We start from the raw sequence: 144,179 nt of genomic DNA on the forward strand, positions 1-144,179 counted from the left end.
TTGGTCATATTTGTCCCAAACCTCCCTGATGTTTTCAAAATATCCTAAACATCCCAATTTCGAGGCCTGAGCCATATTTTGGAGCCAAATTCTTGCTCTATGCACGTATTCGCAGATTGAATTTACGACTTTTTATACCCAAGATATGCCAAGTCCTGAAAGCAGCAGTGAGTCACATTTTGCACAAACTTCCCTGCAGTTTTCAAAATACCCCATATTTCCCAATTTCGAGGCCTTAGCCATGTTTTGGAGCCAAATTCTGGCTCTCTGCACGTATTCGCAGGTTGAAATTGCGACTTTTTTATGCCCAACATATGCCAAGTACTGAATGCGGCGTTTGGTAACATTTGTCCCAAACCTCCCTGCAATTTTCTAAATATCCCAAACATCCCAATATCGAGACCTGAGTCATATTTTGGAGCCAACGTCTGGCTCTATGCACGTATTCATATTTTGATATTACGACTTTTTATACCCAACATATACCAAGAACTGAAAGTGGCAGTGAGTTACAATTTGCGCAAACTCCCCTGCAGTTTTCAAAATATCCCAAACATCTCAATTTCGAGGCCTGAGCTATATTTTGGAGCCAAATTCTGGCTCTTTGCACGTATTCGCAGTTTGGAATTACGACTTGTTATACCCAACATATGCAAAGTCCTGAAAGCGGCAGTGAGTCACATTTTGCACAAACTCCCCTGCAGTTTTCAAAATACCCCAAATATCCCAATTTCGAGGCCTTAGCCATGTTTTGGAGCCAAATTCTGGCTCTCTGCACGTATTCGCAGTTTGGAATTACGACTTTTTATACCCAACATATGCCATGTTCTGAAAGAGGCAGTGAGTCACATATTGCACAAACTCCCCTGCAGTTTTCGAAATTTTCCAAATATCCCAATTTCGAGGCCTGAGCCAAATTTTGGAGCCAAATTCTGGCTCTCTGCACGTATTCGCAGCTTGAAATTACGAGTTTTATACCCAACATATGCCAAGTACTGAAAGCAGCAGTGAGTCACATTTTGCACAAACACCCCTGCAGTTTTCAAAATATTCCAAATATCCCAATTTCGAGGCCTGAGCCATATTTTGTAGCGAAATTCTGGCTCTCTGCACGTATTCGAAGTTTGAAATTACGATTTTTATACCCAATATTTTCCAAGTACTGAAAGCAGCAGTGAGTCACATTTTGCACAAACTCCCCTGCAGTTTTCAAAATATCCCAAACATCCCAATTTCGAAGCCTGAGCCATATTTTGTAGCCAAATTCTGGATCTCTGCACGTATTAGCAGTTTGAAATTACGACTTTTATACCCAACATATGCCAATGCGTTTGGTCACATTTGTCTCAATCCCCCCTGCAGTTTTCAAAATATCCCAAACATCCCAATTTCGAGGCCTGAGCCATATTTTGGAGCCAAATTCTGGCTCTCTGCATGTATTCGCAGTTTGAAATTCCGGCTTTGTATACCCAACATATGCCAAGTACTGAAAGCGGCGTTTGGTCATATTTGTCCCAAACCTCCCTGATGTTTTCAAAATATCCTAAACATCCCAATTTCGAGGCCTGAGCCATATTTTGGAGCCAAATTCTTGCTCTATGCACGTATTCGCAGATTGAATTTACGACTTTTTATACCCAACATATGCCAAGTACTGAAAGCAGCAGTGAGTCACATTTTGCACAAACTCCCCTGCAGTTTTCAAAATATCCCAAATATCCCAATTTCGACGCCTGAGCCATATTTTGGAGCCAAATTTTGGCTCTCTGCACGTATTCGCAGTTTGAAATTACGACTTTTTATACCCAACATATGCCAAGTACTGAAAGCAGCAGTGAGTCACATTTTGCACAAACTCCCCTGCAGTTTTCAAAATACCCCAAATTTCCCAATTTCGAGGCCTTAGCCATGTTTTGGAGCCAAATTCTGGCTCTCTGCACGTATTCGCAGGTTGAAATTGCGACTTTTTTATGCCCAACATATGCCAAGTACTGAATGCGGCGTTTGGTAACATTTGTCCCAAACCTCCCTGCAATTTTCTAAATATCCCAAACATCCCAATATCGAGGCTTGAGTCATATTTTGGAGCCAACGTCTGGCTCTATGCACGTATTCATATTTTGATATTACGACTTTTTATACCCAACATATGCCAAGAACTGAAAGTGGCAGTGAGTTACAATTTGCGCAAACTCCCCTGCAGTTTTCAAAATATCCCAAACATCTCAATTTCGAGGCCTGAGCTATATTTTGGAGCCAAATTCTGGCTCTCTGCACGTATTCGCAGTTTGGAATTACGACTTTTTATACCCAACATTTGCCATGTCCTGAAAGCGGCAGTGAGTCACATATTGCACAAACTCCCCTGCAGTTTTCGAAATATTCCAAATATCCCAATTTCGAGGCCTGAGCCAAATTTTGGAGCCAAATTCTGGCTCTCTGCACGTATTCGCAGCTTGAAATTACGAGTTTTATACCCAACATATGCCAAGTACTGAAAGCAGCAGTGAGTCACATTTTGCACAAACACCCCTGCAGTTTTCAAAATATCCCAAATATCCCAATTTCGAGGCCTTAGCCATGTTTTGGAGCCAAATTCTGGCTCTCTGCACGTATTCGCAGTTTGAAATTGCGACTTTTTTATGCCCAACATATGCCAAGTACTGAAAGCGGCATTTGGTAACATTTGTCCCAAACCTCCCTGCAGTTTTCTAAATATCCCAAACATCCCAATATCGAGGCCTGAGTCATATTTTGGAGCCAACGTCTGGCTCTCGTCACGTATTCATATTTTGATATTACGACTTTTTATACCCAACATATGCCTAGTACTGAAAGTGGCAGTGAGACACATTTTGCTCAAACTCCCCCGCAGTTTTCAAAATATCCCAAACATCCCAATTTCGTGGCCTGAGCCATATTTAGGAGCCAAATTCTGGCTCTCTGCACGTATTCGCAGTTTGAAATTACGAATTTTTTATACCCAACATATGCCAATGCGTTTGGTCATATTTGTCTCAATCCCCCCTGCAGTTTTCTAAATATCCCAAACATCCCAATATCGAGGCCTGAGTCATATTTTGGAGCCAACGTCTGGCTCTCTGCACGTATTCATATTTTGATATTACGACTTTTTATACCCAACATATGCCTAGTACTGAAAGTGGCTTTGAGTCACGTTTTGCGCAAACTCCCCAGCAGTTTTCAAAATATCCCAAAAATCTCAATTTCGAGGCATGAGCCATATTTTGGAGGCAAATTTTGGCTCTATGCACGTTTTCGCGGTTTGAAATTACGACATTTTATACCCAGCATATGCCAAGTCCTGAAAGCGGCAGTTAGTCACATTTCGCACAAACTCTCCTTCAGTTTTCGAAATATCCCAAATATACCAATTTCGAGGCCTGAGCCATATTTTGGAGCCAAATTCTGGCTCTCTGCACGTATTCGCAGTTTGAAATTACGACTTTTTATACCCAACATATGTAAAATCCTGAAAGTAGCAGTGAGGCACATTTTGACCAAACTCCCATGCAATTTTCGAAATATCCCAAATATCCCAATTTCGAGGCCTGAACCATATTTTGCAGCCAAATTCTGGCTCTCTACACGTATTCGCAGTTTGAAATTACGACTTTTTATACCCAATATATGCCTAGTACTGAAAGCAGCAGTGAGTCACATTTTGCACAAACTCCCCTGCAGTTTTTAAAATATCCCAAATATCCCAGTTTCGAGGCCTTAGCAATGTTTTGGAGCCAAATTCTGGCTCTTTGCACGTATTCGCAGTTTGAAATTGCGACTTTTTTATACCCAACATATGCCAAGTATTGAAAGCGGCGTTTAGTCACATTTGTCCCAATCCTCCCTGAAATTTTCGAAATATCCCAAACATCCCAATATCGAGGCCTGAACCATATTTTGGAGCCAACGTCTGGCTCTCTGCACGTATTCATATTTTGATATTACGACTTTTTATACCCAACATATGTCAAGTACTGAAAGTGGTAGTGAGTCACAATTTGCGCAAACTCCCCTGCAGTTTTCAAAATATCCCAAACATCCCAATTTCGAGGCCTGAGCCATATTTTGTAGCCAAATTCTGGATCTCTGCACGTATTCGCAGTTTGAAATTACGATTTTATACCCAACATATGCCAATGCGTTTGGTCACATTTGTCTCAATCCCCCCTGCAGTTTTCAAAATATCCCAAACATCCCAATTTCGAGGCCTGAACCATATTTTGGAGCCAAATTCTGGCTCTCTGCACGTATTCGCAGTTTGAAATTACGGCTTTGTATACTTAACATATGCCAAGTACTGAAAGCGGCGTTTGGTCATATTTGTCCCAAACCTCCCTGCTGTTTTCAAAATATCCTAAACATCCCAATTTCGAGGCCTGAGCCATATTTTGGAGCAAAATTCTGGCTCTCTGCACGTATTCGCAGTTTGAAATTACGACTTTTTATACCCAACATATGCCAAGTACTGAAAGCAGCAGTGAGTCACATTTTGCACAAACTCCCCTGCAGTTTTCAAAATATCCCAAATATATAAATTTCGAGACCTGAGCCATATTTTGTAGCCAAATTCTCGCTCTCTGCACGTATTCGCAGTTCGAAATTGCGACTTTTTTATACCCAACATATGCCAAGTACTGAAAGCGGCGTTTGGTCACATTTGTCCCAATCCTCCCTGCAATTTTCTAAATATCCCAAACATCCCAATATCGAGGCCTGAGTCATAATTTGGAGCCAACGTCTGGCTCTCTGCACGTATTCATATTTTGATATTACGACTTTTTATACCCAACATATGCCAAGAACTAAAAGTGGCAGTGAGTCACAATTTGCGCAAACTCCCCTGCAGTTTTCAAAATATCCCAAACATCCAAATTTCGAGGCCTGAGCCATATTTTGTAGCCAAATTCTGGCTCTGTGCACGTATTCGCAGTTTGAAATTACGACTTTTATACGCAACATCTTCCAAGTACTGAAAGCAGCAGTGAGTCACATTTTGCACAAACTCCCCTGCAGTTTTCAAAATATCCCAAATATCCCAATTTCGAGGCCTGAGCCATATTTTGGAGCCAAATTCTGGCTCTCTGCACGTATTCGCAGTTTGAAATTACGACTTTTTTATACCCAACATATGCCAATGCGTTTGGTCACATTTGTCTCAATCCCCCCTGCAGTTTTCAAAATATCCCAAATATCCCAATTTCGAGGCCTGAGCCATATTTTGTAGCCAAATTCTGGCTCTCTGCACGTATTCGCAGTTTGAAATTATGATTTTTATACCCAATATATGCCATGTACTGAAAGCAGCAGTGAGTCACATTTTGCACAAACTCCCCTGCAGTTTTCAAAATATCCCAAATATCCCAATTTCGAGGCCTGAACCATATTTTGGAGCCAAATTCTGGCTCTCTGCACGTATTCGCAGTTTGAAATTCCGGCTTTGTATACCCAACATATGCCAAGTACTGAAAGCGGCGTTTGGTCATATTTGTCCCAAACCTCCCTGCAGTTTTCAAAATATCCTAAACATCCCAATTTCGAGGCCTGAGAAATATTTTGGAGCCAAATTCTTGCTCTATGCACGTATTCGCAGATTGAATATACGACTTTTTATACCCAAGATATGCCAAGTCCTGAAAGTGGCAGTGAGTCACATTTTGCACAAACTCCCCTGCAGTTTTCGAAATATTCCAAATATCCCAATTTCGAGGCCTGAGCTATATTTTGGAGCCAAATTCTGGCTCTATGCACGTATTCGCAGATTGAATTTACGACTTTTTATACACAACATATGCCAAGTCCTGAAAGCGGCAGTGAGTCACATTTTGCACAAACTCCCCTGCAGTTTTCGAAATATTCCAAATATCCCAATTTCGAGGCCTGAGCCATATTTTGTAGCCACATTCTGGCTCTCTGCACGTATTCATAGTTTGAAATTACGATTTTTATACCCAATATTTTCCAAGTACTGAAAGCAGCAGTGAGTCACATTTTGCACAAACTCCCCTGCAGTTTTCAAAATATCCTAAATATCCCAATTTCGAGGCCTGAGCCATATTTAGGAGCCAAATTCAAGCTCTCTGCACGTATTCGCAGTTTGAAATTACGAATTTTTTATACCCAACATATGCCAATGCGTTTGGTCACATTTGTCTCAATCCCCCCTGCAGTTTTCAAAATATCCCAAACATCTCAATTTCGAGGTCTGAGCTATATTTTGGAGCCAAATTCTGGCTCTTTGCACGTATTCGCAGTTTGGAATTACGAATTTTTATACCCAACATATGCAAAGTCCTGAAAGCGGCAGTGAGTCACATTTTGTACAAACTCCCCTGCAGTTTTCAAAATACCCCAAATATCCCAATTTCGAGGCCTTAGCCATGTTTTGGAGCCAAATTCTGGCTCTCTGCACGTATTCGCAGTTTGAAATGGCGACTTTTTTTATGCCCAACATATGCCAAGTACTGAAAGCGGCGTTTGGTAACATTTGTCCCAATCCCCCCAGCAGTTTTTAAAATATCCCAAACATCTCAATTTCGAGGCCTGTGCCATATTTTGAAGCCAAATTCTGGCTCTCTGCACGTATTCGCAGTTTGGAATTACGACTTTTTATACCCAACATATGCCATGTCCTGAAAGCGGCAGTGAGTCACATATTGCACAAACTCCCCTGCAGTTTTCGAAATATTCCAAATATCCCAATTTCGAGGCCTGAGCCAAATTTTGGAGCCAAATTCTGGCTCTCTGCACGTATTCGCAGCTTGAAATTACGAGTTTTATACCCAACATATGCCAAGTACTGAAAGCAGCAGTGAGTCACATTTTGCACAAACACCCCTGCAGGTTTCAAAATATCCCAAATATCCCAATTTCGAGGCCTTAGCCATGTTTTGGAGCCAAATTCTGGCTCTCTGCACGTATTCGCAGTTTGAAATTGCGACTTTTTTATGCCCAACATATGCCAAGTACTGAAAGCGGCATTTGGTAACATTTGTCCCAAACCTCCCTGCAGTTTTCTAAATATCCCAAACATCCCAATATCGAGGCCTGAGTCATATTTTGGAGCCAACGTCTGGCTCTCTGCACGTATTCATATTTTGATATTACGACTTTTTATACCCAACATATGCCTAGTACTGAAAGTGGCTTTGAGTCACGTTTTGCGCAAACTCCCCAGCAGTTTTCAAAATATCCCAAAAATCTCAATTTCAAGGCATGAGCCATATTTTGGAGGCAAATTTTGGCTCTATGCACGTTTTCGCGGTTTGAAATTACGACATTTTATACCCAACATATGCCAAGTCCTGAAAGCGGCAGTTAGTCACATTTCACACAAACTCCCCTTCAGTTTTCGAAATATCCCAAATATACCAATTTCGAGGCCTGAGCCATATTTTGGAGCCAAATTCTGGCTCTCTGCACGTATTCGCAGTTTGAAATTACGACTTTTTATACCCAACATATGCCAAGTCCTGAAAGTAGCAGTGAGTCACATTTTGACCAAACTCCCATGCAGTTTTCGAAATATCCCAAATATCCCAATTTCGAGGCCTGAACCATATTTTGCAGCCAAATTCTGGCTCTCTACACGTATTCGCAGTTTGAAATTACGACTTTTTTATACCCAACATATGCCAATGCGTTTGGTCACATTTGTCTCCTTCCCCCCTGCAGTTTTTAAAATATCCCATATATCCTAATTTCGAGGCCTTAGCAATGTTTTGGAGCCAAATTCTGGCTCTCTGCACGTATTCTCAGTTTGAAATTGCGACTTTTTTATACCCAACATATGCCAAGTATTGAAAGCGGCGTTTATCACATTTGTCCCAATCCTCCCTGAAATTTTCTAAATATCCCAAACATCCCAATATCGAGGCCTGAGTCATAATTTGGAGCCAACGTCTGGCTCTCTGCACGTATTCATATTTTGATATTACGACTTTTTATACCCAACATATGTCAAGTACTGAAAGTGGCAGTGAGTCACAATTTGCGCAAACTCCCCTGCAGTTTTCAAAATATCCCAAACATCCCAATTTCGAGGCCTGAGCCATATTTTGTAGCCAAATTCTGGATCTCTGCACGTATTCGCAGTTTGAAATTACGACTTTTATACCCAACATATGCCAATGCGTTTGGTCACATTTGTCTCAATCCCCCCTGCAGTTTTCAAAATATCCCAAACATCCCAATTTCGAGGCCTGAACCATATTTTGGAGCCAAATTCTGGCTCTCTGCACGTATTCGCAGTTTGAAATTAAGGCTTTGTATACTTAACATATGCCAAGTACTGAAAGCGGCGTTTGGTCATATTTGTCCCATACCTCCCTGCTGTTTTCAAAATATCCTAAACATCCCAATTTCGAGGCCTGAGCCATATTTTGGAGCCAAATTCTTGCTCTATGCACGTATTCGCAGATTGAATTTACGACTTTTTATACCCAAGATATGCCAAGTCCTGAAAGCAGCAGTGAGTCACATTTTGCACAAACTCGCCTGCAGTTTTCGAAATATTCCAAATATCCCAATTTCGAGGCCTGAGCCATATTTTGGAGCAAAATTCTGGCTCTCTGCACGTATTCGCAGTTTGAAATTACGACTTTTTATACCCAACATATGCCAAGTACTGAAAGCAGCAGTGAGTCACATTTTGCACAAACTCCCCTGCAGTTTTCAAAATATCCCAAATATATAAATTTCGAGACCTGAGCCATATTTTGTAGCCAAATTCTCGCTCTCTGCACGTATTCGCAGTTCGAAATTGCGAATTTTTTATACCCAACATATGCCAAGTACTGAAAGCGGCGTTTGGTCACATTTGTCCCAATCCTTTCTGCAATTTTCTAAATATCCCAAACATCCCAATATCGAGGCCTGAGTCATAATTTGGAGCCAACGTCTGGCTCTCTGCACGTATTCATATTTTGATATTACGACTTTTTATACCCAACATATGCCAAGAACTAAAAGTGGCAGTGAGTCACAATTGGCGCAAACTCCCCTGCAGTTTTCAAAATATCCCAAACATCCCAATTTCGAGGCCTGAGCCATATTTTGTAGCCAAATTCTGGCTCTCTGCACGTATTCGCAGTTTGAAATTACGACTTTTATACGCAACATCTTCCAAGTACTGAAAGCAGCAGTGAGTCACATTTTGCACAAACTCCCCTGCAGTTTTCAAAATATTCCAAATATCCCAATTTCGAGGCCTGAGCCATATTTTGTAGCCAAATTCTGGCTCTCTGCACGTATTCGCAGTTTAAAATTACGATTTTTATACCCAATATATGCCAAGTACTGAAAGCAGCAGTGAGTCACATTTTGCACAAACTCCCCTGCAGTTTTCAAAATATCCCAAATATCCCAATTTCGAGACCTGAGCCATATTTTGGAGCCAAATTCTGGCTCTCTGCACGTATTCGCAGTTTGAAATTACGATTTTTATACCCAATATATGCCAAGTACTGAAAGCAGCAGTAAGTCACATTTTGCACAAACTCCCCTGCAGTTTTCAAAATATCCCAAATATCCCAATTTCGAGGCCTGAGCCATATTTTGGAGCCAAATTCTGGCTCTCTGCACGTATTCGCAGTATGAAATTACGACTTTTTATTCCCAACATATGCCAATGCGTTTGGTCACATTTGTCTCAATCCCCCCTGCAGTTTTCAAAATATCCCAAATATCCCAATTTCGAGGCCTTAGCCATATTTTGTAGCCAAATTCTGGCTCTCTGCACGTATTCGCAGTTTGAAATTACGATTTTTATACCCAATATATGCCAAGTACTGAAAGCAGCAGTGAGTCACATTTTGCACAAATTCCCCTGCAGTTTTCAAAATATCCCAAATATCCCAATTTCGAGGCCTGAGCCATATTTTGGAGCCAAATTCTGGCTCTCTGCACGTATTCGCAGTTTGAAATTACGACTTTTTTTTACCCAACATATTCCAATGCGTTTGGTCACATTTGTCTCAATCCCCCCTGCAGTTTTCAAAATATCCCAAACATCTCAATTTCGAGGACTGAGCCATATTTTGGAGCCAAATTCTGGCTCTCTGCACGTATTCGCAGTTTGGAATTACGACTTTTTATACCCAACATATGCCAAGTCCTGAAAGCGGCAGTGAGTCACATTTTGCACAAACTCCCCTGCAGTTTTCAAAATACCCCAAATATCCCAATTTCGAGGCCTTAGCCATGTTTTGGAGCCAAATTCTGGCTCTCTGCACGTATTCGCAGTTTGAAATTACGATTTTTATACCCAACATATGCCAATGCGTTTGGTCACATTTTTCTCAATCCCCCCTGCAGTTTTCAAAATATCCCAAACATCCCAATTTCGAGGCCTGAACCATATTTTAGAGCCAAATTCTGGCTCTCTGCACGTATTCGCAGTTTGAAATTCCGGCTTTGTATACACAACATATGCCAAGTACTGAAAGCGGCGTTTGGTCATATTTGTCCCAAACCTCCATGCAGTTTTCAAAATATCCTAAACATCCCAATTTCGAGGCCTGAGCCATATTTTGGAGCCAAATTCTTGCTCTATGCACGTATTCGCAGATTGAATTTACGACATTTTATACCCAAGATATGCCATGTCCTGAAAGTGGCAGTGAGTCACATTTTGCACAAACTCCCCTGCAGTTTTCGAAATATTCCAAATATCCCAATTTCGAGGCCTGAGCCATATTTTGGAGCCAAATTCTGGCTCTATGCACGTATTCGCAGATTGAATTTACGACTTTTTATACACAACATATGCCAAGTCCTGGAAGCGGCAGTGAGTCACATTTTGCACAAACTCCCCTGCAGTTTTCGAAATATTCCAAATATCCCAATTTCGAGGCCTGAGCCATATTTTGTAGCCAAATTCTGGCTCTCTGCACGTATTCGTAGTTTGAAATTACGATTTTTATACCCAATATATGCCAAGTACTGAAAGCAGCAGTGAGTCACATTTTGCACAAACTCCCCTGCAGTTTTCAAAATACCCCAAATATCCCAATTTCGAGGCCTTAGCCATGTTTTGGAGCCAAATTCTGGCTGTCTGTACGTATTCGCAGGTTGAAATTGCGACTTTTTTATGCCCAACATATGCCAAGTACTGATTGCGGCGTTTGGTAACATTTGTCCCAAACCTCCCTGCAATTTTCTAAATATCCCAAACATCCCAATATCGAGGCCTGAGTCATATTTTGGAGCCAACGTCTGGCTCTCTGCACGTATTCATATTTTGATATAACGACTTTTTATACCCAACATATGCCTAGTACTGAAAATGGCAGTGAGTCACATTTTGCACAAACTCCCCTGCAGTTTTCAAAATATCCCAAATATCCCAATTTCGAGGCCTGAACCATATTTTGGAGCCAAATTCTGGCTCTCTGCACGTATTCGCAGTTTGAAATTCCGGCTTTGTATACCCAACATATGCCAAGTACTGAAAGCGGCGTTTGGTCATATTTGTCCCAAACCTCCCTGCAGTTTTCAAAATATCCTAAACATCCCAATTTCGAGGCCTGAGCCATATTTTGGAGCCAAATTCTTGCTCTATGCACGTATTCGCAGATTGAATTTACGACTTTTTATACCCAAGATATGCCAAGTCCTGAAAGTGGCAGTGAGTCACATTTTGCACAAACTCCCCTGCAGTTTTCGAAATATTCCAAATATCCCAATTTCGAGGCCTGAGCTATATTTTGGAGCCAAATTCTGGCTCTATGCACGTATTCGCAGATTGAATTTACGACTTTTTATACACAACATATGCCAAGTCCTGAAAGCGGCAGTGAGTCACATTTTGCACAAACTCCCCTGCAGTTTTCAAAATATCCTAAATATCCCAATTTCGAGGCCTGAGCCATATTTAGGAGCCAAATTCAAGCTCTCTGCACGTATTCGCAGTTTGAAATTACGAATTTTTTATACCCAACATATGCCAATGCGTTTGGTCACATTTGTCTCAATCCCCCCTGCAGTTTTCAAAATGTCCCAAACATCTCAATTTCGAGGTCTGAGCTATATTTTGGAGCCAAATTCTGGCTCTTTGCACGTATTCGCAGTTTGGAATTACGAATTTTTATACCCAACATATGCAAAGTCCTGAAAGCGGCAGTGAGTCACATTTTGTACAAACTCCCCTGCAGTTTTCAAAATACCCCAAATATCCCAATTTCGAGGCCTTAGCCATGTTTTGGAGCCAAATTCTGGCTCTCTGCACGTATTCGCAGTTTGAAATGGCGACTTTTTTTATGCCCAACATATGCCAAGTACTGAAAGCGGCGTTTGGTAACATTTGTCCCAATCCCCCCAGCAGTTTTTAAAATATCCCAAACATCTCAATTTCGAGGCCTGTGCCATATTTTGAAGCCAAATTCTGGCTCTCTGCACGTATTCGCAGTTTGGAATTACGACTTTTTATACCCAACATATGCCATGTCCTGAAAGCGGCAGTGAGTCACATATTGCACAAACTCCCCTGCAGTTTTCGAAATATTCCAAATATCCCAATTTCGAGGCCTGAGCCAAATTTTGGAGCCAAATTCTGGCTCTCTGCACGTATTCGCAGCTTGAAATTACGAGTTTTATACCCAACATATGCCAAGTACTGAAAGCAGAAGTGAGTCACATTTTGCACAAACACCCCTGCAGGTTTCAAAATATCCCAAATATCCCAATTTCGAGGCCTTAGCCATGTTTTGGAGCCAAATTCTGGCTCTCTGCACGTATTCGCAGTTTGAAATTGCGACTTTTTTATGCCCAACATATGCCAAGTACTGAAAGCGGCATTTGGTAACATTTGTCCCAAACCTCCCTGCAGTTTTCTAAATATCCCAAACATCCCAATATCGAGGCCTGAGTCATATTTTGGAGCCAACGTCTGGCTCTCTGCACGTATTCATATTTTGATATTACGACTTTTTATACCCAACATATGCCTAGTACTGAAAGTGGCTTTGAGTCACGTTTTGCGCAAACTCCCCAGCAGTTTTCGAAATATCCCAAATATACCAATTTCGAGGCCTGAGCCATATTTTGGAGCCAAATTCTGGCTCTCTGCACGTATTCGCAGTTTGAAATTACGACTTTTTATACCCAACATATGCCAAGTCCTGAAAGTAGCAGTGAGTCACATTTTGACCAAACTCCCATGCAGTTTTCGAAATATCCCAAATATCCCAATTTCGAGGCCTGAACCATATTTTGCAGCCAAATTCTGGCTCTCTACACGTATTCGCAGTTTGAAATTACGACTTTTTTATACCCAACATATGCCAAAGCGTTTGGTCACATTTGTCTCCTTCCCCCCTGCAGTTTTTAAAATATCCCATATATCCTAATTTCGAGGCCTTAGCAATGTTTTGGAGCCAAATTCTGGCTCTCTGCACGTATTCTCAGTTTGAAATTGCGACTTTTTTATACCCAACATATGCCAAGTATTGAAAGCGGCGTTTATCACATTTGTCCCAATCCTCCCTGAAATTTTCTAAATATCCCAAACATCCCAATATCGAGGCCTGAGTCATAATTTGGAGCCAACGTCTGGCTCTCTGCACGTATTCATATTTTGATATTACGACTTTTTATACCCAACATATGTCAAGTACTGAAAGTGGCAGTGAGTCACAATTTGCGCAAACTCCCCTGCAGTTTTCAAAATATCCCAAACATCCCAATTTCGAGGCCTGAGCCATATTTTGTAGCCAAATTCTGGATCTCTGCACGTATTCGCAGTTTGAAATTACGACTTTTATACCCAACATATGCCAATGCGTTTGGTCACATTTGTCTCAATCCCCCCTGCAGTTTTCAAAATATCCCAAACATCCCAATTTCGAGGCCTGAACCATATTTTGGAGCCAAATTCTGGCTCTCTGCAAGTATTCGCAGTTTGAAATTAAGGCTTTGTATACTTAACATATGCCAAGTACTGAAAGCGGCGTTTGGTCATATTTGTCCCATACCTCCCTGCTGTTTTCAAAATATCCTAAACATCCCAATTTCGAGGCCTGAGCCATATTTTGGAGCCAAATTCTGGCTCTCTGCACGTATTCGCAGTATGAAATTACGACTTTTTTATTCCCAACATATGCCAATGCGTTTGGTCACATTTGTCTCAATCCCCCCTGCAGTTTTCAAAATATCCCAAATATCCCAATTTCGAGGCCTTAGCCATATTTTGTAGCCAAATTCTGGCTCTCTGCACGTATTCGCAGTTTGAAATTACGATTTTTATACCCAATATATGCCAAGTACTGAAAGCAGCAGTGAGTCACATTTTGCACAAACTCCCCTGCAGTTTTCAAAATATCCCAAATATCCCAATTTCGAGGCCTGAGCCATATTTTGGAGCCAAATTCTGGCTCTCTGCACGTATTCGCAGTTTGAAATTACGACTTTTTTTTACCCAACATATTCCAATGCGTTTGGTCACATTTGTCTCAATCCCCCCTGCAGTTTTCAAAATATCCCAAACATCTCAATTTCGAGGACTGAGCCATATTTTGGAGCCAAATTCTGGCTCTCTGCACGTATTCGCAGTTTGGAATTACGACTTTTTTATGCCCAACATATGCCAAGTACTGATTGCGGCGTTTGGTCATATTTGTCCCAAACCTCCCTGCAGTTTTCAAAATATCCTAAACATCCCAATTTCGAGGCCTGAGCCATATTTTGGAGCCAAATTCTTGCTCTATGCACGTATTCGCAGATTGAATTTACGACTTTTTATACCCAAGATATGCCAAGTCCTGAAAGCGGCAGTGAATCACATTTTGCACAAACTCCCCTGCAGTTTTCGAAATATTCCAAACATCCCAATTTCGAGGCCTGAACCATATTTTAGAGCCAAATTCTGGCTCTCTGCACGTATTCGTAGTTTGAAATTACGATTTATATACCCAATATATGCCAAGTACTGAAAGCAGCAGTGAGTCACATTTTGCACAAACTCCCCTGCAGTTTTCAAAATATCCCAAATATCCCAATTTCGAGGCCTGAGCCATATTTTGGAGCCAAATTCTGGCTCTCTTTACGTATTCGCAGTTTGAAATTACGACTTTTTTTTTCCCAACATATGCCAATGCGTTTGGTCACATTTGTCTCAATCCCCCCTGCAGTTTTCAAAATATCCCAAACATCTCAATTTCGAGGCCTGAGCCATATTTTGGAGCCAAATTCTGGCTCTCTGCACGTATTCGCAGTTTGAAATTACGACTTTTATACGCAACATCTTCCAAGTACTGAAAGCAGCAGTGAGTCACATTTTGCACAAACTCCCCTGCAATTTTCAAAATATTCCAAATATCCCAATTTCGAGGCCTGAGCCATATTTTGTAGCCAAATTCTGGCTCTCTGCACGTATTCGCAGTTTGAAATTACGATTTTTATACCCAAGATATGCCAATGCGTTTGGTCACATTTGTCTCAATCCCCCCTGCAGTTTTCAAAATATCCCAAACATCCCAATTTCGAGGCCTGAACCATATTTTGGAGCCAAATTCTGGCTCTCTGCACGTATTCGCAGTTTGAAATTCCGGCTTTGTATACCCAACATATGCCCAGTACTGAAAGCGGCGTTTGGTCAAATTTGTCCCAAACCTCCCTGCAGTTTTCAAAATATCCTAAACATCCCAATTTCGAGGCCTGAGCCATATTTTGGAGCCAAATTCTTGCTCTATGCACGTATTCGCAGATTGAATTTACGACTTTTTATACCCAACATATTCCAAGTCCTGTAAGCGGCAGTGAGTCACATTTTGCTCAAACTCCACTCCAGTTTTCGAAATATTCTAAATATCCCAATTTCGAGGCCTAAGCCATATTTTGTAGCCAAATTCTGGCTCTCTGCACGTATTCGCAGTTTGAAATTACGACTTTTTATACCCAACATATGCAAAGTACTGAAAGCAGCAGTGAGTCACATTTTGCACAATCTCCCCTGCAGTTTTCAAAATATCCCAAATATCCTAATTTCGAGGCCTGAGCCAGATTTTGGAGCCAAATTCTGGCTCTCTGCACGTATTCGCAGTTTGAAATTACGACTTTTTTATACCCAACATATGCCAATGCGTTTGGTCACATTTGTCTCAATCCTCCCCGCAGTTTTCAAAATATCCCAAACATCCCAATTTCGAGGCCTGAGCCATATTTTGTAGCCAAATTCTGGCTCTATGCAGTTATTCGCAGTTTGAAATTACGACTTTTTATACCCAACATATGCCAAGTAGTAAAAGTGGCGTTTGGTCACATCTGTCCCAATCCCCCCTGCAGTTTTCGAAATATCCCAATTTCGAGGCCTGAGCAATATTTTGGAGCCAAATTCTTGCTCTCTGGACGTATTCGCCGTTTCAAATTACGACTTTTTATACCCAACTTATGCCAAGTATGGAAAGCGACGTTTGGTCACATTTGTCCCAATCCCCCCTGCAGTTTTAAAAATTTCCCAAACATCCCAATTTCGTGGCCTGAGCCATATTTAGGAGCCAAATTCTGGCTCTCTGCACGTATTCGCAGTTTGAAATTACGACTTTTTTATACCCAACATATGCCAATGCGTTTGGTCACATTTGTCTCAATCCTCCCCGCAGTTTTCAAAATATCCCAAACATCCCAATTTCGAGGCCTGAGCCATATTTTGTAGCCAAATTCTGGCTCTATGCAGTTATTCGCAGTTTGAAATTACGACTTTTTATACCCAACATATGCCAAGTAGTAAAAGTGGCGTTTGGTCACATCTGTCCCAATCCCCCCTGCAGTTTTCGAAATATCCCAATTTCGAGGCCTGAGCAATATTTTGGAGCCAAATTCTTGCTCTCTGGACGTATTCGCCGTTTCAAATTACGACTTTTTATACCCAACTTATGCCAAGTATGGAAAGCGACGTTTGGTCACATTTGTCCCAATCCCCCCTGCAGTTTTAAAAATATCCCAAACATCCCAATTTCGTGGCCTGAGCCATACTTAGGAGCCAAATTCTGGCTCTCTGCACGTATTCGCAGTTTGAAATTACGAATTTTTTATACCCAACATATGCCAATGCGTTTGGTCACATTTGTCTCAATCCCCCCTGCAGTTTTCAAAATATCCCAAACATCTCAATTTCGAGGCCTGAGCTTTATTTTGGAGCCAAATTCTGGATCTCTGCACGTATTCGCAGTTTGGAATTACGACTTTTTATACCCAACATATGCAAAGTCCTGAAAGCGGCAGTGAGTCACATTTTGTACAAACTCCCCTGCAGTTTTCAAAATACCCCAAATATCCCAATTTCGAGGCCTTAGCCATGTTTTGGAGCCAAATTCTGGCTCTCTGCACGTATTCGCAGTTTGAAATTGCGACTTTTTTTATGCCCAACATATGCCAAGTACTGAAAGCGGCGTTTGGTAACATTTGTCCCAATCCCCCCAGCAGTTTTTAAAATATCCCAAACATCTCAATTTCGAGGCCTGTGCCATATTTTGAAGCCAAATTCTGGCTCTCTGCACGTATTCGCAGTTTGGAATTACGACTTTTTATACCCAACATATGCCATGTCCTGAAAGCGGCAGTGAGTCACATATTGCACAAACTCCCCTGCAGTTTTCGAAATATTCCAAATATCCCAATTTCGAGGCCTGAGCCAAATTTTGGAGCCAAATTCTGGCTCTCTGCACGTATTCGCAGCTTGAAATTACGAGTTTTATACCTAACATATGCCAAGTACTGAAAGCAGCAGTGAGTCACATTTTGCACAAACACCCCTGCAGGTTTCAAAATATCCCAAATATCCCAATTTCGAGGCCTTAGCCATGTTTTGGAGCCAAATTCTGGCTCTCTGCACGTATTCGCAGTTTGAAATTGCGACTTTTTTATGCCCAACATATGCCAAGTACTGAAAGCGGCATTTGGTAACATTTGTCCCAAACCTCCCTGCAGTTTTCTAAATATCCCAAACATCCCAATATCGAGGCCTGAGTCATATTTTGGAGCCAACGTCTGGCTCTCTGCACGTATTCATATTTTGATATTACGACTTTTTATACCCAACATATGCCTAGTACTGAAAGTGGCTTTGAGTCACGTTTTGCGCAAACTCCCCAGCAGTTTTCAAAATATCCCAAAAATCTCAATTTCGAGGCATGAGCCATATTTTGGAGGCAAATTTTGGCTCTATGCACGTTTTCGCGGTTTGAAATTACGACATTTTATACCCAGCATATGCCAAGTCCTGAAAGCGGCAGTTAGTCACATTTCGCACAAACTCCCCTTCAGTTTTCGAAATATCCCAAATATACCAATTTCGAGGCCTGAGCCATATTTTGGAGCCAAATTCTGGCTCTCTGCACGTATTCGCAGTTTGAAATTACGACTTTTTATACCCAACATATGTAAAATCCTGAAAGTAGCAGTGAGGCACATTTTGACCAAACTCCTATGCAGTTTTCGAAATATCCCAAATATCCCAATTTCGAGGCCTGAACCATATTTTGCAGCCAAATTCTGGCTCTCTACACGTATTCGCAGTTTGAAATTACGACTTTTTATACCCAATATATGCCTAGTACTGAAAGCAGCAGTGAGTCACATTTTGCACAAACTCCCCTGCAGTTTTTAAAATATCCCAAATATCCCAGTTTCGAGGCCTTAGCAATGTTTTGGAGCCAAATTCTGGCTCTTTGCACGTATTCGCAGTTTGAAATTGCGACTTTTTTATACCCAACATATGCCAAGTATTGAAAGCGGCGTTTAGTCACATTTGTCCCAATCCTCCCTGAAATTTTCGAAATATCCCAAACATCCCAATATCGAGGCCTGAACCATATTTTGGAGCCAACGTCTGGCTCTCTGCACGTATTCATATTTTGATATTACGACTTTTTATACCCAACATATGTCAAGTACTGAAAGTGGCAGTGAGTCACAATTTGCGCAAACTCCCCTGCAGTTTTCAAAATATCCCAAACATCCCAATTTCGAGGCCTGAGCCATATTTTGTAGCCAAATTCTGGATCTCTGCACGTATTCGCAGTTTGAAATTACGACTTTTATACCCAACATATGCCAATGCGTTTGGTCACATTTGTCTCAATCCCCCCTGCAGTTTTCAAAATATCCCAAACATCCCAATTTCGAGGCCTGAACCATATTTTGGAGCCAAATTCTGGCTCTCTGCACGTATTCGCAGTTTGAAATTACGGCTTTGTATACTTAACATATGCCAAGTACTGAAAGCGGCGTTTGGTCATATTTGTCCCAAACCTCCCTGCTGTTTTCAAAATATCCTAAACATCCCAATTTCGAGGCCTGAGCCATATTTTGGAGCCAAATTCTTGCTCTATGCACGTATTCGCAGATTGAATTTACGACTTTTTATACCCAAGATATGCCAAGTCCTGAAAGCAGCAGTGAGTCACATTTTGCACAAACTCCCCTGCAGTTTTCGAAATATTCCAAATATCCCAATTTCGAGGCCTGAGCCATATTTTGGAGCAAAATTCTGGCTCTCTGCACGTATTCGCAGTTTGAAATTACGACTTTTTATACCCAACATATGCCAAGTACTGAAAGCAGCAGTGAGTCACATTTTGCACAAACTCCCCTGCAGTTTTCAAAATATCCCAAATATATAAATTTCGAGACCTGAGCCATATTTTGTAGCCAAATTCTCGCTCTCTGCACGTATTCGCAGTTCGAAATTGCGACTTTTTTATACCCAACATATGCCAAGTACTGAAAGCGGCGTTTGGTCACATTTGTCCCAATCCTCCCTGCAATTTTCTAAATATCCCAAACATCCCAATATCGAGGCCTGAGTCATAATTTGGAGCCAACGTCTGGCTCTCTGCACTATTCATATTTTGATATTACGACTTTTTATACCCAACATATGCCAAGAACTAAAAGTGGCAGTGAGTCACAATTTGCGCAAACTCCCCTGCAGTTTTCAAAATATCCCAAACATCCCAATTTCGAGGCCTGAGCCATATTTTGTAGCCAAATTCTGGCTCTGTGCACGTATTCGCAGTTTGAAATTACGACTTTTATACGCAACATCTTCCAAGTACTGAAAGCAGCAGTGAGTCACATTTTGCACAAACTCCCCTGCAGTTTTCAAAATATCCCAAATATCCCAATTTCGAGGCCTGAGCCATATTTTGGAGCCAAATTCTGGCTCTCTGCACGTATTCGCAGTTTGAAATTACGACTTTTTTATACCCAACATATGCCAATGCGTTTGGTCACATTTGTCTCAACCCCCCCTGCAGTTTTCAAAATATCCCAAATATCCCAATTTCGAGGCCTGAGCCATATTTTGTAGCCAAATTCTGGCTCTCTGCACGTATTCGCAGTTTGAAATTACGATTTTTATACCCAATATATGCCAAGTACTGAAAGCAGCAGTGAGTCACATTTTGCACAAACTCCCCTGCAGTTTTCAAAATATCCCAAATATCCCAATTTCGAGGCCTGAACCATATTTTGGAGCCAAATTCTGGCTCTCTGCACGTATTCGCAGTTTGAAATTCCGGCTTTGTATACCCAACATATGCCAAGTACTGAAAGCGGCGTTTGGTCATATTTGTCCCAAACCTCCCTGCAGTTTTCAAAATATCCTAAACATCCCAATTTCGAGGCCTGAGCCATATTTTGGAGCCAAATTCTTGCTCTATGCACGTATTCGCAGATTGAATTTACGACTTTTTATACCCAAGATATGGCAAGTCCTGAAAGTGGCAGTGAGTCACATTTTGCACAATCTCCCCTGCAGTTTTCGAAATATTCCAAATATCCCAATTTCGAGGCCTGAGCTATATTTTGGAGCCAAATTCTGGCTCTATGCACGTATTCGCAGATTGAATTTACGACTTTTTATACACAACATATGCCAAGTCCTGAAAGCGGCAGTGAGTCACATTTTGCACAAACTCCCCTGCAGTTTTCGAAATATTCCAAATATCCCAATTTCGAGGCCTGAGCCATATTTTGTAGCCAAATTCAAGCTCTCTGCACGTATTCGCAGTTTGAAATTACGAATTTTTTATACCCAACATATGCCAATGCGTTTGGTCACATTTGTCTCAATCCCCCCTGCAGTTTTCAAAATATCCCAAACATCTCAATTTCGAGGCCTGAGCTATATTTTGGAGCCAAATTCTGGCTCTTTGCACGTATTCGCAGTTTGGAATTACGACTTTTTATACCCAACATATGCAAAGTCCTGAAAGCGGCAGTGAGTCACATTTTGTACAAACTCCCCTGCAGTTTTCAAAATACCCCAAATATCCCAATTTCGAGGCCTTAGCCATGTTTTGGAGCCAAATTCTGGCTCTCTGCACGTATTCGTAGTTTGAAATGGCGACTTTTTTTATGCCCAACATATGCCAAGTACTGAAAGCGGCGTTTGGTAACATTTGTCCCAATCCCCCCAGCAGTTTTTAAAATATCCCAAACATCTCAATTTCGAGGCCTGTGCCATATTTTGAAGCCAAATTCTGGCTCTCTGCACGTATTCGCAGTTTGGAATTACGACTTTTTATACCCAACATATGCCATGTCCTGAAAGCGGCAGTGAGTCACATATTGCACAAACTCCCCTGCAGTTTTCGAAATATTCCAAATATCCCAATTTCGAGGCCTGAGCCAAATTTTGGAGCCAAATTCTGGCTCTCTGCACGTATTCGCAGCTTGAAATTACGAGTTTTATACCCAACATATGCCAAGTACTGAAAGCAGCAGTGAGTCACATTTTGCACAAACACCCCTGCAGGTTTCAAAATATCCCAAATATCCCAATTTCGAGGCCTTAGCCATGTTTTGGAGCCAAATTCTGGCTCTCTGCACGTATTCGCAGTTTGAAATTGCGACTTTTTTATGCCCAACATATGCCAAGTACTGAAAGCGGCATTTGGTAACATTTGTCCCAAACCTCCCTGCAGTTTTCTAAATATCCCAAACATCCCAATATCGAGGCCTGAGTCATATTTTGGAGCCAACGTCTGGCTCTCTGCACGTATTCATATTTTGATATTACGACTTTTTATACCCAACATATGCCTAGTACTGAAAGTGGCTTTGAGTCACGTTTTGCGCAAACTCCCCAGCAGTTTTCAAAATATCCCAAAAATCTCAATTTCGAGGCATGAGCCATATTTTGGAGGCAAATTTTGGCTCTATGCACGTTTTCGCGGTTTGAAATTACGACATTTTATACCCAGCATATGCCAAGTCCTGAAAGCGGCAGTTAGTCACATTTCGCACAAACTCCCCTTCAGTTTTCGAAATATCCCAAATATCCCAATTTCGAGGCCTGAACCATATTTTGCAGCCAAATTCTGGCTCTCTACACGTATTCGCAGTTTGAAATTACGACTTTTTATACCCAATATATGCCTAGTACTGAAAGCAGCAGTGAGTCACATTTTGCACAAACTCCCCTGCAGTTTTTAAAATATCCCAAATATCCCAGTTTCGAGGCCTTAGCAATGTTTTGGAGCCAAATTCTGGCTCTTTGCACGTATTCGCAGTTTGAAATTACGACTTTTTATACCCAATATATGCCAAGTACTGAAAGCAGCAGTGAGTCACATTTTGCACAAACTCCCCTGCAGTTTTCAAAATATCCCAAATATATAAATTTCGAGACCTGAGCCATATTTTGGAGCCAAATTCTGGCTCTCTGCACGTATTCGCAGTTTGAAATTATGACTTTTTTATACCCAACATATGCCAATGCGTTTGGTCACATTTGTCTCCTTCCCCCCTGCAGTTTTTAAAATATCCCAAATATCCCAATTTCGAGGCCTTAGCAATGTTTTGGAGCCAAATTCTGGCTCTTTGCACGTATTCTCAGTTTGAAATTGCGACTTTTTTATACCCAACATATGCCAAGTATTGAAAGCGGCGTTTATCACATTTGTCCCAATCCTCCCTGAAATTTTCTAAATATCCCAAACATCCCAATATCGAGGCCTGAGTCATAAATTGGAGCCAACGTCTGGCTCTCTGCACGTATTCATATTTTGATATTACGACTTTTTATACCCAACATATGTCAAGTACTGAAAGTGGCAGTGAGTCACAATTTGCGCAAACTCCCCTGCAGTTTTCAAAATATCCCAAACATCCCAATTTCAAGGCCTGAGCCATATTTTGTAGCCAAATTCTGGATCTCTGCACGTATTCGCAGTTTGAAATTACGACTTTTATACCCAACATATGCCAATGCGTTTCATCACATTTGTCTCAATCCCCCCTGCAGTTTTCAAAATATCCCAAACATCCCAATTTCGAGGCCTGAACCATATTTTGGAGCCAAATTCTGGCTCTCTGCACGTATTCGCAGTTTGAAATTAAGGCTTTGTATACTTAACATATGCCAAGTACTGAAAGCGGCGTTTGGTCATATTTGTCCCAAACCTCCCTGCTGTTTTCAAAATATCCTAAACATCCCAATTTCGAGGCCTGAGCCATATTTTGGAGCCAAATTCTTGCTCTATGCACGTATTCGCAGATTGAATTTACGACTTTTTATACCCAAGATATGCCAAGTCCTGAAAGCAGCAGTGAGTCACATTTTGCACAAACTCGCCTGCAGTTTTCGAAATATTCCAAATATCCCAATTTCGAGGCCTGAGCCATATTTTGGAGCAAAATTCTGGCTGTCTGCACGTATTCGCAGTTTGAAATTACGACTTTTTATACCCAACATATGCCAAGTACTGAAAGCAGCAGTGAGTCACATTTTGCACAAACTCCCCTGCAGTTTTCAAAATATCCCAAATATATAAATTTCGAGACCTGAGCCATATTTTGTAGCCAAATTCTCGCTCTCTGCACGTATTCGCAGTTCGAAATTGCGACTTTTTTATACCCAACATATGCCAAGTACTGAAAGCGGCGTTTGGTCACATTTGTCCCAATCCTCCCTGAAATTTTCGAAATATCCCAAACATCCCAATATCGAGGCCAGAGTCATAATTTGGAGCCAACGTCTGGCTCTCTGCACGTATTCATATTTTGATATTACGACTTTTTATACCCAACATATGCCAAGAACTAAAAGTGGCAGTGAGTCACAATTTGCGCAAACTCCCCTGCAGTTTTCAAAATATCCCAAACATCCCAATTTCGAGGCCTGAGCCATATTTTGTAGCCAAATTCTGGCTCTCTGCACGTATTCGCAGTTTGAAATTACGACTTTTATACGCAACATCTTCCAAGTACTGAAAGCAGCAGTGAGTCACATTTTGCACAAACTCCCCTGCAGTTTTCAAAATATTCCAAATATCCCAATTTCGAGGCCTGAGCCATATTTTGTAGCCAAATTCTGGCTCTCTGCACGTATTCGCAGTTTGAAATTACGATTTTTATACCCAATATATGCCAAGTACTGAAAGCAGCAGTGAGTCACATTTTGCACAAACTCCCCTGCAGTTTTCAAAATATCCCAAATATCCCAATTTAGAGACCTGAGCCATATTTTGGAGCCAAATTCTGGCTCTCTGCACGTATTCGCAGTTTGAAATTACGATTTTTATACCCAATATATGCCAAGTACTGAAAGCAGCAGTGAGTCACATTTGTCTCAATCCCCCCTGCAGTTTTCAAAATATCCCAAATATCCCAATTTCGAGGCCTGAGCCATATTTTGTAGCCAAATTCTGGCTCTCTGCACGTATTCGCAGTTTGAATATACGATTTTTATACCCAATATATGCCAAGTACTGAAAGCAGCAGTGAGTCACATTTTGCACAAACTCCCCTGCAGTTTTCAAAATATCCCAAATATCCCAATTTCGAGGCCTGAGCCATATTTTGGAGCCAAATTCTGGCTCTCTGCACGTATTCGCAGTTTGAAATTACGACTTTTTTTTACCCAACATATTCCAATGCGTTTGGTCACATTTGTCTCAATCCCCCCTGCAGTTTTCAAAATATCCCAAACATCTCAATTTCGAGGACTGAGCCATATTTTGGAGCCAAATTCTGGCTCTCTGCACGTATTCGCAGTTTGGAATTACGACTTTTTATACCCAACATATGCCAAGTCCTGAAAGCGGCAGTGAGTCACATTTTGCACAAACTCCCCTGCAGTTTTCAAAATACCCCAAATATCCCAATTTCGAGGCCTTAGCCATGTTTTGGAGCCAAATTCTGGCTCTCTGCACGTATTCGCAGTTTGAAATTACGATTTTTATACCCAACATATGCCAATGCGTTTGGTCACATTTTTCTCAATCCCCCCTGCAGTTTTCAAAATATCCCAAACATCCCAATTTCGAGGCCTGAACCATATTTTAGAGCCAAATTCTGGCTCTCTGCACGTATTCGCAGTTTTAAATTCCGGCTTTGTATACCCAACATATGCCAAGTACTGAAAGCGGCGTTTGGTCATATTTGTCCCAAACCTCCATGCAGTTTTCAAAATATCCTAAACATCCCAATTTCGAGGCCTGAGCCATATTTTGGAGCCAAATTCTTGCTCTATGCACGTATTCGCAGATTGAATTTACGACTTTTTATACCCAAGATATGCCAAGTCCTGAAAGTGGCAGTGAGTCACATTTTGCACAAACTCCCCTGCAGTTTTCGAAATATTCCAAATATCCCAATTTCGAGGCCTGAGCCATATTTTGGAGCCAAATTCTGGCTCTATGCACGTATTCGCAGATTGAATTTACGACTTTTTATACACAACATATGCCAAGTCCTGGAAGCGGCAGTGAGTCACATTTTGCACAAACTCCCCTGCAGTTTTCGAAATACCCCAAATATCCCAATTTCGAGGCCTGAGCCATATTTTGTAGCCAAATTCTGGCTCTCTGCACGTATTCGTAGTTTGAAATTACGATTTTTATACCCAATATATGCCAAGTACTGAAAGCAGCAGTGAGTCACATTTTGCACAAACTCCCCTGCAGTTTTCAAAATACCCCAAATATCCCAATTTCGAGGCCTTAGCCGTGTTTTGGAGCCAAATTCTGGCTCTCTGCACGTATTCGCAGTTTGAAATTGCGACTTTTTAATGCCCAACATATGCCAAGTACTGAAAGCAGCAGTGAGTCACATTTTGCACAAACTCCCCTGCAGTTTTCAAAATACCCCAAATATCCCAATTTCGAGGCCTTAGCCATGTTTTGGAGCCAAATTCTGGCTGTCTGTACGTATTCGCAGGTTGAAATTGCGACTTTTTTATGCCCAACATATGCCAAGTACTGAATGCGGCGTTTGGTAACATTTGTCCCAAACCTCCCTGCAATTTTCTAAATATCCCAAACATCCCAATATCGAGGCCTGAGTCATATTTTGGAGCCAACGTCTGGCTCTCTGCACGTATTCATATTTTGATATAACGACTTTTTATACCCAACATATGCCTAGTACTGAAAATGGCAGTGAGTCACATTTTGCGCAAACTCCCCTGCAGTTTTCAAAATATCCCAAACATCCCAATTACGAGGCCTGAGCCATATTTTGTAGCCAAATTCTGGCTCTCTGCACGTATTCGCAGTTTGAAATTACGACTTTTTTATACCCAACATATGCCAATGCGTTTGGTCACATATTTGTCTCCTTCCCCCCTGCAGTTTTCAAAATATCCCAAACATCCCAATTTCGAGGCCTGAGCCATATTTTGTAGCCAAATTCTCGCTCTCTGCACGTATTCGCAGTTCGAAATTGCGACTTTTTTATACCCAACATATGCCAAGTACTGAAAGCGGCGTTTGGTCACATTTGTCCCAATCCTCCCTGCAATTTTCTAAATATCCCAAACATCCCAATATCTAGGCCTGAGTCATAATTTGGAGCCAACGTCTGGCTCTCTGCACGTATTCATATTTTGATATTTCGACTTTTTATACCCATCATATGCCAAGAACTAAAAGTGGCAGTGAGTCACAATTTGCGCAAACTCCCCTGCAGTTTTCAAAATATACCAAACTTCCCAATTTCGAGGCCTGAGCCATATTTTGTAGCCAAATTCTGGCTCTCTGCACGTATTCGCAGTTTGAAATTACGATTTTTATACCCAACATATGCCAATGCGTTTGGTCACATTTGTCTCAATCCCCCCTGCAGTTTTCAAAATATCCCAAACATCCCAATTTCGAGGCCTGAACCATATTTTGGAGCCAAATTCTGGCTCTCTGCACGTATTTGCAGTTTGAAATTCCGGCTTTGTATACCCAACATATGCCAAGTACTGAAAGCGGCGTTTGGTCATATTTGTCCCAAACCTCCCTGCAGTTTTCAAAATATCCTAAACATCCCAATTTCGAGGCCTGAGCCATATTTTGGAGCCAAATTCTTGCTCTATGCACGTATTCGCAGATTGAATTTACGACTTTTTATACCCAAGATATGCCAAGTCCTGAAAGTGGCAGTGAGTCACATTTTGCACAAACTCCCCTGCAGTTTTCGAAATATTCCAAACATCCCAATTTCGAGGCCTGAACCATATTTTAGAGCCAAATTCTGGCTCTCTGCACGTATTCGTAGTTTGAAATTACGATTTTTATACCCAATATATGCCAAGTACTGAAAGCAGCAGTGAGTCACATTTTGCACAAACTCCCCTGCAGTTTTCAAAATATCCCAAATATCCCAATTTCGAGGCCTGAGCCATATTTTGGAGCCAAATTCTGGCTCTCTTTACGTATTCGCAGTTTGAAATTACGACTTTTTTTTTCCCAACATATGCCAATGCGTTTGGTCACATTTGTCTCAATCCCCCCTGCAGTTTTCAAAATATCCCAAACATCTCAATTTCGAGGCCTGAGCCATATTTTGGAGCCAAATTCTGGCTCTCTGCACGTATTCGCAGTTTGAAATTACGACTTTTATACGCAACATCTTCCAAGTACTGAAAGCAGCAGTGAGTCACATTTTGCACAAACTCCCCTGCAATTTTCAAAATATTCCAAATATCCCAATTTCGAGGCCTGAGCCATATTTTGTAGCCAAATTCTGGCTCTCTGCACGTATTCGCAGTTTGAAATTACGATTTTTATACCCAACATATGCCAATGCGTTTGGTCACATTTGTCTCAATCCCCCCTGCAGTTTTCAAAATATCCCAAACATCCCAATTTCGAGGCCTGAACCATATTTTGGAGCCAAATTCTGGCTCTCTGCACGTATTCGCAGTTTGAAATTCCGGCTTTGTATACCCAACATATGCCCAGTACTGAAAGCGGCGTTAGGTCAAATTTGTCCCAAACCTCCCTGCAGTTTTCAAAATATCCTAAACATCCCAATTTCGAGGCCTGAGCCATATTTTGGAGCCAAATTCTTGCTCTATGCACGTATTCGCAGATTGAATTTACGACTTTTTATACCCAACATATTCCAAGTCCTGTAAGCGGCAGTGAGTCACATTTTGCTCAAACTCCACTCCAGTTTTCGAAATATTCCAAATATCCCAATTTCGAGGCCTAAGCCATATTTTGTAGCCAAATTCTGGCTCTCTGCACGTATTCGCAGTTTGAAATTACGACTTTTTATACCCAACATATGCAAAGTACTGAAAGCAGCAATGAGTCACATTTTGCACAATCTCCCCTGCAGTTTTCAAAATATCCCAAATATCCTAATTTCGAGGCCTGAGCCAGATTTTGGAGCCAAATTCTGGCTCTCTGCACGTATTCACAGTTTGAAATTACGACTTTTTTATACCCAACATATGCCAATGCGTTTGGTCACATTTGTCTCAATCCTCCCCGCAGTTTTCAGAATATCCCAAACATCCCAATTTCGAGGCCTGAGCCATATTTTGTAGCCAAATTCTGGCTCTATCCAGTTATTCGCAGTTTGAAATTACTACTTTTTATACCCAACATATGCCAAGTAGTAAAAGTGGCGTTTGGTCACATCTGTCCCAATCCCCCCTGCAGTTTTCGAAATATCCCAATTTCGAGGCCTGAGCAATATTTTGGAGCCAAATTCTTGCTCTCTGGACGTATTCGCCGTTTCAAATTACGACTTTTTATACCCAACTTATGCCAAGTATGGAAAGCGACGTTTGGTCACATTTGTCCCAATCCCCCCTGCAGTTTTAAAAATATCCCAAACATCCCAATTTCGAAGCCTGATCCATATTTTGGAGCCAAATTCTGGCTCTCTGCACGTATTCGCAGTTTGAAATTACGACTTTTTATACCCAACATATGCCAAGTACTGAAAGCGGCAGTGAGTCACATTTTGCACAAACTCCCCTGCAGTTTTCAAAATATCCCAAACATCCCAATTTCGAGGCTGAGCCATATATTGGATCCAAATTCTGGCTCTCTGCACGTATTCGCAGTTTGAAATTCGACTTTTTATACCCAACATGTGGCAAGTACTGAAACGGCAATGAGTCACATTTTGAACAAACTCCTCTGCAGTTTTCAAAATATCCCAAACATCCCAATTTCGAGGCCTGAGCCATATTTTGGAGCCAAATTCTGTCTCTCTGCATGTATTCGCAGTTTGAAATTACGACTTTTTATACCCAACATATGCCAAGTACTGAAAGCGGCAGTGAGTCACATTTTGAACAAACTCCTCTGCAGTTTTCAAAATATATTAAATATCCCAATTTCGAGGCCTGAGCCATATTTTAAAGCCAAATTCTGGCTCTCTGCACGTATTCGCAGTTTGAAATTACGACTTTTTATACCCAATATATGCCAAGTATGGAAAGCGGCGTTTGGTCACATTTGTCCCAAACCTCCCTGCAGTTTTAAAAATATCCCAAACATCAAAATTTCGAAGCCTGAGCCATATTTTGGAGCCAAATTCTGGCTCTCTGCACTTATCCGCAGTTTGATATTACGACTTTTTATACCCAACATATGCCAAGTACTCAAAGCGGCAGTGAGTCACATTTTGCACAAACTCCCCTGCAGTTGTCAAAATATCAAAAAATCCCAATTTCGAGGCCTAAGCCATATATTGGAGCCAAATTCTGGCTCTGCACGTATTCGCAGTTTGAAATTCGACTTTTTATACCCAACATATGCCAAGTACTGAAAGCGGCAGTGAGTCACATTTTGCACAAACTCCCCTGCAGTTGTCAAAATATCCCAAATATCCCAATTTTGAGGCCTGAGCCATATTTTGGAGCCAAATTCTGGCTCTCTGCACGTATTCGCAGTTTGAAACTACGACTTTTTATACCCAACATATGCCAAGTACTGAAAACGGCAGTGAGTCACATTTTGCACAAACTCCCCTGCAGTTTTCAAAATATCCCAAACATCCCAATTTCGAGGCCTGAGCCATATATTGGAGCCAAATTCTGGCTCTTTGCACGTATTCGCATTTTGAAATTTGACTTTTTATACGCAACATATGCCAAGTATTGAAAGCGGCGTTTGGTCACATTTGTCCCAAACCTCCCTGCAGTTTTCAAAATATCCCAAACATCCCAATTTCAAAGCCTGAGCCATATTTCGGAGCCAAATTCTGGCTCTCTGCACGTATTCGCAGTTTGAAATTACTACTTTTTATACCCAACATATGCCAGGTACAGAGAGCGGCATTTGGTCACATTTGACCCAAACCTCCCTGCAGTTCTCAAAATATCCCAAACATCCAAATTTCGAGGCCTGAGCCATATTTTAAAGCCAAATTCTGGCTCTCTGCACGTATTCGCAGTTTGAAATTATCACTTTTTATACCCAACATATGCCAAGTACTGAAAGCGGCAGTGAGTCACATTTTGCACAAACTCCCCTGCAGTTTTCAAAATATCCCAAACATCCCAATTTCGAGGCCTGAGCCATATATTGGAGCCAAATTCTGGCTCTTTGCACGTATTCGCATTTTGAAATTTGACTTTTTATACCCAACATATGCCAAGTACTGAAAGCGGCAGTGAGTCACATTTTGAACAAACTCCTCTGCAGTTTTCAAAATATCCTAAATATTCCAATTTCGAGGCCTGAGCCATATTTTAAAGCCAAATTCTTGCTTTCTGCACGTATTCGCAGTATGAAATTACGACTTTTTAAACCCAACATATGCCAAGTACTGAAAGCGGCATTGAGTCACATTTTGCACAAACTCCCCTGCAGTTTTCAAAATATCTTAATTTCGAGGCCTGAACAATATTTTGTAGCCAAATTCTGGCTCTCTGCACGTATTCACAGTTTTAAATTATTACTTTTTATACCCAACATATGCCAGGTACTGAAAGCGGCGTTTGGTCAAATTTGACCTAAACCTCCCTGCAGTTTTCAAAATATCCCAAACATCCCAATTTCGAGGCCTGAGCCATATTTTGGAGCCAATTTCTGGCTCTCTGCACGTATTCGCAGTTTGAAATTCGACTTTTTATACCCAACATATGCCAAGTACTGAAAGCGGCAGTGAGTCACATTTTGCACAAACTCCCCTGCAGTTTTAAAAATATCCCAAATATCCCGATTTTGTGGCCTGAGCCATATTTTGGAGCCAAATTATGGCTCTCTGCACGTATTCGCAGTTTGAAATTACGACTTTTTATACCCAACTTGGCCCGGGAAATGGCCCGGGTACAGGCCCAGAAATGGCCCGGGTACAGGCCCAGAAATGGCTCGGGTACAGGCCCAGAAATGGCCTGGGTACCGGCCCAGAAATAACCGGGTACCGGCCCAGAAATGGCCCGGGTACCGGCCCAGAAATGGCCCGGGTACCGGCCCAGAAATGGCCCGGGTACAGGCCCAGAAATGGCCCGGGTACAGGCCCAGAAATGGCCCGGGTACAGGCCCAGAAATGGCCCGGGTACTGGCCCAGAAATGGCCCGGGTACAGGCCCAGAAATGGCCCGGGTACAGGCCCAGAAATGGCCCGGGTACAGGCCCAGAAATGGCCCGGGTACAGGCCCAGAAATGGCCCGGGTACAGGCCCAGAAATGGCCCTGGTACAGGCCCAGAAATGCCCCTGGTACAGGCCCAGATATGGCCCTGGTACAGGCCCAGAAATGGCCCTGGTACAGGCCCAGAATTGGCCCTGGTACAGGCCCAGAAATAACCCTGGTACAGGCCCAGAAATAACCCTGGTACAGGCCCAGAAATGGCCCTGGTACAGGCCCAGAAATGGCCCGGGTACAGGCCCAGAAATGGCCCGGGGACAGGCCCAGAAATGGCCCGGGGACAGGCCCAGAAATGGCCCGGGGACAGGCCCAGAAATGGCCCGTGGACAGGCCCAGAAATGGCCCTGGTGTAGGCCCAGAAATGCCCCGGGTACAGGCCCAGAAATGGCTCGGGTACAGGCCCAGAAATGGCCCGGGTACCGGCCCAGAAATGGCCCGGGTATAGGCCCAGAAATGGCCCGGGTACAGGCCCAGAAATGGCCCGGGTACAGGCCCAGAAGTGGCCCGGGTACAGGCCCAGAAGTGGCCCGGGTACAGGCCCAGAAGTGGCCCGGGTACAGGCCCAGAAGTGGCCCGGGTACAGGTCCAGAAATGGCCCGGGTACAGGCCCAGAAATGGCCCGGGTACAGGCCCAGAAATGGCCCGGGTACAGGCCCAGAAATGGCCCGGGTACAGGCCCAGAAATGGCCCGGGTACAGGCCCAGAAATGGCCCGGGTACAGGCCCAGAAATGGCCCGGGTACAGGCCCAGAAATGGCCCGGGTACAGGCCCAGAAATGGCCCGGGTACAGGCCCAGAAATGGCCCGGGTACAGGCCCAGAAATGGCCCGGGTACAGGCCCAGAAATGGCCCTGGTACAGGCCCAGAAATGGCCCTGGTACAGGCCCAGAAATGGCCCTGGTACAGGCCCAGAAATGGCCCTGGTACAGGCCCAGAATTGGCCCTGGTACAGGCCCAGAATTGGCCCTGGTACAGGCCCAGAAATGGCCCTGGTACAGGCCCAGAAATGGCCCGGGTACAGGCCCAGAAATGGCCCGGGTACAGGCCCAGAAATGGCCCGGGTACAGGCCCAGAAATGGCCCTGGTACAGGCCCAGAAATGCCCCTGGTACAGGCCCAGAAATGGCCCTGGTACAGGCCCAGAAATGGCCCTGGTACAGGCCCAGAATTGGCCCTGGTACAGGCCCAGAAATGGCCCTGGTACAGGCCCAGAAATGGCCCTGGTACAGGCCCAGAAATGGCCCGGGTACAGGCCCAGAAATGGCCCGGGGACAGGCCCAGAAATGGCCCGGGGACAGGCCCAGAAATGGCCCGTGGACAGGCCCAGAAATGGCCCTGGTGTAGGCCCAGAAATGCCCCGGGTACAGGCCCAGAAATGGCTCGGGTACAGGCCCAGAAATGGCCCGGGTACCGGCCCAGAAATGGCCCGGGTACAGGCCCAGAAATGGCCCGGGTACAGGCCCAGAAATGGCCCGGGTACAGGCCCAGAAGTGGCCCGGGTACAGGCCCAGAAGTGGCCCGGGTACAGGCCCAGAAGTGGCCCGGGTACAGGTCCAGAAATGGCCCGGGTACAGGCCCAGAAATGGCCCGGGTACAGGCCCAGAAATGGCCCGGGTACAGGCCCAGAAATGGCCCGGGTACAGGCCCAGAAATGGCCCGGGTACAGGCCCAGAAATGGCCCGTGTACAGGCCCAGAAATGGCCCGGGTACAGGCCCAGAAATGGCCCGGGTACAGGCCCAGAAATGGCCCGGGTACAGGCCCAGAAATGGCCCTGGTACAGGCCCAGCAATGGCCCTGGTACAGGCCCAGAAATGGCCCTGGTACAGGCCCAGAAATGGCCCTGGTACAGGCCCAGAAATGGCCCTGGTACAGGCCCAGAATTGGCCCTGGTACAGGCCCAGAAATGGCCCTGGTACAGGCCCAGAAATGGCCCTGGTATAGGCCCAGAAATGGCCCGGGTACAGGCCCAGAAATGGCCCGGGGACAGGCCCAGAAATGGCCCGTGGACAGGCCCAGAAATGGCCCTGGTGTAGGCCCAGAAATGCCCCGGGTACAGGCCCAGAAATGCCCCGGGTACAGGCCCAGAAATGGCCCGGGTACAGGCCCAGAAATGGCCCGGGTACAGGCCCAGAAATGGCCCGGGTACAGGCCCAGATATGGCCCGGGTACAGGCCCAGAAATGGCCCGGGTACAGGCCCAGAAATGGCCCGGGGACAGGCCCAGAAATGGCCCGGGGACAGGCCCAGAAATGGCCCGGGTACAGGCCCAGAAATGGCCCGGGTACAGGCCCAGAAATGGCCCGGGTACCGGCCCAGAAATGGCCCGGGTACAGGCCCAGAAATGGCCCGGGTACAGGCCCAGAAATGGCCCGGGTACAGGCCCAGAAATGGCCCGGGTACAGGCCCAGAAATGGCCCGGGTACAGGCCCAGAAATGGCCCGGGTACAGGCCCAGACATGGCCCGGGTACAGGCCCAGAAATGGCCCGGGTACAGGCCCACAACTGGCCCGGGTACAGGCCCAGAAATGGCCCGGATACAGGCCCTGAAATGGCCCGGATACAGGCCCTGAAATGGCCCGGGTACAGGCCCAGAAATGGCCCGGTTACAGGCCCAGAAATGGCCCGGGTACAGGCCCAGAAATGGCCCGGGTACAGGCCCAGAAATGGCCCGGGTACACGCCCAGAAATGGCCCGGGTACAGGCCCAGAAATGGCCCGGGTACAGGCCCAGAAATGGCCCGGGTACAGGCCCAGAAATGGCCCGGGTACAGGCCCAGAAATGGCCCGGGTACATGCCCAGAAATGGCCCGGGTACAGGCCCAGAAATGGCCCGGGTACAGGCCCAGAAATGGCCCGAGTAGTGGCCCAGAAATGGCCCGGGTACAGGCACAGAAATGGCCCGGGTACAGACCCAGAAATGGCCCGGGTACAGGCCTATAAATGGCCCGGGTGCAGGCCCAGAAATGGCCCTTGTACAGGCCCAGAAATGGCCCTGGTACAGGCCCAGAAATGGCCCTGGTACAGGCCCAGAATTGGCCCTGGTACAGGCCCAGAAATGGCCCTGGTACAGGCCCAGAAATGGCCCTGGTACAGGCCCAGAAATGGCCCGGGTACAGGCCCAGAAATGGCCCGGGTACAGGCCCAGAAATGGCCCGGGGACAGGCCCAGAAATGGCCCGGGGACAGGCCCAGAAATGGCCCGTGGACAGGCCCAGAAATGGCCCTGGTACAGGCCCAGAAATGGCCCTGGTACAGGCCCAGAAATGGCCCTGGTACAGGCCCAGAAATGGCCCTGGTACAGGCCCAGAAATGGCCCTGGTACAGGCCCAGAAATGGCCCTGGTACAGGCCCAGAAATGGCCCGGGTACAGGCCCAGAAATGGCCCGGGTACAGGCCCAGAAATGGCCCGGGTACAGGCCCAGAAATGGCCCGGGTACAGGCCCAGAAATGGCCCGGGTACAGGACCAGAAATGGCCCGGGTACAGGCCCAGAAATTTCCCGGGTACAGGCCCAGAAATGGCCCGGGTACAGGCCCAGAACTGGCCCAAGTACAGGCCCAGAATTGGCCCGGGTACAGGCCCAGAAATGGCCCGGTTACAGGCCCAGAAATGTCCCGGGTACAGGCCCAGAAATGGCCCTGGTACAGGCCCAGAAATGGCCCTGGTACAGGCCCAGAAATGGCCCTGGTACAGGCCCAGAAATGGCCCTGGTACAGGCCCAGAAATGGCCCGGGTACAGGCCCAGAAATGCCCCGGGTTCAGGCCTAGAAATGGCCCGAGTACAGGCCCATAAATGCCCCGGGTTCAGGCCCAGAAGTGGCCCGGGTACAGGCCCAGAAATGGCCCGGGTACAGGCCCAGAATTGGCCCGGGTACAGGCCCAGAAATGGCCCGGGTACAGGCCCAGAAATGGCCCGGGTACAGGCCCACAACTGGCCGGGGTACAGGCCCAGAAATGGCCTGGGTATAGGCCCAGAAATGGCCCGGGTACAGGCCCAGAAATGGCCCGGGTACAGGCCCAGAAATGGCCCGGGTACAGGCCCAGAAATGGCCCGGGTACAGGCCCTGAAATGGCCCGGGTACAGGCCCAGAAATGGCCCGGGTACAGGCCCAGAAATGGCCCGGGTACAGGCCCAGAAATGGCCCGGGGACAGGCCCAGAAATGGCCCGGGGACAGGCCCAGAAATGGCCCGGGTACAGGCCCAGAAATGGCCAGGGTACATGCCCAGAAATGGCCCGGGTACAGGCCCAGAAATGGCCCGGGTACAGGCCCAGAAATGGCCCGGGTACAGGCCCAGAAATGGCCCGGGTACAGGCCCAGAAATGGCCCGGGTACAGGCCCAGAAATGGCCCGGGTACAGGCCCAGAAATGGCCCGGGTACAGGCCCAGAAATGGCCCGGGTGCAGGCCCAGAAATGGCCCGGGTACAGGCCCAGAAATGGCCCGGGTACAGGCCCAGAAATGGCCCGGGTACAGGCCCAGAAATGGCCCGGGTACAGGCCCAGAAATGGCCCGGGTACAGGCCCAGAAATGGCCCGGGTACAGGCCCAGAAATGGCCCGGGTACAGGCCCAGAAATGGCCCGGATTCAGGCCCAGAAATGGCCCGGGTACAGGCCCAGTAATGACCCGGGTACAGGCCCAGAAATGGCCCGGGTACAGGCCCTGAAATGGCCCGGGTACAGGCCCAGAAATGGCCCGGGTACAGGCCCACAACTAGCCCGGGTACAGGCCCAGAAATGGCCCGGGTACAGGCCCAGAAATGGCCCAGGTACAGGCCCAGAAATGGCCCGGGTAAAGGCCCAGAAATGGCCCGGGTACAGGCCCAGAAATGGCCCGGGTACAGGCCCAGAAATGGCCCGGGTACAGGCCCACAACTGGCCCGGGTACAGGCCCAGAAATGGCCCGGTTACAGGCCCAGAAATGGCCCGGGTACAGGCCCAGAAATGGCCCAGGTAAAGGCCCAGAAATGGCCCGGGTACAGGCCCAGAAATGTCCCGGGTACAGGCCCAGGGGAATTTGTTCAAAATGTGACTCACTGCCGCTTTCAGGACTTGGCATATGTTGGGTAAAAAAAGTCGTAATTTCAGACCGCGAATAGGTGCATAGAGCCTGAATGTGGCTCCAAAATATGGCTCAGGCCTCGAAATTGGGATGTTTGGGGTATTTTGAAAACTGCAGGGGGGTTTGGGACATATATGACCAAACGCCTCTTTCAGTACTTGGCATATATTCTGTATAAAAAGTCACAATTTCAAACTGCGAATATGTGCAGAGCGCCAGAATTTGGCTCCAAAATATGGCTCAGGCCTCGATATTGGGATGTTTGGGATATTTTGCAAACTGCAGGGAGGTTTGGGACAAATGTGACCAAACGCCGCTTTCAGTACTTGGCATACGTTCCGTGTAAAAATTCGTAATTTCAAACTGCGAATACGTGCAGAGAGCCAGAATTTGGCTCCAAAATATGGCTCAGGCCTCAATATTGGGATGTTTGGGAAATTTTGAAAACTGCAGGGAGGTTTGGGACAAATGTGACCAAACGCCGCTTTCAGAACTTCGCATATGTTGGGTATAAAAAAGTCGTAATTTCAAACTGCGAATACGTGCAGAGAGCCAGAATTTGGCTCCAAAATATGGCTCAGGCCTCAAAATTGGGATGTTTGGGATATTTTGAAAACTGCAGGGAGATTTGGGACAGATGTGACCAAACGCCGCTTTCAGTGCTTCGCATATGTTGGGTAAAAAAAGTCGTAATATCAAACAGCGAATACGCGCAGAGCGCCTGAATTTAGCTCCAAAATATGGCTCAGGCCTCGAAATTGGGATATTTGTGATATTTTGAAAACTGCAGGGGAGTTTGTGCAAAATGTGACTCACTGCCGCGTTTAGGACTTGGCATATGTTGGGTATAAAAAGTCGAAATTTCAAACTGCGAATACGTGCAGAGAGCCAGAATTTGGCTCCAAAATATGGCTCAGGCCTCGAAATTGGGATGTTTGGGATATTTTGAAAACTGCCGGAGAGTTTGGGACAAATATGACCTAACGCCGCTTTCAGTACTTGGCATAGGTTGGGTATAAAAAAGTCGCAATTTCAAACTGCGAATACGTGCAGAGAGCCAGAATTTGGCTCTAAAATATGGCTCAGGCCTCAAAATTAGGATGTTCTGGATATTTTGAAATTTGCCGGGGGGATTGGGACAAATGTGGCCAAACGCCGCTTTCAGTACTTGGCATATGTTGGGTATAAAAAGTAGTAATTTCAAGCTGCGAATACGTGCAGAGAGCCATAATTTGGCTCCAAAATATGGCTCAGACCTCGAAATTGGAATGTTTAGAATATTTTGAAAACTGCAGGGGAGTTTGTGCAAAATGTGACTCACTGCCGCTTTCAGTACTTGGCATATGTTGGGTATAAAAAGTAGTAATATCAAACTGCGAATACGTGCAGAGAGCCAGAATTTGTCTCTAAAATATGGCTCAGGCCTCGAAATTGGGATATTTGGGATATTTTGAAAACTGCAGGGAGGTTTGGGACAAATGTGACCAAACGCCCTTTCAGTACTTGGCATATGTTGGGTATAAAAAAGTAGCAATTTCAAACTGCGAATACGGTCAGAGAGCCAGAATTTGGCTCCAAAATATGGCTCAGGCCTCGCAATTGTGATATTTGGGATATTTCAAAAACTGCAGGGGAGTTTGTTCAAAATGTGACTCACTGCGGCTTTCAGGACTTGGCATATGTTGGGTATAAAAAGTCGTAATATCAAACTGCGAATGCGTGCATAGAGCCAGAATTTGGCTCCAAAATATGGCTCAAGCCTCGAAATTGGGATGTTTGGGATATTTTGAAAACTGCAGGGGAGTTTGTGCAAAATGTGACTCATTGCCGCTTTCAGGACTTAGCATATGTTGGGTTTAAAAAGTCGTAATATCAAACTGCGAATACGTGTAGAGAGCCAGAATTTGGCTCCAAAATATGGCTCAGGCTTCGATATTGGGATGTTTGGGATATTTTGAAAACTGCAGGAAGGTTTGGGACAAATGTGACCAAACGCCGCTTTCAGTACTTGGCATATGTTGGGTATAAAAAACCATAATATCAAACTGCGAATACGTGCAGAGAGCCTCAATTTGGCTTCAAAATATGGCTCCGGCCTCGAAATTGGGGTGTTTGGGATATTTTGAAAACTGCAGGGGAGTTTGTGCAAAATGTGACTCATTGCCGCTTTCAGTACTTTGCATATCTTGGGTATAATAAGTTGCAATATCAAACTGCGAATACATGCAGAAAGCCAGAATTTGGCTCCAAAATATGGCTCAGGCCTCGATATTGGGATGTTTGGGATATTTTTAAAACTGAAGGGGGGATTGGGACAAATGTGACCAAACGCCGCTTTCAGCACTTGGCATATTTTGGGTATAAAAAGTCGTAATATCAAACTGCGAATACGTGCATAGAGCCAGAATTTGGCTCCAAAATATGGCGTCCATTTGGGAGGCTCCGGCCTTCCCCGATGCTGTGAGCCCCTGGATAGCTGCAGTGAGCACACACTGGCTCAAAAAAAGCCAGCTGAATTCAAAGATGAGCTCCAGGCGAGGTGTGGAAAGAAAGTCCAGCTGGGAGCGTTCAAACTGCGCGCCTCTTGGCTGGGAATATCTTCCACAACGAAATCTTTTATTGTAGAGCTGTTGACAACATACTTATATCTCAACTTAAGTTTTCGCCACGCATAATTTTTTCTCATTTGGAAAATACATTATCATCTTCACTATAAATGACTACTATAGCGTGTCATTTCTGCTCACACTCATCTCTAAATAAAATGATTACAAATACTTCCCAAGACATAAACTGCCTCATCCAGCCCGCCTCTTTCCTCATTCCAAATCCACAAACCCACCAACAATCCTCCAACTTCATGGGAAGGTCAAGCTTCCCATGACCTTGGAGTCATTGGATATGGGTTTGTGGATGACCTGACCTAGCAGTTTATGCCTTTGGGGAGATCTCCCCCCCCCCTGGCATATGCATTAATGATATATAATGCATATGCCAGCCAGTCCAAGTCTAATCTTAAGATTATTCTCCTATCTCTCAATTCAAGGTTAAACATTCAAGGTTAAATGTTTGCCCTTGATCACCAGCAGTAATTGAGGATACAGATGTAAGCTGATTGGAGAGTCGCGTTCTGAGTGTAAACTAGTAGAACGTAAGTCAAGAAACTGCAGATGGCCTATTGTCCTGCACGTGGCACTTCCTATTTATATCCACCTACACTCATTCATGTTCGTCTAACCTAAGCTTCAACCAATCAAAGATTCCTATGCCTATTATGATCCAGTAATATGGATCCAGTGATCCAGTAGTATGATCCACAATCGATTTGAGAATGGTCCAGGACGGACCGAAACGTCGTTGTCCCTTCACCTTCTAGTGTGTGGTCTGGTCAACATACTTCAGCCACGTTATTGTGACTCTTCGTCTGCACATGATCCAGTAATTTGTTCCACAAATCCACAACCCAGTTACCAAACCAGTATTTACCCATGTATTTCCTAAATCTGAACTTATCTTCATTTAAAGCCTTATCAATAGCTTCCTTGTTATGCCCATTCATCTACTTGTACACTTCAATCATGTCACGTTAAGGTTTTTCCAACATCTCTTCATACGGAAGCTTTCTAATTTGCGGGATTAACTTTGTCATCCTAACTGACGTGTTCTAGTGAATTATGTCCTTTCTTTAGCATGGCGACCAAAACTGAACAGCATAATCTAAATGGGACCTAAAAACAATACGTTAATAAACCCAGCCGACTTATTGCTAACTCTTCTATAAATAAATCTATGGGAAAGAAAAGCTCTCAGCCTGCTAACAAGAGTGTACAAATCCACAAGGGCCGGGACGAGGATTCAAACCTGCATCCGAGAGCATCCCAGACGCTGCCGTAATCGACTGAGCTACGACATGGTCAAAAGGAGTTGAAACCGAAGTTCTACTGAACTTATTGGATCCTGCAGCCTCTCCGAGGCACAAACCAGTGTTAGTGTAACAAGAATGTGAAGTTTTCTACGTCCATCTACTTCCACCCGCTCCTCCCCAGAACTAGTTGTTAACTTTACCTTGACTCCTCTGATCCAATACTTGTCCACACGTGCCACACTCCTGAAAAAATATTTTTTACATATATTAAGGGCATGTATAAGTAATTATCAAAAGAATGCACCAAACCAGTTAGACTATGTAGCACCAGGGTAAGTATAAACAGTTTTTTTCAAATACAATCGAGTAAGAAAATACAATTATGAATTTCAAGAACACTGGAACCAATCACTGGAAAGGTGAAATTGCAATAGAGATTAATTACAGATTGTATCAACAATAGCGAGTAGGCAAGACTGATAAGACTGCAATAGCCTAACGGAATACATTTTTGTCTCCGACTCATGAGGCTATGGTTAAGCATCAATGTTCTTTTAAAGTTACATAGAAACACATTACCTTATTAGGGTCTCCCACTAAAACAAACCTTTAGCTAACCTTAGATAAAAGTACTGTGTATTATTAATTTATATAGCTGTCTATTGGCCTAAATTATATAAATAACGTGTTTAAAACCTCTTAAGTACAGTATATGGTCTCTGAGCACTAAACTAACGTTAGAAGCCTAGTGATTACATTGTCAAAAATGACCATTTACAGGTGAATTCATTTTACATCGCAGAGTAAACAAGATGCAAACAATTAACATCTTCCATCTATTTGATAAACAATTATCTAGTCGTCCCTTCACTTTCTAGTGTGTGGTTTGGTCAACATATTTCAGCCCCCGTTATTGTGACTCCTCATCTGCAATTATCTTCCCCATTTATCTGCACAATTGCTATCCTGCTATAACCACTCCATCGCCCTAGTCGTTAACACTAAACAATCTAGGGCGACTTGTTGCTGAACATTATATGCCACCTTTAGCTTAGCTACAAGACACCGTGTACATATTATGAAACTACCTCTAATGTCATAATGCAGCAGTTTGCGCGCTCAAAATACAGATTGACAAACTCCTCAGGAACCGTAGGGGAACTTTTGACAAACCGCCGGCTTCCTGTTGCCGTAGATGGCACCATGGAGAAATGGTGGCCCTCTGGTAAATTTAAGTAAATATTACCTAGGAGTTATGATGTACCAGCCATTAAACATCTGGGACTCACAGTTAATATGAAAACAATCCTTAAGAATAGTTAAACGAATCATTGACTTAAACGAACAACATTGAATATTGAACTGTAAGAGTCTCTTGTGGCCCCATCTGGCCTACTGTGTCCTAATATGGAAACCTCACTTTAAAAACACATCAATGATTTTCCGCTTTGGATAAAGTTCAAGACAGCAACAACAATCATGCCAGAACTTGTTCAACTGTCACTACCTCGAATCTTTGAAGGACTAACACTATAAAAGTTTAAATTGTTATAGATTTAGATAGATTAGCCTATAAATTTTCCTAGAAATTACCTACTTAATATTATCTGTTAAATTAAGGACCTGCCCGAAGTCCTATGCGTACTAGTTGCTTTACAAGAATGTAAACACATAGGGCTATGAACTCCTTGTCACCTGTCCTCTTAAAAATAGCGTCGCTTTGGCCGTTTACCCGTATGGCCGAATATGGACATAATTTGAAAATGAAAACAAAATGAAAATAAATTTGGGATTTTTTTTGTCAACAACAATAAGTTAAGGGTCCTCTGATAGGTTAGGTGGGCAGGAAATTCTCATAAAGTTTCAAAACGTTATGAAAAATGTTAATGGAAAGAATCCTCTTCTAAGTTTGCCGAGTAAGCCGGACAACTCAAACAGAAAACGGAACAGTGCGTCACTTTTGTGAGTCGATTTCATTTCAAATTACGTCCAAATTTGGCCATAGCGCCGTGCATACCAGCCAAAAGTGACGTTAGTTTTAAGAGGATGGGTTGATCAGTAACCCAATATAACTTGTAGTTATATAAATAAATAAATAAATAACAGCCGAGGCCTTTGTAATACTGACCAAGTTGGAGGTCACTAATACAGACCACTTCTCTAAAATGTCATATTTGACACAGACAGGCTGGACAACAGCTTCAAGCTCAATAAGCCACAATGTAACACAGACAATAGGAGTGTTGTTTCCCTCAAAGGATTATAAACCAATGAACCCGCTTAACCACTCAAGTCTGAAATGCCGAGTCATTCCTCTTGTTCCCAATATACACAAGACAAATCCTCAATAAAATAAGGGGGGGGGGGCTAGGAAGGCTGAACTTTGACAAGGCGCCGCCGTCTTGTCCCCGTCGAGGCCATTGTAGGTGGTGGCCCTTAGGTCAATTCATCAAAGGAGCCCTTCTCCTTCCATCATTCTGAATCATGCTCATCATATTAACCTGCACCCCCTCAATCCCCCCCCCCCCCTCCACCATCTTCACACAATCTGTGGCCAACATTTTTCGTTTCATTCAGATTTTCATCAAAATATGTCGAAGATTTCTCTTTGGGTTGTTTTAAGGGGCATGACAGCCGAGTGGGCAGTGCTTTGGATTCATAATCCTGAGGTTCCGGGTTCGATCCCCCGTTGGAGGCTGAAACAAATGGGCACTTTCTTTCACCCTGATGACCCTGTTTACCTATCAGTAAATAAGTACCTGGGAGTTAGACAGCTGCTATGGGCTGCTTCCTGGGGGATGTGTAAGAAAAAGAAGGCCTGGTCGAGGACAGGGCCGTGGGGGACGCTAAGCCCCGAAGTCATCTCAAGATAACCTTAAGATTGCTGGCTAACTACTGGCATGGCTATTAGGCCACCACAAGCGCACTAATGACTTAACTAGCGGGTACACCTATGGCTGCCACCTGACAGTCACCTCTATATTTTGTCTAAATACATATAATATACGAAATAATAACGAATAACAACATGAAGTACACACCCCGAACAATCCTTTCTATATTATGATTGAATAATGATATCTGTAACACACATATTTTTTGCTCACTGGTAATCAACGTGACCCTTGCCAGGCGGGGGCTGGTCGACAAATGAGCCACACATTAAGAAGTGGGATTCCCAGACGCGCCACTCACCCTTACTTCACCATAATATCTAAACTGTCAACCTCTAATACAGTTAAGCATGTGACCACCAGAGGCGCTAATGCTCCCCTATTATTACCCCATCCATATAATGATTGTTCTCATTATTCATTGTTGCAACGTGTAAATACATTCATGTTCTGTAGTGACAGTGTCAGACCTCGAAGGAAGACTTGAAACACCCTTCTGAAGATGTATTATTAATTACGAAAATACTTAAGGAAATTCCTGTTTCAATTCTTCCTTCGTGGTCTGACACTGTCACATTTTCATCACGTGTTAATTGTCGTGATTTACACGCAGATTTTGTAGTGTATATACGACAACTTCAGGAAAGTAATGAGTAGCGGATTTAGTCTAAACAATAATATATGCGTTTTGTTTTTAGTGCCAAATTATCTGGCAAATATACATTTGGAGATATAGCTCAATCCTTCCTGTAGCCCAATCTTTCCTGTAGCCCAATCCTTCTTGTAGCCCAATCCTTCCTGTAGACCAATCCTTCCTGTAGCCCAATCCTTGCTGTAGCCCAATCCTTGCTGTAGCCCAATCCTTCCTGTAGACCAATCCTTCCTGTAGACCAATCCTTCCTGTAGCCCAATCCTTGCTGTAGCCCAATCCTTCCTTCCAAATCCGATTTGTAATATAATATTATTGGAGGTGTTGTGGTTTCTGTTCTAGGCTCAGGATTGTACCTGGTCCAGGTGTCATCTTATGTCGCGTTTATTTCTTTGTTGCTATATCCATTGTTCACCAACACTTCAGGTAACTTTCAAACTTCCTACTCACGTTGCTCCATTCTGAACAGTGGGTAAGGGCTCGACGAATATAAGTGTTTAGAACACTGGCTTTGTGTCTTTGGGAGCACTCACTCCTACTGTTTAGGCATAATCCGATGTTTGTAGGCTTAGTATATACGCTACTGCTTAGAGATGCTCCTGTTAAATTGTGTGTTTATTTGTCTACTTATACTGAATCCTTTTAAAGTTTGTCCTTATCTGTCATTTGCATCAAACCTCATCCCTCCCACTTACCTGTTTGGCAGTGAGTTCTGCTAATCGTGGATTGCTGTTTCGCAGCTCATTTGGCTTCATAATAGTTGGATGGCTGAAATAAAAAGGCTTCAATTAAACAGAGCAGAAATTTATGAGAATGATGTTCAAACATACCAAATAGTTATTATTTTTTCTGTAGAAAACAATGTCTTATAGACAAGGTAAAAAAAAAAAATGAATGTAATGAAACATCATTTACTTGGCGAGAGCCAGAGGCTCCCTGGAGCTATCCAGGCTGATATGGATGTACTAGATTTTGGCATCAGTCAGTGTGAATGGAGTTCAACTGAATTGCAATCTCTCAGCAAATTAATTTTTTTTCACCCTCATTGTTTGCCGTGATCGCCAACATGGTATTTAGAAAAAGTTGATCTGCTGCTGACCTCTTGCTAAATCTCTCCACTAAGTGACATTAGACACTGGATTAATCATAGATCAGCAGTGTTGTTGATCTAAATATAGCAGGTGCATCTGAGTGGGTTTGGATTAGTAGGAAAGCATCACGCACAAGCCCCAGTCACTATTCTGCAATATAAAAAAATCCCCCCATGCTTTCCACATCACTTTATTATACCCAACATATGCCAAGTACTGAAAGCGGCGTTTGGTCATATTTGTCCCAAACCTCCCTGCAGTTTTCAAAATATCCCAAACATCCTAATTTCGTGGCCTGAGCCATATTTTGGAGCCAAACTCTGGCTCTATGCACGTATTAGCAGTTTGAAATTACGATTTTTATACCCAACATATGCCAAGTACTGAAAGCAGCAGCGAGTCATATTTTGCACAAACTCCCCTGCAGTTTTCAAAATATCCCAAACATCCCACTTTCGAGGCCTGAGCCATATTTTGGAGTCAAATTCTGGCTCTCTGCACGTATTCGCAGTTTGAAATTACGACTTTTAATACCCAACATATGCCAAGTTCTGAAAGCGGCGTTTGGTCATATTTGTCCCAAACCTCCCTGCAGTTTTCAAAATATCCCAAACATCCTAATTTCGTGGCCTGAGCCATATTTTGGAGCCAAATTCTGGATCTCTGCACGTATTCGCAGTTTGAAATTACGATTTTTTATACCCAACATATGCCAAGTACTGATAGCAGCAGTGAGTCACATTTAGCACAAACTCCCCTGCAGTTTTCAAAATATCCCAAATATCCCAATTTCGACGCCCGAGCCATATTTTGGAGCCAAATTCTGGCTCTCTGCACGTATTCGCAGTTTGAAATTACGACTTTTTATACCCAACATATGCCAAGTCCTGAAAGCGGCAGTGAGTCACATTTTGCACAAACTCCCCTGCAGTTTTCAAAATATCCCAAACATCCCAATTTCGAGGACTGAGCCATATTTTGGAGCCAAATTCAAGCTCTCTGCACGTATTCGCAGTTTGAAATTACGAATTTTTATACCAAACATATGCCAAGTTCTTAAAGCGGCGTTTGGTCGTATTTGTCCCAAACCCTCCTGCAGTTTTCAAAATATCCCAAACATCCCAATTTCGAGAACTGAGCAATATTTTGGAGCCAAATTTTGGCTCTATGCACTTATTCGCATTTTGATATTACGATTTTTATACCCAACATATGCCAAGTACTGAAAGCATCAGTGAGTCACATTTTGCACAAACTCCCCTGCAGTTTTCAAAATATCCCAAACATCCCAATTTCGAGGCCTGAGCCATATTTCGCAGCCAAACTCTGGCTCTCTACACGTATTCGCAGTTTGAAATTACGAATTTTTTATACCCAATATATGCCAAGTACTGAAAGCGGCGTTTGGTAACATTTGTCCCAAATCCCCCCTGCAGATTTCAAAATATCCCAAACATCCCAATTTTGAGGCCTTAGCCATATTTTGGAGCCAAAATCTGGCTCTATGCACGTATTCGCAGTTTGAAATTACGACATTTTTTACCCAACATATGCCAAGTACTGAGAGTGGCAGTGAGTCACATTTCGCACAAACTACAATGCAGTTTACGAAATATCCCAAATATACCAATTTCGACGCCTGAGCCATATTTTGGAGCCAAATTCTGGCTCTCTGCACGTATTCGCAGTTTGAAATTATGACTTTTTATACCCAACACATGCCAAGTACTGATAGAAGCAGTGAGTCACATTTAGCACAAACTCTCCTGCAGTTTTCAAAATATCCCAAACATCCCAATTTCGAGGCCTGAGCCATATTTTGTAGCCAAACTCTGGCTCTCTGCACGTATTCGCAGTTTGAAATTACGACTTTTTATACCCAACATATGCCAAGTTCTGAAAGCGGCGTTTGGTCATATTTGTCCCAAACCTCCCTGCAGTTTTCAAAATATCCCAAACATCCTAATTTCGTGGCCTGAGCCATATTTTGGAGCCAAATTCTGGCTCTCTGCACGTATTCGCAGTTTGAAATTACGACTTTTTATACCCAACATATGCCAAGTACTGATTGCAGCAGTGAGTCACATTTAGCACAAACTCCCCTGCAGTTTTCAAAATATCCCAAATATCCCAATTTAGACGCCTGAACCATATTTTGGAGCCAAATTCTGGCTCTCTGCACGTATTCGCAGTTTGAAATTACGACTTTTTATACATAACATATGCCAAGTACTGAAAGCAGCAGTGAGTCACATTTTGCACAAACTCCCCTGCAGTTTTCAAAATATCCCATACATCCCACTTTCGAGGCCTGAACCATATTTTGGAGCCAAAATCTGGCTCTATGCACGTATTCGCAGTTTGAAATTACGACATTTTTTACCCAACATATGCCAAGTACTGAGAGTGGCAGTGAGTCACATTTCGAACAAACTCCCCTGCAGTTTACGAAATATCCCAAATATCCCAATTTCGAGGCCTGAGCAATATTTTGGAGCCAAATTCTGGCTCTCTGCACGTATTCGCAGTATGAAATTACAACTTTTTTATGCCCAACATATGCCAAGTACTGACAGCGGCGTTTGGTCACATTTGTCCCAAACCCCCACTGCAGTTTTCAAAATATCCCAAACATCCCAATCTCGAGGCATGAGCAATATTTTGGATCCAAATTCTGGCTCTATGCACGTATTCGCGGTTTGAAATGTCGACATTTTATACATAACATATGCCAAGTCCTGAAAGCGGCAGTGAGTCACATTTCGCACAAACTCCCCTGCAGTTTTCGAAATATCCAAAATATCCCAATTTTGAGGCCTGATCCATATTTTGGAGCCAAATTCTGGCTCTCTGCACGTATTCGCAGTTTGAAATTACAACTTTTTTATACCCAACATATGCCAGGTACTGAAAGCAGCAGTGAGTCACATATTGCACAAACTCCCCTGCAGTTTACGAAATATCCCAAATATCCCAATTTCGAGGCCTGAGCAATATTTTGGAGCCAAATTCTGGCTCTATGCACGTATTCGCAGTTTGAAATTACGATTTTTATACCCAACATATGCCAAGTCCTGAAAGTAGCCTTGAGTCACATTTTGAACAAACTCCCCTGCAGCTTTCGAAATATCCCAAATATCCCAATTTCGACGCCTGAGCCATATTTTGGAGCCAAATTCTGGCTCTCTGCACGTATTCGCAGTTTAAAATTACGACTTTTTATACCCAACATATGCCAAGTACTGAAAGCAGCAGTGAGTCACATTTTGCACAAACTCCCCTGCAGTTTTCAAAATATCCCAAACATCCCAGTTTCGAGGCCTGAGCCATATTTTGGAGCCAAATTCTGGCTCTCTGCACGTATTCGCAGTTAGAAATTACGACTTTTTATACCCAACATATGCCAAGTACGGATAGCAGCAGTGGGTCACATTTAGAACAAACTCCCCTGCAGTTTTCAAAATATCCCAAACATCCCACTTTCGAGGCCTGAGCCATATTTTGGAGCCAAATTCTGGCTCTCTGCACGTATTCGCAGTTAGAAATTACGACTTTTTATACCCAACATATGCCAAGTACTGATAGCAGCAGTGGGTCACATTTAGCACAAACTCCCCTGCAGTTTTCAAAATATCCCAAATATCCCAATTTCGACGCCTGAACCATATTTTGGAGCCAAATTCAAGCTCTCTGCACTTATTCGCAGTTTGAAATTACGACTTTTTATACCAAACATATGCCAAGTTCTTAAAGCGGCGTTTGGTCATATTTGTCCCAAACCCTCCTGCAGTTTTCAAAATATCCCAAACATCCCAATTTCGAGGACTGAGCAATATTTTGGAGCCAAATTCTGGCTCTATGCACGTATTCGCATTTTGATATTACGATTTTTATACCCAACATATGCCAAGTACTGAAAGCATCAGTGAGTCACATTTTGCACAAACTCCCCTGCAGTTTTCGAAATCTCCCAAATATCCCAATTTCGAGGCCTGAGCCATATTTTGGATCAAATTCTGGCTTTCTGCACGTATTCGCAGTTTGATATTACGACTTTTTTATACCCAACATATGCCAAGTACTGAAAGCGGCATTTGGTCACATTTGTCTCAATCCCTCCTGCAGTTTTCAAAATATCCCAAACATCCCAATTTCGAGGACTGAGTCATATTTTGGAGCCAAATTCTGGCTCTATGCACGTATTTGCAGTTTGAAATTACGATTTTTATACCCAACATATGCCAAGTCCTGAAAGTGGCCTTGAGTCACATTTTGAACAAACTCCCCTGCAGTTTTCGAAATATCCCAAATATCCGAATTTCGACGCCTGAGCCATATTTTGGAGCCAAATTCTGGCTCTCTGCACGTATTCGCAGTTTGAAATTATGACTTTTTATACCCAACATATGCCAAGTACTGATAGCAGCAGTGAGTCACATTTAGCACAAACTCCCCTGCAGTTTTCAAAATATCCCAAATATCCCAATTTCGACGCCTGAGCCATATTTTAGAGCCAAATTCTGGCTCTCTGCACGTATTCGCAGTTTGAAATTACGAATTTTTATACCCAACATATGCCAAGTACTGTAAGCAGCAGTGAGTCTCATTTTGCACAAACTCCCCTGCAGTTTTCAAAATATCCCAAACATCCCACTTTCGAGGCGTGAGCCATATTTTGGAGCCAAATTCAAGCTCTCTGCACGTATTCGCAGTTTGAAATTACGACTTTTTATACCAAACATATGCCAAGTTCTTAAAGCGGCGTTTGGTCATATTTGTCCCAAACCCTCCTGCAGTTTTAAAAATATCCCAAACATCCCAATTTCGAGGACTGAGCATTATTTTGGAGCCAAATTCTGGCTCTATGCACGTATTCGCATTTTGATATTACGATTTTTATACCCAACATATGGCAAGTACTGAAAGCATCAGTGAGTCACATTTTGCACCAACTCCCCTGCAGTTTTCGAAATATCCCAAACATCCCAATTTCGAGGCCTGAGCCATATTTTGCAGCCAAACTCTGGCTCTCTGCAAGTATTCGCAGTTTGAAATTACAATTTTTTTATATTCAATATATGCCAAGTACTGAAAGCGGCGTTTGGTAACATTTGTCCCAAACCCCCTGCAGATTTCAAAATATCCCAAACGTCCCAATTTCGAGGCCTTAGCCATATTTTGGAGCCAAAATCTGGCTGTATGCACGTATTCGCAGTTTGAAATTACGACATTTTTTACCCAACATATGCCAAGTACTGAGAGTGGCATGCAGTGAGTCACATTTCGCACAAACTCCCCTGCAGTTTACGAAATATCCCAAATATCCCAATTTCGAGGCCTGAGCAATATTTTGGAGCCAAATTCTGGCCCTCTGCACGTATTTGCAGTTTAAAATTACGACTTTTTTATGCCCAACATATGCCAAGTACTGAAAGCGGCGTTTGGTCACATTTGTCCCAAACCCACACTGCAGTTTTCAAAATATCCCAAACATCCCAATCTCGAGGCATGAGCAATATTTTGGATCCAAATTCTGGCTCTATGCACGTATTCGTTGTTTGAAATTTCGACATTTTATCATAACATATGCCAAGTCCTGAAACCGGCAGTGAGTCACATTTCGCACAAACTCCCCTGCAGTTTTCGAAATATCCCAAATATCCCAATTTTGAGGCCTGATCCATATTTTGGAGCCAAATTCTGGCTCTCTGCACGTATTCGCAGTTTGAAATTACGACTTTTTTATACCCAACATATGCCAAGTACTGAAAGCGGCAGTCACATATTGCACAAACTCCCCTGCAGTGTTCGAAATCTCCCAAATATCCCAATTTCGAGGCCTGAGCCATATTTTGGATCAAATTCTGGCTCTCTGCACGTATTCGCAGTTTGAAATTACGACTTTTTTATACCCAACATATGCCAAGTACTGAAAGCGGCATTTGGTCACATTTGTCTCAATCCCTCCTGCAGTTTTCAAAATATCCCAAACATCCCAATTTCGAAGACTGAGTCAAATTTTGGAGCCAAATTCCGGCTCTATGCACGTATTCGCAGTTTGAAATTACGATTTTTATACCCAACATATGCCAAGTCCTGAAAGTGGCCTTGAGTCACATTTTGCACAAACTCCCCTGCAGTTTTCAAAATATCCCAAACATCCCACTTTCGAGGCCTGAGCCATATTTTGGAGCCAAATTCTGGCTCTCTGCACGTATTCGCAGTTTGAATTAACGACTTTTTATACCCAACATATGCCAAGTTCTGATAGCAGCAGTGAGTCACATTTTGCACAAACTCCCTTGCAGTTTTCAAAATATCCCAAACATCCCACTTTCGAGGCCTGAGCCATATTTTGGAGCCAAACTCTGGCTCTCTGCACGTATTCGCAGTTTGAAATTACGACTTTTTATACCAAACATATGCCAAGTTCTTAAAGCGGCGTTTGGTCGTATTTGTCCCAAACCCTCCTGCAGTTTTCAAAGTATCCCAAACATCCCAATTTCGAGGACTGAGCAATATTTTGGAGCCAAATTCTGGCTCTATGCACGTATTCGCATTTTGATATTACGATTTTTATACCCAACATATGCCAAGTACTGAAAGCATCAGTTCGTCACATTTTGCACAAACTCCCCTGCAGTTTTCGAAATATCCCAAATATCCCAATTTCGACGCCTGAGCCATATTCTGGAGCCAAATTCTGGCTCTCTGCACGTATTCGCAGTTAGAAATTACGACTTTTTATATCCAACATATGCCAAGTACTGATAGCAGCAGTGGGTCACATTTAGAACAAACTCCCCTGCAGTTTTCAAAATATCCCAAACATCCCAATTTCGACGCCTGAGCCATATTTTGGAGCCAAATTCTGGCTCTCCGCACGTATTCGCAGTTTGAAATTACGACTTTTTATACCCAACATATGCCAAGTACTGAGAGCGGCGTTTGGTCACATTTGTCCCAAATCCCCACTGCAGTTTTCAAAATATCCCAAACATCCCAATCTCCAGGCATGAGCAATATTTTTGATCCAAATTCTGGCTCTATGCACGTATTCGCGGTTTGAAATTTCGACATTTTATACATAACATATGCCAAATCCTGAAAGCGGCAGTGAGTCACATTTCGCACAAACTCCCCTGCAGTTTTCGAAATATCCCAAATATCCGAATTTTGAGGCCTGATCCATATTTTGGAGCCAAATTCTGGCTCTCTGCAAGTAATCGCAGTTTGAAATTACCACTTTTTTATACCCAACATATGCCAGGTACTGAAAGTGGCAGTGAGTCACATATTGCACAAACTCCCCTGCAGTGTTCGAAATCTCCCAAATATCCCAATTTCGAGGCCTGAGCCATATTTTGGATCAAGTTCTGGCTCTCTGCACGTATTCGCAGTTTGAAATTACGACTTTTTTATACCCAACATATGCCAAGTACTGAAAGCGGCATTTGGTTACATTTGTCTCAATCCCTCCTGCAGTTTTCAAAATATCCCAAACATCCCAATTTCGAGGACTGAGTCATATTTGGGAGCCAAATTCTATCTCTATGCACGTATTCGCAGTTTGAAATTACGATTTTTATACCCAACATATGCCAAGTCCTGAAAGTAGCCTTGAGTCACATTTTGAACAAACTCCCCTGCAGTTTTCGAAATATCCCAAATATCCCAATTTCGACGCCTGAGCCATATTCTGGAGCCAAATTCTGGCTCTCTGCACGTATTCGCAGTTAGAAATTACGACTTTTTATACCCAACATATGCCAAGTACTGATAGCAGCAGTGGGTCACATTTAGAACAAACTCCCCTGCAGTTTTCAAAATATCCCAAACATCCCACTTTCGAGGCCTGAGCCATATTTTGGAGCCAAATTCTGGCTCTCTGCACGTATTCGCAGTTAGAAATTACGACTTTTTATACCCAACATATGCCAAGTACTGATAACAGCAGTGGGTCACATTTAGCACAAATTCCCCTGCAGTTTTCAAAATATCCCAAATATCCCAATTTCGACGCCTGAGCCATATTTTGGAGCCAAATTCTGGCTCTCCGCACGTATTCGCAGTTTGAAATTACGACTTTTTATACCCAACATATGCCAAGTACTGAGAGCGGCGTTTGGTCACATTTGTCCCAAATCCCCACTGCAGTTTTCAAAATATCCCAAACATCCCAATCTCCAGGCATGAGCAATATTTTGGATCCAAATTCTGGCTCTATGCACGTATTCGCGGTTTGAAATTTCGACATTTTATACATAACATATGCCAAATCCTGAAAGCGGCAGCGAGTCACATTTCGCACAAACTCCCCTGCAGTTTTCGAAATATCCCAAATATCCGAGTTTTGAGGCCTGATCCATATTTTGTAGCCAAATTCTGGCTCTCTGCAAGTAATCGCAGTTTGAAATTACCACTTTTTTATACCCAACATATGCCAGGTACTGAAAGTGGCAGTGAGTCACATATTGCACAAACTCCCCTGCAGTGTTCGAAATCTCCCAAATATCCCAATTTCGAGGCCTGAGCCATATTTTGGATCAAGTTCTGGCTCTCTGCACGTATTCGCAGTTTGAAATTACGACTTTTTTATACCCAACATATGCCAAGTACTGAAAGCGGCATTTGGTTACATTTGTCTCAATCCCTCCTGCAGTTTTCAAAATATCCCAAACATCCCAATTTCGAGGACTGAGTCATATTTGGGAGCCAAATTCTGGCTCTCTGCACGTATTCGCAGTTAGAAATTACGACTTTTTATATCCAACATATGCCAAGTATTGAAAGCAGCAGTGGGTCACATTTAGAACAAACTCCCCTGCAGTTTTGAAAATATCCCAAATATCCCAATTTCGACGCCTGAGCCATATTTTGGAGCCAAAATCTGGCTCTCCGCACGTATTCGCAGTTTGAAATTACGACTTTTTATACCCAACATATGCCAAGTACTGAAAGCAGCAGTGAGTCACATTTTGCACAAACTCCCCTGCAGTTTTCAAAATATCCCAAACATCCCACTTTCGTGGCCTGAGCCATATTTTGGAGCCAAATTCAAGCTCTCTGCACGTATTCGCAGTTTGAAATTACGAATTTTTATACCAAACATATGCCAAGTTCTTAAAGCGGCGTTTGGTCATATTTGTCCCAAACCCTCCTGCAGTTTTCAAAATATCCCAAACATCCCAATTTCGAGGACTGAGCAATATTTTGGAGCCAAATTCTGGCTCTCTGCACGTATTCGCAGTTTGAAATTACGAATTTTTTATACCCAATATATGCCAAGTACTGAAAGCGGCGTTTGGTAACATTTGTCCCAAACCCCCCCTGCAGATTTCAAAATATCCCAAACATGCCAATTTCGAGGCCTTAGCCATATTTTGGAGCCAAAATCTGGCTCTATGCACGTATTCGCAGTTTGAAATTACGACATTTTTTACCCAACATATGCCAAGTACTGAGAGTGGCAGTGAGTCACATTTTGTACAAACTCCCCTGCAGTTTACGAAATATCCCAAATATCCGAATTTCGAGGCATGAGCAATATTTTGGAGCCAAATTCTGGCTCTCTGCACGTATTCGCAGTTTGAAATTACGATTTTTTTATGCCCAACATATGCCAAGTACTGAGAGCGGCGTTTGGTCACATTTGTCCCAAACCCCCACTGCAGTTTTCAAAATATCCCAAACATCCCAATCTCCAGGCATGAGCAATATTTTGTATCCAAATTCTGGCTCTATGCACGTATTCGCGGTTTGAAATTTCGACATTTTATACATAACATATGCCAAATCCTGAAAGCGGCAGTGAGTCACATTTCGCACAAACTCTCCTGCAGTTTTCGAAATATCCCAAATATCCGTATTTTGAGGCCTGATCCATATTTTGGAGCCAAATTCTGGCTCTCTGCACGTATTCGCAGTTTGAAATTAACACTTTTTATACCCAACATATGCCAAGTACTGAAAGCAGCAGTGAGTCACATTTTGCACAAACTCCCCTGCAGTTTTCAAAATATCCCAAACATCCCACTTTCGAGGCCTGAGCCATATTTTGGAGCCAAATTCTGGCTCTCTGCACGTATTCGCAGTTTGAAATTACGACTTTTTATACCCAACATATGCCAAGTACTGAAAGCGGCATTTGGTTACATTTGTCTCAATCCCTCCTGCAGTTTTCAAAATATCCCAAACATCCCAATTTCGAGGCCTGAGTCATATTTGGGAGCCAAATTCTGGCTCTATGCACGTATTCGCAGTTTGAAATTACGATTTTTATACCCAACATATGCCAAGTCCTGAAAGTGGCCTTGAGTCACATTTTGAACAAACTCCCCTGCAGTTTTCGAAATATCCCAAATATCCCAATTTCGAGGCCTGAGCCATAATTTGGAGCCAAATTCTGGGTCTCTGCACGTATTCGCAGTTTGAAATTACGACTTTTTATACCCAACATATGCCAAGTACTGAAAGCGGCGTTTGGTCACATGTGTCCCAATTCTCCCTGCAGTTTTCAAAATATGCCAAACAACCTAATTTCGAGGCCTGAGCCATATTTTGGAGCCAAATTCTGGCTCTCTGCACGTATTCGCAGTTTGAAATTACGACTTTATATACCCAACATATTCCAAGTACTGAAAGCGGCGTTTGGTCATATTTGTCCCAAACCTCCCTGCAGTTTTCAAAATATCCCAAACATCCTAATTTCGTGGACTGAGCCATATTTTGGAGCCAAATTCTGGCTCTTTGCACGTATTCGCAGTTTGAAATTACGACTTTTTATACCCAACATATGCCAAGTACTGAGAGCAGCAGTGAGACACATTTAGCACAAACTCGCCTGCAGTTTTTAAAATATCCCAAATATCCCAATTTCGACCCCTGATCCATATTTTGGAGCCAAATTCTGGCTCTCTGCACGTATTCGCAGTTTAAAATTACCACTTTTTTATACCCAACATATGCCAGGTACTGAAAGCGGCAGTGAGTCACATATTGCACAAACTCCCCTGCAGTGTTTGAAATCTCCCAAATATCCCAATTTCGAGGCCTGAGCCATATTTTGGATCAAATTCTGGTTCTCTGCACGTATTCGCAGTTTGAAATTACGACTTTTTAATACCCAAAATATGCCAAGTACTGAAAGCGGCATTTGGTCACATTTGTCTCAATCCCTCCTGCAGTTTTCAAAATATCCCAAACATCCCAATTTCGAGGACTGAGTTATATTTTGGAGCCAAATTCTGGCTCTATGCACGTATTCGCAGTTTGAAATTACGATTTTTATACCCAACATATGCCAAGTCCTGAAAGTGGCCTTGAGTCACATTTTGAACAAACTCCCCTGCAGTTTTCGAAATATCCCAAATATCCCAATTTCGACGCCTGAGCCATATTTTGGAGCCAAATTCTGGCTCTCTGCACGTATTCGCAGTTTGAAATTACAACTTTTTATACCCAACATATGCCAAGTACTGAAAGCAGCAGTGAGTCACATTTTGCACAAACTCCCCTGCAGTTTTCAAAATATCCCAAACATCCCACTTTCGAGGCCTGAGCCATATTTTGGAGCCAAATTCTGGCTCTCTGCACGTATTCGCAGTTTGAAATTACGACTTTTTATACCCAACATATGCCAAGTACTGATAGCAGCAGTGAGTCACATTTAGCACAAACTCCCCTGCAGTTTTCAAAATATCCCAAATATCCCAATTTCGACGCCTGAGCCATATTTTGGAGCCAAATTCTGGCTCTCTGCACGTATTCGCAGTTTGAAATTACGACTTTTCATACCCAACATATGCCAAGTACTGAAAGCAGCAGTGAGTCACATTTTGCACAAACTCCATTGCAGTTTTCAAAATATCCCAAACATCCCACTTTCGAGGCCTGAGCCATATTTTGGAGCCAAATTCAAGCTCTCTGCACGTATTCGCATTTTGTTATTACGAATTTTTTATACCCAATATATGCCAAGTACTGAAAGCGGCGTTTGGTAACATTTGTCCCAACCCCCCCTGCAGATTTAAAAATATCCCAAACATCCCAATTTCGAGGCCTTAGCCATATTTTGGAGCCAAAATCTGACTCTATGCACGTATTCGCAGTTTGAAATTACGACATTTTTTACCCAACATATGCCAAGTACTGAGAGTGGCAGTGAGTCACATTTCGCACAAACTCCCCTGCAGTTTACGAAATATTCCAAATATCCCAATTTCAAGGCCTGAGCAATATTTTGGAGCCAAATTTTGGCTCTCTGCACGTATTCGCAGTTTGAAATTACGACTTTTTTATGCCCAATATATGCCAAGTACTGAGAGCGGCGTTTGGTCACATTTGTCTCAATCCCTCCTGCAGTTTTCAAAATATCACAAACATCCCAAATTCGAGGACTGGGTCATATTTTGGAGCCAAATTCTGGCTCTATGCACGTATTCGTAGTTTGAAATTACTATTTTTATACCCAACATATGCCAAGTCCTGAAAGTGGCCTTAATTGAGTCACATTTTGAACAAACTCCCCTGCAGTTTTCGAAATATCCCAAATATCCCAATTTCGACGCCTGAGCCATATTTTGGAGCCAAATTCTGGCTCTCTGCACGTATTCGCAGTTTGAAATTACGACTTTTTATACCCAACATATGCCAAGTACTGAAAGCAGCAGTGAGTCACATTTTGCACAAACTCCCCTGCAGTTTTCAAAATATCCCAAACATCCCACTTTCGAGGCCTGAGCCATATTTTGGAGCCAAATTCTGTCTCTCTGCACGCATTCGCAGTTAGAAATTACGTCTTTTTATACCCAACATATGCCAAGTACTGATAGCAGCAGTGGGTCACATTTAGCACAAACTCCCCTGCAGTTTTCAAAATATCCCAAATATCCCAATTTCGACGCCTGAGCCATATTTTGGAGCCAAATTCTGGCTCTCCGCACGTATTCGCAGTTTGAAATTACGACTTTTTATACCCAACATATGCCAAGTACTGAAAGCAGCAGTGAGTCACATTTTGCACAAACTCCCCTGCAGATTTCAAAATATCCCAAACATCCCAATTTCGACGCCTTAGCCATATTTTGGAGCCAAAATCTGACTCTATGCACGTATTCGCAGTTTGAAATTACGACATTTTTTACCCAACATATGCCAAGTACTGAGAGTGGCAGTGAGTCACATTTCGCACAAACTCCCCTGCAGTTTACGAAATATTCCAAATATCCCAATTTCGAGGCCTGAGCAATATTTTGGAGCCAAATTCTGGCTCTCTGCACGTATTCGCAGTTTGAAATTACGACTTTTTTTATGCCCAACATATGCCAAGTACTGAGAGCGGCGTTTGGTCACATTTGTCTCAATCCCTCCTGCAGTTTTCAAAATATCCCAAACATCCCAATTTCGAGGACTGAGTCATATTTTGGAGCCAAATTCTGGCTCTATGCACGTATTCGCAGTTTGAAATTACGATTTTTATACCCAACATATGCCAAGTCCTGAAAGTGGCCTTGAGTCACATTTTGAACATACTCCCCTGCAGTTTTCGAAATATCCCAAATATCCCAATTTCGACGCCTGAGCCATATTTTGGAACCAAATTCTGGCTCTCTGCACGTATTCGCAGTTTGAATTTTCGACTTTTTATACCCAACATATGCCAAGTACTGAAAGCAGCAGTGAGTCACATTTTGCACAAACTCCCCTGCAGTTTTCAAAATATCCCAAACATCCCACTTTCGAGGCCTGAGCCATATTTTGGAGCCAAATTCTGTCTCTCTGCACGTATTCGCAGTTAGAAATTACGTCTTTTTATACCCAACATATGCCAAGTACTGATAGCAGCAGTGGGTCACATTTAGCACAAACTCCCCTGCAGTTTTCAAAATATCCCAAATATCCCAATTTCGACGCCTGAACCATATTTTGGAGCCAAATTCTGGCTCTCCGCACGTATTCGCAGTTTGAAATTACGACTTTTTATACCCAACATATGCCAAGTACTGAAAGCAGCAGTGAGTCACATTTTGAACAAACTCCCCTGCAGTTTTCAAAATATCCCAAACATCCCACTTTCGAGGCCTGAGCAATATTTTGGAGCCAAATTCAAGCTCTCTGCACGTATTCGCAGTTTGAAATTACGACTTTTTATACCAAACCTATGCCAAGTTCTTAAAGCGGCGTTTGGTCATATTTGTCCCAAACCCTCCTGCAGTTTTCAAAATATCCCAAACATCCCAATTTCGAGGACTGAGCAATATTTTGGAGACAAATTCTGGCTCTATGCACGTATTCGCATTTTGATATTACGATTTTTATACCCAACATATGCCAAGTACTGAAAGCATCAGTGAGTCACATTTTGCACAAACTCCCCTGCAGTTTTCGAAATATCCCAAACATCCCAATTTCGAGGCCTGAGCCATATTTTGCAACCAAACTCTGGCTCTCTGCACGTATTCGCAGGTTGAAATTACGAATTTTTTATAACCAATATATGCCAAGTACTGAAAGCTGGCGTTTGGTAACATTTGTCCCAAACCCCCCCTGCAGATTTCAAAATATCCCAAACATCCCAATTTCGAGGCCTTAGCCATATTTTGGAGCCAAAATCTGGCTCTATGCACGTATTCGCAGTTTGAAATTACGACATTTTTTACCCAACATATGCCAAGTACTGAGAGTGGCAGTGAGTCACATTTTGCACAAACTCCCCTGCAGTTTACGAAATATCCCAAATATCCCAATTTCGACGCCTGAGCCATATTTTGGAGCCAAATTCTGGCTCTCTGCACGTATTCGCAGTTTGAAATTACGACTTTTCATACCCAACATATGCCAAGTACTGAAAGCAGCAGTGAGTCACATTTTGCACAAACTCCATTGCAGTTTTCAAAATATCCCAAACATCCCACTTTCGAGGCCTGAGCCATATTTTGGAGCCAAATTCAAGCTCTCTGCACGTATTCGCAGTTTGAAATTACGACTTTTTATACCAAACATATGCCAAGTTCTTAAAGCGGCGTTTATTTCGTATTTGTCCCAAACCCTCCTGCAGTTTTCAAAGTATCCCAAACATCCCAATTTCGAGGACTGAGCAATATTTTGGAGCCAAATTCTGGCTCTATGCACGTATTCGCATTTTGATATTACGATTTTTATACCCAACATATGCCAAGTACTGAAAGCATCAGTGCGTCACATTTTGCACAAACTCCCCTGCAGTTTTCGAAATATCCCAAACATCCCAATTTCGAGGCCTGAGCCATATTTTGCAGCCAAACTCTGGCTTTCTGCACGTATTCGCAGTTTGAAATTGCGAATTTTTTATACCCAATATATGCCAAGTACTGAAAGTGGCGTTTGGTAACATTTGTCCCAACCCCCCCCTGCAGATTTCAAAATATCCCAAACATCCCAATTTCAAAGCCTTAGCCATATTTTGGAGCCAAAATCTGACTCTATGCACGTATTCGCAGTTTGAAATTACGACATTTTTTACCCAACATATGCCAAGTACTGAGAGTGGCAGTGAGTCACATTTCGCACAAACTCCCCTGCAGTTTACGAAATATTCCAAATATCCCAATTTCGAGGCCTGAGCAATATTTTGGAGCCAAATTTTGGCTCTCTGCACGTATTCGCAGTTTGAAATTACGACTTTTTTATGCCCAATATATGCCAAGTACTGAGAGCGGCGTTTGGTCACATTTGTCTCAATCCCTCCTGCAGTTTTCAAAATATCCCAAACATCCCAAATTCGAGGACTGAGTCATATTTTGGAGCCAAATTCTAGCTCTATGCACGTATTCGCAGTTTGAAATTACTATTTTTATACCCAACATATGCCAAGTCCTGAAAGTGGCCTTGAGTCACATTTTGAACAAACTCCCCTGCAGTTTTCGAAATATCCCAAATATCCCAATTTCGACGCCTGAGCCATATTTTGGAGCCAAATTCTGGCTCTCTGCACGTATTCGCAGTTTGAAATTACGACTTTTTATACCCAACATATGCCAAGTACTGAAAGCAGCAGTGAGTCACATTTTGCACAAACTCCCCTGCAGTTTTCAAAATATCCCAAACATCCCACTTTCGAGGCCTGAGCCATATTTTGGAGCCAAATTCTGTCTCTCTGCACGCATTCGCAGTTAGAAATTACGTCTTTTTATACCCAACATATGCCAAGTACTGATAGCAGCAGTGGGTCACATTTAGCACAAACTCCCCTGCAGTTTTCAAAATATCCCAAATATCCCAATTTCGACGCCTGAGCCATATTTTGGAGCCAAATTCTGGCTCTCCGCACGTATTCGCAGTTTGAAATTACGACTTTTTATACCCAACATATGCCAAGTACTGAAAGCAGCAGTGAGTCACATTTTGCACAAACTCCCCTGCAGATTTCAAAATATCCCAAACATCCCAATTTCGAGGCCTTAGCCATATTTTGGAGCCAAAATCTGACTCTATGCACGTATTCGCAGTTTGAAATTACGACATTTTTTACCCAACATATGCCAAGTACTGAGAGTGGCAGTGAGTCACATTTCGCACAAACTCCCCTGCAGTTTACGAAATATTCCAAATATCCCAATTTCGAGGCCTGAGCAATATTTTGGAGCCAAATTCTGGCTCTCTGCACGTATTCGCAGTTTGAAATTACGACTTTTTTATGCCCAACATATGCCAAGTACTGAGAGCGGCGTTTGGTCACATTTGTCTCATTCCCTCCTGCAGTTTTCAAAATATCCCAAACATCCCAATTTCGAGGACTGAGTCATATTTTGGAGCCAAATTCTGGCTCTATGCACGTATTCGCAGTTTGAAATTACGATTTTTATACCCAACATATGCCAAGTCCTGAAAGTGGCCTTGAGTCACATTTTGAACAAACTCCCCTGCAGTTTTCGAAATATCCCAAATATCCCAATTTCGACGCCTGAGCCATATTTTGGAGCCAAATTCTGGCTCTCTGCACGTATTCGCAGTTTGAATTTTCGACTTTTTATACCCAACATATGCCAAGTACTGAAAGCAGCAGTGAGTCACATTTTGCACAAACTCCCCTGCAGTTTTCAAAATATCCCAAACATCCCACTTTCGAGGCCTGAGCCATATTTTGGAGCCAAATTCTGTCTCTCTGCACGTATTCGCAGTTAGAAATTACGTCTTTTTATACCCAACATATGCCAAGTACTGATAGCAGCAGTGGGTCACATTTAGCACTAACTCCCCTGCAGTTTTCAAAATATCCCAAATATCCCAATTTCGACGCCTGAACCATATTTTGGAGCCAAATTCTGGCTCTCCGCACGTATTCGCAGTTTGAAATTACGACTTTTTATACCCAACATATGCCAAGTACTGAAAGCAGCAGTGAGTCACATTTTGAACAAACTCCCCTGCAGTTTTCAAAATATCCCAAACATCCCACTTTCGAGGCCTGAGCAATATTTTGGAGCCAAATTCAAGCTCTCTGCACGTATTCGCAGTTTGAAATTACGACTTTTTATACCAAACCTATGCCAAGTTCTAAAAGCGGCGTTTGGTCATATTTGTCCCAAACCCTCCTGCAGTTTTCAAAATATCCCAAACATCCCAATTTCGAGGACTGAGCAATATTTTGGAGCCAAATTCTGGCTCTATGAACGTATTCGCATTTTGATATTACGATTTTTATACCCAACATATGCCAAGTACTGAAAGCATCAGTGAGTCACATTTTGCACAAACTCCCCTGCAGTTTTCGAAATATCCCAAACATCCCAATTTCGAGGCCTGAGCCATATTTTGCAACCAAACTCTGGCTCTCTGCACGTATTCGCAGGTTGAAATTACGAATTTTTTATACCCAATATATGCCAAGTACTGAAAGCGGCGTTTGGTAACATTTGTCCCAAACCCCCCCTGCAGATTTCAAAATATCCCAAACATCCCAATTTCGAGGCCTTAGCCATATTTTGGAGCCAAAATCTGGCTCTATGCACGTATTCGCAGTTTGAAATTACGACATTTTTTACCCAACATATGCCAAGTACTGAGAGTGGCAGTGAGTCACATTTTGCACAAACTCCCCTGCAGTTTACGAAATATCCCAAATATCCCAATTTCGACGCCTGAGCCATATTTTGGAGCCAAATTCTGGCTCTCTGCACGTATTCGCAGTTTGAAATTACGACTTTTCATACCCAACATATGCCAAGTACTGAAAGCAGCAGTGAGTCACATTTTGCACAAACTCCATTGCAGTTTTCAAAATATCCCAAACATCCCACTTTCGAGGCCTGAGCCATATTTTGGAGCCAAATTCAAGCTCTCTGCACGTATTCGCAGTTTGAAATTACGACTTTTTATACCAAACATATGCCAAGTTCTTAAAGCGGCGTTTATTTCGTATTTGTCCCAAACCCTCCTGCAGTTTTCAAAGTATCCCAAACATCCCAATTTCGAGGACTGAGCAATATTTTGGAGCCAAATTCTGGCTCTATGCACGTATTCGCATTTTGATATTACGATTTTTATACCCAACATATGCCAAGTACTGAAAGCATCAGTGCGTCACATTTTGCACAAACTCCCCTGCAGTTTTCGAAATATCCCAAACATCCCAATTTCGAGGCCTGAGCCATATTTTGCAGCCAAACTCTGGCTTTCTGCACGTATTCGCAGTTTGAAATTGCGAATTTTTTATACCCAATATATGCCAAGTACTGAAAGTGGCGTTTGGTAACATTTGTCCCAACCCCCCCCTGCAGATTTCAAAATATCCCAAACATCCCAATTTCAAAGCCTTAGCCATATTTTGGAGCCAAAATCTGACTCTATGCACGTATTCGCAGTTTGAAATTACGACATTTTTACCCAACATATGCCAAGTACTGAGAGTGGGTTACCCAACATATGCCAAGTACTGAGAGTGGCAGTGAGTCACATTTCGCACAAACTCCCCTGCAGTTTACGAAATATTCCAAATATCCCAATTTCGAGGCCTGAGCAATATTTTGGAGCCAAATTTTGGCTCTCTGCACGTATTCGCAGTTTGAAATTACGACTTTTTTATGCCCAATATATGCCAAGTACTGAGAGCGGCGTTTGGTCACATTTGTCTCAATCCCTCCTGCAGTTTTCAAAATATCCCAAACATCCCAAATTCGAGGACTGAGTCATATTTTGGAGCCAAATTCTAGCTCTATGCACGTATTCGCAGTTTGAAATTACTATTTTTATACCCAACATATGCCAAGTCCTGAAAGTGGCCTTGAGTCACATTTTGAACAAACTCCCCTGCAGTTTTCGAAATATCCCAAATATCCCAATTTCGACGCCTGAGCCATATTTTGGAGCCAAATTCTGGCTCTCTGCACGTATTCGCAGTTTGAAATTACGACTTTTTATACCCAACATATGCCAAGTACTGAAAGCAGCAGTGAGTCACATTTTGCACAAACTCCCCTGCAGTTTTCAAAATATCCCAAACATCCCACTTTCGAGGCCTGAGCCATATTTTGGAGCCAAATTCTGTCTCTCTGCACGCATTCGCAGTTAGAAATTACGTCTTTTTATACCCAACATATGCCAAGTACTGATAGCAGCAGTGGGTCACATTTAGCACAAACTCCCCTGCAGTTTTCAAAATATCCCAAATATCCCAATTTCGACGCCTGAGCCATATTTTGGAGCCAAATTCTGGCTCTCCGCACGTATTCGCAGTTTGAAATTACGACTTTTTATACCCAACATATGCCAAGTACTGAAAGCAGCAGTGAGTCACATTTTGCACAAACTCCCCTGCAGATTTCAAAATATCCCAAACATCCCAATTTCGAGGCCTTAGCCATATTTTGGAGCCAAAATCTGACTCTATGCACGTATTCGCAGTTTGAAATTACGACATTTTTTACCCAACATATGCCAAGTACTGAGAGTGGCAGTGAGTCACATTTCGCACAAACTCCCCTGCAGTTTACGAAATATTCCAAATATCCCAATTTCGAGGCCTGAGCAATATTTTGGAGCCAAATTCTGGCTCTCTGCACGTATTCGCAGTTTGAAATTACGACTTTTTTATGCCCAACATATGCCAAGTACTGAGAGCGGCGTTTGGTCACATTTGTCTCAATCCCTCCTGCAGTTTTCAAAATATCCCAAACATCCCAATTTCGAGGACTGAGTCATATTTTGGAGCCAAATTCTGGCTCTATGCACGTATTCGCAGTTTGAAATTACGATTTTTATACCCAACATATGCCAAGTCCTGAAAGTGGCCTTGAGTCACATTTTGAACAAACTCCCCTGCAGTTTTCGAAATATCCCAAATATCCCAATTTCGACGCCTGAGCCATATTTTGGAGCCAAATTCTGGCTCTCTGCACGTATTCGCAGTTTGAATTTTCGACTTTTTATACCCAACATATGCCAAGTACTGAAAGCAGCAGTGAGTCACATTTTGCACAAACTCCCCTGCAGTTTTCAAAATATCCCAAACATCCCACTTTCGAGGCCTGAGCCATATTTTGGAGCCAAATTCTGTCTCTCTGCACGTATTCGCAGTTAGAAATTACGTCTTTTTATACCCAACATATGCCAAGTACTGATAGCAGCAGTGGGTCACATTTAGCACAAACTCCCCTGCAGTTTTCAAAATATCCCAAATATCCCAATTTCGACGCCTGAACCATATTTTGGAGCCAAATTCTGGCTCTCCGCACGTATTCGCAGTTTGAAATTACGACTTTTTATACCCAACATATGCCAAGTACTGAAAGCAGCAGTGAGTCACATTTTGAACAAACTCCCCTGCAGTTTTCAAAATATCCCAAACATCCCACTTTCGAGGCCTGAGCAATATTTTGGAGCCAAATTCAAGCTCTCTGCACGTATTCGCAGTTTGAAATTACGACTTTTTATACCAAACCTATGCCAAGTTCTAAAAGCGGCGTTTGGTCATATTTGTCCCAAACCCTCCTGCAGTTTTCAAAATATCCCAAACATCCCAATTTCGAGGACTGAGCAATATTTTGGAGCCAAATTCTGGCTCTATGAACGTATTCGCATTTTGATATTACGATTTTTATACCCAACATATGCCAGGTACTGAAAGCATCAGTGAGTCACATTTTGCACAAACTCCCCTGCAGTTTTCGAAATATCCCAAACATCCCAATTTCGAGGCCTGAGCCATATTTTGCAACCAAACTCTGGCTCTCTGCACGTATTCGCAGGTTGAAATTACGAATTTTTTATACCCAATATATGCCAAGTACTGAAAGCGGCGTTTGGTAACATTTGTCCCAAACCCCCCCTGCAGATTTCAAAATATCCCAAACATCCCAATTTCGAGGCCTTAGCCATATTTTGGAGCCAAAATCTGGCTCTATGCACGTATTCGCAGTTTGAAATTACGACATTTTTTACCCAACATATGCCAAGTACTGAGAGTGGCAGTGAGTCACATTTTGCACAAACTCCCCTGCAGTTTACGAAATATCCCAAATATCCGTATTTTGAGGCCTGATCCATATTTTCGAGCCAAATTCTGGCTCTCTGCACGTATTCGCAGTTTGAAATTACCACTTTTTTATACCCAACATATGCCAAGTACTGAAAGCGGCATTTGGTTACATTTGTCTCAATCCCTCCTGCAGTTTTCAAAATATCCCAAACATCCCAATTTCGAGGACTGAGTCATATTTGGGAGCCAAATTCTGGCTCTATGCACGTATTCGCAGTTTGAAATTACGATTTTTATACCCAACATATGCCAAGTCCTGAAAGTGGCCTTGAGTCACATTTTGAACAAAGTCCCCTGCAGTTTTCAAAATATCCCAAACATCCCAATTTCGAGGACTGAGTCATATTTGGGAGCCAAATTCTGGCTCTATGCACGTATTCGCAGTTTGAAATTACGATTTTTATACCCAACATATGCCAAGTCCTGAAAGTGGCCTTGAGTCACATTTTGAACAAAGTCCCCTGCAGTTTTCGAAATATCCAAAATAGTCAAATTTCGAGGCCTGAGCCATAATTTGGTGCCAAATTCTGGGTCTCTGCACGTATTCGCAGTTTGAAATTACGACTTTTTATACCCAACATATGCCCAGTACTGAAAGCGGCGTTTGGTCACATGTGTCCCAATTCTCCCTACAGTTTTCAAAATATGCCAAACAACCTAATTTCGAGGCCTGAGCCATATTTTGGAGCCAAATTCTGGCTCTCTGCACGTATTCGCAGTTTGAAATTACGACTTTATATACCCAACATATGCCCAGTACTGAAAGCGGCGTTTGGTCATATTTGTCCCAAACCTCCCTGTAGTTTTCAAAATATCCCAAATATCCCAATTTCGACAACTGATCCATATTTTGGAGCCAAATTCTGGCTCTCTGCACGTATTCGCAGTTTAAAATTACCACTTTTTTATACCCAACATATGCCAGGTACTGAAAGCGGAAGTGAGTCACATATTGCACAAACTCCCCTGCAGTGTTCGAAATCTCCCAAATATCCCAATTTCGAGGCCTGAGCCATATTTTGGATCAAATTCTGGCTCTCTGCACGTATTCGCAGTTTGAAATTACGACTTTTTTATACCCAAAATATGCCAAGTACTGAAAGCGGCATTTGGTCACATTTGTCTCAATCCCTCCTGCAGTTTTCAAAATATCCCAAACATCCCAATTTCGAGGACTGAGTCATATTTTGGAGCCAAATTCTGGCTCTATGCACGTATTCGCAGTTTGAAATTACGATTTTTATACCCAACATATGCCAAGTCCTGAAAGTGGCCTTGAGTCACATTTTGAACAAACTCCCCTGCAGTTTTCGAAATATCCCAAATATCCCAATTTCGAGGACTGAGTCATATTTTGGAGCCAAATTCTGGCTCTATGCACGTATTCGCAGTTTGAAATTACGATTTTTATACCCAACATATGCCAAGTCCTGAAAGTGGCCTTGAGTCACATTTTGAACAAACTCCCCTGCAGTTTTCGAAATATCCCAAATATCCCAATTTCGACGCCTGAGCCATATTTTGGAGCCAAATTCTGGCTCTCTGCACGTATTCGCAGTTTGAAATTACGACTTTTTATACCCAACATATGCCAAGTACTGAAAGCAGCAGTGAGTCACATTTTGCACAAACTCCCCTGCAGTTTTCAAAATATCCCAAACATCCCACTTTCGAGGCCTGAGCCATATTTTGGAGCCAAATTCTGGCTCTCTGCACGTATTCGCAGTTTGAAATTACGACTTTTTATACCCAACATATGCCAAGTACTGATAGCAGCAGTGAGTCACATTTAGCATAAACTCCCCTGCAGTTTTCAAAATATCCCAAATATCCCAATTTCGACGCCTGAGCCATATTATGGAGCCAAATTCTGGCTCTCTGCACGTATTCGCAGTTAGAAATTACGACTTTTCATACCCAACATATGCCAAGTACTGAAAGCAGCAGTGAGTCACATTTTGCACATACTCCATTGCAGTTTTCAAAATATCCCAAACATCCCACTTTCGAGGCCTGAGCCATATTTTGGAGCCAAATTCAAGCACTCTGCACGTATTCGCAGTTTGAAATTACGACTTTTTATACCAAACCTATGCCAAGTTCTTAAAGCGGCGTTTGGTCGTATTTGTCCCAAACCCTCCTGCAGTTTTCAAAGTATCCCAAACATCCCAATTTCGAGGACTGAGCAATATTTTGGAGCCAAATTCTGGCTCTATGCACGTATTCGCATTTTGATATAACGATTTTTATACCCAACATATGCCAAGTACTGAAAGCATCAGTGCGTCACATTTTGCACAAACTCCCCTGCAGTTTTCGAAATATCCCAAACATCCCAATTTCGAGGCCTGAGCCATATTTTGCAGCCAAACTCTGGCTTTCTGCACGTATTTGCAGTTTGAAATTACGAATTTTTTATACCCAATATATGCCAAGTACTGAAAGCGGCGTTTGGTAACATTTGTCCCAACCCCCCCCCCCCTGCAGATTTCAAAATATCCCAAACATCCGAATTTCGAGGCCTTAGCCATATTTTGGAGCCAAAATCTGACTCTATGCACGTATTCGCAGTTTGAAATTACGACATTTTTTACCCAACATATGCCAAGTACTGAGAGTGGCGTTTGGTCACAATTGTCCCAAACCCCCACTGCAGTTTTCAAAATATCCCAAACATCCCAATCTCGAGGCATGAGCAATATTTTGGAGCCAAATTCAAGCTCTCTGCACGTATTCGCAGTGTGAAATTACGACTTTTTATACCAAACATATGCCAAGTTCTTAAAGCGGCGTTTGGTCGTATTTGTCCCAAACCCTCCTGCAGTTTTCAAAATATCCCAAACATCCCACTTTCGAGGCCTGAGCCATATTTTGGAGCCAAATTCTGGCTCTCTGCTCGTATTCGCAGTTTGAAATTACGACTTTTTATACCCAACATATGCCAAGTACTGAAAGGATCAGTGAGTCACATTTTGCACAAACTCCCCTACAGTTTTCGAAATATCCCAAACATCCCAATATCGAGGCCTGAGCCATATTTTGCAGCCAAACTCTGGCTCTCTGCACGTATTCGCAGTTTGAAATTACGACTTTATATACCCAACATATGCCAAGTACTGAAAGCGGCGTTTGGTCACATTTGTCTCAATCCCTCCTGCAGTTTTCAAAATATCCAAAACATCCTAATTTCGTGGCCTGAGCCATATTTTGGAGCCAAATTCTGGCTCTCTGCACGTATTCGCAGTTTAAAATTACCACTTTTTTATACCCAACATATGCCAGGTACTGAAAGCGGCAGTGAGACACATATTGCACAAACTCCCCTGCAGTGTTCGAAATCTCCGAAATATCCCAATTTCGAGGCCTGAGCCATGTTTTGGATCAAATTCTGGCTCTCTGCACGTATTCGCAGTTTGAAATTACGACATTTTTATACCCAAAATATGCCAAGTACTGAAAGCGGCATTTGGTCACATTTGTCTCAATCCCTCCTGCAGTTTTCAAAATATCCCAAAAATCCCAATTTCGAGGACTGAGTCATATTTTGGAGCCAAATTCTGGCTCTATGCACGTATTCGCACTTTGAAATTACGATTTTTATACCCAACATATGCCAAGTCCTGAAAGTGGCCTTGAGTCACATTTTGAACAAACTCCCCTGCAGTTTTCGAAATATCCCAAATATCCCAATTTCGACGCCTGAGCCATATTTTGGAGCCAAATTCTGGCTCTCTGCACGTATTCGCAGTTTGAAATTACCACTTTTTATACCCAACATATGCCAAGTACTGATAGCAGCAGTGAGTCACAATTAGCACAAACTCCACTGCAGTTTTCAAAATATCCCAAATATCCCAATTTCGTCGCCTGAGCCATATTTTGGAGCCAAATTCTGGCTCTCTGCACGTATTCGCAGTTTGAAATTACGACTTTTTATACCCAACATATGCCAAGTACTGAAAGCAGCAGTGAGTCACATTTTGCACAAACTCCCCTGCAGTTTTCAAAATATCCCAAACATCCCACTTTCGAGGCCTGAGCCATATTTTGGAGCCAAATTCAAGCTCTCTGCACGTATTCGCAGTTTGATATTACGACTTTTTATACCAAACATATGCCAAGTTCTTAAAGCGGCGTTTGGTCGTATTTGTCCCAAACCCTCCTGCAGTTTTCAAAATATCCCAAACATCCCACTTTCGAGGCCTGAGCCATATTTTGGAGCCAAATTCTGGCTCTCTGCTCGTATTCGCAGTTTGAAATTACGAATTTTTATACCCAACATATGCCAAGTACTGAAAGGATCAGTGAGTCACATTTTGCACAAACTCCCCTGCAGTTTTCGAAATATCCCAAACATCCCAATTTCGAGGCCTGAGCCATATTTTGCAGCCAAACTCTGGCTCTCTGAACGTATTCGCAGTTTGAAATTACGAATTTTTTATACCCAATATATGCCAAGTACTGAAAGCGGCGTTTGGTAACATTTGTCCCAAACCCCCCCTGCAGATTTCAAAATATCCCAAACATCCCAATTTCGAGGCCTTAGCCATATTTTGGAGCCAAAATCTGGCTCTCTGCACGTATTCGCAGTTTGAAATTACGACTTTTTTTATGCCCAACATATGCCATGTACTGAGAACGGCGTTTGGTCACATTTGTTCCAAACCCCACTGCAGTTTTCAAAATTTCCCAAACATCCCAAACTCGAGGCATGAGCAATATTTTGCATCCACAATCTGGCTCTATGCACGTATTCACGGTTTGAAATTTCGACATTTTATACATAACATATGCCAAGGCCTGAAAGCGGCAGTGAGTCACATTTCGCACAAACTCCCCTGCAGTTTTCGAAATATCCCAAATATCCCAATTTTGAGGCCTGATCCATATTTTGGAGCCAAATTCTGGCTCTCTGCACGTATTCGCTGTTTGAAATTACCATTTTTTATACCCAACATATGCCAGGTACTGAAAGCGGCGTTTGGTCACATTTGTCATGATCCCCCCTGCAGTTTTCAAAATATCCCAAATATCTCAATTTCGAGGCCTGAGCCATATTTTGGAGCCAAATTCTGTCTCTCTGCACGTATTCGCAGTTTGAAATTTCGACTTTTTATACCAAACATATGCCAAGTTCTGAAAGCGGCGTTTGGTCATATTTGTCCAAAACCCTCCTGCAGTTTTCAAAATATCCCAAACATCCCAATTTCGAGGTCTGAGCAATATTTTTGAGCCAAATTCTGGCTCTATGCACGTATTCGCAGTTTGAAATTACGACTTTTTATACCCAACATATGCCAAGAACTGAAAGCAGCAGTGAGTCACATTTTGCACAAACTCCCCTGCAGTTTTCAAAATATCCCAAATATCCCAATTTCGACGCCTGAGCCATATTTTGGCGCCAAATTCTTGCTCTCTGCACATATTCGCAGTTTGAATACACGACTTTTTATACACAACATATTACAAGTACTGAAAGCAGCAGTTAGTCACATTTTGCACAAACTCCCCTGCAGTTTTCAAAATATCCCAAACATCCCACTTTCGAGGCTTGAGCCATATTTTGGAGCAAAATTCTGGCTCTCTGCACGTATTCGCAGTTTGAAATTACGAATTTATATACCCAACATATGCCAAGTCCTGAAAGCGGCAGTGAGTCACATTTCGCACAAACTCCCCTGGAGTTTTCGAAATATCCCAAATATCCCAATTTCGAGGCCTGAGCCATATTTTGGAGCCAAATTTTGGCTCTCCTCACGTATTCGCAGTTTGAAATTACGACTTTTTTATGCCCAACATATGCCAAGTACTGAAAGCGGCGTTTGGTCACATTTGTCCCAAACCCCCCCTGCAGTTTTCAAAATATCCCAAACATCCCAATTTCGAGGCCTTAGCCATATTTTGGAGCCAAATTCTGGGTCTATGCACGTATTCGCGGTTAGAAATTACTACATTTTATACCCAACATATGCCAAGTCCTGAAAGCGGCAGTGAGTCTCATTTCACACAAACTCCCCTGCAGTTTTCGAAATATCCCAATTATCCCAATTTCGAGGCCTGAGCCATATTTTGGAGCCAAATTCTGGCTCTCTGCACGTATTCGCAGTTTGAAATTACGACTTTTTTATACCCAACATATGCCAAGTACTGAAAGCGGCGTTTGATCACATTTGTCCAAAACCCCCCCCTGCAGTTTTCAAAATATCCCAAACATCCCAATTTCGAGGCCCTAATTATATTTTGGAACCAAATTCTGGCTCTATGCACGTATTCGTGGTTAGAAATTACTACATTTTATACCAAACATATGCCAAGTCCTGAAAGCGGCAGTGAGTCTCATTTCAAACAAACTCCCCTGCAGTTTTCGAAATATCCCAATTATCCCAATTTCGAGGCCTGAGCCATATTTTGGAACCAAATTCTGGCTCTATGAACGTATTCGCGGTTTGAAATTACGAGATTTTATACCCAACATATGCCGTGTCCTGAAAGCGGCAGTGAGTCACATTTAGAACAAACTGCACTGCAGTTTTCAAAAAATCCCAAATATCCCAATTTCGAGGCCTGAGCAATATTATGGAGCCAAATTCTGGCTCTATGCACGTATTCGCGGTTTGAAATTACGACATTTTATACGCAACATATGCCAAGTCCTGAAAGAGGCAGTGAGTCACATTTCACACAAACTCCCCTGCAGTTTACAAAATATCCCAAATATCCCAATTTTGAGGCCTGATCCATATGTTGGAGCCAAATTCTGGATCTCTGCACGTATTCTCAGTTTGAAATTATGACTTTATATACCCAACATATGCCAAGTACTGAAAGCGACGTTTGGTCATATTTGTCCCAAAACCTCACTGCAGTTTTCAAAATATCTCAAACATCCCAATTTCGATGCCTGAGCCATATTTTGGAGCCAAATTCTGGCTCTCTGCACGTATTCGCAGTTTGAAATTACGACTTTATTCAAACATATGCCAAGTCCTGAAAGAGGCATTGAGTCACGTTTTGCACAAACTCCCTTGCAGTTTTCGAAATATCCCAAATATCCCAATTTCGACACCTGAGCCATATTTTGGAGCCAAATTCTTGCTCTCTGCACGTATTCTCAGTTTGAAATTACCACTATTTTATACCCTACATATGCCAGGGACTGATAGCGGCGTTTGGTCACATTTGTCTCAATCCCCCCTGCAGTTTTCAAAATATCCCAAACATCCCAATTTCGAGGCCTGAACCATATTTTGGAGCCAAATTCTGGCTCTCTGCTCGTATTCGCAGTTTGAAATTACGACTTTTTTATACCCAACATATTCCAAGTACTGATAGCGGCGTTTGGTCAAATTTGTCCCAAACCCTCCCTGCAGTTTTCAAAAGATCCCAAACATCCCAATTTCGAGGACTGAGCAATATTTTGGAGCCAAATTCTGGCTCTATGAACGTAATCACAGTTTGAAATTACGACTTTTTATACCCAACATATTCCAAGAACTGAAAGCAGCAGTGAGTCACATTTTGCACAAACTCCCCTGCAGTTTTCAAAATATCCCAAATATCCCAATTTCGACGCCTGAGCCATATTTTGGCGCCAAATTCTGGCTCTCTGCACATATTCGCAGTATGAAATTACGACTTTTTATACACAACATATTACAAGTATTGAAAGCAGCAGTGAGTCACATTTTCCACAAACTCCCCTGCAGTTTTCAAAATATCCCAAACATCCCACTTTCGAGGCTTGAGCCATATTTTGGAGCCAAATTCAAGCTCTCTGCACGTATTCGCAGTGTGAAATTACGACTTTTTATACCAAACATATGCCAAGTTCTTAAAGCGGCGTTTGGTCGTATTTGTCCCAAACCCTCCTGCAGTTTTCAAAATATCCCAAACATCCCACTTTCGAGGCCTGAGCCATATTTTGGAGCCAAATTCTGGCTCTCTGCTCGTATTCGCAGTTTGAAATTACGACTTTTTATACCCAACATATGCCAAGTACTGAAAGGATCAGTGAGTCACATTTTGCACAAACTCCCCTACAGTTTTCGAAATATCCCAAACATCCCAATATCGAGGCCTGAGCCATATTTTGCAGCCAAACTCTGGCTCTCTGCACGTATTCGCAGTTTGAAATTACGACTTTATATACCCAACATATGCCAAGTACTGAAAGCGGCGTTTGGTCACATTTGTCTCAATCCCTCCTGCAGTTTTCAAAATATCCAAAACATCCTAATTTCGTGGCCTGAGCCATATTTTGGAGCCAAATTCTGGCTCTCTGCACGTATTCGCAGTTTAAAATTACCACTTTTTTATACCCAACATATGCCAGGTACTGAAAGCGGCAGTGAGACACATATTGCACAAACTCCCCTGCAGTGTTCGAAATCTCCGAAATATCCCAATTTCGAGGCCTGAGCCATGTTTTGGATCAAATTCTGGCTCTCTGCACGTATTCGCAGTTTGAAATTACGACATTTTTATACCCAAAATATGCCAAGTACTGAAAGCGGCATTTGGTCACATTTGTCTCAATCCCTCCTGCAGTTTTCAAAATATCCCAAAAATCCCAATTTCGAGGACTGAGTCATATTTTGGAGCCAAATTCTGGCTCTATGCACGTATTCGCACTTTGAAATTACGATTTTTATACCCAACATATGCCAAGTCCTGAAAGTGGCCTTGAGTCACATTTTGAACAAACTCCCCTGCAGTTTTCGAAATATCCCAAATATCCCAATTTCGACGCCTGAGCCATATTTTGGAGCCAAATTCTGGCTCTCTGCACGTATTCGCAGTTTGAAATTACCACTTTTTATACCCAACATATGCCAAGTACTGATAGCAGCAGTGAGTCACAATTAGCACAAACTCCACTGCAGTTTTCAAAATATCCCAAATATCCCAATTTCGTCGCCTGAGCCATATTTTGGAGCCAAATTCTGGCTCTCTGCACGTATTCGCAGTTTGAAATTACGACTTTTTATACCCAACATATGCCAAGTACTGAAAGCAGCAGTGAGTCACATTTTGCACAAACTCCCCTGCAGTTTTCAAAATATCCCAAACATCCCACTTTCGAGGCCTGAGCCATATTTTGGAGCCAAATTCAAGCTCTCTGCACGTATTCGCAGTTTGATATTACGACTTTTTATACCAAACATATGCCAAGTTCTTAAAGCGGCGTTTGGTCGTATTTGTCCCAAACCCTCCTGCAGTTTTCAAAATATCCCAAACATCCCACTTTCGAGGCCTGAGCCATATTTTGGAGCCAAATTCTGGCTCTCTGCTCGTATTCGCAGTTTGAAATTACGAATTTTTATACCCAACATATGCCAAGTACTGAAAGGATCAGTGAGTCACATTTTGCACAAACTCCCCTGCAGTTTTCGAAATATCCCAAACATCCCAATTTCGAGGCCTGAGCCATATTTTGCAGCCAAACTCTGGCTCTCTGAACGTATTCGCAGTTTGAAATTACGAATTTTTTATACCCAATATATGCCAAGTACTGAAAGCGGCGTTTGGTAACATTTGTCCCAAACCCCCCCTGCAGATTTCAAAATATCCCAAACATCCCAATTTCGAGGCCTTAGCCATATTTTGGAGCCAAAATCTGGCTCTCTGCACGTATTCGCAGTTTGAAATTACGACTTTTTTTATGCCCAACATATGCCATGTACTGAGAACGGCGTTTGGTCACATTTGTTCCAAACCCCACTGCAGTTTTCAAAATTTCCCAAACATCCCAAACTCGAGGCATGAGCAATATTTTGCATCCACAATCTGGCTCTATGCACGTATTCACGGTTTGAAATTTCGACATTTTATACATAACATATGCCAAGGCCTGAAAGCGGCAGTGAGTCACATTTCGCACAAACTCCCCTGCAGTTTTCGAAATATCCCAAATATCCCAATTTTGAGGCCTGATCCATATTTTGGAGCCAAATTCTGGCTCTCTGCACGTATTCGCTGTTTGAAATTACCATTTTTTATACCCAACATATGCCAGGTACTGAAAGCGGCGTTTGGTCACATTTGTCATGATCCCCCCTGCAGTTTTCAAAATATCCCAAATATCTCAATTTCGAGGCCTGAGCCATATTTTGGAGCCAAATTCTGTCTCTCTGCACGTATTCGCAGTTTGAAATTTCGACTTTTTATACCAAACATATGCCAAGTTCTGAAAGCGGCGTTTGGTCATATTTGTCCAAAACCCTCCTGCAGTTTTCAAAATATCCCAAACATCCCAATTTCGAGGTCTGAGCAATATTTTTGAGCCAAATTCTGGCTCTATGCACGTATTCGCAGTTTGAAATTACGACTTTTTATACCCAACATATGCCAAGAACTGAAAGCAGCAGTGAGTCACATTTTGCACAAACTCCCCTGCAGTTTTCAAAATATCCCAAATATCCCAATTTCGACGCCTGAGCCATATTTTGGCGCCAAATTCTTGCTCTCTGCACATATTCGCAGTTTGAATACACGACTTTTTATACACAACATATTACAAGTACTGAAAGCAGCAGTTAGTCACATTTTGCACAAACTCCCCTGCAGTTTTCAAAATATCCCAAACATCCCACTTTCGAGGCTTGAGCCATATTTTGGAGCAAAATTCTGGCTCTCTGCACGTATTCGCAGTTTGAAATTACGAATTTATATACCCAACATATGCCAAGTCCTGAAAGCGGCAGTGAGTCACATTTCGCACAAACTCCCCTGGAGTTTTCGAAATATCCCAAATATCCCAATTTCGAGGCCTGAGCCATATTTTGGAGCCAAATTTTGGCTCTCCTCACGTATTCGCAGTTTGAAATTACGACTTTTTTATGCCCAACATATGCCAAGTACTGAAAGCGGCGTTTGGTCACATTTGTCCCAAACCCCCCCTGCAGTTTTCAAAATATCCCAAACATCCCAATTTCGAGGCCTTAGCCATATTTTGGAGCCAAATTCTGGGTCTATGCACGTATTCGCGGTTAGAAATTACTACATTTTATACCCAACATATGCCAAGTCCTGAAAGCGGCAGTGAGTCTCATTTCACACAAACTCCCCTGCAGTTTTCGAAATATCCCAATTATCCCAATTTCGAGGCCTGAGCCATATTTTGGAGCCAAATTCTGGCTCTCTGCACGTATTCGCAGTTTGAAATTACGACTTTTTTATACCCAACATATGCCAAGTACTGAAAGCGGCGTTTGATCACATTTGTCCAAAACCCCCCCCTGCAGTTTTCAAAATATCCCAAACATCCCAATTTCGAGGCCCTAATTATATTTTGGAACCAAATTCTGGCTCTATGCACGTATTCGTGGTTAGAAATTACTACATTTTATACCAAACATATGCCAAGTCCTGAAAGCGGCAGTGAGTCTCATTTCAAACAAACTCCCCTGCAGTTTTCGAAATATCCCAATTATCCCAATTTCGAGGCCTGAGCCATATTTTGGAACCAAATTCTGGCTCTATGAACGTATTCGCGGTTTGAAATTACGAGATTTTATACCCAACATATGCCGTGTCCTGAAAGCGGCAGTGAGTCACATTTAGAACAAACTGCACTGCAGTTTTCAAAAAATCCCAAATATCCCAATTTCGAGGCCTGAGCAATATTATGGAGCCAAATTCTGGCTCTATGCACGTATTCGCGGTTTGAAATTACGACATTTTATACGCAACATATGCCAAGTCCTGAAAGAGGCAGTGAGTCACATTTCACACAAACTCCCCTGCAGTTTACAAAATATCCCAAATATCCCAATTTTGAGGCCTGATCCATATGTTGGAGCCAAATTCTGGATCTCTGCACGTATTCTCAGTTTGAAATTATGACTTTATATACCCAACATATGCCAAGTACTGAAAGCGACGTTTGGTCATATTTGTCCCAAAACCTCACTGCAGTTTTCAAAATATCTCAAACATCCCAATTTCGATGCCTGAGCCATATTTTGGAGCCAAATTCTGGCTCTCTGCACGTATTCGCAGTTTGAAATTACGACTTTATTCAAACATATGCCAAGTCCTGAAAGAGGCATTGAGTCACGTTTTGCACAAACTCCCTTGCAGTTTTCGAAATATCCCAAATATCCCAATTTCGACACCTGAGCCATATTTTGGAGCCAAATTCTTGCTCTCTGCACGTATTCTCAGTTTGAAATTACCACTATTTTATACCCTACATATGCCAGGGACTGATAGCGGCGTTTGGTCACATTTGTCTCAATCCCCCCTGCAGTTTTCAAAATATCCCAAACATCCCAATTTCGAGGCCTGAACCATATTTTGGAGCCAAATTCTGGCTCTCTGCTCGTATTCGCAGTTTGAAATTACGACTTTTTTATACCCAACATATTCCAAGTACTGATAGCGGCGTTTGGTCAAATTTGTCCCAAACCCTCCCTGCAGTTTTCAAAAGATCCCAAACATCCCAATTTCGAGGACTGAGCAATATTTTGGAGCCAAATTCTGGCTCTATGAACGTAATCACAGTTTGAAATTACGACTTTTTATACCCAACATATTCCAAGAACTGAAAGCAGCAGTGAGTCACATTTTGCACAAACTCCCCTGCAGTTTTCAAAATATCCCAAATATCCCAATTTCGACGCCTGAGCCATATTTTGGCGCCAAATTCTGGCTCTCTGCACATATTCGCAGTATGAAATTACGACTTTTTATACACAACATATTACAAGTATTGAAAGCAGCAGTGAGTCACATTTTCCACAAACTCCCCTGCAGTTTTCAAAATATCCCAAACATCCCACTTTCGAGGCTTGAGCCATATTTTGGAGCAAAATTCAAGCTCTCTGCACGTATTCGCAGTGTGAAATTACGACTTTTTATACCCAACATATACTAAGTACTGAAAGCAGCGTTAGGTCAAATTTGTCCCAAACCCCCCCTGCAGTTTTCAAAATATCCCAAACATCCCAATTTCGAGTACTGAGCAATATTTTGGAGCCAAATTCTGGCTCTACGCACGTATTCGCAGTTTTAAATTACGACTTTTTATACCCAACATATGCCAAGTCCTGAAAGCGGCAGTGAGTCACATTTCGCACAAACTCCCCTGGAGTTTTCGAAATATCCCAAATATCCCAATTTCGAGGCCTGAGCCATATTTTTGAGCCAAATTCTGGCTCTCTGCACGTATTCGAAGTTTGAAATTACGAATTTGTATACCCAACATATGCCAAGTACTGAAAGTGGCTTTTGGTCAAATTTGTCCCAAACCTCCCTGAAGTTTTCAAAATATCCGAAACATCCCAATTTCGAGGTCTGAGCCATATTTTGGAGCCAAATTTTGGCTCTCTGCACGTATTGGCAGTATGAAATTACGAATTTTTTATACCCAACATATGCCAAGTACTGAAAGCGGCGTTTGGTTACATTTGTCCCAAACCTCCCTGCAGTTTTCAAAATATCCCAAAATCACAATATCGAGGCCTGAGCCATATTTTGGAGCCAAATTCAGGCTCTCTGCACGTATTTGCAGTTTGATATTACGATTTTTATACCCAACATATGCCAAGTACTGAAAGCGGCAGTGAGTCACATTTTGCACAAACTCCCCTGCAGGGTTCAAAATATCCCAAACATCCCAATTTCGAGGCATGAGCCATATTTTGGAGCGAAATTCTGGCTCTCTGCACGTATTCGCAGTTTGAAATTACGAATTTATATACCCAACATATGCCAAGTCCTGAAAGCGGCAGTGAGTCACATTTCGCACAAACTCCCCTGGAGTTTTCGAAATATCCCAAATATCCCAATTTCGAGGCCTGAGCCATATTTTGGAGCCAAATTTTGGCTCTCCTCACGTATTCGCAGTTTGAAATTACGACTTTTTTATGCCCAACATATGCCAAGTACTGAAAGCGGCGTTTGGTCACATTTGTCCCAAACCCCCCCTGCAGTTTTCAAAATATCCCAAACATCCCAATTTCGAGGCCTTAGCCATATTTTGGAGCCAAATTCTGGCTCTATGCACGTATTCGTGATTTGAAATTACGACATTTTATACCCAACAGATGCCAAGTCCTGAAAGCAGCAGTGAGTCACATTTCGCACAAACTCCCCTGCAGTTTTCGAAATATCCCAAATATCCCAATTTCAAAGCCTGAGGAATATTTTGGAGCCAAATTCTGGCTCTCTTCACGTATTCGAAGTTTGAAATTATGAATTTGTATACCCAACATATGCCAAGTACTGAAAGTGGCGTTTGGTCAAATTTGTCCCAAACCTCCCTGCAGTTTTCAAAATATCACAAACATCCCAATTTCGAGGCCTGAGCCATATTTTGGAGAAAAATTTTGGCTCTCTGCACGTATTCGTAGTTTGAAATTACCACTTTTTTATACCCAACATATGCTAAGTACTGAAAGCAGCGTTTGGTCACATTTGTCTCAATCCACCCTGCAGTTTTCAAAATATCCCAAACATCCCACTTTCGAGGCTTGAGCCATATTTTGGAGCCAATTTCAAGCTCTCTGCACGTATTCGCAGATTGAAATTACGACTTTTTATACCCAACATATGCCAAGTTCTGAAAGCGGCATTTGGTCATATTTGTCCCAAACCCCCCTGCAGTTTTCAAAATATCCCAAACATCCCAATTTCGAGGACTGAGCAGTATTTTGGAGCCAAAAATCTAGCTCTCTGCACGTATTCGCAGTTTAAAATAAAAAATTTTTATACCCAACATATGCCAAGTCCTGAAAGTGGCCTTGAGTCACATTTTGAACAAACTCCCCTGCAGTTTTCGAAATATCCCAAATATCCCAATTTCGAGGCCTGAGCCATAATTTGGAGCCAAATTCTGGGTCTCTGCACGTATTCGCAGTTTGAAATTACGACTTTTTATACCCAACATATGCCAAGTTCTGAAAGCGGCGTTTGGTCACATGTGTCCCAAATCTCCCTGTAGTTTTCAAAATATCCCAAACAACCTAATTTCGAGGCCTGAGCCATATTTTGGAGCCAAATTCTGGCTCTCTGCACGAATTCGCAGTTTGAAATTAAGACTTTCTATACCCAACATATGCCAAGTACTGAAAGCGGAGTTTGGTCATATTTGTCCCAAACCTCCCTGCAGTTTTCAAAATATCCCAAACATCCTAATTTCGTGGCCTGAGCCATATTTTTGAGCCAAATTCTGGCTCTCTGCACGTATTCGCAGTTTGAAATTACGACTTTTTATACCCAACATATGCCAAGTACTGAAAGCAGCAGAGTCACATTTTGCTCAAACTCCCCTGCAGTTTTCAAAATATCCCAAATATCTTAATTACGAGGCCTGAGCCATATTTTGGAGCCAAATTCTGGCTCTCTGCACGTTTTCGCAGTTTGAAATTACGACTTTTTATACCCAACATATGCCAAGTTCTGAAAGCGGCTTTTGGTCATATTTGTCTTAAAGCCCCCTGAGGTTTTCAAAATATCCCAAACATCCCAATTTCGAGTACTGAGCAATATTTAAGAGCCAAATTCTGGCTCTCTGCACGTATTCGCAGTTTGAAATTACGACTTTTTATACCCAACATATGCCAAGTACTGATAGCAGCAGTGAGTCACATTTAGCACAAACTCCCCTGCAGTTTTCAAAATATCCCAAATATCCCAATTTCGACGCCTGAGCCATATTTTGGAGCCAAATTTTGGCTCTGCACGTATTCGCAGTTTGAAATTACGACTTTTTATACCCAACATATGCCAATTACTGAAAGCAGCTGTGAGTCACATTTTGCTCAAACTCCCCTGCAGTTTTCAAAATATCCCAAACATCCCACTTTCGAGGCCTGAGCCATATTTTGGAGCCAAATTCAAGCTCTCTGCACGTATTCGCAGTTTGAAATTACGACTTTTTATACCAAACATATGCCAAGTTCTTAAAGCGGCGTTTGGTCATATTTGTCCCAAACCCTCCTGCAGTTTTCAAAATATCCCAAACATCCCAATTTCGAGGACTGAGCAATATTTTGGAGCCAAATTCTGGCTCTATGCACGTATTCACATTTTGATATTACGATTTTTATTCCCAACATATGCCAAGTACTGAAAGCATCAGTGAGTCACATTTTGCACAAACTCCCCTGCAGTTTTCGAAATATCCCAAACATCCCATTTTAGAGGCCTGAGCCATATTTTGCAGCTAAACTCTGGCTCTCTGCACGTATTCGCAGTTTGAAATTACAAATTTGTATACCCAACATATGCCAAGTACTGAAAGTGGCGTTTGGTAACATTTGTCCCAAACCCCTCCTGCAGATTTCCAAATATCCCAAACATCCCAATTTCGAGGCCTTAGCCATATTTTGGAGCCAAAATCTGGCTCTATGCACGTATTCGCGGTTTGAAATTACGACATTTTTTACCCAACATATGCCAAGTACTGAGAGTGGCAGTGAGTCACATTTCGCACAAACTCCCCTGCAGTTTACGAAATATCCCAAATATCCCAATTACGAGGCCTGAACAATATTATGGAGCCAAATTCTGGCTCTCTGCACGTATTCGCAGTTTGAAATTACGAATTTTTTATGATCAACATATGCCAAGTACTGAGAGCGGCGTTTGGTCACATTTGTCCCAAACCTCCACTGCAGTTTTCAAAATATCCCAAACATCCCAATCTCGAGGCATGAGCAATATTTTGGATTCAAATTCTGGCTCTATGCACGTATTCGCGGTTTGAAATTGCGACATTTTATACATAACCTATGCCAAGTCCTGAAAGCGGCAGTGAGTCACATTTCGCACAAACTCCCCTGCAGTTTTCGAAATATCCCAAATATCTCAATTTTGAGGCCTGATCCATATTTTGGAGCCAAATTCTGGCTCTCTGCACGTATTCGCAGTTTGAAATTACCACTTTTTTATACCCAACATATGCCAGGTACTGAAAGCGGCATTTGGTCACATTTGTCATAATCCCCCCTGCAGTTTTCAAAATATCCCAAATATCTCAATTTCGAGGCCTAGCCATATTTTGGAGCCAAATTTTGGCTCTCTGCACGTATTCGTAGTTTGAAATTACGACTTTTTATACCCAACAAATGCCAAGTTCTGAAAGCGGCATTTGGTCATATTTGTCCCAAACCCCCCTGCAGTTTTCAAAATATCCCAAACATCCCAATTTCGAGGACTGAGCAGTATTTTGGAGCCAAAATCTGGCTCTCTGCACGTATTCGCAGTTTAAAATAGAGAATTTTTATACCCAACATAATCCAAGTCCTGAATGCGGCAGTGAGTCAAAATTTGCAGAAACTCCCCTACAGTTTTCGAAATATCCCAAATATCCCAATTTCGAGGCCTGAGCCATATTTTGGAGCCAAATTCTGTCTCTCTTCACGTATTCGAAGTTTGAAATTACGACTTTTTATACCCAACATATGCCAAGGACTAAAAGTGGCGTTTGGTCACATTTGTCCCAAACCTCCCTGCAGTTTTTAAATATCCCAAACATCCCAATTTCGTGCATGAGCCATATTTTGGAGCTAAATTCTAGCTCTCTGCACGTATTCGGTTTTGGAAATTACGACATTTTATACCCAACATATGCCAAGTCTTGAAAGCGGGAGTGAGTCACATTTCGCACAAACTCCCCTGCAGTTTTCAAAATATCCCAAACATCCCAATTTCGAGGCCTGAGCCATATTTTCGAGGCAAATTTTGGCTCTCTGCACGTATTCGTAGTTTGAAATTACCACTTTTTTATACCCAACATATGCCAAGTACTGAAAGCAGCGTTTGGTCACATTTGTCTCAATCCACCCTGCAGTTTTCAAAATATCCCAAACATCCCAATTTCGAGGCCTGAGCCATATTTTGGAGCCATATTCTGGCTCTATGCACGTATTCGTAGTTTGAAATTACGACTTTTTATACACAACATATTACAAGTACTGAAAGCAGCAGTGAGTCACATTTTCCACAAACTCCCCTGCAGTTTTCAAAATATCCCAAACATTCCACTTTCGAGGCTTGAGCCATATTTTGGAGCAAAATTCAAGCTCTCTGCACGTATTCGCAGTGTGAAATTACAACTTTTTATACCCAACATATACCAAGTACTGAAAGCAGCGTTTGGGCAAATTTGTCCCAAACCCCCCCTGCAGTTTTCAAAATATCCCAAACATCCCAATTTCGAGGACTGAGCAATATTTTGGAGCCAAATTCTGGCTCTATGCACGTATTCGCAGTTTGAAATTACCACTTTTTATACCCAACATATGCCAAGTACTGAAAGCGACGTTTGGTCATATTTGTCCCAAACCTCACTGCAGTTTTCAAAATATCCAAAACATCCCAATTTCGGCGCCTGAGCCATATTTTGGAGCCAAATTCTGGCTCTCTGCACGTATTCGTAGTTTGAAATTACGACTTTTTATACCCAACATATGCCAAGTCCTGAAAGCAGCAGTGAATCACATTTAGCACAAACTCCCCTGCAGTTTTCGAAATATCCCAAATATCCTAATTTCGACGCCTGAGCCATATTTTGGAGCCAAATTCTGGCTCTGTGCAGGTATTTGCAGTTTGAAATTACGAATTTTTTATACCCAACATATGCCAAGTACTGAATGCGGCGTTTCGTTACATTTGTGCCAAACCTCCCTGCAGTTTTCAAAATATCCCAAACAACACAATATCGAGGCCTGAGCCACATTTTGGAGCCAAATTCTGGCTATATGAACGTATTCGCGGTTTGAAATTACGAGATTTTATACCCAACATATGCCGTGTCCTGAAAGCGGCAGTGAGTCACATTTCGCACAAACTGCACTGCAGTTTTCAAAAAATCCCAAATATTCCAATTTCGAGGCCTGAGCAATATTATGGAACCAAATTCTGGCTCTATGCACGTATTCGCGGTTTGAAATTACGACATTTTATACGCAACATATGCCAAGTCCTGAAAGCGGCAGAGAGTCACATTTCACACAAACTCCCCTGCAGTTTACAAAATATCCCAAATATCCCAATTTTGAGGCCTGATCCATATGTTGGAGCCAAATTCTGGCTCTGCACGTATTCTCAGTTTGAAATTATGACTTTATATACCCAACATATGCCAAGTACTGAAAGCGACGTTTGGTCATATTTGTCCCAAAACCTCACTGCAGTTTTCAAAATATCTCAAACATCCCAATTTCGACGCCTGAGCCATATTTTGGAGCCAAATTCTGGCTCTCTGCACATATTCTCAGTTTGAAATTACCACTATTTTATACCCTACATATGCCAGGGACTGATAGCGGCGTTTGGTCACATTTGTCTCAATCCCCCCTGCAGTTTTCAAAATATCCCAAACATCCAAATTTCGAGGCCTGAACCATATTTTGGAGCCAAATTCTGGCTCTCTGCTCGTATTCGCAGTTTGAAATTACGACTTTTTTATACCCAACATATTCCAAGTACTGATAGCGGCGTTTGGTCAAATTTGTCCCAAACCCCCCCTGCAGTTTTCAAAAGATCCCAAACATCCCAATTTCGAGGACTGAGCAATATTTTGGAGCCAAATTCTGGCTCTATGCACGTATTCGCAGTTTGAAATTACGACTTTTTATACCCAACATATGCCAAGTCATGAAAGCGGCAGTGAGTCACATTTTGCACAAGTTCCCTTGCAGTTTTCGAAATATCCGAAATATCCCAATTTCGACACCTGAGCCATATTTTGGAGCCAAATTCTGGCTCTCTGCACGTATTCGCAGTTTGAAATAACGATTTTTATACCCAACATATGCCAAGTCCTGAAAGCAGCAGTGAATCACATTTAGCACAAACTCCCCTGCAGTTTTCGAAATATCCCAAATATCCTAATTTCGACGCCTGAGCCATATTTTGGAGCCAAATTCTGGCTCTGTGCAGGTATTTGCAGTTTGAAATTACGAATTTTTTATACCCAACATATGCCAAGTACTGAATGCGGCGTTTCGTTACATTTGTCCCAAACCTCCCTGCAGTTTTCAAAATATCCCAAACAACACAATATCGAGGCCTGAGCCACATTTTGGAGCCAAATTCTGGCTATATGAACGTATTCGCGGTTTGAAATTACGAGATTTTATACCCAACATATGCCGTGTCCTGAAAGCGGCAGTGAGTCACATTTCGCACAAACTGCACTGGAGTTTTCAAAAAATCCCAAATATCCCAATTTCGAGGCCTGAGCAATATTATGGAGCCAAATTCTGGCTCTATGCACGTATTCGCGGTTTGAAATTACGACATTTTATACGCAACATATGCCAAGTCCTGAAAGCGGCAGTGAGTCACATTTCACACAAACTCCCCTGCAGTTTACAAAATATCCCAAATATCCCAATTTTGAGGCCTGATCCATATGTTGGAGCCAAATTCTGGCTCTCTGCACGTATTCTCAGTTTGAAATTATGACTTTATATACCCAACATATGCCAAGTACTGAAAGCGACGTTTGGTCATATTTGTCCCAAAACCTCACTGCAGTTTTCAAAATATCTCAAACATCCCAATTTCGACGCCTGAGCCATATTTTGGAGCCAAATTCTGGCTCTCTGCACATATTCTCAGTTTCAAATTACCACTATTTTATACCCTACATATGCCAGGGACTGATAGCGGCGTTTGGTCACATTTGTCTCAATCCCCCCTGCAGTTTTCAAAATATCCCAAACATCCAAATTTCGAGGCCTGAACCATATTTTGGAGCCAAATTCTGGCTCTCTGCTCGTATTCGCAGTTTGAAATTACGACTTTTTTATACCCAACATATTCCAAGTACTGATAGCGGCGTTTGGTCAAATTTGTCCCAAACCCCCCCTGCGGTTTTCAAAAGATCCCAAACATCCCAATTTCGAGGACTGAGCAATATTTTGGAGCCAAATTCTGGCTCTATGCACGTATTCGCAGTTTGAAATTACGACTTTTTATACCCAACATATTCCAAGAACTGAAAGCAGCAGTGAGTCACATTTTGCACAAACTCCCCTGCAGTTTTCAAAATATCCCAAACATCCCACTTTCGAGGCTTGAGCCATATTTTGGAGCAAAATTCAAGCTCTCTGCACGTATTCGCAGTGTGAAATTACGACTTTTTTATACCCAACATATTCCAAGTACTGATAGCGGCGTTTGGTCAAATTTGTCCCAAACCCCCCCTGCGGTTTTCAAAAGATCCCAAATATCCCAATTTCGAGGCCTGAGCCATATTTTGGAGCCAAATTTTGGCTCTCTGCACGTATTGGCAGTATGAAATTACGAATTTTTTATACCCAACATATGCCAAGTACTGAAAGCGGCGTTTGGTTACATTTGTCCCAAACCTCCCTGCAGTTTTCAAAATATCCCAAACATCACAATATCGAGGCCTGAGCCATATTTTGGAGCCAAATTCAGGCTCTCTGCACGTATTCGCAGTTTGATATTACGATTTTTATACCCAACATATGCCAAGTACTGAAAGCGGCAGTGAGTCACATTTTGCACAAACTCCCCTGCAGGGTTCAAAATATCCCAAACATCCCAATTTCGAGGCATGAGCCATATTTTGGAGCCAAATTCTGGCTCTCTGCACGTATTCGCAGTTTGAAATTACGAATTTATATACCCAACATATGCCAAGTCCTGAAAGCGGCAGAGAGTCACATTTCGCACAAACTCCCCTGCAGTTTTCGAAATATCCCAAATATCCCAATTTCAAAGCCTGAGGAATACTTTGGAGCCAAATTCTGGCTCTCTTCACGTATTCGAAGTTTGAAATTACGAATTTGTATACCCAACATATGCCAAGTACTGAAAGTGGCGTTTGGTCAAATTTGTCCCAAACCTCCCTGCAGTTTTCAAAATATCACAAACATCCCAATTTCGAGGCCTGAGCCATATTTTGGAGCCAAATTTTGGCTCTCTGCACGTATTCGTAGTTTGAAATTACCACTTTTTTATACCCAACATATGCCAAGTACTGAAAGCAGCGTTTGGTCACATTTGTCTCAATCCACCCTGCAGTTTTCAAAATATCCCAAACATCCGACTTTCGAGGCTTGAGCCATATTTTGGAGCCAATTTCAAGCTCTCTGCACGTATTCGCAGTTTGAAATTACGACTTTTTATACCCAACATATGCCAAGTTCTGAAAGCGGCATTTGGTCATATTTGTCCCAAACCCCCCTGCAGTTTTCAAAATATCCCAAACATTCCAATTTCGAGGACTGAGCAGTATTTTGGAGCCAAAAATCTGGCTCTCTGCACGTATTCGCAGTTTAAAATAAAGAATTTTTATACCCAACATATGCCAAGTCCTGAAAGCGGCAGTGAGTCACATTTTGAACAAACTCCCCTGCAGTTTTCGAAATATCCCAAATATCCCAATTTCGAGGCCTGAGCCATATTTTGGAGCTAAATTCTGTCTCTCTTCACGTATTCGAAGTTTGAAATTACGACATTTTATACCCAACATATGCCAAGTCTTGAAAGCGGCAGTGAGTCACATTTCGCACAAACTCCCCTGCAGTTTTCAAAATATCCCATACATCCCAATTTCGAGGCCTGAGCCATATTTTCGAGGCAAATTTTGGCTCTCTGCACGTATTCGTAGTTTGAAATTACCACTTTTTTATACCCAACATATGCCAAGTACTGAAAGCAGCGTTTGGTCACATTTGTCTCAATCCACCCTGCAGTTTTCAAAAATATCCCAAATATCTTAATTACGAGGCCTGAGCCATATTTTGGAGCCAAATTCTGGCTCTCTGCACGTATTCGCAGTTTGAAATTACGACTTTTTATACCCAAAATATGCCAAGTTCTGAAAGCGGCTTTTGGTCACATTTGTCTCAATCCCTCCTGCAGTTTTCAAAATATACCAAACATCCCAATTTCGAGGACTGAGTCATCTTTTGGAGCCAAATTCTGGCTCTATGCACGTATTCGCAGTTTGAAATTACGATTTTTATACCCAACATATGCCAAGTCCTGAAAGTGGCCTTGAGTCACATTTTGAACAAACTCCCCTGCAGTTTTCGAAATATCCCAAATATCCCAATTTCGAGGCCTGAGCCATAATTTGGAGCCAAATTCTGGGTCTCTGCACGTATTAGCAGTTTGAAATTACGACTTTTTATACCCAACATATGCCAAGTTCTGAAAGCGGCGTTTGGTCACATGTGTCCCAAATCTCCCTGTAGTTTTCAAAATATCCCAAACAACCTAATTTCGAGGCCTGAGCCATATTTTGGAGCCAAATTCTGGCTCTCTGCACGAATTCGCAGTTTGAAATTACGACTTTATATACCTAACATATGCCAAGTACTGAAAGCGGCGTTTGGTCATATTTGTCCAAACCTCCCTGCAGTTTTCAAAATATCCCAAACATCCTAATTTCGTGGCCTGAGCCATATTTTGGAGCCAAATTCTGGCTCTCTGCACGTATTCGCAGTTTGAAATTACGACTTTTTATACCCAACATATGCCAAGTTCTGAAAGCGGCTTTTGGTCATATTTGTCTTAAAGCCCCCTGAGGTTTTCAAAATATCCCAAACATCCCAATTTCGAGTACTGAGTAATATTTTGGAGCCAAATTCTGGCTCTCTGCACGTATTCGCAGTTTGAAATTACGACTTTTTATACCCAACATATGCCAAGTACTGATAGCAGCAGTGAGTCACATTTAGCACAAACTCCCCTGCAGTTTTCAAAATAACCCAAATATCCCAATTTCGACGCCTGAGCCATATTTTGGAGCCAAATTTTGGCTCTGCACGTATTCGCAGTTTGAAATTACGACTTTTTATACCCAACATATGCCAAGTACTGAAAGCAGCTGTGAGTCACATTTTGCTCAAACTCCCCTGCAGTTTTCAAAATATCCCAAACATCCCACTTTCGAGGCCTGAGCCATATTTTGGAGCCAAATTCAAGCTCTCTGCACGTATTCGCAGTTTGAAATTACGACTTTTTATACCAAACATATGCCAAGTTCTTAAAGCGGCGTTTGGTCATATTTGTCCCAAACCCTCCTGCAGTTTTCAAAATATCCCAAACATCCCAATTTCGAGGACTGAGCAATATTTTAGAACCAAATTCTGGGTCTATGCACGTATTCGCATTTTGATATTACGATTTTTATTCCCAACATATGCCAAGTACTGAAAGTGGCGTTTGGTAACATTTGTCCCAAACCCCTCCTGCAGATTTCCAAATATCCCAAACATCCCAATTTCGAGGCCTTAGCCATATTTTGGAGCCAAAATCTGGCTCTATGCACGTATTCGCGGTTTGAAATTACGACATTTTTTACCCAACAAATGCCAAGTACTGAGAGTGGCAGTGAGTCACATTTCGCACAAACTCCCCTGCAGTTTACGAAATATCCCAAATATCCCAATTTCGAGGCCTGAACATTATTATGGAGCCAAATTCTGGCTCTCTGCACGTATTCGCAGTTTGAAATTACGAATTTTTTATGCCCAACATATGCCAAGTACTGAGAGCGGCGTTTGGTCACATTTGTCCCAAACCTCCACTGCAGTTTTCAAAATATCCCAAACATCCCAATCTCGAGGCATGAGCAATATTTTGGAGCCAAATTCTGGCTCTCTGCACGTATTCGCAGTTTGAAATTACGACTTTTTACACCCAACATTTGCCAAGTACTGAAAGTGGCAGTGAGTCACATTTTGCGCAAACTCCCCTGCAGTTTTCAAAATATCCCAAATATCTCAATTTCGAGGCCGGAGCCATATTTTGGAGCCAAGTTCTGGCTCTCTGCACGTATTCACAGTTTGAAATTACGACTTTTTGTACCCAAAATATGCCAAGTCCTGAAAGCGGCAGTGAGTCACATTTTGCACAAACTCCCTTGCAGTTTTCGAAATAACCCAAATATCCCAATTTCGACACCTTAGCCATATTTTGGAGCCAAATTCTGGCTCTCTGCATGTATTCGCAGTTTGAAATTACGAATTTTTATACCCAACATATGCCAAGTACTGAAAGCAGCAGTGAGTCACATGTAGCACAAACTCCCCTGCAGTTTTCAAAATATCCCAAACATCCCAATTTCAAGGCATGAGCAATATTTTGGATCCAAATTCTGGCTCTATGCACGTATTCGCGGTTTGAAATTGCGACATTTTATACATAACCTATGCCAAGTCCTGAAAGCGGCAGTGAGTCACATTTCGCACAAACTCCCCTGCAGTTTTCGAAATATCCCAAATATCTCAATTTTGAGGCCTGATCCATATTTTGGAGCCAAATTCTGGCTCTCTGCACGTATTCGCAGTTTGAAATTACCACTTTTTTATACCCAACATTTGCCAGGTACTGAAAGCGGCATTTGGTCACATTTGTCATAATCCCCCCTGCAGTTTTCAAAATATCCCAAATATCTCAATTTCGAGGCCTAGCCATATTTTGTAGCCAAATTCTGTCTCTCTGCACGTATTTGCCGTTTGAAATTACGAATTTTTATACCCAACATATGCCAAGTACTGAAAGCAGCAGTGAGTCACATTTTGCTCAAACTCCCCTGCAGTTTTCAAAATATCCCAAACATCCCACTTTCGTGGCCTGAGCCAAATTTTGGACCCAAATTCAAGCTCTCTGCACGTTTTCGCAGTTTGAAATTACGACTTTTTATACCAAGCATATGCCAAGTTCTGAAAGCGGCGTTTGGTCATATTTGTCCCAAACCCTCCTGCAGTTTTCAAAATATCCCAAACATCCCAATTTCGAGGACTGAGCAATATTTTGGAACCAAATTCTGGCTCTATGCACGTTTTCGCAGTTTGAAATTACGATATTTTATACATAACATATGCCAAGTCCTAAAAGCGGCATGAGTCACATTTCGCAGAAACTCCCCTGCAGTTTTCGAAATATCCCAAATATCCCAATTTCGACACCTGAGCCATATTTTGGAGCCAAATTCTTGCTCTCTGCACGTATTCTCAGTTTGAAATTACCACTATTTTATACCCTACATATGCCAGGGACTGAAAGCGGCATTTGGTCACATTTGTCATAATCCCCCCCTGCAGTTTTCAAAAGATCCCAAACATCACAATATCGAGGCCTGAGCCATATTTTGGAGCCAAATTCTGGCTCTATGCACGTATTCGCGGTTAGAAATTACTACATTTTATACCTAACATATGCCAAGTCCTGAAAGCGGCAGTAAGTCTCATTTCACACAAACTCCCCTGCAGTTTGCGAAATATCCCAATTATCCCAATTTCGATTCCTGAGCCATATTTTGGAGCCAAATTCTGGCTCTCTGCACGTATTCGCAGTTTGAAATTACGACTTTTTTATACCCAACATATGCCAAGTACTGAAAGCGGCGTTTGGTCACATTTGTCCCAAACCCCCCCTGCAGTTTTCAAAATATCCCAAACATCCCAATTTCGAGGCCCTAACCATATTTTGGAGCCAAATTCTGGCTCTATGCACGTATTTGCGGTTAGAAATTACTACATTTTATACCCAACATATGCCAAGTCCTGAAAGCGGCAGTGAGTCTCATTTCACACAAACTCCCCTGCAGTTTTCGAAATATCCCAATTATCCCAATTTCGAGGCCTGAGCCATATTTTGGAGCCAAATTCTGGCTCTCTGCACGTATTCGCAGTTTGAAATTACGACTTTTTTATACCCAACATATGCCAAGTACTGAACGCAGCGTTTGGTCACATTTGTCCAAAACCCCCCCTGCAGTTTTCAAAATATCCCAAACATCCCACTTTCGAGGCCTGAGCCATATTTTGGAGCCAAATTCAAGCTCTCTGCAAGTATTCGCAGTTTGAAATTACGACTTTTTATACCCAACATATGCCAAGTTCTGAATGCGGCGTTTGGTCATATTTGTCCCAAACCCCCCTGCAATTTTCAAAATATCCCAAACATCCCAATTTCGAGGACTGAGCAATATTTTGGAGCCAAATTCTGGCTCTATGCACGTATTCGCAGTTTGAAATTACGACTTTTTATACCCACATATGCCAAGTCCTGAAAGCGGCAGTTAGTCAAATTTTGCAGAAACTCCCCTACAGTTTTCGAAATATCCCAAATATCCCAATTTCGAGGCCTGAGCCATATTTTTGAGCCAAATTCTGGCTCTCTGCACGTATTCGAAGTTTGAAATTACGAATTTGTATACTCAACATATGCCAAGTACTGAAAGCGGCGATTGGTCAAATTTGTCCCAAACCTCCCTGCAGTTTTCAAAATATCCCAAACATCCCAATTTCGAGGCCTGAGCCATATTTTGGAGGCAAATTTTGGCTTTCTGCACGTATTCGCAGTATGAAATTACGAATTTTTTATCCCCAACATATGCCAAGTACTGAAAGCGGCAGTGAGTCACATTTTGCACAAACTCCCCTGCAGTTTTCAAAATATCCCAAACATCCCAATTTCGAGGCGTGAGCCATATTTTGGAGCCAAACTCTGGCTTCAACACGTATTCGCAGTTTGAAATTACGACTTTTTTATACCCAATATATGCCAAATACTGAGAGCGGCGTTTGGTAACATTTGTCCCAAACCCCCCCTGCAGTTTTCAAAATACCCAAAACATCCCAATTTCGAGGCCTGAGCCATATTTTGGAGCCAAATTCTGGCTCTATGCACGTATTCGTCGTTTGAAATTACGACATTTTATACCCAACAGATGCCAAGTCCTGAAAGCGGCAGTGAGTCACATTTCGCACAAACTCCCCTGCAGTTTTCGAAATATCCCAAATATCCCAATTTCAAAGCCTGAGGAATATTTTGGAGCCAAATTCTGGCTCTCTTCACGTATTCGAAGTTTGAAATTACGAATTTGTATACCCAACATATGCCAAGTACTGAAAGTGGCGTTTGGTAAATTTGTCCCAAACCTCCCTGCAGTTTTCAAAATATCAAGAACATCCCAATTTCGAGGCCTGAGCCATATTTTGGAGCCAAATTTTGGCTCTCTGCACGTATTCGTAGTTTGAAATTACCACTTTTTTATACCCAACATATGCCAAGTACTGAAAGCAGCGTTTGGTCACATTTGTCTCAATCCACCCTGCAGTTTTCAAAATATCCAAAACATCCCACTTTCGAGGCTTGAGCCATATTTTGGAGCCAATTTCAAGCTCTCTGCACGTATTCGCAGTTTGAAATTACGACTTTTTATACCCAACATATGCCAAGTTCTGAAAGCGGCATTTGGTCATATTTGTCCCAAACCCCCCTGCAGTTTTCAAAATATCCCAAACATCCCAATTTCGAGGACTGAGCAGTATTTTGGAGCCAAATTTTGACTCTCTGCACGTATTCGCAGTTTGAAATTACAAATTAATATACCCAACATATGCCAAGTATTGAAAGCGGCGTTTCGTCACATTTGTCCCAAACCTCCCTGCAATTTTCAAAATATCCCAAATATCACAATGTCGAGGCCTGAGCCATATTTTGGAGCCAAATTTTGGCTCTCTGCACGTATTCCCAGTTTGAAATTACGACTTTTTTATTCCCAATATATGCCAAATACTGAGAGCAGCGTTTGGTAACATTTGTCCCAAACCCCCCTTGCAGTTTTCAAAATATCCAAAACATCCCAATTTCGAGGCTTGAGCCATATTTTGGAGCCAAATTCTGGCTCTATGCACGTATTAATGGTTTGAAATTACGACATTTTATATCCAACAGATGCCAAGTCCTTAAAGCGGCAGTGAGTCACATTTCGCACAAACTCCCCTGCAGTTTTCGAAATATCCCAAATATCCCAATTTCGAGGCATGAGCCATATTTTGGAGCCAAATTCTGGCTCTCTGCACGTATTCGAAGTTTGAAATTACGACTTTTTTTTACCCAACATATGCCAAGTACTGAAAGCAGCGTTTTGTCACATTTGTCTCAATCCACCCTGCAGTTTTCAAAATATCCCAAACATCCCAATTTCGAGGCCTGAACCATATTTTGGAGCCAAATTCTGGCTCTCTGCTCGTTTTCGCAGTTTGAAATTACGACTTTTTTATACCCAACATATGCCAAGTACTGAAAGCGGCAGTGAGTCACATTTTACACAAACTCCCCTGCAGGGTTCAAAATATCCCAAACACCCCAATTTCGAGGCATGAGCCATATTTTGGAGCCAAATTCTGGCTCTCTGCACGTATTCGCAGTTTGAAATTACGAATTTATATACCCAACATATGCCACGTCCTGAAAGCAGCAGTGAGTCACATTTCGCACAAACTCACCCTGGAGTTTTCGAAATATCCCAAATATCCCAATTTCGAGACCTGAGCCATATTTTGGAGCCAAATTTTGGCTCTCTTCACGTATTCGCAGTTTGAAATTACGACTTTTTTATGCCCAACATATGCCAAGTACTGAAAGCGGCGTTTGGTCACATTTGTCCCAAACCCCCCTTGCAGTTTTCAAAATATCCCAAACATCCCAATTTCGAGGCCTTAGCCATATTTTGGAGCCAAATTCTGGCTCTATGCACGTATTCGCGGTTAGAAATTACTACATTTTATACCTAACATATGCCAAGTCCTGAAAGCGGCAGTGAGTCTCATTTCACACAAACTCCCCTGCAGTTTGCGAAATATCCCAATTATCCCAATTTCGATTCCTGAGCCATATTTTGGAGCCAAATTCTGGCTCTCTGCACGTATTCGCAGTTTGAAATTACGACTTTTTTATACCCAACATATGCCAAGTACTGAAAGCGGCGTTTGGTCACATTTGTCCCAAACCCCCCCTGCAGTTTTCAAAATATCCCAAACATCCCAATTTCGAGGCCCTAACCATATTTTGGAGCCAAATTCTGGCTCTATGCACGTATTCGCGGTTAGAAATTACTACATTTTATACCCAACATATGCCAAGTCCTGAAAGCGGCAGTGAGTCTCATTTCACACAAACTCCCCTGCAGTTTTCGAAATATCCCAATTATCCCAATTTCGAGGCCTGAGCCATATTTTGGAGCCAAATTCTGGCTCTCTGCACGTATTCGCAGTTTGAAATTACGACTTTTTTATACCCAACATATGCCAAGTACTGAACGCAGCGTTTGGTCACATTTGTCCAAAACCCCCCCTGCAGTTTTCAAAATATCCCAAACATCCCACTTTCGAGGCCTGAGCCATATTTTGGAGCCAAATTCAAGCTCTCTGCAAGTATTCGCAGTTTGAAATTACGACTTTTTATACCCAACATATGCCAAGTTCTGAATGCGGCGTTTGGTCATATTTGTCCCAAACCCCCCTGCAATTTTCAAAATATCCCAAACATCCCAATTTCGAGGACTGAGCAATATTTTGGAGCCAAATACTGGCTCTATGCACGTATTCGCAGTTTGAAATTACGACTTTTTATACCCAACATATGCCAAGTCCTGAAAGCGGCAGTTAGTCAAATTTTGCAGAAACTCCCCTACAGTTTTCGAAATATCCCAAATATCCCAATTTCGAGGCCTGAGCCATATTTTTGAGCCAAATTCTGGCTCTCTGCACGTATTCGAAGTTTGAATTTACGAATTTGTATACTCAACATATGCCAAGTACTGAAAGCGGCGATTGGTCAAATTTGTCCCAAACCTCCCTGCAGTTTTCAAAATATCCCAAACATCCCAATTTCGAGGCCTGAGCCATATTTTGGAGCCAAATTTTGGCTTTCTGCACGTATTCGCAGTATGAAATTACGAATTTTTTATCCCCAACATATGCCAAGTACTGAAAGCGGCAGTGAGTCACATTTTGCACAAACTCCCCTGCAGTTTTCAAAATATCCCAAACATCCCAATTTCGAGGCGTGAGCCATATTTTGGAGCCAAACTCTGGCTTCAACACGTATTCGCAGTTTGAAATTACGACTTTTTTATACCCAATATATGCCAAATACTGAGAGCGGCGTTTGGTAACATTTGTCCCAAACCCCCCCTGCAGTTTTCAAAATACCCAAAACATCCCAATTTCGAGGCCTGAGCCATATTTTGGAGCCAAATTCTGGCTCTATGCACGTATTCGTCGTTTGAAATTACGACATTTTATACCCAACAGATGCCAAGTCCTGAAAGCGGCAGTGAGTCACATTTCGCACAAACTCCCCTGCAGTTTTCGAAATATCCCAAATATCCCAATTTCAAAGCCTGAGGAATATTTTGGAGCCAAATTCTGGCTCTCTTCACGTATTCGAAGTTTGAAATTACGAATTTGTATACCCAACATATGCCAAGTACTGAAAGTGGCGTTTGGTAAATTTGTCCCAAACCTCCCTGCAGTTTTCAAAATATCAAGAACATCCCAATTTCGAGGCCTGAGCCATATTTTGGAGCCAAATTTTGGCTCTCTGCACGTATTCGTAGTTTGAAATTACCACTTTTTTATACCCAACATATGCCAAGTACTGAAAGCAGCGTTTGGTCACATTTGTCTCAATCCACCCTGCAGTTTTCAAAATATCCAAAACATCCCACTTTCGAGGCTTGAGCCATATTTTGGAGCCAATTTCAAGCTCTCTGCACGTATTCGCAGTTTGAAATTACGAATTTTATACCCAACATATGCCAAGTTCTGAAAGCGGCATTTGGTCATATTTGTCCCAAACCCCCCTGCAGTTTTCAAAATATCCCAAACATCCCAATTTCGAGGACTGAGCAGTATTTTGGAGCCAAATTTTGACTCTCTGCACGTATTCGCAGTTTGAAATTACAAATTAATATACCCAACATATGCCAAGTATTGAAAGCGGCGTTTCGTCACATTTGTCCCAAACCTCCCTGCAATTTTCAAAATATCCCAAATATCACAATGTCGAGGCCTGAGCCATATTTTGGAGCCAAATTTTGGCTCTCTGCACGTATTCGCAGTTTGAAATTACGACTTTTTTATTCCCAATATATGCCAAATACTGAGAGCAGCGTTTGGTAACATTTGTCCCAAACCCCCCTTGCAGTTTTCAAAATATCCAAAACATCCCAATTTCGAGGCTTGAGCCATATTTTGGAGCCAAATTCTGGCTCTATGCACGTATTAATGGTTTGAAATTACGACATTTTATATCCAACAGATGCCAAGTCCTTAAAGCGGCAGTGAGTCACATTTCGCACAAACTCCCCTGCAGTTTTCGAAATATCCCAAATATCCCAATTTCGAGGCATGAGCCATATTTTGGAGCCAAATTCTGGCTCTCTGCACGTATTCGAAGTTTGAAATTACGACTTTTTTTTACCCAACATATGCCAAGTACTGAAAGCAGCGTTTTGTCACATTTGTCTCAATCCACCCTGCAGTTTTCAAAATATCCGAAACATCCCACTTTCGAGGCCTGAGCCATATTTTGGAGCCAAATTCTGGCTCTCTGCACGTATTCGAAGTTTGAAATTACGAATTTGTTTACCCAACATATGCCAAGTACTGAAAGTGGCGTTTGGTCAAATTTGTCCCAAACCTCCCTGCAGTTTTCAAAATATCCCAAACATCCCAATTTCGAGGCCTGAGCCATATTTTGGAGCCAAGTTTTGGCTCTCTGCACGTATTTGTAGTTTGAAATTACCACTTTTTTATACCCAACATATGCCAAGTACTGAAAGCAGCGTTTGGTCACATTTGTCTCAATCCACCCTGCAGTTTTCAAAATATCCCAAACATCCCACTTTCGAGGCCTGAGCCATATTTTTGAGCCAATTTCAAGCTCTCTGCACGTATTCGCAGTTTGAAATTACGACTTTTTATACCCAACATGTGCCAAGTTCTGAAAGCGGCGTTTGGTCATATTTGTCCCAAACCCACCTGCAGTTTTCAAAATATCCCTAACATCCGAATTTCGAGGCCTGAGCCATATTTTGGAGCCAAATTCTGGCTCTCTGCACGTATTCGAAGTTTGAAATTACGACTTTTTTTTACCCAACATATACCAAGTACTGAAAGTGGCGTTTGGTCACATTTGTCCCACACCTCCCTGCAGTTTTCAAAATATCCCAAACATCCCAATTTCGAGGCATGAGCCATATTTTGGAGCCAAATTTTGGCTCTCTGCACGTATTCGCAGTTTGAAATTACGACTTTTTTATACCCAACATATGCCAAGTACTGAAAGCGGCGTTTGGTCACATTGGTCCCAAACCCCCCCTGCAGTTTTCAAAATATCCCAAACATCCCAATTTCGAGGCCTTAGCTATATTTTGGAGCCAAATTTTGGCTCTATGCAAGTATTTGCGGTTTGAAATTACTACATTTTATACCCAACATATGCCAAGTCCTGAAAGCGGCAGTGAGTCACATTTCGCACAAACTCCCCTACAGTTTTCGAAATATCCCAAATATCCCAATTTCGAGGCCTGAGCCATATTTTGGAGCCAAACTCTGGCTCTCTGCACATATTCGCAGTTTGAAATTACGACTTTTTTATACCCAACATATGCCAAGTACTGAACATGGCGTTTGGTCACATTTGTCCAAAACCCCCCCTGCAGTTTTCAAAATATTCCAAACATCCCACTTTCGAGGCCTGAGCCATATTTTGGAGCCAAATTCAAGCTCTCTGCACGTATTCGCAGTTTTAAATTACGACTTTTTATACCCAACATATGCCAAGTTCTGAATGCTGCGTTTGGTCATATTTGTCCCAAAACCCCCTGCAGTTTTCAAAATATCCCAAACATTCCAATTTCGAGGACTGAGCAATATTTTGGAGCCAAATTCTAGCTCTATGCACGTATTCGCATTTTGAAATTACAACTTTTTATACCCAACATATGCCAAGTCCTGAAAGCGGCATTGAGTCATATTTTGCAGAAACTCCCCTACAGTTTTCGAAATATCCCAAATATCCCAATTTCGAGGCCTGAGCCATATTTTTGAGCCAAATTCTGGCTCTCTGCACGTATTCGAAGTTTGAAATTACGAATTTGTTTACCCAACCTATGCCAAGTACTGAAAGTGGCGTTTGGTCAAATTTGACCCAAACCTCCCTGCAGTTTTCAAAATATCCCAAACATCCCAATTTCGAGGCCTGAGCCATATTTTGGAGCCAAATTTTGGCTCTCTGCACGTATTCGCAGTATGAAATTACGAATTTTTTATACCCAACATATGCCAAGTACTGAAAGCGGCGTTTGGTTACATTTGTCCCAAACCTCCCTGCAGTTTTCAAAATATCCCAAACATCACAATATCGAGGACTGAGCCATATTTTGGAGCCAAATTCAGGCTTTCTGCACGTATTCGCTTTTTGATATTACGATTTTTATACCCAACATATGCAAACTACTGAAAGCGGCAGTGAGTCACATTTTGCACAAACTCCCTATGCAGTTTTCAAAATATCCCAAACATCCCAATTTCGAGGCGTGAGCCATATTTTGGAGCCAAACTCTGGCTCTTGGCACCTATTCGCAGTTTGAAATTACGACTTTTTTATACCCAATATATGCCAAATACTGAGAGCGGCGTTTGGTAACATTTGTCCCAAACCCCCCCCCCTGCAGTTTTCAAAATATCCAAAACATCCCAATTTCGAGGCCTGAGCCATATTTTGGAGCCAAATTCTGGCTCTATGCACGTATTCGTGGTTTGAAATTACCACTTTTTTATACTCAACATATGCCAAGTACTGAAAGCAGCGTTTGGTCACATTTGTCTCAATCCACCCTGCAGTTTTCAAAATATCCCAAACATCCCACTTTCGAGGCCTGAGCCATATTTTGGAGCCAATTTCAAGCTCTCTGCACGTATTCGCAGTTTGAAATTACGACTTTTTATACCCAACATATGCCAAGTTCTGAAAGCGGCGTTTGGTCATATATGTCCCAAACCCAACTGCAGTTTTGAAAATATCCCAAACATCCGAATTTCGAAGCCTGAGCCATATTTTGGAGCCAAATTCTGGCTCTATGCACGTATTCGCAGTTTGAAATTACGAATTTTTTTTACCCAACATATACCAAGTACTGAAAGCGGCGTTTGGTCACATTTGTCCCAAACCCACCTGCAGTTTTCAAAATATCCCAAACATCCCAATTTTGAGGCCTGAGCCATATTTTGGAGCCAAATTCTGGCTCTCTTCACGTATTCGCAGTTTGAAATTACCACTTTTTTATACCCAACATATGCCAAGTACTGAAAGCGGCGTTTGGTCACATTTGTCTCAATCCAACCTGCAGTTTTCAATATGTGCCAAACATCCCAATTTCGAGGCCTGAGCTATATTTTGGAGCCAAATTCTGGCTCTATGCACGTATTAGCAGTTTGAAATTACGACTTTTTTTTACCCAACATATACCAAGTACTGAAAGCGGCGTTTGGTCACATTTGTCCCAAACCCACCTGCAGTTTTCAGAATATCCCAAACATCCCAATTTTGAGGCCTGAGCCATATTTTGGAGCCAAATTCTGGCTCTAGGCACGTATTCGCGGTTTGAAATTACGACATTTTATACCCAACATATGCCAAGTCTTGAAAGACGCAGTGAGTCACATTTCGCACAAACTCCTCTGGAGTTTTCGAAATATCCCAAATATCAAAACTTCGAGGCCTGAGCAATATTTTGGGGACAAATTATGGCTCTCTGCACGTATTCGAAGTTTGAAATTACGAATTTGTATACCCAACATATGCCAAGTACTGAAAGTGGCATTTGGTCAAATTTGTCCCAAACCTCCCTGCAGTTTTCAAAATATCCCAAACATCCCAATTTCGAGGCCTGAGCCATATTTTGGAGCCAGATTTTGGCTCTCTGCACGTATTCGTAGTTTGAAATTACCACTTTTTTATACCCAACATATGCCAAGTACTGAAAGCGGCGTTTGGTCACATTTGTCTCAATCCACCCTGCAGTTTTCAAAATATCCAAAATATCCCAATTTCGAGGCCTGAGCCATATTTTGGAGCCAAATTCTGGCTCTATGCACGTATTCGCGGTTTGAAATTACGACATTTTATACCCAACATATGCCATGTCCTGAAAGCGACAGAGAGTCACATTTCGCACAAACTCCCCTGCAATTTTCGAAATATCCCAAATATCCCAATTTTGAGGCCTGAGCCATATTTCGGAGCCAAATTCTGCCTCTCTTCACGTATTCGCAGTTTGAAATTACCACTTTTTTATACCCAACATATGCCAAGTTCTGAATGCGGCGTTTGGTCATATTTGTCCCAAACCCCCCTGCAGTTTTCAAAATATCCCAAACATCCAAATTTCGAGGACTGAGCAATATTTTTGAGCCAAATTTTGGCTCTCTGCACGTGTTCGGTTTTTGAAATTACGACATTTTATACCCAACATATGCGAAGTCTTGAAAGCGGCAGTGAGTCACATTTCGCACAAACTCCCCTGCAGTTTTCAAAATATCCCAAACATCCCAATTTCGAGGCCTGAGCCATATTTTGGAGCCAAATTCTGGCTCTATGCAAGTATTCGCAGTTTGAAATTACGACTTTTTATACCCAACATATGCCAAGTACTGAAAGCGGCATTTGGTCAAATTTGTCTCAATCCACCCTGCAGTTTTCAAAATATCCCAAACATCCAAATTTCGAGGCCTGAGCCATATTTTGGAGCCAAATTCTGGCTCTATGCACGTATTCACAGTTTGAAATTACGAATTTTTTACCCAACATATACCAACTACTGAAAGAGGCGTTTGGTCACATTTCTCCCAAACCCCCCTGCAGTTTTCAAAATATCCCAAACATCCCAATTTTGAGGCCTGAGCCATATTTTGGAGCCAAATTCAGGCTCTCTGCACGTATTCGCAGTTTGAAATTACAACTTTTTATACCCAACATATACCAAGTACTAAAAGCGGCGTTTGGTCAAATTTGTCCCAAACCCCCCCTGCAGTTTTCAAAATAATCCTAACATCCCAATTTCGAGGCGTGAGCTATATTTTGGAGCCAAATTCTGGCTCTATGCACGTATTCGCGGTTTGAAATTACGACATTTTATACCCAACATATGCCAAGTCTTGAAAGCGGCAGTGAGTCACATTTCGCACAAACTCCTCTGCAATTTTCGAAATATCCCAAATATCCCAATTTCGAAACCTGAGCTATATTTTGGAGCCAAATTCTGGCTCTCTGCACGTATTCGCAGTTTGAAATTATGACTTTTTTATTCCCTACATATGCCAAGTACTGAACTCGGCGTTTGGTCACATTTGTCCAAAACCCCCCCTGCAGTTTTCAAAATATCCCAAACATTCAAATTTCGAGGACTGAGCAATATTTTGGAGCCAAATTCAGGCTCTCTGCACGTATTCGCAGTTTGATATTACGAATTTGTATACCCAACATATGCCAAGGACTGAAAGTGGCGTTTGGTCACATTTGTCCCAAACCCACCTGCAGTTTTCAAAATATCCCAAACATCCAAATTTCGAGGCCAGAGCCATATTCTGGAGACAAATTCTCGCTATATGCACGTATTCGCGGTTTGAAATTACGTCATTTTATACCCATCATATGCCAAGTCCTGAAAGCGCGCAGTGAGTCACATTTCGAACAAACTCCCCTGCAGTTTTCGAAATATCCCAAATATCCCAATTTTGAGGCCTGAGCTATATTTTGGTGCCAAATTCTGGTTTTCTGCATATATTCGAAGTTTGAAATTACGACTTTTTATACCCAACATATGCCAAGTACTGAAAGTGGCATTTGGTCACATTTGTCCCAAACCTCTCTGCAGTTTTCAAAATATCCCAAACATCCCAATGTCGAGGCATGAGCCATATTTTGGAGCCAAATTTTGACTCTCTGCACGTATTCGCAGTTTGAAATTACAAATTAATATACCCAACATATGCCAAGTATTGAAAGCGGCGTTTCGTCACATTTGTCCCAAACCTCCCTGCAGTTTTCAAAATATCCCAAACATCCACATTTCGAGGCCTGAGCCATATTTTGGAGCCAAATTCTGGCTCTATACACGCATTCGCGGTTTGAAATTACGATATTTTATACCCAACATATGCCAAGTCCTGAAAGCGGCAGTGAGTCACATTTCGCACAAACTCCCCTGCAGTTTTCGAAATATCCCAAATATCCCAATTTCGAGGCCTGAGCCATATTTTGGAGGCAAATTCTGGCTCTCTGCACGTATTCGCAGTTGGAAATTACCACTTTTTTATACACAACATATGCCAAGTACTGAAAGCGGCGTTTGGTCACATTTGTCCCACACCTCCCTGCAATTTTTAAAATATCCCAAACATCCCAATTTCGAGGCATGAGCCATATTTTGGATCCAAATTCTGGCTCTCTGCACGTATTCGCAGTTTGAAATTACGAATTTATATACCCAACATATGCCAAGTCGTGAAAGTGGCAGTGAGTCACATTTCGCACAAACTCCCCTGGAGTTTTCGAAATATCCCAAATATCCCAATTTCGAGGCCTGAAGAATATTTTGGAGCCAAATTCTGGCTCTATGCACGTATTCGCGGTTTGAAATTACGACATTTTATACCCAACATGTGCCAAGTACTGAAAGCGGCGTTTGGTTACATTTGTCCCAAACCTCCCAGCAGTTTTCAAAATATCCCAAACATCACAATATAGAGGCCTGAGCCATATTTTGGAGCCAAATTCTGGCTCTCTGCACGGATTCGCAGTTTGAAATTACGAATTTATATACCCAACATATGCCAAGTCCAAAAAGCGGCAGTGAGTCACATTTCGCACAAACTCCCCTGCAGTTTTCGAAATATCCCAAATATCCTAATTTTGAGGCCTGAGCCATATTTTGGAGCCAAATTCTGGCTCTCTGCACGTATTCGCAATTTGAAATTTCGACTTTTTATACCCAACATATGCCAAGTACTGAAAGTGGCGTTTGGTCACATTTGTCCCACACCTCCCTGCAATTTTCAAAATATCCCAAACATCCCAATTTCGAGGCATGAGCCATATTTTGGATCCAAATTCTGGCTCTCTGCACACATTCGCGTTTTGAAATTACGATATTTTATACCCAACATATGTCAAGTCCTGAAAGCGGCAGTGAGTCACATTTCGCACAAACTCCCCTGGAGTTTTCGAAATATCCCAAATATCCCAATTTCGAGGCCTGAGCCATATTTTGGAGCCAAATTCTGGCTCTCTGCACGTATTCGCAGTTGGAAATTACCACTTTTTTATATACAACATATGCCAAGTACTGAAAGCGGCGTTTGGTCAAATTTGTCTCAATCCACCCTGCAGTTTTCAAAATATCCCAAACATCGCAATTTCGAGGCCTGAGCCATATTTTGGATCCAAATTCGTGCTCTCTGCACGTATTCGCGGTTTGAAATTACGACATATTATACCCAACATATTCAAAGTCCTGAAAGCGCGCAGTGAGTCACATTTCGCACAAACTCCCCTGCAGTTTTCGAAATATCCCAAATAATCCAATTTTGAGGTCTGAGCCATATTTTGGAGCCAAATTCTGGCTCTCTGCACGTATTCGCAGTTTGAAATTACGAATTTATATACCCAACATATGCTAAGTCCTGAAAGCAGCAGTGAGTCACATTTCGCACAAACTCCCCTGCAGTTTTCGAAATATCCCAAATATCCTAATTTTGAGGCCTGAGCCATATTTTGGAGCCAAATTCTGGCTCTCTGCACGTATTCGCAATTTGAAATTACGACTTTTTATACCCAACATATGCCAAGTACTGAAATTGGCGTTTGGTCACATTTGTCCAAAACCCCCCCCTACAGTTTTCAAAATATCCCAAACATCCAAATTTCGAGGCCAGAGCCATATTCTGGAGCCAAATTCTCGCTATATGCACGTATTCGCGGTTTGAAATTACGTCATTTTATACCCAACATATGCCAAGTCCTGAAAGCGCGCAGTGAGTCACATTTCGCACAAACTCCCCTGCAGTTTTCGAAATATCCCAAATATCCCAATTTTGAGGCCTGAGCTATTTTTTGGAGCCAAATTCTGGCTCTATACACGCATTCGCGGTTTTAAATTACGATATTTTATACCCAACATATGCCAAGTCCTGAAAGCGGCAGTGAGTCACATTTCGCACAAACTCCCCTGCAGTTTTCGAAATATCCCAAATATCCCAATTTCGAGGCCTGAAGAATATTTTGGAGCCAAATTCTGGCTCTGTGCACGTATTCGCGGTTTGAAATTACGACATTTTATACCCAACATATGCCAAGTACTGAAAGCTGCGTTTGGTTACATTTGTCCCAAACCTCCCAGCAGTTTTCAAAATATCCCAAACATCACAATATCGAGGCCTGAGCCATATTTTGGAGCCAAATTCTGGCTCTCTGCACGTATTCGCAGTTTGAAATTACGAATTTATATACCCAACATATGCCAAGTACAAAAAGCGGCAGTGAGTCACATTTCACACAAACTCCCCTGGAGTTTTCGAAATATCCCAAATATCCCAATTTCGAGGCCTGAGCCATATTTTGGAGCCAAATTCTGGCTCTCTGCACGTATTCGCAGTTGAAAATTACCACTTTTTTATACACAACATATGCCAAGTACTGAAAGCGGCGTTTGGTCACATTTGTCCCAAACCCCCCCTGCAGTTTTCAAAATATCCCAAACATCCCAATTTCGAGGCCTTAGCCATATTTTGGAGCCAAATTCTGGCTCTATGCACGTATTCGCGGTTTGAAATTACGACATTTTATACCCAACTTATGCCAAGTCCTGAAAGCGGCAGTGAGTCACATTTCGCACAAACTCCCCTGCAGTTTTCGAAATATCTTAAATATCTCAATTTTGAGGCTTGATCCATATTTTGGAGCAAAATTCTGGCTCTCTGCACGTATTCGCAGTTTGAAATTACGACTTTTTATACCCATCATATGCCAAGTACTGAACGCGGCAGTGAGTCACATTTTGCTCAAACTCCCCTGCAGTTTTCAAAATATCTCAAACATCTCACTTTCGAGGCCTGAGCCATATTTTGGAGCCAAATTCAAGCTCTCTGCACGTATTCGCTGTTTGAAATTACGACTTTTTATACCCAACATATGCCAAGTTCTGAAAGCGGCGTTTGGTCATATATGTCCTAAACCCCCCAGCAGTTTTCAAAATATCCCAAACATCCCAATTTCGAGGCTTGAGCCATATTTTGGAGCCAATTTCTGGCTCTATACACTCATTAGCGGTTTGAAATTACGATATTTTATACCCAACATATGCCAAGTCTTGAAAGCGGCTGTGAGTCACATTTCACACAAACTCCCCTGCAGTTTTCAAAATATCCCAAACATCCCAATTTCGGGGCCTGAGCAATATTTTGGAGCCAAATTCTGGCTCTCTGCACGTATTCGCAGTTTGAAATTACGAATTTATATACCCAACATATGCCAAGTCCTGAAAACGGCAGTGAGTCACATTTCGCACAAACTCCCCTGCAGTTTTCGAAATATCCCAAATATCCTAATTTTGAGGCCTGAGCAATATTTTGGAGCCAAATTCTGGCTCTCTGCACGTATTCGCAGTTTGAAATTACCACTTTTTTTATACCCAACATATGCCAAGTACTGAAAGCGGCGTTTGGTCACATTTGTCTCAATCCACCATGCAGTTTTCAAAATATGCCAAATATCCCAATTTCGAGACCTGAGCAATATTTTGGAGCCAAATTCTGGCTCTCTGCACGTATTCGCAATTTGAAATTACGAATTTTTATACCCAACATATGCGAAGTACTGAAAGTGGCGTTTGGTCACATTTGTCCCACACCTCCCTGCAGTTTTCAAAATATCCCAAACATCCCAATTTTGAGGCCTGAGCCATATTTTGGAGCCAAATTCTGGCTCTCTGCACGTATTCGCAGTTTGAAATTACGACTTTTTTTTACCCAACATATACCAAGTACTAATAGCGGCATTTGGTCACATTTGTCCCAAACCCCCCTGCAGTTTTCAAAATATCCCAAACATCCCAATTTCGAGGAATGAGCCATATTTTGGAGCCAAATTCTGGCTCTCTGCACGTATTCGCAGTTTGAAAAAACGAATTTATATACCCAACATATGCTAAGTACTGAAAGCGGCGTTTCGTCACATTTGTCCCAAACCTCCCTGCAGTTTTCAAAAAATCCCAAACATCCCAATTTTGAGGTCTGAGCCATATTTTGGAGCCAAATTCTGGCTCTATGCACGTATTCGCAGATTGAAATTATGACTTTTTATACCCAACGTATGCTAAGTCCTGTAAGCGGCAGTCAGTCACATTTTGCACAAACTCCCCTGCAGTTTTCGAAATATCCCAAATAATCCAATTTTGAGGTCTGAGCCGTATTTTGGAGCCAAATTCTGGCTCTCTGCACGTATTCGCAGTTTGAAATTACGAATTTATATACCCAACATATGCCAAGTCCTGAATGCAGCAGTGAGTCACATTTCGCACAAACTCCCCTGCAGTTTTCGAAATATCCCAAATATCCTAATTTTGAGGCCTGAGCCATATTTTGGAGCCAAATTCTGGCTCTCTGCACGTATTCGCAATTTGAAATTACGACTTTTTATACCCAACATATGCCAAGTACTGAAATTGGCGTTTGGTCACATTTGTCCAAAACCCTCCCCTGCAGTTTTCAAAATATCCCAAACATCCAAATTTCGAGGCCAGAGCCATATTCTTGAGCCAAATTCTCGCTATATGCACGTATTCGCGGTTTGAAATTACGTCATTTTATACCCAACATATGCCAAGTCCTGAAAGCGGCAGTGAGTCACATTTCGCACAAACTCCCCTGCAGTTTTTGAAATATCCCAAATATCCCAATTTTGAGGCCTGAGCTATTTTTTGGAGCCAAATTCTGGCTCTATACACGCATTCGCGGTTTTAAATTACGATATTTTATACCCAACATATGCCAAGTCCTGAAAGCGGCAGTGAGTCACATTTCGCACAAACTCCCCTGCAGTTTTCGAAATATCCCAAATATCCCAATTTCGAGGCCTGAAGAATATTTTGGAGCCAAATTCTGGCTCTATGCACGTATTCGCGGTTTGAAATTGCGACATTTTATACCCAACATATGCCAAGTACTGAAAGCGGCGTTTGGTTACATTTGTCCCAAACCTCCCAGCAGTTTTCAAAATATCCCAAACATCACAATATCGAGGCCTGAGCCATATTTTGGAGCCAAATTCTGGCTCTCTGCACGTATTCGCAGTTTGAAATTACGAATTTATATACCCAACATATGCCAAGTCCAAAAAGCGGCAGTGAGTCACATTTCGCACAAACTCCCCTGGAGTTTTTGAAATATCCCAAATATCCCAATTTCGAGGCCTGAGCCATATTTTGGAGCCAAATTCTGGCTCTCTGCATGTATTCGCAGTTGAAAATTACCACTTTTTTATACACAACATATGCCAAGTACTGAAAGCGGCGTTTGGTCACATTTGTCCCAAACCCCCCCCTGCAATTTTCAAAATATCCCAAACATCCCAATTTCGAGGCCTTAGCCATATTTTGGAGCCAAATTCTGGCTCTATGCACGTATTCGCGGTTTGAAATTACGACATTTTATACCCAACATATGCCAAGTCCTGAAAGCGGCAGTGAGTCACATTTCGCACAAACTCCCCTGCAGTTTTCGAAATATCTTAAATATCTCAATTTTGAGGCGTGATCCATATTTTGGAGCAAAATTCTGGCTCTCTGCACGTATTCGCAGTTTGAAATTACGACTTTTTATTCCCAACATATGCCAAGTACTGAACGCGGCAGTGAGTCACATTTTGCTCAAACTCCCCTGCAGTTTTCAAAATATCTCAAACATCTCACTTTCGAGGCCTGAGCCATATTTTGGAGCCAAATTCAAGCTCTCTGCACGTATTCGCTGTTTGAAATTACGACTTTTTATACCCAACATATGGCAAGTTCTGAGAGCAGCGTTTGGTCATATTTGTCCCAAACCCCCCAGCAGTTTACAAAATATCCCAAACATCCCAATTTCGAGGCTTGAGCCATATTTTGGAGCCAAATTCTGGCTCTATACACTCATTAGCGGTTTGAAATTACGATATTTTATACCCAACATATGCCAAGTCCTGAAAGCGGCAGTGAGTTACATTTTGCAAAAACTCCCCTGCAGTTTTCGAAATATCCCAAATATCCCAATTTCGAGGCCTGAAGAATATTTTGGAGCCAAATTCTGGCTCTCTGCACGTATTCGCAATTTGAAATTACGACTTTTTATACCCAATATATGCCAAGTACTGAAAGTGGCGTTTGGTCACATTTGTCCCACACCTCCCTGCAGTTTTCAAAATATCCCAAACATCCCAATTTCGAGGCCTGAGGAATGTTTTGGATCCACATTCTGGCTCTCTGCACGTATTCGCAGTTTGAAATTACGAATTTATATACCCAACATATGGCAAGTCCTGAAAGCGGCAGTGAGTCACATTTCGCACAAACTCCCCTGGAGTTTTCGAAATATCCCAAATATCCCAATTTCGAGGCCTAAGCCATATTTTGGAGCCAAATTCTGGCTCTCTGCACGTATTCGCAGTTTGAAATTACGACTTTTTATACCCAAAATATGCCAAGTCCTGAAAGCGGCAGTGAGTCACATTTCGCACAAACTCCCCTACAGTTTTCGAAATATCTTAAATATCCCAATTTTGAGGCCTGAGCCATATTTTGGAGCCAAATTCTAGCTGTCAGCACGTATTCGCAGTTTGAAATTACGACTTTTATACCCAACATATGCCAAGTACTGAAAGCGGCAGTGAGTCACATTTTGCCCAAACTCCCCTGCAGTTTTCAAAATATCTCAAACATCTCACTTTCGAGGCCTGAGCCATATTTTGGAGCCAAATTCAAGCTCTCTGTACGTATTCGCTGTTTGAAATTACCCCTTTTTATACCAAACATATGCCAAGTTCTGAAAGCGCCGTTTGGTCATATTTGTCCCAAACCCACCTGCAGTTTTCAAAATATCCCAAACATCCCAATTTCGAGGCCTGAGCCATATTTTGGAGCCAAATTCTGGCTCTATACACGCATCCGCGGTTTGAAATTACGATATTTTATACCCAACATATGTCAAGTCCTGAAAGCGGCAGTGAGTCACATTTCGCACAAACTCCCCTACAGTTTTCGAAATATCTTAAATATCCCAATTTTGAGGCCTGAGCCATATTTTGGAGCCAAATTTTGGCTGTCTGCACGTATTCGCAGTTTGAAATTACGACTTTTATACTCAACATATGCCAAGTACTGAAAGCGGCAGTGAGTCACATTTCGCACAAACTCCCCTGCAATTTTCGAAATATCCCAAATATCCCAATTTCGAGGCCTGAAGAATATTTTGGAGCCAAATTCTAGCTTTCTGCACGTATTCGAGGTTTGAAATTACGACATTTTATACCCAACATATGCCAAGTCATGACAGCGGCAGTGAGTCACATTTCGCAAAAACTCCCCTGCAGTTTTCGAAATATCCCAAATATCCTAATTTTGAGGCCTGAGCCATATTTTGGAGCCAAATTCAGGCTCTCTGCACGTATTCGCAATTTGAAATTACGAATTTATATACCCAACATATGCCAAGTCCTGAAAACGGCAGTGAGTCACATTTCGCACAAACTCCCCTGCAGTTTTCGAAATATCGCAAATATCCTAATTTTGAGGCCTGAGCAATATTTTGGAGCCAAATTCTGGCTCTATACACGTATTCGCGGTTTGAAATTACGACATTTTAAACCAAACATGTGCCAAGTCCTAAAAGCGGCAGTGAGTCACATTTTGCACAAACTCCCCTGCAGTTTTCGAAATATCCCAAATATCCCAATTTTGAGGCCTGAGCCATATTTTGGAGCCAAATTCTGGCTCTCTGCACGTATTCGCAGTTTGAAATTACGAATTTTTATACCCAACATATGCCAAGTCCTGAAAGCAGCAGTGAGTCACATTTTGCTCAAACTCCCCTGCAGTTTTCAAAATATCCTAAACATCCCACTTTCGATTCCTGAACCATATTTTCGAGCCAAATTCAAGCTCTCTGCACGTATTCGCAGTTTGAAATTACGAATTTTTATACCCAACATATGCCAAGTTCTGAAAGCGGCGTTTGGTCATATTTGTCCCAAACCCACCTGCAGTTTTCAAAATATCCCAAACATCCCAATTTCGAGGCCTGAGCCATATTTTGGAGCTAAATTCTGGCTCTCTGCACGTATTCGCAGTTTGAAATTACGACTTTTTATACTCAACATATGCTAAGTCCTAAAGCGGCATTTAGTCACATTTTGCACAAACTCCCCTGCAGTTTTCGAAATATCCCAAATATCCCAATTTCGAGGCCTGAGCCGTATTTTGGCGACAAATTCAGGCTCTTTGCACGTATTCGCAATTTGAAATTACAACTTTTTTATACCCAACATATGCCAAGTCTTGAAAGCGGCAGTGAGTCACATTTTGCACAAACTCACATGCAGTTTTCGAAATATCCCAAATACCCCAATTTCGAGGCCTGAGCCATATTTTGGAGCCAAATTCTGGCTCTCTGCACGTATTCGCAATATGAAATTACGACTTTTTTATACCCAACATATGCGAAGTACTGAACGCGGCGTTTGGTCACATTTGTCCAAAACCCCCCCTGCAGTTTTCAAAATATCCCAAACAACCCAATTTCGAGGCCTGAGCCATATTTTGGAGCCAAATTCAGGCTCTATGCACGTATTCGCAGATTGAAATTACGACTTTATATACCCAACATATGCCAAATACTGAAAGCGGCGTTTGGTCACATTTGTCTCAATCCACCCTGCATTTTTCGAAATATCCCAAACATCCCAATTTCGAGACCTGAGCCATGTTTTGGAGCCAAATTCGGGCTCTATGCACGTATTCGCGGTTTGAAATTACGACATTTTATACACAACATATGCCAAGTCCTGAAAGCGGCAGTGAGTCACATTTCGCAAAAAATCCCCTGCAGTTTTCGAAATATCCAAAATATCCCAATTTTAAGGCCTGAGCCATATTTTGGAGCCAAATTCTGGCTCTCTGCACGTATTCGAAGTTTGAAATTACGACTTTTTATACCCAACATATGCCAAGTACTGAAAGTGGCATTTGGTCACATTTGTCCCAAACCCCCCATGCAGTTTTCAAAATATCCCAAACATCCCAATTTCGAGGCATGAGCCATATTTTGGAGCCAAAATTTGGCTCTCTGCACGTATTCGCAGTTTGAAATTACGAATTTATATACCCAACATATGCCAAGTACTGAAAGCGGCGTTTCGTCACATTTGTCCCAAACCTCCCTGCAGTTTTCAAAATATCCCAAACATCCCAATTTCGAGGCCTGAGCCGTATTTTGGAGCCAAATTCTGGCTCTCTGCACGTATTCGCAGTTTGAAATTATAACTTTTTTATACCCAACATATACCAAGTACTGAAAGCAGCGTTTGGTCACATTTGTCCCAAACCCCCCCTGCAGTTTTCAAAATATCCCAAACATCCCAATTTCCAGGCCTGAGCCATTTTTTGGAGACAATTTCTGGCTCTATGCACGTATTCGCGGTTTGAAATTACGATATTTTATACTCAACATATGCCAAGTCTGAAAGCAGCAGTGATTCACATTTCGCACAAACTCCCCTGCAGTTTTCGAAATATCCCAAATATCCCAATTTCGAGGCCTGAACATTATTTTGGAGCCAAATTCTAGCTCTCTGCACGTATTTGCAGTTTGAAATTACGAATTTTTTATGCCTAACATATGCCAAGTCCTGAAAGCGGCAGTGAGTCACATTTCGCACAAACTCCCCTGCAGTTTTCGAAATATCCCAAATATCCCAATTTCGAGGAATGAACATTATTTTGGAGCCAAATTCTAGCTTTCTTCACGTATTTGCAGTTTGAAATTACGATTTTTTATGCCCAACATATGCCAAGTACTGAAAGCGGAGTTTGGTCACATTTGTCCCAAACCCCCCCTGCAGTTTTCAAAATATCCCAAGCATCCCAATTTCGAGGCATGAACCGTATTTTGGAGCCAAATTTTGGCTCTCTGCACATATTCGCAGTTTGAAATGATGAATTTATATACCCAACATATGGCAAGTACTGAAAGCGGCGTTTCGTCACATTTGTCCCAAACCCCCCCTGCAGTTTTCAAAATATCCCAAACATCCCAATTTCGAGGCCTGAGCCATATTTTGGAGCCAAATTCTGGCTCTATGCAAGTATTCGCAGATTGAAATTACGACTTTTTATACCCAACATATGCTAAGTCCTAAAGCGGCATTTAGTCACATTTTGCACAAACTCTCCTGCAGTTTTCGAAATATCCCAAATATCCCAATTTCGAGGGCTGAGCAATATTTTGGAGCCAAATTCTGACTCTCTGCACGTATTCGCAGTTTGAAATTAAGAATTTATATACCTAACATATGCCAAGTATTGAAAGCGGCGTTTGTCTTATTTGTCCCAAACATCCCAATTTCCAGGCCTGAGCCATATTTTGGAGCCAAATTCTGGCTCTCTGCACGTATTCGCAGTTTGAAATTACTACTTTTTTATACCCAACATATGCCAAGTACTGAAAGCGGCGTTTGGTCACATTTGTCCCAAACCTCCCTGCAGTTTTCAAAATATCCCAAACATCACAATATCGAGGCCTGAGCCATATTTTGGAGTCAAATTCTGGCTCTCTGCACGCATTCGCAGTTTGATATTACGATTTTTATACCCAACATATGCAAAGTACTGAAAGCGGCAGTGAGTCACATTTTGCACAATCTCCCCTGCAGTTATCGAAATATCCCAAACATCCCAATTTCGAGGCCTGAGCCATATTTTGGAGCCAAATTCTGGCTCTATGCACGTATTCGCAGATTGAAATTACGACTTTTTATACCCAACATATGCAAAGTACTGAAAGCGGCAGTGAGTCACATTTTGCACAATCTCCCCTGCAGTTATCGAAATATCCCAAACATCCCAATTTCGAGGCCTGAGCCATATTTTGGAGCCAAATTCTGGCTCTCTGCACGTATTCGAAGTTTGAAATTACGACTTTTTATACCCAACATATGCCAAATACTGAAAGTGGAATTTGGTCACATTTGTCCCAAACTTCCCTGCAGTTTTCAAAATATCCCAAACATCCCAATTTCGAGGCATGAGCCATATTTTGGAGCCAAATTCTGGCCCTCTGCACGTATTCGCAGTTTGAAATTACGAATTTATATACCCAACATATGCCAAGAACTGAAAGCGGCGTTTGGTTGCATTTGTCCCAAACCTCCCAGCAGTTTTCAAAATATCCCAAACATCACAATATCGAGCCCTGAGCCATATTTTGGAGTAAAGTTCTGGCTCTCTGCACGTATTCGCAGTTTGATATTACGATTTTTATACCCAACATATGCCAAGTACTGAAAGCGGAGATTGGTCACATTTGTCCTAAACCTCCCTGCAGTTTTCAAAATATCCCAAGCATCCCAATTTCGAGGCATGAGCCATATTTTGGAGCCAAATTCAGGCTCTCTGCACGTATTCGCAGTTTGAAATTACGAATTTATATACCCAACATATGCCAAGTATTGAAAGCAGCGTTTCATCACATTTGTCCCAAACCCCCCCCCTGCAGTTTTCAAAATATCCCAAACATCCCAATTTCGAGGCCTGAGCCATATTTTAGAGCCAAATTCTGGCTCTATGCACGTATTCGCGGTTTGAAATTACGACATTTTATACCCAACATATGCCAAGTCCTTAAAGCGGCAGTGATTCACATTTCGAACAAACTCCCCTGCAGGTTACGAAATATCCCAAATATCCCAATTTTGAGGCCTGAGCTATATATTGGAGCCAAATTCTAGCTCTCTGCACGTATTCGAAGTTTGAAATTACGAATTTTTATACCCATCATATGCCAAGTACTGAAAGTGGCATTTGTTCACATTTGTCCCAAACCTCCCTGCAGTTTTCAAAATATTCCAAACATCCCAATTTCGAGGCATGAGCCATATTTTTGAGCCAAATTCTGGCTCTATGCACGTATTTGCAGTCTGAAATTACGAATTTATATACCCAACATATGCCAAGTATTGAAAGCAGCGTTTCGTCACATTTGTCCCAAACCTCCCTGCAGTTTTCAAAATATCCCAAACATCCCAATTTCGAGGCCTGAGCCATATTTTGGAGCCATATTCTGGCTCTATGCACGTATTCGCGGTTTGAAATTACCATAATTTATACCCAACATATGCCAAGTACTGAAAGCGGCGTTTGGTTACATTTGTCCCAAACCTCCCAGCAGATTTCAAAATATCCCAAACATCACAATATCGAGGCCTGAGCCATATTTTGGTGCCAAACTCTGGCTCTCTGCATGTATTCGCAATTTGAAATTACGATTTTTTTATACCCAATATATGCCAAGTACTAAAAGCGGCGTTTGTTAACATTTATCCCAAACCCCCCTGCAGTTTTCCAAATATCCCAAACATCCCAATTTCGAGACCTGAGCCATATTTTGGAGCCAAATTCTGGCTCTATGCACGTATTCGCGGTTTGAAGTTACGATATTTTATACCCAATATATGCCAAATCCTGAAAGCGGCAGTGAGTCACATTTCGCACAAACTCCCCTGCAGTTTTCGAAATATCCCAAATATCCCAATTTCGAGGCGTGAGCATTATTTTGGAGCCAAATTCTGGCTCTCTGCACGTATTCGAAGTTTGAAATTACGAATTTTTATACCCAACATATGCCAAGTACTGAAAGTGGCGTTTGGTCAAATTTGTCCAAAACCTACCTGCAGTTTTCAAAATATCCCAAACATACCAATTTCGAGGCCTGAGCCATATTTTGGAGCCAAATTCTGGCTCTCTGCACGTATTCGCAGTTTGAAATTACCTTATTTTTATACCCAACATATGACAAGTACTGAAAGTGGCGTTTGGTCACATTTGTCTCAATCCACCCTGTATTTTTCAAAATATCCCAAACATCCCAATTTCGAGGCTTGAGCCATATTTTGGAGCCAAATTCTGGCTCTCTGCAAGTATTTACAGTTTGAAATTACGACTTTTTTATACCCAACATATGCCTAGTACTGAACGAGGCGTTTGGTCACATTTGTCCAAAACCCCCCCTGCAGTTTTCAAAATTTCCCTAACATCCCAATTTTGAGGCCTGAGTTATATTTTGGAGCCAAATTCTGGCTTTATGCACGTATTCGCGGTTCGAAATTACGACTTATTATACCCAACATATGCCAAGTCCTGAAAGCGGCAGTGAGTCACATTTCGCACAAACTCCCCTGCAGTTTTCGAAATATCCCAAATATCCCAATTTCGGGAGCCTGAACAATATTTTGGAGCCAAATTCTAGCTTTCTGCACGTATTCGCAGTTTGAAATTACGACTTTTTTATGCCCAACATATGCCAAGTACCGAAAGCGGCGTTTGGTCACATTTGTCCCAAACCCCCCCTGCAGTTTTCAAAATATCTCAAACATCCCAATTTCGAGGCCTGAGCAATATTTTGGAGCCAAATTCTGGCTCTCTGCACGTATTCGCAGTTTCATATTACGACTTTTTTATACCCAACATATGCCAAGTACTGAAAGTGGCGTTTGGTTACATTTGTCCAAAACCTCCCAGCAGTTTTCAAAATATCCTAAACATCCCAATTTCGAGGCCTGAGCCATATTTTGAAGCCAAATTCTGGCTCTATGCACGTATTCGCCTTTTGAAATTACGACATTTTATACCCAACATATGCCAAGTCCTGAAAGCGGCAGTGCGTCACATTTCGCATAAACTCACCCGCTGTTTTCGAAATATCCCAAATATCCCAATTTTGAGGCCTGAGCCATAATTTGGAGCCAAACTCTGGCTCTCTGCACGTATTTGCGGTTTGAAATTACGACTTTTTTATACCCAATATATGCCAAGTACTGAAAGCGAAGATTGGTCACATTTGTCCTAACCCCCCCCCCCCTCTGCAGTTTTCAAAATATCCCAAAACATCCCAATTTCGAGGCATGAGCCATATTTTGGAGCCAAATTCTGGCTCTATGCACGTATTCGCAGTTTAAAATTACGACATTTTATACCCAACATATGCCAAGTCCTGAAAGCGGCAGTGAGTCACATTTCGCACAAACTCCCTTGCAGTTTTCGAAATATCCCAAAAATCCCAATTTTGAGGCCCGAGTCATATTTTGGAGCCAAATTCTGGCTCTCTGCACGTATTCGAAGTTTGAAATTACGTCTTTTTATACCCAACATATGCCAAGTACTGAAAGCTGCATTTGGTCACATTTGTCCCAAACCTCCCTGCAGTTTTCAAAATATCCCAAACATCCCAATTTCGAGGCATGAGCCACATTTTGGAGCCAAATTCTGGCTCTCTGCACGTATTCGCAGTTTGAAATTACGAATTTATATACCCAACATATGTCAAGTACTGAAAGCAGCGTTTCGTCACATTTGTCCCAAACCTCCCTGCAGTTTTCAAAATATCCCAAACATCTCAATTTCGAGGCCTGAGCCATATTTTGGAGCCAAATTCTAGCTCTATGCACGTATTCGCTGTTTGAAATTACGACTTATTATACCCAACATATGCAAAGTCCTGAAAGCGGCATTGAGTCACATTTCGCACAAACTCCCTTGCAGTTTTCGAAATATCCCAAATATCTCAATTTTGAGGCCTGAGCCATATTTTGGAGACAAATTCTGGCTCTCTGCACGTATTCGAAGTTTGAAATTACGACTTTTAATACCCAACATATGCCAAGTACTGAAAGTGGAATTTGGTCACATTTGTCCCAAACTTCCCTGCAGTTTTCAAAATATCCCAAACATCCCAATTTCGAGGCATGAGCCATATTTTGGAGCCAAATTCTGGCCCTCTGCACGTATTCGCAGTTTGAAATTACGAATTTATATACCCAACATATGCCAAGTACTGAAAGCGGCGTTTGGTTACATTTGTCCCAAACCTCCCAGCAGTTTTCAAAATATCCCAAACATCACAATATTGAGCCCTGAGCCATATTTTGGAGTAAAGTTCTGGCTCTCTGCACGTATTCGCAGTTTGATATTACGATTTTTATACCCAACATATGCCAAGTACTGAAAGCGGCAGTGAGTCACATTTTGCGCAAACTCCCCTGCAGTTTTCGAATTATACCAAACATCCCAATTTCGAGGCCTGAGCCATATTTTGGAGCCAAACTCTGGCTCTCTGCACGTATTTGCAGTTTGAAATTACGACCTTTTTTATACCCAATATATGCCAAGTACTGAAAGCGGAGATTGGTCACATTTTTCCTAAACCTCGCTGCAGTTTTCAAAATATCCCAAGCATCCCAATTTCGAGGCATGAGCCATATTTTGGAGCCAAATTCTGGCTCTCTGCACGTATTCGCAGTTTGAAATTACGAATTTATATACCCAACATATGCCAAGTACTGAAAGCAGCGTTTGGTCACATTTGTCCCAAACCCCCCCCCCTGCAGTTTTCAAAATATCCCAAACATCCCAATTTCGAGGCCTGAGCCATATTTTGGAGCCAAATTCTGGCTCTCTGCACGTATTCGCAGTTTGAAATTACAACTTTTTTATACCCAACATATACCAAGTACTGAAAGCAGCGTTTGGTCACATTTGACCCAAACCCCCCCCCCCTGCAGTTTTCAAAATATCCCAAACATCCCAATTTCGAGGCATGAGCCATATTTTGGAGCCAAATTCGGGCTCTATGCACGTATTTGCAGTTTGAAATTACGAATTTATATACCCAACATATGCGAAGTATTGAAAGCAGCATTTGGTCACATTTGTCCCAAACCTCCCTGCAGTTTTCAAAATATCCCAAACATCCCAATTTCGAGGCATGAGCCATATTTTGGAGCCAAATTCGGGCTCTATGCACGTATTTGCAGTTTGAAATTACGAATTTATATACCCAACATATGCCAAGTATAAAAGCAGCGTTTCGTCACATTTGTCCCAAACCTCCCTGCAGTTTTCAAAATATACCAAACATCCCAATTTCGAGGCCTGAGCCATATTTTGGAGCCAAATTCTGGCTCTATGCAAGTATTCGCGGTTTGAAATTACGATATTTTATACCCAACATATGCCAAGTCCTGAAAGCGGCAGTGAGTCACATTTCGCACAAACTCCCCTGCAGTTTTCGAAATATCCCAAATATCCCAATTTCGAGGCCTGAACAATATTTTGGAGCCAAATTCTAGCTTTCTGCACGTATTCGCAGTTTGAAATTACGACTTTTTTATGGCCACCATATGCCATGTACTGAAAGCGGCGTTTGGTTACATTTGTCCCAAACCTCCCAGCAGTTTTCAAAATATCCCAAACATCCCAATTTCGAGGCATTAGGTACATTTTCGAGCCAAATTTTGGCTCTCTGCATGTATTCGCAGTTTGAAATTACGAATTTATATACCCAACATATGCCAAGTACTGAAAGCGGCGCTTTGTCACATTTGTCCCAAACCTCCCTGCAGTTTTCAAAATATCCCAAAAATCCCAATTTCGAGGCCTGAGCCATATTTTGGAGCCAAATTCTGACTCTATGCACGTATTCGCAGATTGAAATTACGACTTTTTATACCCAACACATGCTAAGTCCTGAAAGCGGCAGTGAGTCACATTTGTCCGAAACTCCCCTGCAGTTTTTTAAATATCCTAAATATCCCAATTTCGAGGCCTGAACAATATTTTGGAGCCAAATTCTAGCTTTCTGCACGTATTCGCAGTTTGAAATTACGACTTTTTTATGCCCAACATGTGCCAAGTACTGTAAGCGGCGTTTGGTCACATTTGTCCTAAACCCCCCCTGCAGTTTTCAAAATATCCCAAACATCCCAATTTCGAGGCCAGAGCTATATTTTAGAGCCAAATTCTGGCTCTATGCACGTATTCGCAGATTGAAATTACGACTTTTTATACCCAACATATGCTAAGTCCTGAAAGTTGCAGTTAGTCACATTTTGCACAAACTCCCCTGCAGTTTTCGAAATATCCCAAATATCCCAACTTCGAGGCCTGAGCCGTATTTTGGAGCCAAATTCTGGCTCTCTGCACGTATTCGCAGTTTGAAATTACAACTTTTTTATACCCAACATATGCCAAGTACTGAGAGCGGCGTTTGGTTGCATTTGTCCCAAACCTCCCAGCAGTTTTCAAAATAACCCAAACATCACAATATCGAGGCCTGAGTCATATTTTGGAGCCAAGTTCTGGCTCTCTGCTCGTATTCGCAGTATGATATTACGATTTTTATACCCAACATTTGCCAAGTACTGAAGTGGCATTTGGTCACATTTGTCCCAAACCTCCCTGCAGTTTTCAAAATATCCCAAACATCCCAATTTCGGGGCCTGAGCAATATTTTGGAGCCAAATTCTGGCTTTATGCAAGTATTCGCGGTTCGAAATAACGACATTTTATACCCAACATATGCAAAGTACTGAAAGCGGCAGTGAGTCACATTTTGCACAATCTCCCCTGCAGTTATCGAAATATCCCAAACATCCCAATTTCGAGGCCTGAGCCATATTTTGGAGCCAAATTCTGGCTCTATGCACGTATTCGCAGATTGAAATTACGACTTTTTATACCCAACATATGCAAAGTACTGAAAGCGGCAGTGAGTCACATTTTGCACAATCTCCCCTGCAGTTATCGAAATATCCCAAACATCCCAATTTCGAGGCCTGAGCCATATTTTGGAGCCAAATTCTGGCTCTCTGCACGTATTCGAAGTTTGAAATTACGACTTTTTATACCCAACATATGCCAAATACTGAAAGTGGAATTTGGTCACATTTGTCCCAAACTTCCCTGCAGTTTTCAAAATATCCCAAACATCCCAATTTCGAGGCATGAGCCATATTTTGGAGCCAAATTCTGGCCCTCTGCACGTATTCGCAGTTTGAAATTACGAATTTATATACCCAACATATGCCAAGAACTGAAAGCGGCGTTTGGTTGCATTTGTCCCAAACCTCCCAGCAGTTTTCAAAATATCCCAAACATCACAATATCGAGCCCTGAGCCATATTTTGGAGTAAAGTTCTGGCTCTCTGCACGTATTCGCAGTTTGATATTACGATTTTTATACCCAACATATGCCAAGTACTGAAAGCGGAGATTGGTCACATTTGTCCTAAACCTCCCTGCAGTTTTCAAAATATCCCAAGCATCCCAATTTCGAGGCATGAGCCATATTTTGGAGCCAAATTCAGGCTCTCTGCACGTATTCGCAGTTTGAAATTACGAATTTATATACCCAACATATGCCAAGTATTGAAAGCAGCGTTTCATCACATTTGTCCCAACCCCCCCCCCCCTGCAGTTTTCAAAATATCCCAAACATCCCAATTTCGAGGCCTGAGCCATATTTTAGAGCCAAATTCTGGCTCTATGCACGTATTCGCGGTTTGAAATTACGACATTTTATACCCAACATATGCCAAGTCCTTAAAGCGGCAGTGATTCACATTTCGAACAAACTCCCCTGCAGGTTACGAAATATCCCAAATATCCCAATTTTGAGGCCTGAGCTATATATTGGAGCCAAATTCTAGCTCTCTGCACGTATTCGAAGTTTGAAATTACGAATTTTTATACCCATCATATGCCAAGTACTGAAAGTGGCATTTGGTCACATTTGTCCCAAACCTCCCTGCAGTTTTCAAAATATTCCAAACATCCCAATTTCGAGGCATGAGCCATATTTTTGAGCCAAATTCTGGCTCTATGCACGTATTTGCAGTCTGAAATTACGAATTTATATACCCAACATATGCCAAGTATTGAAAGCAGCGTTTCGTCACATTTGTCCCAAACCTCCCTGCAGTTTTCAAAATATCCCAAACATCCCAATTTCGAGGCCTGAGCCATATTTTTGAGCCATATTCTGGCTCTATGCACGTATTCGCGGTTTGAAATTACCATATTTTATACCCAACATATGCCAAGTACTGAAAGCGGCGTTTGGTTACATTTGTCCCAAACCTCCCAGCAGATTTCAAAATATCCCAAACATCACAATATCGAGGCCTGAGCCATATTTTGGAGCCAAATTCTGGCTCTATGCACGTATTCGCAGATTGAAATTACGACTTTTTATACCCAACATATGATAAGTCATGAAAGCGGCAGTGAGTCACTTTTTGCACAAACTGCACTGCAGTTTTCGAAATATCCCAAACATCCCAATTTCTAGGCCTGAGCCATATTTTGGTGCCAAACTCTGGCTCTCTGCATGTATTCGCAATTTGAAATTACGATTTTTTTATACCCAATATATGCCAAGTACTAAAAGCGGCGTTTGTTAACATTTATCCCAAACCCCCCTGCAGTTTTCCAAATATCCCAAACATCCCAATTTCGAGACCTGAGCCATATTTTGGAGCCAAATTCTGGCTCTATGCACGTATTCGCGGTTTGAAGTTACGATATTTTATACCCAATATATGCCAAATCCTGAAAGCGGCAGTGAGTCACATTTCGCACAAACTCCCCTGCAGTTTTCGAAATATCCCAAATATCCCAATTTCGAGGCGTGAGCATTATTTTGGAGCCAAATTCTGGCTCTCTGCACGTATTCGAAGTTTGAAATTACGAATTTTTATACCCAACATATGCCAAGTACTGAAAGTGGCGTTTGGTCAAATTTGTCCCAAACCTACCTGCAGTTTTCAAAATATCCCAAACATACCAATTTCGAGGCCTGAGCCATATTTTGGAGCCAAATTCTGGCTCTCTGCACGTATTCGCAGTTTGAAATTACCTTATTTTTATACCCAACATATGACAAGTACTGAAAGTGGCGTTTGGTCACATTTGTCTCAATCCACCCTGTATTTTTCAAAATATCCCAAACATCCCAATTTCGAGGCTTGAGCCATATTTTGGAGCCAAATTCTGGCTCTCTGCAAGTATTTACAGTTTGAAATTACGACTTTTTTATACCCAACATATGCCTAGTACTGAACGAGGCGTTTGGTCACATTTGTCCAAAACCCCCCCTGCAGTTTTCAAAATTTCCCTAACATCCCAATTTTGAGGCCTGAGTTATATTTTGGAGCCAAATTCTGGCTTTATGCACGTATTCGCGGTTCGAAATTACGACATTTTATACCCAACATATGTCAAGTCCTGAAAGCGGCAGTGAGTCACATTTCGCATAAACTCCCCTGCAGTTTTCAAAATATCCCAAACATCCCAATTTCGAGGTCTGAGCCATATTTTGGAGCCAAATTCTGGCTCTATGCACGTATTCGCAGTTTGAAATTACGACTTTTTTATGCCCAACATATGCCAAGTACCGAAAGCGGCGTTTGGTCACATTTGTCCCAAACCCCCCCTGCAGTTTTCAAAATATCTCAAACATCCCAATTTCGAGGCCTGAGCAATATTTTGGAGCCAAATTCTGGCTCTCTGCACGTATTCGCAGTTTCATATTACGACTTTTTTATACCCAACATATGCCAAGTACTGAAAGTGGCGTTTGGTTACATTTGTCCAAAACCTCCCAGCAGTTTTCAAAATATCCTAAACATCCCAATTTCGAGGCCTGAGCCATATTTTGAAGCCAAATTCTGGCTCTATGCACGTATTCGCCTTTTGAAATTACGACATTTTATACCCAACATATGCCAAGTCCTGAAAGCGGCAGTGCGTCACATTTCGCATAAACTCACCCGCTGTTTTCGAAATATCCCAAATATCCCAATTTTGAGGCCTGAGCCATAATTTGGAGCCAAACTCTGGCTCTCTGCACGTATTTGCGGTTTGAAATTACGACTTTTTTATACCCAATATATGCCAAGTACTGAAAGCGAAGATTGGTCACATTTGTCCTAACCCCCCCCCCCTCTGCAGTTTTCAAAATATCCCAAAACATCCCAATTTCGAGGCATGAGCCATATTTTGGAGCCAAATTCTGGCTCTATGCACGTATTCGCAGTTTAAAATTACGACATTTTATACCCAACATATGCCAAGTCCTGAAAGCGGCAGTGAGTCACATTTCGCACAAACTCCCTTGCAGTTTTCGAAATATCCCAAAAATCCCAATTTTGAGGCCTGAGTCATATTTTGGAGCCAAATTCTGGCTCTCTGCACGTATTCGAAGTTTGAAATTACGTCTTTTTATACCCAACATATGCCAAGTACTGAAAGCTGCATTTGGTCACATTTGTCCCAAACCTCCCTGCAGTTTTCAAAATATCCCAAACATCCCAATTTCGAGGCATGAGCCACATTTTGGAGCCAAATTCTGGCTCTGCACGTATTCGCAGTTTGAAATTACGAATTTATATACCCAACATATGTCAAGTACTGAAAGCAGCGTTTCGTCACATTTGTCCCAAACCTCCCTGCAGTTTTCAAAATATCCCAAACATGTCAATTTCGAGGCCTGAGCCATATTTTGGAGCCAAATTCTAGCTCTATGCACGTATTCGCTGTTTGAAATTACGACTTATTATACCCAACATATGCAAAGTCCTGAAAGCGGCATTGAGTCACATTTCGCACAAACTCCCTTGCAGTTTTCGAAATATCCCAAATATCTCAATTTTGAGGCCTGAGCCATATTTTGGAGACAAATTCTGGCTCTCTGCACGTATTCGAAGTTTGAAATTACGACTTTTAATACCCAACATATGCCAAGTACTGAAAGTGGAATTTGGTCACATTTGTCCCAAACTTCCCTGCAGTTTTCAAAATATCCCAAACATCCCAATTTCGAGGCATGAGCCATATTTTGGAGCCAAATTCTGGCCCTCTGCACGTATTCGCAGTTTGAAATTACGAATTTATATACCCAACATATGCCAAGTACTGAAAGCGGCGTTTGGTTACATTTGTCCCAAACCTCCCAGCAGTTTTCAAAATATCCCAAACATCACAATATTGAGCCCTGAGCCATATTTTGGAGTAAAGTTCTGGCTCTCTGCACGTATTCGCAGTTTGATATTACGATTTTTATACCCAACATATGCCAAGTACTGAAAGCGGCAGTGAGTCACATTTTGCGCAAACTCCCCTGCAGTTTTCGAATTATACCAAACATCCCAATTTCGAGGCCTGAGCCATATTTTGGAGCCAAACTCTGGCTCTCTGCACGTATTTGCAGTTTGAAATTACGACCTTTTTTATACCCAATATATGCCAAGTACTGAAAGCGGAGATTGGTCACATTTTTCCTAAACCTCGCTGCAGTTTTCAAAATATCCCAAGCATCCCAATTTCGAGGCATGAGCCATATTTTGGAGCCAAATTCTGGCTCTCTGCACGTATTCGCAGTTTGAAATTACGAATTTATATACCCAACATATGCAAAGTACTGAAAGCAGCGTTTGGTCACATTTGTCCCAAACCCCCCCCCTGCAGTTTTCAAAATATCCCGAACATCCCAATTTCGAGGCCTGAGCCATATTTTGGAGCCAAATTCTGGCTCTCTGCACGTATTCGCAGTTTGAAATTACAACTTTTTTATACCCAACATATACCAAGTACTGAAAGCAGCGTTTGGTCACATTTGACCCAAACCCCCCCCCTGCAGTTTTCAAAATATCCCAAACATCCCAATTTCGAGGCATGAGCCATATTTTGGAGCCAAATTCGGGCTCTATGCACGTATTTGCAGTTTGAAATTACGAATTTATATACCCAACATATGCCAAGTATTGAAAGCAGCATTTGGTCACATTTGTCCCAAACCTCCCTGCAGTTTTCAAAATATCCCAAACATCCCAATTTCGAGGCATGAGCCATATTTTGGAGCCAAATTCGGGCTCTATGCACGTATTTGCAGTTTGAAATTACGAATTTATATACCCAACATATGCCAAGTATAAAAGCAGCGTTTCGTCACATTTGTCCCAAACCTCCCTGCAGTTTTCAAAATATACCAAACATCCCAATTTCGAGGCCTGAGCCATATTTTGGAGCCAAATTCTGGCTCTATGCAAGTATTCGCGGTTTGAAATTACGATATTTTATACCCAACATATGCCAAGTCCTGAAAGCGGCAGTGAGTCACATTTCGCACAAACTCCCCTGCAGTTTTCGAAATATCCCAAATATCCCAATTTCGAGGCCTGAACAATATTTTGGAGCCAAATTCTAGCTTTCTGCACGTATTCGCAGTTTGAAATTACGACTTTTTTATAGCCACCATATGCCATGTACTGAAAGCGGCGTTTGGTTACATTTGTCCCAAACCTCCCAGCAGTTTTCAAAATATCCCAAACATCCCAATTTCGAGGCATTAGGTACATTTTCGAGCCAAATTTTGGCTCTCTGCATGTATTCGCAGTTTGAAATTACGAATTTATATACCCAACATATGCCAAGTACTGAGAGCGGCGTTTGGTTGCATTTGTCCCAAACCTCCCAGCAGTTTTCAAAATAACCCAAACATCACAATATCGAGGCCTGAGTCATATTTTGGAGCCAAGTTCTGGCTCTCTGCTCGTATTCGCAGTTTGATATTACGATTTTTATACCCAACATTTGCCAAGTACTGAAGTGGCATTTGGTCACATTTGTCCCAAACCTCCCTGCAGTTTTCAAAATATCCCAAACATCCCAATTTCGAGGCCTGAGCAATATTTTGGAGCCAAATTCTGGCTTTATGCAAGTATTCGCGGTTCGAAATTACGACATTTTATACCCAACATATGTCAAGTCCTGAAAGCGGCAGTGAGTCACATTTCGCACAAACTCCCCTGCAGTTTTCAAAATATCCCAAACATCCCAATTTCGAGGTCTGAGCCATATTTTGGAGCCAAATTCTGGCTCTATGCACGTATTCGCTGTTTGAAATTACGACTTATTATACCCAACATATTCCAAGTCCTGAAAGCGGCAGTGAGTCACATTTCGCACAAACTCCCCTGCAGTTTTCGAAATATCCCAAATATCCCAATTGCGGGAGGCTGAACAATATTTTGGAGCCAAATTCTAGCTTTCTGCACGTATTCGCAGTTTGAAATTACGACTTTTTTATGCCCAACATATGCCAAGTACCGAAAGCGGCGTTTGGTCACATTTGTCCCAAACCCCCCCTGCAGTTTTCAAAATATCTCAAACATCCGAATTTCCAGGCCTGAGCAATATTTTGGAGCCAAATTCTGGCTCTCTGCACGTATTCGCAGTTTGATATTACGACTTTTTTATACCCAACATATGGATATAACATATACCCAGGATATAACCTATACAGGTGTGATAGGAAAATTAGGTCACATGGAGGAGTGGGTCTGTATATTAGGGAAGACCTTGTATGCTCGGAGCTCCTAAACGTTACAAATGAGGTGGTAGAGGTACTGGGATTAAAAATAGAGAAAATAAATTTAGTGATTATACTAATATACAAACCGCCAGATGCAACGGCTGAGGAATTCACAGAACAGATAAGCAAAATAGAGAATAGCCTTGATAATTTGGAGAACCCGATACCTGATATTATTTTCCTAGGTGACTTCAACTTGCCTCGTCTCAGGTGGAAAATAGCAAACAATAATATTATACCAGGAAATCTATCAGGACCTAACCAACCACAGATTAGAGAACTACTTAGATTCTGTGACAAATTTTCACTCAATCAGCAGATATCGGAGCCAACGAGAAATGAAAATATTCTAGATCTGGTCTTTACGAACAATGAAGACATTATCAGAGACATTACGATATCAGATACCACATACTCAGATCACAAACTCATTGAAGTGCAAACGACCATCAATACTCAGAATAGACTTAAAACGTTGATAAAGCGAGAGGGGCTATTCAGTAAATTCAATTTTAATAATAAAAGGATAGACTGGGAGATAATAAACAGGGAACTTACAAACATTCCATGGGGAACTGTTCTAAATAATACAAGTCCTACAGAAGGAATAGAAAAACTTACTTCAGAAGCGTATCAAGTCTGTCTGAAACATGTTCCTTTGAGGAAAGCCAGAAAGAGATCTAACGTAGAAAGAGAACGCAGACGACACTATAAACGCAGGAAAAAAATAACGGAACTGCTTATGCAGACACGAATTTCCCGTCAAAGAAGGAATAATTTAAATAGGGAGATTGAAGAAATCGAGCGGAAATTGAAACACTCATATGAAACTGAAGAAAGGCAGTTAGAACAGAAAGCAATTCAGGAAATAAAGAAATATCCAAAATATTTCTTCTCATATGCGAAATCAAAAGCAAAAACCACTGCCAGTATTGGACCTATTCGTACAAGTGAAGGTTCATACACGGAGGATGACAAAGAAATTAGTGAAATCCTAAAAAAGCAGTATGAGGACATGTTTAGCACTCCAATAAACAACATGAAGGTGGAAGATCCAGACAATTTCTTTATGCGGGATATTCAAACCCCGGTAAATATAACTGATATAAACACGAGCGCACTAAATTTTGAAAAAGAAATTGAAAACATGCCCATGCACTCGGCCCCAGGTCCAGACTCATGGAATTCAATATTTATAAAGAAATGCAAAGTGCCGGTAGCACAGGCACTCAGTATAGTGTGGAGGAAGAGCTTGGACACGGGGGAGATACCAGATGCACTTAAAGTAGCAGACATAGCCCCTCTACACAAGGGAGGGAGCAAAGCATTGGCAAAAAATTATAGACCAGTTGCACTAACATCGCACATCATAAAAGTATTTGAGAGAGTGATTAGGAGTCAGGTCACCAATTTCATGGAGACCAATGACCTTCATAACCCAGGCCAACATGGATTTCGAGCGGGAAGATCGTGCCTCTCACAGCTACTTGAGCACTACGACAAAGTCACTGAGGCATTAGAAGAGAAACAGAATGCTGATGTGATATACACGGACTTCGCAAAGGCCTTCGATAAATGTGACCATGGCGTGATAGCACACAAAATGAAGTCAATGGGAATAACCGGTAAAGTAGGACGCTGGATACTCAGTTTTCTGTCAAACAGGACTCAGCGAGTAACGGTCAACCATATAAAATCTAGTCCAAGTGCAGTGAAAAGCTCTGTACCTCAGGGTACAGTCCTTGCACCACTGCTTTTCCTTATTCTCATATCAGATATAGACAAAAATACAAGTCACAGCTTCGTATCATCCTTTGCAGATGACACAAAAATCAGTATGAAAATTACCTCGGCTGAGGACATTGAAAAACTTCAAGCTGATATTAATAAAGTTTTCGACTGGGCATCAGAAAATAACATGATGTTTAACAGTGATAAATTCCAGGTACTCAGGTACGGTAAAAATGAGGACCTTAAACATAATACAGAGTACAAAACACAATCAAATGTACCCATAGTAGGAAAACAACATGTAAAGGATTTGGGAATAATAATGTCTGACGACCTAACGTTTAAGGAGCATAACCAAGCAAATATTGCGACAGCCAGAAAAATGATAGGATGGATTACGAGAACTTTCAAATCCAGGGATCCCATCACAATGGTTGTACTCTTCAAGGCACTGGTGTTGTCCCGTCTTGAGTACTGCTCAGTACTCACTTCCCCCTTCAAAGCAGGAGAGATTGCTGAAATAGAGGGAATACAGAGAACATATACGGCACGCATAGACGCAATAAAGCACCTAAATTATTGGGATCGTCTCAAAGCCCTCCAAATGTACTCACTAGAAAGAAGACAAGAGAGATATCAAATAATATACACCTGGAAGATACTGGAGGGCCAAGTACCAAATCTACACAGTAAAATAACAACGTACTGGAGTGAACGACATGGAAGAAAATGTAGAATAGAACCAATGAAGAGCAGAGGTGCCATAGGCACAATCAGAGAACACTGTATAAACATCAGAGGTCCGCGGTTGTTCAACGTCCTCCCAGCAAGCATAAGAAATATTGCCGGAACAACCGTGGACATTTTCAAGAGGAAACTAGATTTATTCCTCCAAGGAGTGCCGGACCAACCGGGCTGTGGTGGGTATGTGGGCCTGCGGGCCGCTCCAAGCAACAGCCTGGTGGACCAAACTCTCACAAGTCGAGCCTGGCCTCGGGCCGGGCTTGGGGAGTAGAAGAACTCCCAGAACCCCATCAACCAGGTATCAACCAGGTACTGAAAGTGGCGTTTGGTTACATTTGTCCAAAACCTCCCAGCAGTTTTCAAAATATCCTAAACATCCCAATTTCGAGGCCTGAGCCATATTTTAGAGCCAAATTCTGGCTCTATGCACGTATTCGCGGTTTGAAATTACGACATTTTATACCCAACATATGCCAAGTCCTTAAAGCGGCAGTGATTCACATTTCAAACAAACTCCCCTGCAGGTTACGAAATATCCCAAATATCCCAATTTTGAGGCCTGAGCTATATTTTGGAGCCAAATTCTAGCTCTCTGCACGTATTCGAAGTTTGAAATTACGACTTTTTTATACCCAACATATGCCAAGTACTGAAAGGGCAGTGAGACACATTTTGCACAAACTCCCCTGCAGTTTTTGAAATATCCCAAACATCCCAATTTCGAGGCCTGAGCCATATTTTGGAACCAAACTCTGGCTCTCTGCACGTATTCGCAGTTTGAAATTACCTCTTTTTTATACCCAACATATGCAAAGTACTGACAGCGGCGTTTGGTCACATTTGTCTCAATCCCCCCTGCAGTTTTCAAAATATCCCAAACATCCCAATTTCGAGGCATTAGCTACATTTTCGAGCCAAATTTTGGCTCTCTGCATGTATTCGCAGTTTGAAATTACGAATTTATATACCCAACATATGCCAAGTACTGAAAGCGGCGCTTTGTCACATTTGTCCCAAACCTCCCTGCAGTTTTCAAAATATCGCAAAAATCCCAATTTCGAGGCCTGAGCCATGTTTTGGAGCCAAATTCTGGCTCTATGCAAGTATTCGCAGTTTGAAATTACGACTTTTTTTACCCAACATATAACAAGTACTGAAAGCGACGTTTGGTCACATTTGTCTCAATCCACCCTGCAGTTTTCAAAAAATCCCAAACATCCAAATTTCGAGGCCTGAGCCTTATTTTGGAGCCAAATTCAGGCTCTCTGCACGTATTCGCAATTTGAAATTACGACTTTTTATACCCAACATATGCCAAGTACTGAAAGCGGCGCTTGGTTACATTTGTCCCAAACCTTTCCAGCAGTTTTCAAAATATCCCAAACATCACAATATCGAGACCTGAGCCATATTTTGGAGGCAAATTCTGGCTCTCTGCACGTATTCGCAGTTTGAAATTACGAATTTATATACCCAACATATGCCAAGTCCTGAAAACGGCAGTGAGTCACATTTCGCACAAACTCCCTTGCAGTTTTCGTAATATCCCAAATATCCTAATTTTGAGGCCTGAGCAATATTTTGGAGCCAAATTCTGGCTCTCTGCACGTATTCGCAGTTTGAAATTACCACTTTTTTATACCCAACATATGCTAAGTACTGAAAGCGGCGTTTGGTCACATTTGTCTCAATCCACCATGCAGTTTTCAAAATATCCCAAATATCCCAATTTCGAGACCTGAGCAATATTTTGGAGCCAAATTCTGGCTCTCTGCACGTATTCGCAATTTGAAATTACGAATTTTTATACCCAACATATGCCAAGTACGGGAAAGTGGCGTTTGGTCACATTTGTCCCACACCTCCCTGCAGTTTTCAAAATATCCCAAACATCCCAATGTCGAGGCATGAGCCATATTTTGGAGCCAAATTTTGGCTCTCTGCACGTATTCGGTTTTTGAAATTACGACATTTTATACCCAACATATGCCAAGTACTGAAAGCGGCGTTTGGTCAAATTTGTCTCAATCCACCCTGCAGTTTTCAAAATATCCCAAACATCCCAATTTCGAGGAATGAGCCATATTTTGGAGCCAAATTCTGGCTCTCTGCACGTATTCGCAGTTTGAAATTACGACTTTTTTTTACCCAACATATACCAAGTACTGATAGCGGCGTTTGGTCACATTTGTCCCAAACCCCCCTGCAGTTTTCAAAATATCCCAAACATCCCAATTTCGAGGAATGAGCCATATTTTGGAGCCAAATTCTGGCTCTCTGCACGTATTCGCAGTTTGAAAAAACGAATTTATATACCCAACATATGCCAAGTACTGAAAGCGGCGTTTCGTCACATTTGTCCCAAACCTCCCTGCAGTTTTCAAAAAATCCCAAACATCCCAATTTTGAGGTCTGAGCCATATTTTGGAGCCAAATTCTGGCTCTATGCACGTATTCGCAGATTGAAATTATGACTTTTTATACCCAACGTATGCTAAGTCCTGAAAGCGGCAGTCAGTCACATTTTGCACAAACTCCCCTGCAGTTTTCGAAATATCCCAAATAATCCAATTTTGAGGTCTGAGCCGTATTTTGGAGCCAAATTCTGGCTCTCTGCACGTATTCGCAGTTTGAAATTACGAATTTATATACCCAACATATGCCAAGTCCTGAAAGCAGCAGTGAGTCACATTTCGCACAAACTCCCCTGCAGTTTTCGAAATATCCCAAATAACCTAATTTTGAGGCCTGAGCCATATTTTGGAGCCAAATTCTGGCTCTCTGCACGTATTCGCAATTTGAAATTACGACTTTTTATACCCAACATATGCCAAGTACTGAAATTGGTGTTTGGTCACATTTGTCCAAAACCCCCCCCTGCAGTTTTCAAAATATCCCAAACATCCAAATTTCGAGGCCAGAGCCCTATTCTGGAGCCAAATTCTCGCTATATGCACGTATTCGCGGTTTGAAATTACGTCATTTTATACCCAACATATGCCAAGTCCTGAAAGCGCGCAGTGAGTCACATTTCGCACAAACTCCCCTGCAGTTTTCGAAATATCCCAAATATCCCAATTTTGAGGCCTGAGCTATTTTTTGGAGCCAAATTCTGGCTCTATACACGCATTCGCGGTTTTAAATTACGATATTTTATACCCAACATATGCCAAGTCCTGAAAGCGGCAGTGAGTCACATTTCGCACAAACTCCCCTGCAGTTTTCGAAATATCCCAAATATCCCAATTTCGAGGCCTGAAGAATATTTTGGAGCCAAATTCTGGCTCTATGCACGTATTCGCGGTTTGAAATTACGACATTTTATACCCAACATATGCCAAGTACTGAAAGCGGCGTTTGGTTACATTTGTCCCAAACCTCCCAGCAGTTTTCAAAATATCCCAAACATCACAATATCGAGGCCTGAGCCATATTTTGGAGCCAAATTCTGGCTCTCTGCACGTATTCGCAGTTTGAAATTACGAATTTATATACCCAACATATGCCAAGTCCAAAAAGCGGCAGTGAGTCACATTTCGCACAAACTCCCCTGGAGTTTTCGAAATATCCCAAATATCCCAATTTCGAGGCCTGAGCCATATTTTGGAGCCAAATTCTGGCTCTCTGCACGTATTCGCAGTTGAAAATTACCACTTTTTTATACACAACATATGCCAAGTACTGAAAGCGGCGTTTGGTCACATTTGTCCCAAACCCCCCCTGCAGTTTTCAAAATATCCCAAACATCCCAATTTCGAGGCCTTAGCCATATTTTGGAGCCAAATTCTGGCTCTATGCACGTATTCGCGGTTTGAAATTACGACATTTTATACCCAACATATGCCAAGTCCTGAAAGCGGCAGTGAGTCACATTTCGCACAAACTCCCCTGCAGTTTTCAAAATATCTCAAACATCTCACTTTCGAGGCCTGAGCCATATTTTGGAGCCAAATTCAAGCTCTCTGCACGTATTCGCTGTTTGAAATTACGACTTTTTATACCCAACATATGCCAAGTTCTGAAAGCGGCGTTTGGTCATATTTGTCCCAAACCCCCCAGCAGTTTTCAAAATTTCCCAAACATCCCAATTTCAAGGCTTGAGCCATATTTTGGAGCCAAATTCTGGCTCTATACACTCATTAGCGGTGTGAAATTACGATATTTTATACCCAACATATGCCAAGTCCTGAAAGCGGCAGTGAGTTACATTTGGCAAGAACTCCCCTGCAGTTTTCGAAATATCCCAAATATCTCACTTTCGAGGCCTGAAGAATATTTTGGAGCCAAATTCTGGCTCTCTGCACGTATTCGCAATTTGAAATTACGACTTTTTATACCCAACATATGCCAAGTACTGAAAGTGGCGTTTGGTCACATTTGTCCCACACCTCCCTGCAGTTTTCAAAATATCCCAAACATCCCAATTTCGAGGCCTGAGCAATGATTTGGATCCAAATTCTGGCTCTCTGCACGTATTCGCAGTTTGAAATTACGAATTTATATACCCAACATATGGCAAGTCCTGAAAGCGGCAGTGAGTCACATTTCGCACAAACTCCCCTGGAGTTTTCGAAATATCCCAAATATCCCAATTTCGAGGCCTAAGCCATATTTTGGAGCCAAATTCTGGCTCTCTGCACGTATTCGCAGTTTGAAATTACGACTTTTTATACCCAAAATATGCTAAGTCCTGAAAGCGGCAGTGAGTCACATTTCGCACAAACTCCCCTACAGTTTTCGAAATATCCCAAATATTCCAATTTCGAGGCCTAAGCCATATTTTGGAGCCAAATTCTGGCTGTATGCACGTATTCGCAGTTTGAAATTACGACTTTTATACCCAACATATGCCAAGTACTGAAAGCGGCAGTGAGTCACATTTTGCTCAAACTCCCCTGCAGTTTTCAAAATATCTCAAACATCTCACTTTCGAGGCCTGAGCCATATTTTGGAGCCAAATTCAAGCTCTCTGTACGTATTCGCTGTTTGAAATTACCCCTTTTTATACCAAACATATGCCAAGTTCTGAAAGCGCCGTTTGGTCATATTTGTCCCAAACCCCCCTGCAGTTTTCGAAATATCCCAAATATCCCAATTTCGAGGCCTAAGCCATATTTTGGAGCAAAATTCTGGCTGTCTGCACGTATTCGCAGTTTGAAATTACGACTTTTATACTCAACATATGCCAAGTACTGAAAGCGGCAGTGAGTCACATTTCGCACAAACTCCCCTGCAGTTTTCGAAATATCCCAAATATCCCAATTTCGAGGCCTGAAGAATATTTTGGAGCCAAATTCTAGCTTTCTGCACGTATTCGAGGTTTGAAATTACGACATTTTATACCCAACATATGCCAAGTCATGACAGCGGCAGTGAGTCACATTTCGCAAAAACTCACCTGCAGTTTTCGAAATTTCCCAAATATCCTAATTTTGAGGCCTGAGCCATATTTTGGAGCCAAATTCAGGCTCTCTGCACGTATTCGCAATTTGAAATTACGACTTTTTATACCCAACATATGCCAAGTACTGAAAGCGGCGTTTGGTTACATTTGTCCCAAACCTCCCAGCAGTTTTCAAAATATCCCAAACATCACAATATCGAGACCTGAGCCATATTTTGGAGCCAAATTCTGGCTCTCTGCAGGTATTCGCAGTTTGAAATTACGAATTTATATACCCAACATATGCCAAGTCCTGAAAACGGCAGTGAGTCACATTTCTCACAAACTCCCCTGCAGTTTTCAAAATATCCCAAATATCCTAATTTTGAGGCCTGAGCCATATTTTGGAGCCAAATTCTGGCTCTCTGCACGTATTCGCAGTTTGAAATTACGAATTTTTGTACCCAACATATGCCAAGTCCTGAAAGCAGCAGTGAGTCACATTTTGCTCAAACTCCCCTGCAGTTTTCAAAATATCCTAAACATCCCACTTTCGATTCCCGAACCATATTTTCGAGCCAAATTCAAGCTCTCTGCACGTATTCGCAGTTTGAAATTACGAATTTTTATACCCAACATATGCCAAGTTCTGAAAGCGGCGTTTGGTCATATTTGTCCCAAACCCCCCTGCAGTTTTCAAAATATCCCAAACATCCCAATTTCGAGGCCTGAGCCATATTTTGGAGCTAAATTCTGGCTCTCTGCACGTATTCGCAGTTTGAAATTACGACTTTTTATACCCAACATATGCCAAGTACTGAAAGCAGCATTGAGTCACATTTTGCTCAAACTCCCCTGCAGTTTTCGAAATATCCCATATATCCCAATTTCGAGGCCTGAGCAATATTTTGGAGCCAAATTCTGGCTCTCTGCACGTATTCGAAGTTTGAAATTACGACTTTTTATACCCAACATATTACAAGTACTGAAGGTGGCGTTTGGTCAAATTTGTCCCAAACCTCCCTGCAGTTTTCAAAATATCCCAAACATCCCAATTTCGAGGCCTGAGCCATATTTTGGAGCCAAATTCTGGCTCTCTGCACGTATTCGCAGTTTGAAATTACCACTTTTTTATACCCAACATATGCCAAGTACTGAAAGCGGCGTTTGGTCACATTTGTCTCAATCCACCCTGCATTTTTCGAAATATCCCAAACATCCCAATTTCGAGACCTGAGCCATGTTTTGGAGCCAAATTCGGGCTCTATGCACGTATTCGCGGTTTGAAATTACGACATTTTATACACAACATATGCCAAGTCCTGAAAGCGGCAGTGAGTCACATTTCGCAAAAAATCCCCTGCAGTTTTCGAAATATCCAAAATATCCCAATTTTAAGGCCTGAGCCATATTTTGGAACTAAATTCTGGCTCTCTGCACGTATTCGAAGTTTGAAATTACGACTTTTTATACCCAACATATGCCAAGTACAGAAAGTGGCATTTGGTCACATTTGTCCCAAACCTCCCTGCAGTTTTCAAAATATCCAAACATCCGAATTTCGAGGCATGAGCCATATTTTGGAGCCAAATTCTGGTCTCTGCACGTATTCGCAGTTTGAAATTACGAATTTATATACCCAACATATGCCAAGTACTGAAAGCGGCGTTTCGTCACATTTGTCCCAAACCCCCCATGCAGTTTTCAAAATATCCCAAACATCCCAATTTCGAGACATGAGCCATATTTTGGAGCCAAAATTTGGCTCTCTGCACGTATTCGCAGTTTGAAATTACGAATTTATATACCCAACATATGCCAAGTACTGAAAGCGGCGTTTCGTCACATTTGTCCCAAACCTCACTGCAGTTTTCAAAATATCCCAAACATCCCAATTTCGAGGCCTGAGCCATATTTTGGAGCCAAATTCTGGCTCTATGCAAGTATTCGCAGATTGAAATTACGACTTTTTATACCCAACATATGCTAAGTCCTGAAAGCGGCAGTTAGTCACATTTTGCACAAACTCCCCTGCAGTTTTCGAAATATCCCAAATATCCCAATTTCGAGGCCTGAGCCGTATTTTGGAGCCAAATTCTGGCTCTCTGCACGTATTCGCAGTTTGAAATTACAACTTTTTTATACCCAACATATACCAAGTACTGAAAGCAGCGTTTGGTCACATTTGTCCCAAACCCCCCCTGCAGTTTTCAAAATATCCCAAACATCCCAATTTCCAGGCCTGAGCAATTTTTTGGAGACAATTTCTGGCTCTATGCACGTATTCGCGGTTTGAAATTACGATATTTTATACTCAACATATGCCAAGTCTGAAAGCAGCAGTGAGTCACATTTCGCACAAACTCCCCTGCAGTTTTCGAAATATCCCAAATATCCCAATTTCGAGGCCTGAACATTATTTTGGAGCCAAATTCTAGCTTTCTGCGCGTATTTGCAGTTTGAAATTACGAATTTTTTATGCCTTACATATGCCAAGTCCTGAAAGCGGCAGTGAGTCACATTTCGCACAAACTCCCCTGCAGTTTTCGAAATATCTCATATATCCCAATTTTGAGGCCTGAGCTATATTTTGGAGCCAAATTCTGGCTCTCTGCATGTATTCGAAGTTTTAAATTACGACTTTTTATACCCAACATATGCCAAGTATTGAAAGTGGCATTTGGTCACATTTGTCCCAAACCTCCCTGCAGTTTTCAAAATATCCCAAAAATCCCAATTTCGAGGCATGAGCCATATATTGGAGCCAAATTCTGGCTCTATGCACGTATTCGCAGTTTGAAATTACGAATTTATATACCCAACATATGGCAAGTACTGAAAGCGGCGTTTCGTCACATTTGTCCCAAACCTCCCTGCAGTTTTCAAAATATCCCAAACATCCCAATATCGAGGCCTGAGCCATATTTCGGAGCCAAATTCTGGCTCTATGCACGTATTCGCGGTTTGAAATTACGATATTTTATACCCAACATATGCCAAGTCTGAAAGCAGCAGTGAGTCACATTTCGCACAAACACCCCTGCAGTTTTCGAAATATCCCAAATATCCCAATTTCGAGGCCTGAACATTATTTTGGAGCCAAATTCTAGCTTTTTGCACGTATTCGCAGTTTGAAATTACGACTTGTTTATGCCCAACATATGCCAAGTACTGAAAGCGGAGTTTGGTCACATTTGTCCCAAACCCCCCCTGCAGTTTTCAAAATATCCCAAACATCCCAATTTCGAGGCATGAACCGTATTTTGGAGCCAAATTTTGGCTCTCTGCACATATTCGCAGTTTGAAATGATGAATTTATATACCCAACATATGGCAAGTACTGAAAGCGGCGTTTCGTCACATTTGTCCCAAACCTCCCTGCAGTTTTCAAAATATCCCAAACATCCCAATTTCGAGGCCTGAGCCATATTTTGGAGCCAATTTCTGGCTCTATGCAAGTATTCGCAGATTGAAATTACGACTTTTCATACCCAACATATGCTAAGTCCTAAAGCGGCATTTAGTCACATTTTGCACAAACTCTCCTGCAGTTTTCGAAATATCCCAAATATCCCAATTTCGAGGCCTGAGCCGTATTTTGGCGACAAATTCAGGCTCTTTGCACGTATTCGCAATTTGAAATTACAAATTTTTTATACCCAACATATGCCAAGTCTTGAAAGCGGCAGTGAGTCACATTTTGCACAAACTCACATGCAGTTTTCGAAATATCCCAAATACCCCAATTTCGAGGCCTGAGCCATATTTTGGAGCCAAATTCTGGCTCTATGCACGTATTCGCGGTTTGAAATTACGAAATTTTATACCCAACATACGCCAAGTCCTGAAAGCGGCAGTGAGTCACATTTCGCACAAACTCCCCTGCAGTTTTCGAAATATCCCAAATATCCTAATTTTGAGGACTGAGCTATATTTTGGAGTCAAATTCTGGCTCTCTGCACGTATTCGAAGTTTCAAATTACGACTTTTTATACACAACATATGCCAAGTACTAAAAGTGGCATTCGGTCACATTTGTCCCAAACCTCCCTGCAGTTTTCAAAATATCCCAAACATCCCAATTTCGAGGCATGAACCATATTTTGGAGCCAAATTTTGGCTCTCTGCACGTATTCGCAGTTTGAAATTACGAATTTATATACCCAACATATGCCAAATACTGAAAGCGGCGTTTCGTCAAATTTGTCCCAAACCTCCCTGCAGTTTTCAAAATATCCCAAACATCCCAATTTCGAGGCTTGAGCCATATTTTGGAGCCAAATTCTGACTCTATGCACGTATTCGCGGTATGAAATTACGAATTTATATACCCAACATATGCCAAGTATTGAAAGCGGCGTTTCGTCACATTTATCCCAAACCTCCCTGCAGTTTTCAAAATATCCCAAATATCCCAATTTCGAGGCCTGAGCCATATTTTGGAGCCAAATTCTGGCTCTATGCACGTATTCGCAGATTGAAATTACTACTTTTTATACCCAACATATGCTAAGTCCTGAAAGCGGCAGTGAGTCACATTTTGCACAATCTCCCCTGCAGTTATCGAAATATCCCAAACATCCCAATTTCGAGGCCTGAGCCATATTTTGGAGCCAAATTCTGGCTCTATGCAAGTATTCGCGGTTTGAAATTACGATATTTTATACCAACATACGCCAAGTCTGCAAGCGGCAGTGAGTCACATTTCGCACAAACTCACCTGCAGTTTTCGAAATATCCCGAATATCCCAATTTTGAGGCCTGAGCCATATTTTGGAGCCAAATTTTGGCTCTCTGCACGTATTCGCAGTTTGAAATTACTACTTTTTTATACCCAACATATGCCAAGTACTGAAAGCGACGTTTGGTCACATTTGTCTTAATCCCCCCTGCAGTTTTCAAAATATCTCAAACATCCCAATTTCGAGGCATGAGCCATATTTTGGAGCCAAATTCTTGCTCTTTGCACGTATTCTTAGTTTGAAATTACGACTTTTTTATACCCAACATATGCCAAGTACTAAAAGCGGCGTTTGGTTACATTTGTCCCAAGCCTCCCAGCAGTTTTCAAAATATCCCAAACAGAACAATATCGAGGCCTGAGCCATATTTTGGAGCCTAATTTTGGCTCTCTACACGTATTCGCACTTTGAAATTACAAATTTATATACCAAACATATGCCAAGTACTGAAAGCGGCGTTTCGTCATATTTGTCCCAAACCTCCCTGCAGTTTTCAAAATATCCCAAACATCCCAATTTCGACGTCTGAGTCATATTTTGGAGCCAAATTCTGGCTCTATGCACGTATTCGCAGATTGAAATTACTACTTTTTATACCCAACATATGCTAAGTCCTGAAAGTGGCAGTGAGTCACATTTTGCAAAATCTCCCCTGCAGTTTTCGAAATTTCCCAAACATCCCAATTTCGAGGCCTGAGCCATATTTTGGAGCAAAATTCTGGCTCTCTGCATGTATTCGCAGTTTGAAATTACCACTTTTTTATACCCAACATATGCCAAGTACTGAAAGCGGCATTTGGTCACATTTGTCTCAATCCCCCCTGCAGTTTTCAAAATATCCCAAACATCCCAATTTCGAGGCCTGAGTCATATTTTGGAGCCAAATTCTGGCTCTCTGCACGTATTCGCAGTTTGAAATTACGAATTTTTAATACCCAACATATGCCAAGTACTGAAAGCGGCGTTTGGTTACATTAGTCCCAAACCTCCCTGCAGTTTTCAAAATATCCCAAACATCACAATATCGAGGCCTGAGCCATATCTTGGAGCCAAATTCTGGCTCTCTGCACGCATTCGCAGTTTGATATTCCGATTTTTATACCCAAAATATGCAAAGTACTGAAAGCGGCAGTGAGTCACATTTTGCACAATCTCCCCTGCAGTTTTCGAAATATCCCAAACATCCCAATTTCGAGGCCTCAGTCATATTTTGGAGCCAAACTCTGGCTCTTTGCAGGTATTTGCGGTTTGAAATTACGACTTTTTTATACCCAATATATGCCAAGTACTGAAAGCGGAGATTGGTCACATTTGTCCCAACCCCCCCCCCCCTGCAGTTTTTAAAATATCCCAAACAGAACAATATCGAGGCCTGAGCCATATTTTGGTGCCAAACTCTGGCTCTCTGCATGTATTCGCAGTTTGAAATTACGAATTTTTTATACCCAATATATGCCAAGTACTGAAAGCGGCGTTTGGTAACATTTATCCCAAACCTCCCTGCAGTTTTCCAAATATCCCAAACATCCCAATTTCAAGCCCTGAGCCATATTTTGGAGCCAAATTCTGGCTCTATGCACGTATTCGCGGTTTGAAGTTACGATATTTTATACCCAACATATGCCAAGTTCTGAAAGCGGCATTTGGTCACATTTGTCTCAATCCCCCCTGCAGTTTGCGAAATATCCCAAATATCCCAATTTCGAGGCCTGAGCATTATTTTGGAGCCAAATTCTGGCTCTCTGCACGTATTCGCAGTTTGAAATTACCTTATTTTTATACCCAACATATGCCAAGTTCTGAAAGCGGCAGTGAGTCACATTTCGCACAAACTCCCCTGCAGTTTTCGAAATATCCCAAATATCCCAATTTCGGGAGCCTGAACAATATTTTGGAGCCAAATTCTAGCTTTCTGCACGTATTCGCAGTTTGAAATTACGACTTTTTTATGCCCAACATATGCCAAGTACCGAAAGCGGCGTTTGGTCACATTTGTCCCAAACCCCCCATGCAGTTTTCAAAATATCCCAAAAATCCCAATTTTGAGGCCTGTGTCATAATTTGGAGCCAAATTCTGGCTCTCTGCACGTATTCGAAGTTTGAAATTACGTCTTTTTATACCCAACATATGCCAAGTACTGAAAGCGGCATTTGGTCACATTTGTCCCAAACCTCCCTGCAGTTTTCAAAATATCCCAAACATCCCAATTTCGAGGCATGAGCCACATTTTGGAGCCAAATTCTGGCTCTCTGCACGTATTCGCAGTTTGAAATTATGAATTTATATACCCAACATATGTCAAGTACTGAAAGCAGCGTTTCGTCACATTTCTCACAAACCTCCCTACAGTTTTCAAAATAT

This window comes from Procambarus clarkii, chromosome 10 (assembly GCF_040958095.1).
Source record: "Procambarus clarkii isolate CNS0578487 chromosome 10, FALCON_Pclarkii_2.0, whole genome shotgun sequence".
Classification (NCBI taxonomy): domain Eukaryota; kingdom Metazoa; phylum Arthropoda; class Malacostraca; order Decapoda; family Cambaridae; genus Procambarus; species Procambarus clarkii.